The sequence below is a fragment of the Ruditapes philippinarum genome, unplaced genomic scaffold (assembly GCF_026571515.1).
Source record: "Ruditapes philippinarum isolate M1 unplaced genomic scaffold, ASM2657151v2 ctg350_1_1_1_1, whole genome shotgun sequence".
NCBI classification, from domain to species: Eukaryota; Metazoa; Mollusca; class Bivalvia; order Venerida; family Veneridae; genus Ruditapes; species Ruditapes philippinarum.
Window position 1 is genome coordinate 210,292 of NW_026860384.1, and position 144,179 is coordinate 354,470.

General features: G+C 31.6%; 4 protein-coding genes and 2 long non-coding RNA genes across 10 annotated transcripts; 3 read left to right on the forward strand and 3 right to left on the reverse strand.

The window, feature by feature from the left end:
• Positions 1-13,578: 13,578 nt before the first annotated feature.
• LOC132759857 (putative uncharacterized protein DDB_G0282499) lies at positions 13,579-19,916 on the reverse strand. The gene is made up of 3 exons (XM_060751717.1): positions 19,766-19,916; positions 15,386-18,045; positions 13,579-14,727 (listed from the first exon to the last, which is right to left on the reverse strand). Coding segments are annotated over exons 2-3 (2,646 nt in total). The 5' UTR covers positions 18,030-18,045; positions 19,766-19,916; the 3' UTR covers positions 13,579-14,725.
• Positions 19,917-27,623: 7,707 nt separating this feature from the next.
• LOC132759858 (probable tRNA(His) guanylyltransferase) lies at positions 27,624-69,319 on the forward strand. 2 transcript variants are annotated; one of them, XM_060751718.1, is made up of 7 exons: positions 27,624-27,766; positions 48,509-48,654; positions 60,747-60,923; positions 61,769-61,938; positions 63,489-63,577; positions 67,018-67,128; positions 67,443-69,319. In XM_060751718.1, the coding sequence occupies exons 2-7, from the start codon at positions 48,551-48,553 to the stop codon at positions 67,671-67,673; spliced, it is 882 nt and encodes a 293-aa protein (XP_060607701.1). In that variant the 5' UTR covers positions 27,624-27,766; positions 48,509-48,550; the 3' UTR covers positions 67,674-69,319. The 2 variants fall into 2 exon arrangements, with proteins under 2 accessions (XP_060607701.1, XP_060607702.1); XM_060751719.1 differs by lacking the exon at positions 27,624-27,766 and adding an exon at positions 39,717-39,885.
• A 1,992-nt stretch (positions 69,320-71,311) lies between these two features.
• Positions 71,312-76,378, reverse strand: LOC132759860 (uncharacterized). The gene is made up of 4 exons (XR_009629777.1): positions 76,330-76,378; positions 75,005-75,161; positions 74,061-74,187; positions 71,312-73,539 (listed from the first exon to the last, which is right to left on the reverse strand). It is a non-coding gene; the product is annotated as an uncharacterized LOC132759860 (long non-coding RNA).
• A 66-nt stretch (positions 76,379-76,444) lies between these two features.
• LOC132759861 (uncharacterized) lies at positions 76,445-81,076 on the forward strand. 3 transcript variants are annotated; one of them, XR_009629778.1, is made up of 4 exons: positions 76,445-76,570; positions 79,434-79,578; positions 80,418-80,558; positions 80,991-81,076. It is a non-coding gene; the product is annotated as an uncharacterized LOC132759861 (long non-coding RNA). The 3 variants fall into 3 exon arrangements; XR_009629780.1 differs by lacking the exon at positions 76,445-76,570 and adding an exon at positions 76,753-76,776; XR_009629779.1 differs by lacking the exon at positions 76,445-76,570 and adding an exon at positions 77,665-77,689.
• Positions 81,077-87,864: 6,788 nt separating this feature from the next.
• Positions 87,865-113,375, reverse strand: LOC132759862 (terepressin/terephysin-like). Its single transcript, XM_060751721.1, has 3 exons — positions 112,817-113,375; positions 90,709-90,913; positions 87,865-88,467 (listed from the first exon to the last, which is right to left on the reverse strand). The coding sequence occupies exons 1-3, from the start codon at positions 112,967-112,969 to the stop codon at positions 88,367-88,369; spliced, it is 459 nt and encodes a 152-aa protein (XP_060607704.1). The 5' UTR covers positions 112,970-113,375; the 3' UTR covers positions 87,865-88,366.
• Positions 113,376-130,478: 17,103 nt separating this feature from the next.
• Positions 130,479-133,536, forward strand: LOC132759869 (uncharacterized). Of its 2 annotated transcripts, none has more exons than XM_060751728.1 (4): positions 130,479-130,938; positions 132,056-132,249; positions 132,491-132,592; positions 132,988-133,536. In XM_060751728.1, the coding sequence occupies exons 1-4, from the start codon at positions 130,932-130,934 to the stop codon at positions 133,315-133,317; spliced, it is 633 nt and encodes a 210-aa protein (XP_060607711.1). In that variant the 5' UTR covers positions 130,479-130,931; the 3' UTR covers positions 133,318-133,536. The 2 variants fall into 2 exon arrangements, with proteins under 2 accessions (XP_060607711.1, XP_060607710.1); XM_060751727.1 differs by lacking the exon at positions 130,479-130,938 and adding an exon at positions 131,027-131,102.
• The last annotated feature ends 10,643 nt before the right edge of the window (positions 133,537-144,179 follow it).

Consider the following 144,179-nt stretch of genomic DNA (forward strand, 5'->3'; position numbering starts at 1 on the left):
AAATCGCATAGAACGGTCCGAGCGAGTTTGTCAGCTTTGTGATTCTCAAGAAATTGAGGATGAATACCACTTCACTATAATTTGCAAAGCCTATGAAACCTTGCGTCATAAATACATTAAACAATATTTTTACAGGCGCCCAAATATGCACAAATTCATACAATTAGTATCTGCTAAAAATAAAGTTATCACCAGAAACCTGGCGAAATATATTTACCAAGCGAGTCGTATTCGCACAGAGCTGCTTTATACATTACAGTAATAATGCAGTTTTATTTTAAAGTTTGAATATATACGTTTCTAAAGTGATAAGCAATATCAACTATAAATCGTTTTTTTTTTTTTTTTTTTTTTTTTTTTTTGTCACGGCCTGATCCGACATCAACGTATTAAACATATATCTGTGGTTGATGCTACAATAGTAATTATACCCCCGCACAACAAAGTTGTAAGGGGGTATACTGGAATCAGCTTGTCCGTCCGTCCGGCCGTCCGTCCGTCCGGCCGTCCGTCCGTCCGGCCGTCGGTTTTTTCTTGTCCGCCCAATAACTTAAGATTCCTTTGACCCTTAGTCTTCATATTTGGCATGGAGGTTAGTCATGATTAGTAGATGACCCCTATCGATTTTGAGGTCACTAGGTCAAAGGTCAAGGTCACAGGGGCCTTGACTTCAAAAAAGCTTGTCCGCCCAATAACTTAAGATTCCTTTGACCCTTAGTCTTCATATTTGGCATGGAGGTTAGTCATGATTAGTAGATGACCCCTATTGATTTTGAGGTCACTAGGTCAAAGGTCAAGGTCACAGGGGCCTTGACTTCAAAAAGCTTGTCCGCCCAATAACTTAAGATTCCTTTGACCCTTAGTCTTCATATTTGGCATGGAGTTTAGTCATGATAAGTAGATGACCCCTATTGATTTTGAGGTCACTAGGTCAAAGGTCAAGGTCACAGGGGCCTTGACTTCAAAAAGCTTGTCCGCCCAATAACTTAAGATTCCTTTGACCCTTAGTCTTCATATTTGGCATGGAGGTTAGTCATGATTAGTAGATGACCCCTATTGATTTTGAGGTCACCAGGTCAAAGGTCAAGGTCACAGGGGCCTTGACTTCAAAAAGCTTGTCCGCCCAATAACTTAAGATTCCTTTGACCTACAGTCGTCATATTTGGCATGGAGGTTAGTCATGATAAGTAGATGACCCCTATTGATTTTGAGGTCACCAGGTCAAAGGTCAAGGTCACAGGGACTTTGACTTCAAAAACTTTGTCTGCCCAATAACTTTAGATTCCTTTGACCCACAGTCTTCATATTTGACATGGATGTTGATCATGATTAGTAGATGACCCCTTTTGATTTTGAGGTCACTGGATCAAAGGTCAAGGTCATAGGGACTTTGACTTCAAAAAGTTTGTCCACCCATTAACTTAAGATTCCTTTGACCCACAGTCTTCATATTTGGTATGGATGTTGATCATGACTATAAGGTGACCCCTATTGATTTTGAAGTCACTGGGTCAAAGGTCAAGGTCACAGGGACCTTGACAAAAAAAGCTTTTCTTCTCAATTGCTAAAGAATGTCCTGTCCGCAATGTATTTATTTTGACATTTTCACATTTGAAGCATGTAGAATACATAACTTAGCAATGCACTGGCTTAGTAACCTCAGATTTGGCAGGGAGGTTGTCCTTGAGCTCTAAATGGCCACTGTTGATTCTGACAAAGTGGTATGCGGGGGTATTCACGCCATGATAGTAGCAGTTCTAGTTTCCTATAGATTGTTGTCTTTTTCTCAATAAACACCAAAAGTAATATTTTTATGGCATACACATGCACAATGTCTACTTTACTTAATCATGTATAACTTTTAATTGAAACAGATGCTGAGGACATGTCCATGTTATCAAGGACTATATGATATTCCGTTCGTTCTCCAATAGTACTTTTTATAAATTGTTTTTCTTTACTGCCAAAAATAATATTTGATGTAATCAGTTTAAAAAAAATACTTCTAGAACAGGTGTTAATTTTATTCTAACTTGTATGATTGTTCAATTGATAGAAAGTATTTGTTCACTTTACTTAAGTTAATTTTCAAATTTGACTTTTCTTTTTCTAAGATGAATACTTAAGTACATATTTTCTAAGGTAATGTCTTAAGAACATACACATACTTATTTAATCTTTAATAGATATAAACTTTACTTAAACATTATTGATTGCTAATACAGAATGTTAACATTGTCAATCATAGTGACCATATGCCATGTATTTTGTAAATGTATATTGTACAACGATGTACCATATGTTGTGTACAAGTTGAAAATAAAATCATTCTTCTTCTTCTTCTTCTTCTTCTTCTAAACTTGATTATTATGTGAAATTTAAGAAAGAATTTGAAAAATATCTTGATTTTATTGAAAATGACTATTTGAGAAAACTATTTACATGTTTCAGATTATCAGCGCACTCGCTAGCTATCGAAACTGGGAGATATATAGGAACTGATAGAATAAATAGAATTTGTAGATATTGCAATTGTAATGTCATTGAGTCAGGGTACCACTTTCTTATGACCTGTCAAAAATATTCAAATATTCGTACCAAATACATGCCACATATTTCGTGGCCAAATCTTAATTTGTTCAACCGTATGATGGGTTCAAAAAAAAAAGAAAACTGTAATGAATATGTGTAAATATCTTAAAGAAGCATATACTGTTAGAAACGATGTCTTATAAATGTACACTTTTTCTGATCACTATGAATATATATGTATATTTGTTGATAAATATTGTTTCACGTAAAATTGATTTATATGTTTGTATATATGATTAATATTTGAAGTATTTTTTCTGTTCATTAGCCAAAGGCAAGTTTTTGTCGATATTTGCTAATAAAAGTTGTTGTTGTTGTTGTTGTTGTTGTTGTTGTTGTTGTTGTTGTTGTCGTAAAGAGGTAATTGCTCTCTACGGGTGTTACACTGTAGCTTATAATTCCCAATAAGTGTTATTATTATATTTAATAAACATCAATAACTTCAACAACATATTAACTATATTTTTTCATATTTTTAACACATTGTACGTGAGAAGTTGAGTCGGCTCAATTTTTCATTGTTGGAAAACTTGAAAGGTCTATTCAAACGAGGTTTGGCAATTTCCATACTTATATACACTTATTGAAATTTGTATATTTGTCTAATGATACTCTCCGTGTTATGGTGTTTAATACCATGTTTAATGCCTGTTTGAGAAGCAGTTGTTTCTTTTTTCGTTGACTATTTCTGTATCAGTTTCACTATCATTAAAAAAATAAAAACCCTGGAATGTTCTGGCACATAGAATGTTTATATTTTCAGTGTCGACTATTATCAAAGTTATTGCATTAATACAGTAAAAATGAAATTGAAGGGGTCATTGCAAGATGGTACCTAACGTTATTTAACATTATTTTGAGAAAAAGGTCATTTTATGAAATTTTAGTTTAAATTGAAATATTTTAAAATTAATTCACTAATAAGTAATGGTATTAATATAAAAGAACTTTTGAAACCAAAGTTGTATGTTTTACACCATTTTTAACCATTCTACTGAAAGAAAAGTTATTTTTTATCAAATGTGCTTATGCAAAAACGGTTCTAAATCCTATGGAGTTAGGACCTTTGTAACTTTTAAAACATTTGCATAAAGTATTTGAGCTTAAAATTTACATATCTCTCAACTTTTCAATCAACTAAAAGGTTATTATATAACCCCTAATGTATTTGCACATTAATATTAAGCTTAAAAAAACTTAAGGCGTATCAAACAAATCATCAATTGTATACTTTGTATTTGTTACACATCCTTTAGTTGATAAATTGATGAATATTTGATTGATTAATTGACTGATTTATTGACTGACTACGGGAAACAAAAACAAATGAGTTTTAAACATATATTCTTCATAGAAAGAAACAAACTTTAACATTCAAGCCAGTTCAAATATAAAAGAACCTATCTTACGAATAAAAGTTTTGTTTTCAATAATTCAGAATATAATTACATGTATTTCAAAAATATTGTGTGAAGGAACTGTAGCAAACGTATTTTCACTAGACGACTACATTTAAATAACCTAAGTTAAAAATATTATAAAATACATCAGCTTTAGCTGTATAGTTTCAATATCTCAGAATATGGTCTAAAAAAATCAAACAAATCTACCAGAACATGCCTTTGTCGCTAAAATGTTAAATATTTATACAATTAACATTAACTACCTAAAGCATCCTAAATGCTCAAATTTAAACATTTCCTCTTAAACAATAAATTTTATGGTGATATACATGTATAGAAAAGCTCTAAACAATATCTTTAAGACTTAAATGTCTTCACGCAAAATTTTGAAAAGGGATGATATGGTATTATAATAATAATAATAATAATAATAATAATAATAATAATAATAATAATAATAATAATTTTATTCGGTAAAAGTGTACATGACATGGCAATGACATAATGATGCATAATGATACAATACATATAACAATAATCAAAATATTAAAGAGACTAGAAATATCACATGACATAAGTATACGACAAAATATAAATATATGAGCCATGTAGTGCCCACCAATACCAGGGATAACACAAAAAAGAGGAAAGGATTCCTCTTATTTTCATTGTGGTCCCTGACATTAGAGGCATGACACAGAAAGTCATGTTAATTTGTATGAAATTGAAATAAATTCTTTTACTAATAAGGCATAAATTGCAATAATTTAGTTGAGATCACAATATATCACAGGTATATGTGCAACAAAGGTACTATCTACATGAACACAAAATTCACATAATAATATTTGTAATAATTTTCACACCAATGAACATTTCTGTAAATTAATTTGACAAAACATAGAAGAAAACATTGTTGTTGTAAATTTCCATGCACATTTTGACATAAAATCAAAATATAATCACATTTTCATAAATTTTTTTCGCCTCAAAACAAGAAAAAAAAGGATAGATTTAATGTAACAAAGGTACCAACTCCACCTCTGGAGTGAGGACCTTTGTAAAGTTCCTCCAAGAACCATTTTCACCTTAAAAACAAAGAAATGAGTAACAAAGGGAGGTTATTCTAACTCCAAATAACGTTCTTTAAATCACAAAGGTCCTAACTCAATTTCACCCAAAATTTTAGTTAGGTACCATGTTGCACTGACCCCTTCAATTATTGAAGATATTCCACATGACAAAAAATGAAATGTTGCAGTCTCGGTTAGAAACAGTCTGTTTTTGAATATCTACTGATAAAGCAAGCTAATGTTCACATCAATAAAACTGGGGGACGTATATATATTAAATGGTATTGGGAAGGAGCCAGATGTTATGATGTCTGCATATCGTAATATCACGAAGAAATACAAAGAAAAAACAGGACGCATATCCTTAAGGTAATTTGACAATATTCAAATGAGAATGTTAAAACTATCGGGAGAGAAACGGTATGGTTGAAATAAAAGTTCCATAAACACAACATAATTGTCGTTACGAAGGATATTCAAAGATAGGAAATATTACGCCTCTTTCATTGTTGGAGACCTTAATTACGGCGATCAAGTGCACAAACTATGTTGTATTACTGGTTGGCTCCAGGAACGGATTCGAGAGTGTTTCAATAAGCTTACAGCTTCCAACACAATCGAAGTAAAATACATTTGTATAAACTAAACTATGCTGTAACGACAGAGTACCTTATCCAAAATTGATTTATCACATATTAATATGCAGGGTGGGGTTAGTTTTAAATATGACATTTACTGCTCAAAGCGTTCTATACTTTATTTACAAGTGTGTCAAGAGGTCGACATTTTTTGGACATTTTTACAATTTTGATTTATATTTGATGGCGAAAGAGCTTGAGAGATCTTCATAAATAGTTCACAACTCATTTACATAATTAGACAGTGGATGTATGACATGCAACCGGATATATTCTGTAAAAATCTATTCATCATCAGCGTAGCGGACAAAATTCAATGCCATGTTAAACTTCTTTAAATTGAGTTGTGTGCGTATTAAGAATAAGACTTTGACATCATTCTATTGCGTACATTAAAGATACCCTTTTGTGGCTGAAAGGCTACCTTTAAGCGCTGAGGCATCAGAATTGCAGCCACCGTTTATCCCTGCGTGATCGTAAGAGGTGACTAAATGGGTTCGAATTATTGGAGTCTATCCAGCAGATGAGTTGGTTTTGAGCTTATTTTGTAACACCTGATATTAGCCCAAATCATCTTTCCTGTTTCGGCGCCATATGACAGAAATTGTGTTGGTACGCTGTATAATCAAACAAAACAAATAAACTATAAGATTTGTCGATATATTATGTTCACGTCTTTTCCAAAATAGTTCTTACGACTACTTCAAGATGTTTTAAGCAGACGGTAAATGTCTGGGATAAATCAAATTGTCGGTTTATAGAACTGTAGTAGTTTGTCAATCTGTTGATAATTAAAGTTTCACTAAATATCTGCAAGGTAAGCAACAAAGAATGTCCAATGAATTGAAGCTTCCTAAATACGATTAGCTACTGTTCTTAGTTTGAGACCTTGATTAAATTATTGGGAAAAAAATCCTATGGGAAATTTAAAGCTTCTGTATATCTGTAGATGATTAACTAACTATTTCAATATTCATAACCATAGAGTTGATGAGTGATGATAATAATACAATATATAATACTTGAGGTGACTGGATTTTTTTTTTTAAAAAAAGGCTACCATCGTTATGAACGCTCAACCACGTGCCGCATAGCTTGTTTCCAGCATGAAATTTAGGTTTAATTGACATACTTAGAGTTTATCAGTGTACTAGGTTGGTAATTTTAGTTTTATTACAATTTAATTAATTGTTTGCATTGATAATAACGTTTATCTGATCACATATGTGTGAAATATTTGCATACAATTGTTTGTTGACTTGACATAACATAGCTTCATAAAATGACATTTATTATAACCATTTTATGATGTTATTGAATTGTTATGCAAATGTTAGAGATATTGCTACAGAATGAGAAACAACTACGTAATTGTCATTGATTTTGCAAAGATGAACATTGTCATGTCCACAATTTAAAAAACACATGATTTCAATGTAAATGAATAAAACGTATACATGTATGTTTGATAAAATCACTCATTAAACGCATGCATATTCTTCGATGGTACACGTGTAAGGAGGCTTACTTCACAACAACAGGTGTCAAGTGCTGTGTGGCAGCTGTAAAAAGTTGCCCCATACTTCATTTTAGTGTTGTTATACTTTTTGGTCCTTCATGATCATTGATTCCAACACTTTTAAGTGTTGAAAATTGAGTACCGCTCAATCCGGTGCTAGGGGACGTGTGTGATGTTGCACTTTTTCATTATCCCTCATGTACAGACTCAATCAAACCGAGCCTGCAATTTTCATGTAATTTTGTTTTTATTAATGCTTTCGAGGGATCACATTTTTTCCAGATTTTTTTTTATAAATTCTACAGTTTCCTCGTTGCCGTATTATCCTAGTTACCAATACAAGACAAATGTTTGATGCAAAGCATCGAAGGGGAGATGTAATGTTTCGCTTAACAATGTTACATATAAAACCGTAGACGACTAGGGTGCTTGATAGCAAATTTGCTTTGGTAAGTTAATCTTGTGTCCATCTATAATTTAAAGATCCTTTATGTTTTGTAATTGAGGTTGTATACGTGTGTGTATTTGCGTTTATTTATACTCGCCACCGGTTGCCCATATGGGCGAGCCCTCCAGACGAGTATTAGTCATTTTATTTGTATACCACTCTTACGTGAAATTATATATGTATATAATTATGCTAATACAACAATTTTCAAACATCGAAGAATATGTAAAATATGTACTGCAAATATTTGTACATATTAAATGTAATCATTAAATTATATGCATTCATTTATTATTGGAAAATTTGACTTAGAATTTATAAAAAACAAACTTCTAATTACCTCCCTTTATTTACATGAAATATTAAATTCGGTAATATTTTTATAATTAATGCTTATTGGAACTTACAATATTGATAAATCTCAATTTGAGCATCATATTTTTAATATATATAAAAAAACCAGAAAAAATGTGTTATAGGATCTTTAAAGAATCTGATAAAAACTTAAATCAAAAACATCGTCAGAGATATACAAGTGTAAACTAGTTGTAAAAAAAGATAGGAAATTTATACTTTAGGCTTAAACAGTTTGAATCTGCATATATGGATATTTTTCTTGGCCAAAGTTTCTAAGTTGCATTAAAACACATGTATCATTTATATTAGTCTTTAAGTCTAGGAGGCGTGAGGGATGTTGCAATTTTTTTTTTATTATCCGTCAGTATAGACTCAATCAAACCGAATCTGCAATTTTCATGTAATTTTGCTGTTGTTAATGAGGCATTAATTTTGAGTGATCAATTTTTTCCAGATATTTAAGTTTTTCTTAACACAGCCATACCTTCCTTAGCATTTCTAGGCTATTTTCTTTAAAAAAATGTTCATATCACTTGAAAAAGACATAAAGCAACACAGGATTCCAATTTCGTTATCAGGAAAATTCCAAAATTGTTCCCATTAGGAAAACGCCGCTTTTCGGAAGGTTTAATTATGACCGCAGTATCAACACAGTTTTGATGTTTTAAAATCAAAATTTCACTTTTCATGTTTAAGTAAGGAATTCTGCTTAAGCCGGTGATAGGGGGCTTGGACATGTAGTAGCTTGCAATTTCCACTTCCATCCATGGACAGACTCAATCAATTCGGGCCTGCAACATTTGTAATTTTGTCGTTTTGTGCGTTCTTCAGAGATTCCGTTTTTCTGCTGCTTTTTTTTTCGCTTTTTTATCGCTTTCTCCTAGAAAGATTAGTCACCTCCATTTGAAAAAAGTCTGTTGCAACCCAAAAGAAAACCGCTTAATTAAGCAATTAAATTGAAGAAGTAAACAACCTTAAACGGTAGACGGTACCCTGCTGGCGGCAACAGCATCTATTTATACTGCGCCGTCTGATCTGCGGTGTTCACTATTCAGTTAACATATATTATTTAAAAAGTGTCCCTAAAATGCGACTTATTTTGTCCACGTTTAAAGATGATGAAAAAGTCCAATTGAAATATTTAGCATGGTACAGGGTTAATAAAGATTGGTGAAATATTTCTTTTATGACATTCCTAAAATATAATGAGTGTTTGATTGAAATGAAATATGCGGTGTCAGCAATATAAATTTACAAACATACCGATGTATCTATACATATTGTACATATTCTGTGTCTATTATCGAAGTCACTATGGACATTGATACATGTTCCGTCACGGAACGTTCGTGGCTGAGTGGTTAAGTTCGTTGACTTCAAACTACTTGCCCCTCAACGTTGTGGGTGGGAATCCCGCCAGGGACATTGGATTCTATCATGTAGCTCGCTAACTAATGTATTGGTTCGTGCTTTAAGTAATGCACAGAGTGGCGTCTTTGGTCTTTCTCCATCAGTGAAGCTGGAAAGTCGCCATATGACCTTACTGTTTTAGTACATAAAACCCAACCAAAAATAAATTTTACATTAAAGGCACAGGCAACACAATTATTAAGAAATAGTATCTCATAGTATTAAAGTATCTGATCATTCAGCTTCAGTCCGGTGGGTCAATATTTCGCGCTGACTGGCAGGTCACTATAATCCTATGAGGGCCGAAGTACTGTGTGTTATTTCATTATTCATCGCACTCCACCAAATAATATAATATAAGTTCAAAATCTAAAATAAAATGTACTGAGAACTGTTGATATTGCGCATTTTGTTGTAACACGCGGCCCGGTGTTGGATTATCACTGTGGAGTTTAGAGCTTACATGACTATACTTTATTTAATTAAGAACCAGTTTGTCCTAGATGTATATCATATCATGTAAATATACGACTGAACATATTATATGTCAAGGCTAAAGAAATAATATGATATTAATATGTACTTACGGTACTTTTGAAATTTAATAAAAACGTAAAGAAGTGGCGTATAGATGAAACAAATTAACATATTTGACAAGATAGTTATATACTTTATGTATATCATCGCGAAAAAGGAAAGTCCCGGGCTTTGTGCTGTGTTGCTTTTTGAAGTTTTGGAGACCGAACAACAATCATTGAGCTTTAAGACATACTTTATCAACATGACTGTTGAATAGTAAGTATATAAAGTCAAATTTTTAAATCATTTTAAAACAACAATTCTGTAGTTGAATTATATCAATCTCAAAAATGTCCCATACTTTGACTAGACCCATTTGCACATTGGTCATTGCGTGTTACTTGTCTCTTACCGCAGTGAGTTTGAACCCCGCCCGGGACTTTGGATTCTGTCATGTGAGGAAGGTATGCAGCTAGCTAACGGAACGCCGGTGATTCAACTAAGGTGCCTGTTTGTGTCTGAAATAATGCACGGATTGGCACCTGAGGTTTTCCTCAATCAGTAAAGCTTGAAATTTCTCCATATGAATTCTACTGTATTTGTGCGACTTAAAACCCAACTAAAAACAATTTTGAAACCTAATGAGACTAGTAGAAATTGATGTGAAAATTTGAAAATGTTGCGTTTTGATTAATAACCCCAAGCACGCTGAAACACAAGTGCTATAATAATAATCATTTTGCAATATCTACCTATACGGAGGTGACTTCGAATCTACAATGCGGAACTTTCGTATTTTTCTATGAAAAGGATCATATGTTTCCAAAGTAAAAGAGAATGTACGTATAACACATCTAACCTACACCACACACTGCTGATATGACAAACTTGTCGTTACGCAGTACAGTATTGTGAAGTGTAGTTTGCACATCAAATTACATATCACATCGTAGTATTGCTTTGAGGCACCAGTAACTACTGAGGCAAACACACGCATGCATGCACGCACGCGCAAACACACACATGCACGCACCAAAGTGCAACATACATAAATATCACTAGTCTACTTTCATAACGTTTTTTTTTTATTTCATTACCGCCATCAATGTAATACATCAAAACAAAAGAAATGTCCATCTTCAAAAATATTTGATTTCTTTTCAAGTTCACGGTGATTTTAATTTTATTTAAATCATTTTGTACACACTTTCTTTATTCATATACCATTATTGTTTTTTGATCATTTACAATAATAATAATAATAATAATAATAATGATAATAATAATAATAATAATAATAATAATAATAATTATTATTATTATTATTATTATTATATTATTATCATTTTCCAGAGACAAGAACCTGGTTTTAAGTCAAAATAAGTTTTCTCTTAACATGTGATTCATATTCCGCGTGTTTTATATAACTGTTATAACAAGTCAAAGTCCAAATGTAATCACACTAATAAAAACATAAAAACCATATTTTACGACTGACATAGTTTACAAAACAACAAATGAATGAGATTTTAATGATAATTATAATTTTCTCGCTCCACGCCTACATTATGACCAATGTTGTTTTGACCCAGAACAAGCTGACTCCATACATTATCTGAACTTAGTGAAAAAAGTTAACTGGTTAACTAAAAGTGGAAACCGTTAGTTGTTGTCCAATGAAAAACACAGAAATTGTCAATTAACCTTTTTATGTGTCTGAAATAAATCTATGGTTCAAATGGCGATCGAGATTCTTTCGTTGTGCTGCTTTTTATAACTCTTTTTACTTTGACTTTTTGCTCATATTTTACAGATATGCCGAGTTGAATAAATCATTATAAGTGTTTACTGACATGTTAGGTTCTTACTTCAGGTTAATATTTTTTTCGCTAATACATTGTTTAATGTATAAATTATACAGAAATAAAATATGGATTATTTGGATAGCATTTGTTATTCAAAAGATATTACTTTTGCTATATATATATGAGCATTTGACAGGACTTTGACACATGAACCGCCGTATGAACACGTCTGCGGATGTTTCTAAATTAAAAATTTCACCATTTCCGTGCTTAAATGTTGAATTCTGCTTAAGCCGGTGCTAGGGGGCGTGGACGGTAACTTGAAGTATCCAGTACCGTCCATGAACAGGCTCAATCAAACCGAGTCTGCAACAGTTTACAATGTTGCCGTATTTGGGCTTTCTTTACAGATTCTGTTTTTCCCTATATTATTTTTATAGTAGCATTCTACATTCTTCAGTTTTGTCATATATCCGGAACACACGTCATAGACCCAAGGTGTTATACAAAATGCACCTTAAACTATTCGAATTCTAAATGTTGTTGAGGTTTTTTTTTGCCTAGTAATATTAATGACTTACTTATGTAGAAATATATTACCAGAAAAATAAAACAAACAAAAAACGCCTCAACATAAAATATATTCACATACTCTAGTCAACGACATCGAAATACGTAAATCAGATACCATAACTTGTTGGGTGTATCATTTTCCCTTGAAACATTTACCAAATATGTAAAATTCACGAATAAGTGTGAAATTGTACTCTTCACAAATAAGTGAGATTGTACTCTTCACGAATAAGTGTGAAATTGTACTCTTCACGAATAAGTGTGAAATTGTACTATTCACGATATAGTGTGAAATTGAACTCTTCACGAATAAGTGAGATTGTACTCTTCACGAATAAGTGTGAAATTGTACTATTCACGAGTAAGTGTGAAACTGTACTATTCACGAATAAGTGTGAAATTGTACTATTCACGAAAAAATGTGAAATTGTAATATTCATGAATAAGTGTGAAATTGTACTATTCACAAATAAGTTTGAAATTGTACTATTCCCGAATAACTGAGATTGTACTCTTCACGAATAAGTGTAAAATTGTACTATTTACGAATAAGTGTGAAATTGTACTGTTCACGAATAAGTGTGAAATTGTACTATTCACGAATAAGTGTGAAATTGTTCTATTCACGAATAAGTGTGAAATTGTACTATTCACGAACAACTGAGATTGTACTGTTCACGAATAAGTGTGAAATTGTCCTATTCACGAATAAGTGTGAAGTTGTACTATTCACGAATAAGTGTGAAATTGTACTATTCACGAATAAGTGTGAAATCGTACTCTTTTCACGAAAAGTTGACTACATGTATATGATATGTTGCCTGTTCTTTACTGGTAAGTAAGAAATAAATTTGACATAAAGATATTCATGTATGTGCTTCATAGTCACTTTGTATCCGCAATTATATCATTATTTAACCATGATTTACACTTGTATGTTTAATTGTCTTAAATAGAAATAGATATAAAGTACTGAAAAGATGATTTCAAAGAAACAGACTTCTCACATAGTACTGCTACACAAGAACCGAATTTTATTTTATTTAAAATATATACTTGCATACATGCAGGTTTTCTATGGATATCAAAATATTATTTCACTTTGATAGAAAATTAAACACTGTTTGGTCTTGTATACTGACACATTACTTTGAGTTATATAGTAACCAACAAAATAAAGTGAATGTGGGATAAGAGATTTTATGATCGTACATGGGAATATATAATGACACAAATAAATGTCATATTTTGTCATTTTAATGTATGAAATTTAATTAACAAAGAACATGTGTTAGCTAAATAAATTATAAAGATCATATAAAAATCTAATTAAATACGAATTATGAATATTAACAACGTTTCAACATGAACATGTAATAATTTTACAAGAAAATGCAAAAAGATGGCATAACTTTTTTCTTAAATTTCGTAACGAAATAAGAAAATTTTATATTACGTACATACGCTGAAATAAATAATATACCAATTTTCATATTTAACAGTTTTGTAATCGGTTATGCTTGGTAAACTGTTTGTCATCTTTTTTACAGGTTTAATGTCAACACAACCAAAACAATTTATTTCAAGATGAACAATTTTACTTACAAGTGTTATTATTTCTTTAATTCATAATCAAACTTGTCGTTTACAATATTTACTTTTCATGTCAAAATGGAAATATTATCTACGTAAACTTCTTTATCTTAACGTCTAATTAGACAAAATCAAGGTATGGCAAAAGTTATAATGGCATATTCTCACTTTATATGTAAATTGCAATTACATTCCAGTATCCTGAAATATGTTGTCATGCTGATTTTACATATGCACGTATTTAAATGTTGTCAGAAATGATATGATAGTATATTCAGCTGTGCATTTAACAATAAGAACAGAAATGCCCATATCAAACTTGGCTATTTTATTCAATATTGATTTGAGAAAGAAAATGTTTTACAATATAAAAGGATAGAGATATCATACGATACCATTATATTAGAACAAACCATTGCATTACGCAACATATATAAACAAAACATTCAATATAAATATTTGCTGTATCACTTGCGCATTATGACTCACATATAGAAATAGAATGTTCCCTGATATAACAATTTAAATAGCTGTAATATGTTATACATATTGCCAAAAAGCAACAGAAATCACGCAGGGACTGTGCCACTCCGTTACTCTATAACACAAACATGTTGTAGAAACCCGAAATCAGTATCCCCGCTTCGAAATGTTTCTACATGAAACGACAATCAATCAATATACCATCTTCATGATTCACTGTTTTATCGATCTCATATGCTACAACACACCCCGCAGTCAACATAATACTGGCACCAAGTAAAAAAGATAAAGGCTTCGTGGATAATGCTTCGGCTCTGAAAAATAATTGAGTTATATTTAAATAATGTAATACATTGTCATAATACATTTGACATGAGACAAATATACTAATAACCAAACAATTAGAGAGGTATCCATTAATCTGTCATAAAATTTACATACTGATATCTTTATAATTAAAAGCAATATTAAATCTCTACAATATGTATCAACATTATCAGTGACTGCTTAATACAGGAATTACAACAGTTTCCATTTTCAGAATTATGTCATAATAGATTTCATCATTCGCACGAGTCTATTTCATTTTTGCAATTTACAGTTTTTAACTCCACGGAGCAAGTTCCAAAAGAGGAAATCAATCAAAACATTGTAAACAGCGCAGCATTGAGTAAATTTCAAAAAAGAAATCTTGAAAAGGTGTGATCCCTTGAAAGCAATGAAACAACAAGAGTGAAAATTGAAGACTCGGTTCAATCTACAACATTACCGTTCTGGAATCAATGATCCCGAAGGACCAGAAAGAATTAACAACAGGAAACCTTTTACAGCTTCCACACGGCAATTGGCACCTGAGCTGCTTTTATCTTACACATGATCTGCATCTTAAATAAGTACCCGGAAATAACAATGAACTTTTCTTAACAGTAACTATTTACAATCAATTAACCAACTAAAGCAGAGAATACTTACAATGTGCACCGTGACTTGAATGCGAACTATGTCCTGATGGCATTCTATGACCTGTTGAATGTGACATGCTAGACATATCTGTCTGTCCTGAGTGCTGGTGACCAGATGGCATCCGCCTGCCTATTGATTCTGGTATGCTTACGACACTTGCAGGGATATTTGAAAGGTTTGACGCATCTGGCATACTAAAAAGACCCATGAGGTCAGAGTTCGATCCCATAGTAATGGCCTTTATTGGTTCTCCAAGAATACCAACAATACCATGTCCGTGACTATGGCCTCCCATGGTACTCCCTCCGTGATTTCCTGACAACAGCTGATTAGGCACACCTGGTAAAACCTTTCCTGCATGAGGTACATCCACAGATGAATGGCTGGAAGAGGCTGTAGACGACAACTGTTCCGAAGTATGCGCTAAGTTAGAGGAAGACGATGATAATGTGTGTAAATCAACTAGTTGTGGATTTCCACCGTGACCTCCTAAATCTGTTGATCCGGTTAAATGTTGCGCTTGGGCTTGATCAAGTATAATGATCTGTGGAACTGCCAAAGAAGGATCCGTGTGACCGGCTGTTGCCGAAGGTGACGACAGGCTCGTGTGAAATCCATTCCCGTTATTGGTTGTGCCACCGCCACTAATGATGGAGTCAAGTAATTGAGCATTTACTGTTTGGCCTGTTTGTAATGCGTGTTCTAATTGAGCAAAGGCTCCTTTGTCTAAAGTTAGAACGTCAAAGTTAGTACCGCCAATGTTGTTTGTGTTTCCACCAGTAGCTGACAAGTCCACAACGCCCGAAAGTACATCGCCGGCCATAGGAATTGCAGTTGCTGCAACTTCAGCTGGAGTCAGGCCATTACCGTCAATCAGAAGAAGATCACTAGCACTAAGTAAATTTCCTGCAGAATTGATCGAATTTCCATTTAAATCAGCCACGGCAGATGCTGCAGCGTTATTTGCACCATTGGAATTGACTAAAGTTGAAGATGCTGTAGCAGAGCCTGACCCAGGAAGATGACTTCCAGTTGACAAAGAGCTCAGAGCATTGTTGCCTGTATTTTGACGATTTGCTGAAGCATCTATTCCCATGCTAGTGAAATCAAGGAGCGATCCAGCTAACCCAGTTAGGTTTATGTTTTTGTCATTTATATTGTTGTTATTTTGACTATTATTGTTTTTGTTGTTGTTGTTTTGACCAACATTGCTTTTGCTGTTTTCATTGTTATTGTTGCTGGTTATTGTATTTCTATTATTGTTGCTATTAGTTATTTTGTTGCTTTGATTACTGCTGTTGTTATCGAAATTGATGTTGTTATTACTTTGTAATCCGATATTGCTTTTGTTATTACTATTATTAGTGTTCTTGTTATTACTGTTGTTCATGTTATTCCAACTGTTTGTATTTCTATCATTTATACTGTTTCTGTTGTTGTTGTTGTTGTTACTGTTGTTATTATTGAATATGTCGCCGTTTCTATTCCTGTTGTTGTTATTTCTGTTGTTATTATTAAAAAGGTCGCTGTTTCTATTTCTGTTGTTGTAATTATTGCTGTTGTTATTATTAAATCTGTCGCTGTTTCTGTTGTCGTTGTTGCTGTTCAAACGTGTAACTCTTGAAGAGGTGTCTGTACGTTTCGTGCTACTCTTTATCCGATCTCGTCTAATGTTCACTTTTTCAGATTGAATTCCAGAATTGCTTTTGTCTAAGAGATTAGACGACAGTATTTCTGTTCCATAATTTTTGTTGGATGATATCACTTTTGATCCAGTTAAGTCAATAGTGTTACCAGATAGACTGTTGGATTTACCTTTGCTTTTACTGAGTCTAACTGATTGCCTCCGTGTTGATCCCCCAACATTTCTCGACTTTACTGAGTTTTTACTTATTTCTACACGATTGCTTGTATCAACAACTTCTCGTAGGTGAGGTGGATTTAAGTTGCCGTTGTTTCCAAAGTTCCTATTATTATCATAATTTCTTGAATTGCCTCCATTGGTAACAATGTCCCAGTTCCTTGTATTAAAGTCATTAAGGTTGGCATTGTTTCTTCTCTGGTTTTCAAAGTTTCTATTGTTAAATCTACCATTGCCAACATTGTTGTTATAATTATTATTGTTGTCATAACGATTTCCTTCGAAGTTGTTGTTATAATTAATACCACGTTCATACATTGATTGTGCCACTCGACTCATTTGGCGTTGATACTCATATGGATCTGGCATGTTTATATCATTTCGCTGTCGGATAAGAAGAACACGTCTCGGTTTTTTAAAAAGCTTCGTAGGTTTAAACGCTTTCGTCATTGCCTTTTTTCTATATTTTGGCTGTAACGGATGAAATGCATTTTGTTGAAATTTAGACATACGATGATCATAATGATTATTCATTATTGCATGGCCTGGTAAAGGCATCATGTGCGGTCTAGGCATATGGAAAGGTGCATGCATCGGTGGACCGTGCATATGCATCACCGGTGGTGGCAGTCCATGTGCCATTGGTGGTCCATGCATTGGCGGACCAAACAGATGTGGCTTCATCGGATGACCAGGATGACCGTGATGTCCAAATGGTGGAACGAACATTGCGTCTGTGTATATTTGAATGGTCATGATTCCAGATAAAATTGTCAAGCAGAAGAGATTCATCTTGCAACAGTTCAGCCTGTAAATCATCAAATATAGCTCATAATTAAATATTTCACAACAGTTCAGCCTGTAAATCATCAAATAAAGTTCATAATTAAATATTTCACTCAGTTACGTTGTTGTATCAAATTATATATGATACAATGTTAAAAGTGTTAGAACACCAAACTTGAGTAAGAATGTCATAAAATCAGACTCTGTTTTGTGTTGAAAACCTTATAAGACTTCACTGTTTTTTGAAGCAATTTAAGTCAGTTGACAGTTATGATTTTGCTCTTGATGTTATCAAGCATAACAATATGCATCATACTATCATTAAAAACATGGAGTGCCGTTTTACTTCTGAATTCACAAAGGGAAAATTAGCTAGCAAATTGTTTTAACTGTATTAATGACTACAGAAAATCTAAGCAGTAAAATAAGAAAAAAGCATTGCTTAATTAAATTCACACCTTGAACTCATGTTACAACAGATCACGTATAAGTGCTGGTAATTAAAACAGAATTAAAACAGCATGCCCATGATTCATGTAAATTTCTAAGAAAATTATTTTTAAAAAATGGAAATGTTGTCAGTTGTACAAAATAATAAGACTGAGCCCAATGACATGTTGTCCTCTAATAAAACCGGTATATAAATATTGATCGTAACAAGTAGAAATAACCATTACACCATAGAAATATGGTAATGAAAACAGTACGTTCTGTATAACTCTGCATGAACATTCAGTGTCACTTTGATTGTGAAAATTAATACTTTTCTTAAAATATTTCTACATTGTTATGATTTTATTTTATTCCATGCTTTTGTTGTTGTTGTTGTTGTTGTTGTTGTTGATGTTGATGTTGTTGATGTTGATGTTGTTGCTTGTTTCGATGTGCAACGGATTACTTTTCCGACCACTGAATTGAGTTACTATTGAAATTTAAATCAAATCAGATATATCAAACCTAATTTCAAAACTTGACCCAATCATACTCAAAACTGGATACTTTATCAAGCACAGGCTACATCTTTGTACTAATCCATTAATTAGAACTTTCTAAAAATGAAAAAATGAAAAACAAATACGTTCTTGTAAAGAAAATGCAGGTCATTTGTTATTTATTTTTAAGTTATTACAGAATACGTTTCACCTGGAAGAATATCTTCATATGTTAAGTGAAAGTTTCTATTCCAGAATTTGAAAATTGCTGTGTTAATATACATATAGCAATTGTATGATTAAAACACTTTCAAGCACTTATTGTTTTACATAAAAATCACTCTTTCTAATTTCAGAGATAATGCAGGAAACATTTTCGATATAAAAAGCATTCCCGTTTTAAAATTTATTCAGATATGTGTAATAAAAATAATTAGTGATGAAATTTATTGGATATATGATGCGTGTAAATTACAAGTCAAGTATCTTATTCTAAAAAATATAGTCAAAATTTGTTAAAAATGCCTGATATTTTATAATTATTTGTTATTTTCTTCACTATTTTACATTTGATGAAATAACTATGAACTAGACAGGCTTATTTAAACTGCATGAATATTTGAATTTAAAAACTGGACGATGAATATTTATATTTATTTATAAGTGCGCTCCTATGAATTTCGAGTATGTAAAATATTCAGAAACGAGACTGTAGAAAATTATTGTTTAAAATGCGTGATATTCCTTTCTTACATTATATTTATTTTATTTTGTTATACTCATAAAGAAGAAAATAATGATAAAACTCACTTTTGCAATCAATATATCCAAAGCAGAAGTGCCGACGAACTCTTTTGCTTGAAAATGAGCGTTGTAAGGTAGCGTTAACTGGTGTTAATTCAAGTGAAATTCGCCCAACCATTACGTTGAATACAATTGGACAAGTTTATTTCAAACAATGGCATTGTGACCTAAACAGCTATCAGTTATGTTAGTGGTTTATCATATATGAACATCAACGTCTAGTTTGTTCATATTGCGTAAGATCGCAATTAATTACAACAGCATCTCTGACATCTAATACAAACAATGTATTTTGTTGTTTCTATGGTGTGCATAGACTTTAAAACTTAATGGGTTTGTTACTTACTTAATGACCTATCTATTAAAGACATCTAACAGTATAAATGTTTTTGAAATAGAGTTTAAATAGATTTTCATAAACAATTCAAATTATTGTTATTAAATTGTTGTAGAAATTAGCATATATAAAATCCATCGCTGAAGTCATTCGACAACAAATTTGGAGACATTATAGAAAATTTTCGGCCGCTTACAGACATTTATTTGTTCAGTACTGGACATTTAATCGGGCATCGAATCTACGCTTTGTCTTTACTTGACTTTATACGTACCAATATTAAAACATTGTGTCAGTCACTATTTGATCATACTTCGGGATATACATGTACAAATTTTATACAATACATGTACTAGTATATCCGCCTAACGCCTGGCGATTCCTCAGCATTGTTTCTGTTTTGTGACGATTATAAACCTCATGTAACTTTTTCCTCCACATTTTTTTTATTTTTTTGTATGTTCGAATTTACTTTTAAAAAATACGTAAAATTATGTGTACGAGCGGTTGTAAGAAACTATATACATTCACGAAACTGACAGGACTGGTTGGCAGCAATTTGAGAATGTGGTGTTTGGTGCACAACCAAATATTGTAAATTTTGACCGATATATCAGATGCTTAATTACTTTCCTTTTCTCCAAAATTGCAAATTTTCAGCATATTGGTGATGTTTAATGATCAATCCATTATTACTGGTATTGTTCCAGATGATCTCAAGTCTGCCCGTGTTGTTCCATTGTATAAAAAAATAATAAGACTGAACCTGGTAATTATCGACCAGTGTCTATTTTTAGTGTAGTGTCCAAGGTCCTTGAGAGAATTATTAATGACCAAGTAGAGAGTTACTTATCAGAGAATAACCTACTTTATACCCATCAATCAAGTTTTAGACATATATATTCTACTGACACTTGACTTTTACACCTTACAGATTTCATTAAATTTGAAATGGATAAAGGTAATTATGTTGGTATGGTCCTTTTAGATTTACAAAAGGCGTTCGACACTGTCGATCATAATATTTTACTCAATGAAACTTGATGCTAGGGGGTTTTCTAGTGATGTTATTCACTGGCTTAGTTCTTACTTATCTAGCCGTACACAAATGGTTAATGTCTCCGGTGTACTTTCATCTAGCGCCAATGTAACTTGTGGGGTACCCCAAGGTTCGATCCTTGGCCCTCTCCTATTCTTGATTTATGTTAATGATATGGAGGCTGTGGTTCGTAATAAATTGCTTCTGTATGCTGATGATTCAGGTATTTTAGTATCAGGTGAAGATATCCAGTATATTACCTCTCAGCTTACTGATGATCTTAGTAGTGTGAGTAAGTGGCTCACTGATAATAAACTGTCTAGACGGAGTCTATTTTATTTGCGTCTAAACCAAGACTTAATTAGGTCATGTGATCAACTAAATATTGTATGTAATGATACTACAATAACATCCACCAAATCTGTTAAATTTTTAGGTGCTGACCTAGATCAATGTCTCTCTGGTGAGTCTATAGCCAATCAGGTAATTAAGAAGGCCAATGCAAAACTTAAGTTTTTATATAGAAAAAGTTCATTTTTTAATAGGTATACTAAACAGCTTTTAGTTTCTTCATTAATACAATGTCATTTTGATTATGCGTGTGCCTCCTGGTATTTAAGGTTGAGTCAAAATCTAAAAAATAAACTTCAGGCCACACAGAATAAGATGGTGAGGTTTATACTTAATCTCAGTCCCCGTACTCATATAGGGAGGGCTCATTTTGAGGAAGTTGGTTGGTTACCAGTACATATAAGGGTAAATTTCCTTATTCTTGGTCATGTACATAAGATACATAACAATAGTGCACCTAGTTATTTAAATGAGCATTTTCAAATTGCAAATGAGGTACACTCTTACTCCACTCGATTTAGAGATAGTAACAGTTATTCTATTCCAAGAGTTAAGGGTTTCGGAAAGAAAACATTTGTATTTAATGGTTGTCAGGAATGGAACAGGTTACCAACACATCTTAGGTTCATAACAAGTCGTGATAATTTTAAAAAATCTCTTAAGGAACATTTTATGCAGTAGTCATTTTAATCCAGTCATCTTACTTAGTTTTTATTTATATATTTTTTATGTTCAGTGCATATTTTAGTAGTACCTATTCATTGTCAAACATATCTGTCATAATATTATGATTATAATACATGTGTGATAAATTTTGTGATGGAAATACTTATGTGCAATAATTGATATAAGAAATTGATTGAATAATTTATGTGCAAACCTTATAATTAGTAATTGTTTTGCCTTTCTGGTGTCATATGATCAATTCCACAATGGAAATAAGTCGGCTTATGCCTTCTTTTTGTGTCATCCTTGGTATTGAATATATGACATCAACACATGCACTTTCATGTTTACATGTACCTCTTGATGTTGACATTGAACTTGTAGTTGTTTTATGACATATATTTTTACCAGAATAAAACTATCTATCTATAATCTCTCGCAATAAATGATAAACGTACATAATTGAAATTTAAATCTGATTATTTTCAATTATAATCCAAGTATTTATAACCTTAAAAATGTACATTTATTATTTAAGCAAGCTCTTATTGATCAATTCAGCCAGTCATGGTATCATAATGTAACAACTAGCCCGAGCATAGGCACATATAGACTTTTTAAGCGTCATTTGATTACTCACTGTATCTTGATAAAATTCCTAAGAAATTTAGGATTGCTTTTGCAAAATTAAGATTGTCTTCACACCAACTTAGAATAGAAACTGGACGGTATGGTAATTGTAGAACTGAACGTAGTGAGAGATATTGTCTTATTTGTAATTCACGTGATATAGAAGACGAATTTCATTTTGTTTGTATTTGTAATGCTTATAATGATATACGTAAACAGTACTAAAAGAAATATTATTATAATAGACCTAGTGTCCATAAATTCGTTGAACTAATGCAGAATACCAACAGCAACATGCAACTTAAATTATGTAAATATATATATGAAGCGTTTGAAATACGTCAGGGTATTGTTAATATGATATCTGAAGAAGCTTATTACTGTATATACGTTTATAAATAAAAAATATACTTATTGTCCGTGTTATAAGTCAGTAATTTCATGAAACATTTGACTGATTTTGACTGTTATTTAGCTGTAAGTCATTAAATATACAAAATCTCCATTAGTTCAACCTCCTTATTTTCTCGCTTCCATTTTCTTTCTTGTTTTGACTATATGTATCATATTTTCCGCTAAAAAATATAATTGTCTATAAATTTGTGTCATGTTGACAAGTTATATTGTATCATTGTATATATGTGTTGTGTAGCAAGAAACCTCATGTTTACGTTACCAAATAAAATATTTTGAATCTTGAATCGTGAATCTTATTGCCAAAAAGCAACAGAAGGGAAAGATGGTCCAAGTGATTGGCCAATGAGTAACTGTTTGGATACTATGAAAGTACACCGAAATTTAAAACCGTTTGAGAAATAAAAATAAAAGCATCCTGACGAATAATGGATTTTTAAGTGTTTTGATGAATTGAAATCAGACACGTTGTTAGTTCATGTGGTTTTCGGTTGTAATTATCATCTAATACGAGTATGCTAGAATTTCAGTCAGCTGGCCATAAAAAACCAAGAAATGCCACAAATGTATTCCATGATCACCCGAAGTTGGCTTTGTTAGATTTTGCTCAACGTTTTATTGAATGCCATAGATATTAACTCCACGATAAGACCGGCGTAAAAACAGTATTTGTTTTATGCATCGCAGACTTACAATACATGTAATATCAAATCCAATAATAAAGTGAATAATTTATTAAGAGTAATGATTAACGATCTATTCAATTCAAATTCAAATAATTTATTTTCGTCTCATCACATGTACATCAAATACATCACAATAAAAATGAATAAAACTGATAAAAGTACATATGCCATTCAATACAGAATTATATGAGACGTGTAAACAAAGCTTACATATAGGTAAATATACTAAAAAATATATTTAGATATATAATTATATACAATACACACCTTGCTTTAAATGTATTAAGAATGCTGTGATTCTAACATTTTTACTACTTTTTTTAAGTTTACATATCTAAAATACTATATATTTCTTCTAATGTATCGAAAAGACTATATATAAGGCAATTCACTGGGCTGATGTTATATTTATAAGTTCTAATGAAATTAAAAATCCACATAATTATCACATTGCTCCAGACCAATATATAATAACCTCTCTGTAAGATTCACAACATTTTCTGACATAAAATACCTATATTACAATAAAGTAGAATACATCTATGTCTTAAAATATTAAAGCAGGCTTTGGCTGTAAACTTAGTCATACATGGATTAACAAAAAACGTTATGCATTTTCTCAACATCAGATAAGTTGTCAAAATTATTATCAAAATTATTATCAAATGTTCATGCAGACTCAATAAAGGTCTTCCTTTAAATTGTATGGCATAACATGTATCTCATCTTCTACGGCATCAGTACAGTTAAAACAAGTTTTTTCATGTATTGACAATTTTTTTTACCTCCCGATTTCCAGTCTTATCGGTGCAACACCGCATTTAAATAATGCCATAGCTCTTCGACAATGAAAAGGCAAATGTTGTTTTACATTAGTTTCAGTTTCAAAAACATTCTTGAACATTCTATACGTTCTTACCTTATTTCTACCATTTCATGAAATTGATGACACTCCTTCTAATGATTGTTTCCATTTGTCAACTTCTAAATCAAAATACGTTTCTCAATATTTGTTACAATTGCTTTAGTATTCATTTTATTTGTATCAAAATTAATCTGGTCTTCAAAATCAATACTCTGCACAATTTCTCTAACTCGAAAAATACTATTCTTACACTTAAATACTAGCAACTGATCTTGACAACTTAAAGACTTTTTTATTCAACCTTTCATCATGTATATTTAACAATCTACAAAGTTGTCTCATAACGGAGCCCCAGTTGCTGAACTATCACTTAGTCTAACTGGCTTATTAGCTAAATCACACAAAGTTTACCGTGATTGACAGCCTGCTCATTATTAATTAGTTGTAGACACAAAATGTGTGGTTGACGGGACAATTCGTTGATCACTCGCTGATACCAATAAAGGGTGCACGTAGTAAAAAGTTCAAACTCAGGCGATTGTAATTCCCTAAAATTATGAAAGTCCACATTTATCACATGTAGTCTTAATTTTAGAGGCCCAACTCCATTTTTGTGTCGCCTTGATATAAAAGGGTTACTTTTGTCGGTGGTGTCGTTGTCGTCGTCGGCATCGTTGTCGGTGTCGGCGTCGTTGTCGGTGTCGGCGTCCCTCTAAGCTTGTCCGGAGCATAAGTCAGTCATTATAAGTCGGATTGACTTCAAACTTGGTATGCATGCTTCTTATAATGACCCGAAGTGCAGTGCACAAGAACCGGTACTCTGCACCTCTTATTTATTGAGTTATTGCCCTTTGTTAATTTTCATACTTTATTTTTGTCCAGGCCATTTCTCCTAAAGTGTAAAATCTATGGACTTGAAACTTCATAGGATGATAGATCTAATTAAGAAGAAGTGCAGTGCTCAAGAACTGGTACTCTGCATTTCTTATTTTTTTGAGTTATTGCCCTTTGTTAATTTTCATACTTTATTTTTGTCCAGACCATTTCTCATAAATTTTAAAAGCTTTAGACTTGAAACTTAATAGGATGGTAGATCTTATTGATAAGAAGTCCAGTGCACAGAAACTGCTGTTCTGCATTTCTTATTTTTTGAGTAATTGCCCTTTGTTGATTTTCAAATTTCATTTTTGTCCTGGCCATTTCTCCTAAACTATATTGTTCACAAGGCGACACATCCGACTCGCGGAGTTCTAGTTTAAATGTATCATTTCGTTCAACATCAACCTTCAAGATGTGATATAGGTTTTGAAAAAAGTGATTCTTTTTTGCTTCAGTATTTTATCCCAAGTAATTGCCAATGGATGCTCATTGTAATTTCTCATTGACGTTTGGTCTCGACAATTGAGTCTAATGATCAGTTGTCTCTAACCAATGATTCAGAAATCACAGGGGATAAGTTCTATGTCACTTATGGACGCCGGGAGTTAGAGTAGTTAAACTACCATGTGGCACTGACGGAGATAGTTCTAAACATTATGTACATATTTCAAGTATCAATGTTCCTGTTCATGAACAAGTGATCCGCGTATGGGAGCATTACGTACGCGCCTGAAGAATGTGCTGTCAATTTAAAATATGAGAAGACAACATAGAAAGTAAAAGAAGACACTACGTGTCATGTTGGCCTAGTCCTTTAATTGTGTAACCTCAACATCGATCAGAATGACCTACTGGCCATAAGCAATGTCCCCTACCAAGTTTCACAAACATATTTGCATGTAATTGAGCGAACATGTGTAATTGGAACCTTGACATTTAACTCTGTAATGACCTCATAATCGATATGGGTCATCAACTTGCCACGGACAATGGAAATACCACGGTTTTCAAATATCTAGGCTAGCGCCGTTTACCAAGTGTCTAGAACGGGGACCTTATAACCTCAAAGTCTGTTGGTCATGGGCAAGAACCTATATATTGTAATATATATTTCCTAAACATAGTCTTACAGTCATTTTTATTACCCAAAAAGCAACACTTATCCACTTGTTCACATAACTGATTATCATTCCTTAAATTATCCCAAATCCGATGGTTCCAGGGCCGAGATGTAAGTTATGTCATTGGAGTGCAAGCATATATTTATAAGCGCCATAGTATACTACATGTATAATACCACCAAATCACCTTCAGCTGTATAATACCTGGACTTGTTAGCTACTATTTTGTCATAATTTCTACATTTTTGGTATTCTTCATTTTCTTTCAATTTTGCTAGATGTCATCATTATATATGCAAGTACGTGTTGTTTCCGCACATATTTTTTTTCTTTTTTAAATATGAACTTTAATATATATACTCTGCTCATATTTTAGTGAAATAAAATCACAGAAATTTGTTGAAACCTATGAAATTCTAAATGAATATGTCTAACTTGAATAAAAGAATGAATAAACTACGTGTATGGGAAGCTGCATTCCCTATTACGGGTCAAGTAAAAGTTGGTCTTTTCTTTTAAAAAACTGCCAGTTTTTTTTTAATGACACTTTTTATTTATACTGTGACATATAGTTTGTAGAATTTTAAACATAATATATGTACTTTGTATGAAGTCAAAACATGTTTATTTTTTGTTTACAAAGAGTACACAGTACATTGTAATCATCAATATTTTCGATTATCAAATTTGAGCATAGTATTCCTTTAAGTCATAACAATTATTTTTTATTATCATGATTGAAAGAACAAATGCTTAATACGTTTTACAATTCTTGGGAGTTTTGTGAAAATGTATCTTCCCCCCCCCCCCCATAATAACCGTGATGACAACGATCTACTCTATTTTTCATTCGCCTTTATTTAATAATGATAAACATTGCACAAAAAATCACGTTTTTACTCATTTGTTCGTTTTGGATTATTCATTGACTCTATATACTGACGGACTTAAAAGAACGAATTTAACTGTTGATTAACTTCGTACATAATTATTTCAGAGTGTATTAGATATCAGACAAGGTAAGAAATTATAGTTTGTAATATGTTTTCGCGAGAATTATTTTGACAAAATACTCAAATATTGAGCATATAGCTAGTTACTAGCTTGCTAAAAAGACTTTAGTGGACAGGTTTTATAGTTTTTGTTAAACCTGTTCCTCAAACTAAATAAAATCAAAATTTACAGTTATGGAAACCAGAAATAATATTAAAAATATCTTATCGTTATCGTATATCCCAGATGACCATGATGTATAAATAGTGTAAACTTGAGTATTTACACATGTCTGGGACATAAGTCCCAGCGCATGTATATCTTTGCATGGAATTATTTGTGCTATGATATTTTATCATTTTTGAAATAAATGTTAAACACCTACCTGGGTCACTAGACATATGCATCAATTGGTGCTTGTGATGTTTGTAGTTTTCACTCGGGATCACGGCAGTATGCTTTATTTACCAAGAGTCGTGGGCATTTCTAAAAATAGACCAGTGACGTATGATGACGTCACAGAAACAAGCATGGAAATTACCAGAAAATGCTGAACTATTTGTATTTTGCACTGTCATGATCTTTAATGCATCTCTTAAGACTTATTTCCGATTATCTAGCTCATTTTATATAGGTACCATTTTGCATTCACATGCATTTTGCTTTTCCTTGAGTCGTGGCTAACATGTATGTCAACAGTAGTGTAAGAAAACATTGGTCAAATCTCAGTGAACTATTTCAAGTTACCTTACCAATTTATTAAACATCATTATATGACTAGAGCCTCCTATCTTTATCGATTTAAAGTCAGATTTGATTAATTTATTCGGTACTTAACCAGGGCCGGCAAAATCAATTGTCCGAGTTGCCCGAGTCGTAAAATTGTAGATCTGGGCAAGTAAAATTCTGCAGTTTACTTGTCCATGGACAAGTAAATTTCGGCGGCTAAAAGAGGAATGCTGAAGAAAAAAATCTAGTTCTTTTCTAATAGATCTAAATCAGAAGAAAAATCACACTTTTAATACGAAAACTAGCGTGTGAAGTGTGGTGTCATTCCTGAGGGCATTCCGTGCATATTAGGGTGTTACTATTTTAAGTGTTTACATAAATAGCGACCAACCAGGCTTGGGGTTTTCCTTACGTCATGCAGTTACTGCATGCGCGCGGCAATTAACTAATTATTGAACGTATCAAGGTCACAATGTGGGGTACATGTTTGTTCGACTTAGCCCCTGCAATAAAATATTTTCGGTTGCAACGGGGATTCTGCCATAAAATTGCTTGGAAGCTGTTGGTCTTTTCAAGCGCATTTATTGTTTTAGAATAGCAGACACAGCATCAATCTCGCAACAATTGTCTTTGAAATACCGCTGTGTCGTTTGAAAATTAAATACATTGTATAGCTTTCCAGGTCATTCGGGAATATTTAAGCTCACATCGGCAATTTGACTGCTTGAATTTATGTGGACAAAGTCATTTTATAATTTATTTTATGTAAAGATTTCTTGTGAAAATGCCTTTGTTTTTGAATGTCTAATACTGGTGTTAATGTATACATGTCAGTTTCTTCGTCGTCGATGATAATGATGTCAAAATTTTCACAATTCATCTGCTGCAACCAAGCGTATATACGTATATGTATTACATTCTGTGGCAATCATAATTGTATCGTTAAAAAAGCCAGATGTCATCAATTTGACAAATCTAACTCAAGAGTACATATGATTTTTTAACAGGATTCAAATGAATAATATATAGATGAATAGAATAAGGAGTGAATAAATAAGAAATGGTACCAGAGTGCAAAAAAATGAAGACAATATTTTAGAGCAATTTGAATTTGGGTGCAAGGAAAACTGAAAAAGTGCTGGCAAAAGTCAAAGACCAATGCTCCTTCCAGTAAAATATACACAATTTGTCGATCACTGTTGTTCTACTTTAATCTACTGCCGTTAACATTTTATAAATATATTATATTATAATCATAATATATTATATTATTAAACATATGGCACAGAATGTTTAATAAAATAGAAAGAAAGTTCATCATCATATTGCTCTTCTTTATTGACATTTGCAGTAAATATTAAATATAAATACAGACAAGTGAACATTGAGTACGGACAAGTAAATTTCTTAGGTTACTTGTCCGTGGACAAGTACAATTTTCTGAGATTTTGCCGGCCCTGTTAACAGTCCCCAATAAGATCTATTAAAGTTTGTAATGAAACTAAAATAAAACATCAGGGCAACTTTCATTCTGCCTTCAAAATCTTTTATACATTAACAAAATTGTAGCAACCATTGCAAATGATATTTTAAAAAAACAATGTGGTTTTCATATGTATCCTATTCCGTTAATTTTGCTTTATAAACAAACATAACTAATTGCAAAAAGACGGAGATACAACAAATGATTTCAAAATTTTATTCAAGATGGATAATGGATCGATATTAGATAAAATGATGCAGATGACCAAGCGTTAGTTTATATTTCAATTAATAGTTCAGTGAGACTTTCTGTGGGCCCAATTTTGGCGCGAAATTAAGTCGCACCTGTTCCAAACACCGGAAACCAGTAGGTTGTTGTTGTTGTTCAAAAAATGTAAACAAACCCTACAAATGGCCATATTATTCGATTATTACAGTATTTACAAGTTTTCAACAATAAATTATAAGAAATATTAACTTCTTAAATACATTTTTAACAATACAAATAGTCATTTACGATTTTAACCCACCCACGACTCAAGGAAAACCCACGACTTAAGGAAAAGCAGCCATAAGCCACATTGAATTTACCAGAGCACAGTTCAGCCACTGCATTGTTCTGGAGTAGGCAGTCAAGCAGTTTACCAGTACTAGTTCCCTTCTTTTTCACAAGGAACCGATACTTCTGTACATGCAAGAGCAGAGGTACAGTGCAAATGACAGTAGTAAAGTGTTCTGCTTACCTTGAAACACTTTCCCTGTACGGATGACTATTTATATCTCTCAGATTCTTCTGATTTATCTTGCCATTCTAAATTACCTTCTTGCAAGATGGCGGCTAGGAATCGTTCTTGTCTTGCCCGGACTAAATCTCGTACCTTCCGGGAACGGTATGTTCCAAGTTACGGTTACATTAACATACCTCACTACACTCCCCCCGACTTTAAAGATGAAGTCCTCTCACTGGAAGTGCGGAAACCCGAGATTAAAGTCCACTCATGGGTTTCAAACCAGTACCCACAAAACCGCCTTTACAGGCGTTGGCCTGTAAACACAGATTATAAGTGGGCAGGCATCAGCCTGTGCAACAGTAATCTGCCAAATGCCTATCTGACAAGTTATTGACAGATAGCTTAACTAGATAACTGATATCTTAGATATCTTACCTTCCTGGGCACTGTTTAACAGCACTTGGCCAGCGTCCAGTTCCTAAGCTGATTGCAGCTTACATCTCCATACCAAAGTATTGACTACAGATTTATGGAGCTACTTTTTACACCACAGCAGCCAACTTAACACAGAACAAGAAAGCAACAAACTTAGCATTGCACATTTGTACTTGTTAATATCCAAGGCTTCTGCTGTTTCCCAATAAGATCGCCTAACAGCATCAAAGGCACCACAGCTGTTTTGGCTGTAACCTCAGTTTCCCTTCTTGTATCTTCAGAACAGGACCTGTTGTGCCAACCATGACCATCCGTCTTCATGCTGCAAATGCAATTTCACATGTCATCACATGACTTGCACTATCCTGACCCCTGCCATACCAGAAGAATGTCTTCTCAAACCTGGCCCTGGTCACTGCAACACCCTGAGACCACTGATGGCATATCCAGAATCATCTGAAGAACCTTTCTACTTATTGGGAATCTTACCTTCAGTATCGCCTCTGTCCCTCAATAGAACTTAGTCTATTTATAGGTACTGTTCCTTATTCAGCCAGTGGGACTTAGCCCCAGGACCTACTAGAACTACTCAATGACTTTGGCAATACTAAATACCCAGCACTAGCTCTTGGAATAGCACTCTACAGCTTCTTGTGGAAGTTGTTCCACTACTCAAAACTGTGTCCTATTTCCCCTTCCACCACAAGAGCATTGATCTGTATTCTCAATATCTGCTCACAATCTTACAGCATCTTTAAACACACTAAACTTTAGCACCATTGACCTGATTCTGTGCCTACAACCTCAACATTTGGACATTTGCTTCCTTGTGAACTTTTGCGACCCTTGTGACCTTGGAATTACATGTACCTACCATACAATGGATCCGCAAACCTCTTCCAGATTATCAGCATTATTGCGATGATACCATATGACTTTCGTCAAACTTCATCTTTGCACACCTATCGCTGCAACCTGCCATTATTTCTTCCTTGGTTGAACTTTGTAGCCCAAAGATAAAACGACGACTTATGCAGGAATTAGTTGTAATTCGTGCAATTGGATTCAGTGAAGTTCAGCTAAAGTATGTCAAGTCAATCAGTCGTTAGACAGCAGACTTGCAATTATTTTACATTCGAAATTACTTTTTTGTATATTCAAAGTCTTGGACTATATGAATTACAGGCAATTAATTCCTACCCGAAAAATAATTTACACTTATTTAAACAATTCAGATTAAAATTATGATACAATATTACTTAGTTATCCCCTGCCGATGGAATCGGGAGGGGGATATAGTTTTGGCGTTGTTCGTCCGTCCGAATTTCGTTTCCGGAGTAGTTCTCTGCAACTACTGGCTGGAATTCAAGGAAACTTTATGGGAATCATCAATATCAAGAGGAGATGCGCATATCGTCGGCTTGTTCCGGTCCGACACTTTAACTCAGAGTTATGGCCCTTGATTAGTTATGTAGTATATGCATATAGAGTAAAAATCATTTCCGGAGTAGTTCTCTGCAACTACTGGCTGGAATTCAACGAAACTTTATGGGAATCATCAATATCAAGAGGAGATGCGCATATCGTCGGCTTGTTCCGGTCAGACACTTTAACTCAGAGTTATGGCCCTTGATTAGTTATATAGTATGCATATAGAGTAAAAATCGTTTCCGCACTACTTTTCTGCAACTACTGGCTGGAATTCAACGAAACTTTATGGGAACCTTCAATACCAAGAGGAGATGCGCATATCGTCGGCTTGTTCGGGTCCGATACTTTAACTCAGAGTTATGGCCCTTGATTAGTTATGCAATATGCATATGGAGTAAAAATCGTTTCCAGAGTAGTTCTCTGCAACTACTGGCTGGAATTCAACGAAACTTTATGGAAATCATCAATATCAAGAGGAGATGCGCATATCATCGGCTTGTTCCGGTCAGACCCTTTAACTCAGAGTTATGGCCCTTGATTAGTTATGTAGTATGCATATAGAGTAAAAATCGTTTCTGCACTACTTCTCTGCAACTACTGGCTGGAATTCAACGAAACTTTATGGGAACCTTCAACACCAAGAGGAGATGCGCATATCGTCGGCTTGTTCCGGTCAGACACTTTAACTCAGAGTTATGGCCCTTGATTAGTTATGCAGTATCCATATAGAAAAATATTTGTTTCCTCGTTTAACTTCTCTGCTACTACTGGCTGGAATTCAATGAAACTTTATGGGATACTAAGAGGAGATGTACATATAGTCGCCTTGTTCCAGTCAGATACTTATAACTCAGATTTAAGGCCCTTGATTAGTTATATAGTAAGCATACATCTCATTGGCATTTCCAGATTTTACTATTTAACACAAAGTTATGGCTCTGTTATTGCCCTGAATATTTATCAAGTTCAAAGAATATTACTGTTTATGTCATGATTAATATATAAATAAAACCTTATGTCTTCAAAGCCTTTGTGTTAATAATAACCAGTACTCGGCGGGGGATATAAATTCAACGAATTTGCTTGTTATTAAAAAATCAATAACAAAAATAAAATACAAAAATCCGACTTTGTTGTTTATAACTACAATGAGGATCTTTGCCTCTAATTGTAAAATTAAATATATAGTGAGACTAATAGCCTTCAACTATACATACAAACAAAAATCAAACAAGAGTACTTTGTGTATTGACCTTGAAAAACAACAATGCAAAAAAATTCAATCAATTATACTGAACCGCTGAAAATATACCAAAAATTTAACCCAGATATTATTCAAAAATATTTAAAATATAATGCTGAACTGGCACAGTTTTCACGTGCGTTACTGATCCAGGGCGGAAGCTTAGCTTTCCGAGACGCATGATTCGTAAGTCCAAATATCCGAAGTTTCTAAACTTGCCAAAAAAGTACTTACTTTCGGCAAATTTCCACATTAAATCATCTAAACGTACAGTGCTTGTTCAATCCAAACCAACAGTCCTTTTTCACCTCCCAAGTATTGGAAATACTTAGATTTCAATATTTGAAAACCAAAGTTTTTACGGTTGAGAAAATCGCTGGTTTACCTCCGGATTGCGTAGAATTCCTATGAAGTTGACGTGAATTCGTATAGTAGCTGCCACCATTAAAGTGTTCTGCTTACCTTGAAACACTTTCCCTGTACGGATGACTATTTATATCTCTCAGATTCTTCGGATTTATCTTGCCGTTCTAAATTACCTTCTTGCAAGATGGCGGCTAGGAATCTTTCTTGTCTTGCTTGGTCTTAATCTTGTACCTTCTGGGAACGGTATGTTCCGGATTACGGTTACATTAACATACCTCAGCACAGTAGAAAGGGTTTCACGAAAGTGACCTGCGCCATCTGGGAATCAAACCTGGGTTGCTCGATTCAAAGTCCAACACTTTACCTATTGAGCTAACCGGACGGCTAGACAGCTGCATCCCCTTATAGAGAAATATATATTCCATGTAACTACTTTAAGTCCCCTTTTTACCCAGCATCTATCTTCCTTCAAATGGAATTCTGTGTTGGCCAATGATGTACAAGCCCCTTCCCTGGATCAGTTTAGTTAAGGGATAACTGTCTGAATTGTGCCATGCGTCGTGAGCATACAGACTATTTATGTTTTTGTTTATCTCATCATTTTTATTAAAGATCCTTATGTTGTAATTAAGGATGTAAAAACACTTAACTGAAATTTTATATAATTATGTATATAATGATTCTTCTGAAACAATTTCCAAACATCCAAAAATATTAGAAAATTTGGCTTAGACTTGATCGAAAATAGATTTCTAATTACCTCCCTGTATTTACATTTAAATTCGTAATATCTTTATGCTTTTTTGAACTTACAATATTGATTAATGATAATTTTAATCTTCATTTTGAGTATCAGACTTATGATATAAAACAATAAAATATTCAATTGAATTATAGGATCTTTACCACTATCAACTTTCTTACAAATACATTTTTGTATTATTTTTTTTCTCCTGTACATTTCTTCTTTTAATTTCTTGCACTGACAAGTGATTTGCACCTGCACTAAAATACTCGAAAGGGTGTGATGTAGTATCTATAGATAGATTGATGTATTTCTTCCTTAAATCTCAGGGTTGTAAAACATTGTGAATTTAACTTAGAGCTATATGCAATCACAGTCCCATATTGTCGCCAAATGAGGGTGAGGAAAATTTGCCTGACCAGGACTCGAAGCTGGCAGATTGTGCTGTCTGGCCACTTACACATTTTCTCCCCTGAATAGTGAACAATTCTAAACCATGACTGTGAGGTTGTTAATACACTCGACTCTGCTCATAACGAACTCAATGGGACATTTTAATATTGTTTGTTTTATCCAAAGTTTTAAGTGAAGTAGCAACAACTTGCTGACGTGTTTGGGTGGGTAAATTTGCCGTGAAAAAGGTATACATGTCACTGGTTACCGATATAATCAGTATTTTACGGCAGTGGTAATTTAATGTGAGTCATTTTATTGAATTATATATTATGTACATGGTACATGTATTTAGACATGAAGTACTTGTTGTCTATAAAGTGCTTACCATTTTTATTCTTTTACAGTTTTACTATTTGTTTGTTATTGTTTGTTAAATATTGCAAACAAAAAAATGGTTATTTGGTAATTATCGGGTATTTACAGCAATTTATCAACTGAGGATGCGAAATACAAATTTTCCATAACAAGTATGAAATTATGTTGTGAGAACATTTTATCAAAAACTTTATTCTTACCTGTGCAATCACTCGATTGAATAATTATCGGATAGCATTATTCATGTACTGATCTTAATTGAGAACATCCCGATATTTCAATTATAACATTTTGTTTTAACTGAGGAAATTTACATGTTTTTCGCCGTTTTGAACTTGAAAAAATGGTTCGCTATAGCCAAAAATTCGTTTTATTTTAGCGAGTATGTAATAAGCGATGTGATTTAATATAAAATAAAGAAAGAATCGGCCGTGGATGTCAAATTTAGTTTGCTATTAACTATAATTCGTTATTTAGAAGCAAGTTTGTTATAAGTGGAGTCGACTGTATATTTAGTTTTTGTTGTTTGTTAATTATATTCATATGAAATATGTCATCTAGTCAATAAGGAATTGAATGCTACCCCTCCCCACAAGTGCCCTATTATGTATCATTGTTTTCTGTCAAAGACCTCATGAGGATGTAAACAGTGATATATTGGGCTATCTTCTGGATAATAGGCACCTGTATGTATATTTTATAGAGTAATATTAAAAAAATATGGAATGAGTTTAAAATACATGTTCATTTAAGGTTACGAAATTATATCTGCTTTTCACTCATAGCTTACAATATTAATTATTCCTTGTCATTAAGATCTGTAATAATCAGGTGAGCTAAAAGCGACATCATGACCCTCTTGTTTTATGAAAGTTGGTATGTTATAGTGGTTGTCCTTTTCAGGGGAGCATTTACACCACATACAGTGCTCTTGTCTTATTTTATCTCCTAATTAAATTGAAAGTTTTCCATAATGTCTGCAAAATACGTATTTCTTGAGTCATTCGAAACCAAATGAATAAAATATATACATGTTTATTATAAAGAAGGCAAATCATCTCTTAAGTGGGGGCTAGTTGTTTGTAATAGTATTAATTCGTTGCATGGGTCTTACAGCGAATAAAATTTTGTTGTTAATGTAGTTGTTGTTATGAGGTGAGTGGTCAGTAAGGTTAAAACATTATATTACTGTCTATTTCATGTCTGTATAGAAAATATTATTAGAAATGACGGTGATTTTAATAATGTTTAATTAATTATAATAAACTTATTATACTTATAGTTTCAATAAAGAAAACAATTTTTTTTGTGTATCATAATACTATAATATTTAAAGAATTAGGTTTTCATTTATTATTGTAACATTTTCTAACAAAACAAGTATAGGTTAGTGTTTAATAATATGTATTAACAAAAATAATTGGTCAAGCCTGCCGCAGGCAGGCGACCAATTATTTTTTGTTAATGCATATTATTAAACATTAACCTATTTAATGATCAACATTATTTTTTTAAACCAAAAACAAGGCATTGCTCTAAATCACTGATAGCTCCGCCCTTTCTCTCTACAAGATGTCTACACCTTGTCAAGTTTCTAACATGTCACATTTAGATAAGCTAATTAAATGGCCCTTTCAACATATAATCAGGCACATTTTTTACTGAAATGTCACAGAATTTATACCTTTATCTACAGTAAGACTATAAAATATGTGGGGAAAAAACAGCCAGGAAAATGATGCAATTAGATAAAAACAATGGAGTTAATAAAATGTGTACATCCTTTAAAAAATAAAATTAATGGAAAATGTGAGAAAAATACATTAGAAATTATGAATTGATACAAAACATTTAAAATCCCTATTGATTTGCTTTTTTTTATTTTTCTGTGTGTCAATTTAGGTGTACAGGTCCATTTACAATGAGTTTTCCAGCCACAAAATGTAAACATTGTATTCTTAATGTCAAGGATTGTTAATATAGTTCATTCCTATCAACTGAAGGAAAATAATGTTTTGGAAAATATAGAGTTTAAAACAGTCAGCAATTTATAACAGACATTTTTCTTAGAGTTAAAAGGATATAAAAAAGTTACTATGTAATCATTGTCTCTGCGTGCCCCACATGTATTATCTGTGTAATAAATTTGATTGTATCCTCACATTTAGAAACACTTGACCTTTAAAAAGTAACGTTGGCATTGTTTTGAAAACCTAGATATTTTAAAATTCATAGAACAAACCACACCTCTAACTCCTCCCTAATATAATGCATTATTGAAATTTGTTAGACTGGTTAGACGACAGATTAAGTAAATTTTATTTAGTTAGTACACATTAACCAAAGTTAGACTAAGCAGAAATTTGAAAAATACTGCAATGTGATTGGACAAAAAATAATGTTGATCATTAAGTCCACATATTCATTGATTTACATTTTAAAAAAATGCGTTATTGCTATACTAAACAGTCAGGTCATTTTCACCCTATCACCAGGGGTGGAAATAAGGCCCCATTGTGTATTGTAATTACAAACATCATTATACCTTTCGTGGAAGCCTTTAAAGATCCTGTAGCACAATTTTTTTTTATAGTTTTATATCATAAATATAATGCTCAAATGAAAATTTATCAATAGTGTAAGTTCCAAAAAGCATTGTTTGTAAAGATATTACTGAATTTACATTTTCACGTTAATAAAGGGAGGTAATTAGAAATTTATGTTCTATAAAGTCCAAGTCAAATTATTCAATAAGAAATGAATGCATATATTTTAATGTTTACATTATAATGTGGACAAATATTTGCAGTACATATTTCACATATTCTTCAATGTTTGAAAATTGTTTATGTAGCATAATTATATACATATATATAATTTCATTTAAGTGTGGTAACAACCTATAGGGGCCTCCGTGGCCGAGTGGTTAAGGTCGCTGACTTGAGATCACAGGTCCCTCACCGCTGTAGGTTCGATCCTCACTCAGGTCAAAATCTTTCATGTGAGGAAGCCATCCAGCTGGCTTACGGCAGGTCGGTGGTTCTACCCAGGTGCCCGCTCGTGCCTGAAATAATGCCCGAAGGGGCACCTGGGGTCTTCCTTCACCAATAAAGCTGGAAAAAAATTGACGAAAAAATCTCGGCGGGACGCTCTAGGATGGCCCGACTTGAGTGTACGGTCGCCCATATGGGCTTTCCGGCGGCGACCTTAAATAAACGCATTTTAAAAAACAAAAAGGTAACAACCTGAACTACAGCATACAAGATCTTTAAACTTTTACCTTTCATGTGAAAACAAAATGTGAACTTATTTAATCTCTGTGCAGATGATTTAGTCACAACTGAAATAATCATGAACACATTAATAAATAAATTTATTTTTAATTTCTATAGCTATGATTTACTTTCATATTATAGTTACAAATGTATGATAAAGATCTTAAAAACTGTGTCAAATTGGCTTAGATTTCATGAATCTGTCTTTTTTCCTTGTTAACAAAACATATAGCTATACTATGTTCTATGTTCATTTCAGTTTTTCATTTAATATATTGTAAAATTAATACCTATTTTCATGTTAAACTTACATACATTAAATAGTAATTGGTTAAGAACTGATTTTAATGACCTTGAAGAATAAGAAATAGAATAGAAATGTTAGTATATTGAGTCAGTTAATGGAGTTTTGACACTTTTTCAATACAATATATAACAATACAGGTTATAAAGTTTTATAGTATAATAATAGATTGTGGAATTATTTGGCACTTACAGCATCTTTAATTTTAGAGTAATTGTTTTGTATCATATAATCTAAAGTTGGTACTTGCCAAAAATGTTTAAAGTTGGTTTAAATGGGAGTACCGAAGTTAAATTGAATTTAGTAATTTTGTGGTTGAATGCTATTGAGATGAAATTAAGATAGTCCGGTTATAAATGGATTACAGCCAACCTGATTTATAAATGAACTCTTGAAAAATGGCCAAATATTACAAATTATATTGAATAGTTTAAATTTTTATAACTAAAGTATTTTTAAAATAGGTTAGAGCACCATAGTTTGAACAGAGCTGGTTTAAGGTGTGAAAATCTTAGCTGATAATGCAATTTTTTTATCAGGATTAAATTTTATCACGTTAACGTATTGAAATTAAAATTTTGGCTGATTTATTTGATATCTCACACATTACGCTGTAGGATATAAAGTCTAAAGGTAAACACTCCGTACCTCTTTACTTTATTATATTTATTATATTTCTAATTTTAATATTTTACAAGTTTAATTTATTTCATTATTAGTTTTTGAAACTATTTTTTGTGAATGTAACACATTGGCGAACTGTTAATCAGTCTAGTAAATTGACTGTTTATAAAAATAATTTAAAACACTAAGCTGGTTAAAGTTTATTAGTACGTATTTACAAAATTAAATTTGTCAGACGCGATGACCAATTTAATTTTGAAATACGTACTAATAAACTTTAACCTAATCGTAAATTACACAGTTTTTGTTAGTATTATATCATACATGCTGATTTATGTTGTATTCTATTATTAATGTTGTATTATTCATAATGTTGTATTACAACAATGTTAATGTTTAAGTAGTTTTTAGGTTTACTTATTTTTTGTGGTTTTATTATTGAAGGTTGAGAAACTGTAAACATTTAGTTACTCCCAATTTTAAATAAATACACATGACATTTATTCTCAATAAATGACATCTCAAAGGTGTATTGTTGTTTAGATAGTTTATAGCCTACCACAGTACATAATGCAATATCATTTACCATAGAATAGTAAACTAATCAAAATTTTTTATTGTCTTTCCATGTATATTTTTTTTCCATAAAGTTTTAAGATAGATAAAACATTTTGTTTTATATTAATAGTTAATTTTAAACTGAAGCTGAACATTATTTTAATGAGATATTACATTTATATGATAGCATATGTCAAATTTCATGTCCAGTTGAAAATTAACCAGCCATTAGAGCACTATCAGTCAGATTTATATTTTCATGTAATTGGGGAAAAGTCAGGCTGTTTTGGAATGGAAATGGTGCTTTATTTTTGCCCAGCGTGATAGGATGAAAAATGCCCTGTAAATAAATATTTTAAGAACTTAATATTTTGCAGTTGATGTCCAGAGGCAATAACCTTTCTATACAGAAAAAAACACACCACATTATATGTTTCCGGGCTTTAAAGCAGCACGCCTCCAGATTCATGCTAATTTTCATGAAAATTTTCAAAATGTACATTGTATTTAAATGAGTAATATTGTGAAGTAACAAAAAAGGAAGTATACACGTAGTTTACACATTATCAATGGCACTTACAAACCACGTAAATTACCAAAAAGAGGTAAAAATATGCATAATTCTATAATAGCCTTTACTGTGTTTATAAGTAACGCAGTAGAAATATAGTTGTAAATACTGAAAAATCAGTTGTTAATCGCACATAATATGTAAAATACGTCATCATCAGTTTCCGTTCATTATCTTAAGAACGGTTGCACACATTCAACTCAAACTTGACATATGGATATATCATGAGAAAATACAGGTCAAGTTCAAATTTGGTCATGGTTCCATGATTTTTGGCAGAGTTATGCCCCTTTTACTTTGAAAATAATATGAAATTTTCAGTTTCCGTTTATTATCTCCCAAACGGTACAACACATTCAACTCAAACTTGACATATGGATATTTCATGAAAAAATACAGGTCAAGTTCGAATTTGGTCATGGTTCAATGATTTTTGGCAGAGTTATGCCCCTTTTACTTTGAAAATAATATGAAATTTTCACTTTCCGTTCATTTATAATCTCCCCAAAGGTACAACACATTCAACTCAAACTTGACATATGGATGCGTCAAAGGAATGCACATGTCAAGTTCGAATTTGGTCATGGTTCAATGATTTTTGGCAGAGTTATGCCCCTTTCACTTTGAAAGTAATATGAAATTTTCAGTTTCCGTTTATTATCTCCCCAATGGTACAACACATTCAACTCAAATTTGACATATGGATATGTTTTTGGAATGCCCAGGCCAAGTTCGAATTTGGTCAGGGTTCAATGATTTTTGGCAGAGTAATGCCCCTTTCACTTTGAAAATAATATGAAATTTACAGTTTCTGTTCATTATCTACCCAACAGTGTTACATATTCAACTTAAATTTGACATATGGATATGTCAAAGGAATGGGGAGGTCAAATTGGAATTTGGTCATGGTTTGCTGATTTTTTGGCAGAGTTATGTCCCTTTCACTTTGAAAATAATATAGATACATCTTAGGTATAAGCAGTTTAAGTTTGAATTTGGTTGTGGTTCAATGATTTTAGACAAACTTATCTTTCCTGAATGTTGGAAAAATTTTGAACTTTCAGTTTCAGCACTCATACTTTTAGCCATTATTTTGGCTACAAATATGCAATATGCTATTTTTAAAAGGTTAAGACTGAATAATTTCAGTGCCTTGAACATTGTATGAAAATGGTTTGTGTTAACATTGAAAAGTTTTAAGGGCTTTGAACTTAAAATGAAAAAAATAATTAATGCACCATCTGAAATTTTGGCTGCATGCGGGGGCATCCATGGCATGATGGCACATTTCTAGTTATTAAAATATTTTGACTTATCTGGAGGCATTAGCTTTAATTAATAGAATGTGACTTTCTTTTTGTACCAGGTATCATACAATACAGCAAGTTAAATTTTGTTGTGTATATAATTAGTTAATTCCTCAAGGTAGGAGAGGTAGAAGAACTTAAAGATCAGATAGCTTTGTTTATTTTTGTGTCATATCATCGGGGAATATTTGATATGTTTGATATTTAAAGACATTTGTAAATATTCATTTTCTTTGAAAAGTTAAAGAAAATATTTTGTTTTATATTTTGAATACTATTGCATTAGGAATTAGATTTACTTAGAGCTTATGTTATTTAATGGAATATTTACATATATACATGTTAAGATAATCTCATTGCCCTGCTGTCTTTACTTTATTTACTATTTGAACTACATTTAGTATACTTCAGTACACTTAAAGTTACTGGGGATATGGAAATATTTCATTTTGGCATCATAATCTTGAGGTGCTCTTAACTTTACTTTAAATGTATAAACTTTAACAGTGTTTATATATATATAATAGAGTAGATTGTTTACATTGAAGAAAAACAAACTCAGGTGTATGTTAGGTAAAAACTTGAACTAATAGATAATAAATTACATTAAAGTAATAAATTTGATTTACCAGAAGTTTATACTACTATGTGTAAAGGCTATAAAAGTTGTTTGTTAAATAAGGAGATCATTTAAAGCTGGCAACTCTAATATGAGGGCTGTCCCACAAAGTCAAGGACAATTAATGGCTTAAAAAATATACAATGCTTGAGCATAAAATGATTTTGCACATTTCTAGTGTATCGTCATAGACACCACTTTTGGCATATAGTTCGGTAATTGTGCGTCCGTGCGTCAGTTCATCCAGAGTTGTCCAGTCTATATCTTGCTCATTCTTTGAAGGATTACAAAATAATTTGGTACAAATGTTCACCATGATGGGGTGTTGTGTCGTACACAAAACCCAGGTCTGCAGAAGAGGTCAAGGTCACACTTGGGGGTCAGTGAAAAACCTGTGTCCGGAGTGTAACATCCACATGCATGGAGGGATTTTTAGCTCACCTGTCACAAAGTGACAGGGTGAGCTTTTGTGATCGCTTTTCGTCCGGCGTCCGTCCGTCCGTCCGTCGTCCGTCCGTCGTCCGTCCGTAAACTTTTGCTTTAAATGACATCTCCTCATAAACCACTGAGCCAATTTCATCCAAACTTCACAGGAATGTTCCTTTGGTGGTCACCTTTAAAAATTGTTCAAAGAATTTAATTCCATGCAGAACTCTGGTTGCCATGGCAACCGAAAGAAAAATCTTTAAATATCTTCTTTTAAACAACCCTAAGAGCTAGAGCTGAGATATTTGGCATGAAACATCTTCTAATGAGTGTCTACCAAGTTTGTTCAAATAAAAGCCCTGGGGTCAAAATTGGCCCCGCCCCCGGGGGGTCATTGATTTTCCCTATATGCATATAGTAAAAACTTAAAAGATCTTCTTTTAAAGAACTGTAAGAGCTAGAGCTAAGATTTTTGGCATGGAACATCTTCTAGTGAGTGTCTACCAAGTTTGTTCAAATAAAAGCCCTGGGGTCAAAATTGGCCCCGCCCCGGGGGTCATTGATTTTCCCTATATGCATATAGTAAACACTTAAAAAATCTTCCTTTAAAGAACTGTAAGAGCTAGAGCTTAGATATTTGGCATGAAACATCTTCTAGTGAATGTCTACCAAGTTTGTTCAAATAAAAGCCCTGGGGTCAAAATTGGCCCCGCCCCAGGGGGTCATTGATTTTCCCTATATGCATAAAGTAAAAACTTAAAAAATCTTCTTTTAAAGAACCCAAAGAGCTAGAGCTTAGATATTTGGCATGAAACATCTTCTAGTGAATGTCTACCAAGTTTGTTCAAATAAAAGCCCTGGGGTCAAAATTGGCCCCGCCCTGGGGGTAATTGATTTTCCCTATATGCATATAGTTTAAACTTAAAAAATCTTCTTTTAAAGAACCGTAAGAGCTAGAGCTTAGATATTTGGCATAAAACATCTTCTAGTAAATGTCTACCAAGTTTGTTCAAATAAAAGCCCTGGGGTCAAAATTGGCCCCGCCCCAGGGGGTCATTGATTTTCCCTATATGCATATAGTAAAAACTTAAAAAAATCTTCTTTTAAAGAACTGTAAGAGCTAAAGCTTATATATTTGGCATGAAACATCTTCTAGTGAATGTCTACCAAGTTTGTTCAAATAAACCCCTGGGGTCCAAATTGGCCCCTCCCCAGGGGTCATTGATTTTCCTTATATGCATATAGTAAAAACTTATAAAATCTTCTTTTAAAGAACCCAAAGAGCTAGAGCTAAGATATTTAGCATGAGACATGTTCTAATGGGTGTCTACCAAGTATGTTCAAATAAAAGCCCTGGGGTCAAAACTGGCCCCGCCCCGGGGGTCATTGATTTTCCTTATATACATAGCAAAAACTTAAAAATCTTCTTTGAAAAAACCCAAATAACTAGAGTTTAGATATTAAGCATGAAACATCTTTAAGTAAATATCTACAAAGTTTGTTCAAATAAAAGCCCAGGGGTCAAAACTGGCCCTGCCCGAGGGGTGTCATTGTTTTTTACTCTATGTGTATAGTAAAAACTTAAAAAATCTTCTTTTAAAAAACCCAATGAGCTAGAACTTAGATGTTTTGCATGAAACATCTTCTTATGGGTGTCTACCAAGTCTGTTCAAATAAACAAATAAAAGCCCTTGGGTAAAAATTGGGCCGCGGGGGGGGGGGGCTATATACAGGTGAGCGACCTCAGGGCCATCATGGCCCTCTTGTATTATAACTCGGGACTAATGTTTTCCATAGTAAGGTAGAGTGTCACGCAAAGATTCTGGTGTCTGTGGTAAAGGTCAAGGTCACACTTAGGGGTCAAAGGTCAAAAAAACATTTATTGGTGAGTATAACTTCTATATACATGGATGGATTTGATATAACTTAGTGCAAATGTTCTCCATTTTGAGTTGAGCTGTCTCGTGCAAAATGAAGGTCAAGGTCACAAGGGATCACAGGTCAAATAAAAATATTAGAATTTGTTTGTTAGTGCTGTATCTTTCATATCCTTTTAAGTATAATGGCGATGTTTGGTGCTGACACGGCCCAGCAGATGGTTATCAATATCTGCATCTAGCGCTGACACGGCCAAGCAGATGGTTATCAATATCTGCATCTAGCGCTGACACGGCCCAGCAGATGGTTATCAATATCTGCATCTAGTGCTGGATGACACAGTGGTGATCTAAAAGTTAATTACTGTCGAAAAATACCTGAATATGTTGTGATTGTTGTTATATAAGTGTAAGAAGAAATATGTTTATAACAGGTATAGAAAAAATAGCAAATATATGAATTGCCCATAGTGAAGTGATCATCAACAGTGAAGAGAAAATGAAAACATTGTTAATAAAGACAGACATCAAACAGTTCTTGAGCAGTATCTTATACAGTTTAGACTGTAAAAAATTGAGTGCACTGAGAATTTCAAAAGACAATAATTATGTGTATGTCTCATATAAGAAGGTGGTTAAAAATGACATAAAAAGTTTAGTACTTTAGGTGATACTTAGAAAAGGAAACACATTAACATAAAGTCAGGTAACATATTTATGCATGTTGTTGGAGGGTTGGCCGCATTGCATTATAAATTACCAGGTAGTTTTATAATTTGTTCTGTATAATCAAAATTGAATGATATCATGCTGGTTTTTTTGCATATTTGCTCAGTAATGGCTCATTAAAGACTAGAAATTTATTTTTAGAAGTCTGTCAGGTATTATGTACATGTATTTTGACACTTTTGACCATGACTTATATAATGGACGCTGCCCTTGTATATATGTAATTGTTATTATGTCTGTATACTTGTTTAACTTGTAGTATACCTTTCATTGTACTGATCTTGTTTTTATAAGTGAATTTTATTTAAGTTGTCAATTAACAAGGGAATCATTGTTTTTCTCTGTATCATCCCCAAGGCTTCATTGATGTATATTATTATGTATATTTATCCTTTGTATGTGACCAGTGCAGACCAAGATCAGAAATTTTCCCTAAAAATAATGTCACGCCAAATTTAAGCTCAATGGTGTCTTTAAGGAAGCACATTTTGTCAGATTTAAGATATTTCATCACTTTCGGGCAATAACTGGTTAACTCCTATTAACTTATAGGACTAAACCTGTTACTGGACTAAGGTGATGATTTACCCTGATATTAAATGATTAAATGCATTGACATTTGCTCAGTCTATCTAATAAAGAAATGTTTGAATAAATATCTTCTGATTTCATTGTTGTATTATAAGTTTATAATGATGTTGTATTCATTGTTGTCTTCTGTACAAAACTGGTTCACATATTTATGCAAACAAATATTTATCTGCATACTATGTTTACCACAGAATATATATTATGACAAAATGACAGTAAAACATAGAATGTATTTATTTATAAACAAGGAAATGAATTAATCTTTAAATGACCATTAAAACTATACAAAACAGTTTTATATTGTCTCTATCACATAGTTTTATATTTGAATAATTACCTATAAATATAAGCTTGTAATATAATGATAGTTATAAAGTGTAATTAAGCACCGTTATTAAATAATTCATAAAATAAAAGTTATGATATAAATTAAAATAAAAACAAGTATATTGTTGATTGAAATCAACACAAGGTGAATAAACAATGTGAGCCGTGTCATGAAAAAACCAACATAATGGGTTTGCACCAGCATGGATCCAGACCAGCCTGTTCGCTATCAGTTTCTCTACTTGTTATAGAGTTGTAAGCAAACAGCATGGGTCCTGATCAGACTGCGCGGATGTGCAGGCTGGTCTGGATCCATGCTGGTCGCAAACCCATTATGTTGGTTTTGTCATGACGGGGCTCAATATATTATTTCTGTGATTTAATTATTTCACTTTTTTCTTGTCTTGTTTTAATCAAGGCTTTATTTATTATGTAAATAACAATATTGTTGATCTGATTGGCCATTATAGTGAAATATAAACTTATCTCTTCATTCTTTATTATGTTTATTGAAATGTTTATCAGAAGTATATCCTGCTGAATACAAAATGAATGTGATCTTTGATTTATTATTTGTATTATAATATTGTAATACCATAGATATTGTACTGGTCAATTTGTGTGTAATATATTGACATTTATATGGTCTACAAAACTTGTATAATGATATAACATCAAACATTTTATAACCTTGAATAGATTGTTATATTAGAAACATGATACCAGAAATTCAGAGTGTTTATTTTATCTTATAGACATACAGATAAGACTTTGATTGTATTGAAAATGGTTTATTTATGATAATTAAGTTATATTTGATTTATATAGGGAGATTTTCGGCAGGTTAATTTAGATATCAGAGATATAAAGTGTTAATACATAGATCACAGCTAGCAATTTATTGAAGAATTTTCAAATTAAAGTCAGATTTGGGTAATTTGTTGCAAAACTATACTGTAATGTTTTAAATATAAAAAAAACCCAACTCTTTATGATCCCTGAAGAATATTATTGTGTTAAAAAGCAGCAAATTATTTTAAGTCACCAATAAAGTGTCTGTCTTCCCTTCTTTCATTCTTACCTGTTGGATGGAAGGTTTTAAGTATTTGACTTGTTTATAAAAAGGTACATTAAGACTTTGTGATTTAAGAGGAGTGTGTGGGGAGAGGGGGGAGGAATGATTGGTTTAGGGATTAGTTTGGATGTGTTTATTAGCTTTGACAAAAACATCATGCAGGGGACAATTATCAATTTCACTAAAATTGTTGTTATTGTTGAAATAAAATTAGTTAAACTAATTATGTACATTTGTGTTTCATTTTACAGTAACATTCTTTGCAGTAAATAACTGGGTCTATTAGTTTCTTCTTGCCTGTAGTAACTTCAAAGATATAATTTTAGCTTAATGAATAAATATTGAATATAACTGAACACTGGCATAGAACCATGATTATACTGCATGAAGGTTGGGGTTTAGGGAGACAAGTCTATATTAGAGCATTATTATAATTCATTTTAATCATGTTAGAATTATATATATTTTAGTGTGTGTATATAAATATATCACCATCATTTTTATTGTCTGTATATATATATTACTTATAATGTTTGTTTTTTATATTTTCAGTATATGAATGTTAAGTGTGATGGTAATTGTTAGTTTGTTAAGATGGCAAAAAGTAAATTTGAGTATGTGAAACAGTTCGAGACAGAAGACAAACTTTTACCTAACTGCTGGATAGTTGTCAGAATCGATGGAAAGGGATTTCACAGGTAAAAGAAGAATTGTTTTTAAGTCCTTTTTATCTCGGCCAATGATATTAGAAGTGGGATATTGAAATGGAGTTGTCTGTCTTAAGAGCCATGTATCATATAATTTTCATATTTATTATTATTGGGTTGTGTCATTACAGGTAGAGATATTTCACTAGTATTAATTTTATGTATCTCAGATTACTAAAAATTTCAGTCAAGTGATTTAAATTCAATGAGTGACTTGTTTTTCTTAGTTGAGTTCATATATATAATAATGGAAATACAGCAAGCGTCATTATGTCTGAGTCTCCATAAAATTCCAAATTTTTGAAGATCTATTGTTTTTGCCTTTTCCATCTGTCTGTCTGTCCATCAGTTTGTCTGCATTAAGCTTGTCCGGCTTTCACAGGTCAAACTGTTGGTGGGATTTCAACCAAACTTCACAGGAGTCATCAGTACAAGTACAATCCCTTGTTGTGCATGTTGCCAGCAGGTTCAGATACGCTGCACGAAATGGCCGCCAGAGCTTTAAATAGAAAAATATTGTCTGGCTTTTACAGGCCAAACTTCTGGAGGGATTTCAACAAAACAGGAGTGATGATAGTACCATCGCATGTTGGGAGACATAATTATGTTATGTGACAGAAATCCCTTCTAGTTTTATTATAGGAGTTAATTATATTCATTTATAGCAAGAAATTTAAGCATAAATCATATTACTTATACAAATCACACAAATCATACATTTATGACTAGTAGTTTCAATTTGAAGAAATCTACCTTAGCAATAAACTGACAAACAAACAAACACAACACAACATAACACAACATAAAAGTCATGCATGTTTTTCATTTAATGATAATGTGACATGTATTGTACACTATCATCACATGCAAGAACCTTCAGCAACTGACAACCAATGAATTGTTGTTTTTCTATTTAAAAGTAATTTCATGTCATGAACGCATTGTGCATCTTATATGAGCATGACTTATCAAAATATTGATTCATAAAAACCAATGTTAATTGAAATCTGCAGCCATGTCATAGAGTCCATTCTGTCAAAAATTAAAATGTCTCTTTTACATAATGTACAGTTTAGTGAATTATTAAATACATAGCTGTCAGTTACTGTAATTTTTACACATTTAGCTGACAGGTTACGATATGTTTGATAGATAGGAGAATATTACCTCACATTAACAAACTAGACTGGTATAAGGAAATTAACCATAAATTATTCATGGAAACAAAATTTGTAGTTAAAACTGCCAAAATGTACTTAATCACAAGTATCATGACATAAGGTGAACTTGTTATAGAGGTCAACTTAAACTTCTCTATATTTGTCAGGTATTTTAGTTAGTCTATTAACTTTAATGTCTTCCCATTGGCAATAAAATGTCACCAAGACCTGCACACTGATACTCAGCTTCACTAAGACCTGCACGCTGATACACAGCTTCACTAATGTCACTAAGACCTGCGCACTGATACTCAGCTTCACTAAGACCTGCACACTGATACTCAGCTTCACTAAGACCTGCACACTGATACTCAGCTTCACTAAGACCTGCACACTGATACTCAGCTTCACTAAGACCTGCACACTGATACACAGCTTAACTAAGACCTGCTCACTGATACTCAGCTTCACTAAGACCTGCATGCTGATACACAGCTCCACTAATGTCACTAAGACCTGCACACTTATACTCAGCTTCACTAAGACCTGCACACTGATACAAAAATGTCACTAAGACCTGCACACTGATACTCAGCTTCACTAAGACCTGCACACTGATACAAAAAATGTCACTAAGACCTGCACACTGATACTCAGCTTCACTTAGACCTGCTCACTGATACTCAGCTTCACTAAGACCTGCACACTGATACTCAGCTTCACTAAGACCTGCACACTGATACTCAGCTTCACTAAGACCTGCACACTGATACTCAGCTTCACTAAGACCTGCACACTGATACTCAGCTTCACTTAAGACCTGCACACTGATACTCAGCTTCACTAAGACCTGCACACTGATACTCAGCTTCACTAAGACCTGCACACTGATACTCAGCTTCACTAAGACCTGCACACTGATACTCAGCTTCACTAAGACCTGCACACTGATACTCAGCTTCACAAATGTCACTAAGACCTGCACACTGATACTCAGCTTCACAAATGTCACTAAGACCTGCACACTGATACTCAGCTTCGTTTGCCTGAAATTGAAAATGTTCCATCAGACTTGTATTGTACATTGTATTAACATTATTTTATCTTTATGATAGATTTGAATTAACATCAGTATAAGCTGCAGGGTGCAATAAAGTCAGAGGTAAAATCGGATCCAAAAGATTTTTGTAGATGTAAAATTTTTGCCTTCTTAGTGAACTTGAAAATAAAAATTTACAGATTTTATTGGAACATAATTGTCACAAGATCATTGAACATATTGTATGGTAGAATATTAATTTATTCTGCAATCCTAGTAAAGTGTTTGAGTAAAATGTTCTACTGTTCTACTCACATAATAATATCAAGTTGAGATAATTAGTCAGGTAGTCTTTGAAATGACATATCTCAAACAGGTTTGTTGTATGATTTGTGCGTTATAAAATGACATTGTTGTATGATTTGTGCATTATAAAATGACATTGTTGTATGATTGGTGCATTATTAAATGACATTGTTGTATGATTGGTTTGTTATAAAATGACATTGTTGTATGATTGGTGCATTATAAAATGACACTGTTGTATGATTGGTGCATTATAAAATGACATTGTTGTATGATTGGTCCATTATAAAATGACATTGTTGTATGATTGGTGCATTATTAAATGACATTGTTGTATGATTGGTCCATTATTAAATGACATTGTTGTATGATTGGTGCATTATTAAATGACATTGTTGTATGATTGGTGCACTATAAAATGACATTGTTGTATGATTGGTGCATTATTAAATGACATTGTTGTATGATTGGTTTGTTACAAAATTACATAATTGTATGATTATGGCTGGTGCCTCATTAAATGAAATTGTTATATGATTGGTGCATTATAAAATGACATTGTTGTATGATTGATGCATTATAAAGTGACAATGTTGTATGATTGGTGCTTTATGAAATGACATTGTTGTATGATTGGTTTGTTATAAAATTACATTATTGTATGATTGGTGCATTATAAAATTACATTATTGTATGATTGGTGCATTATAAAATGACATTGTTGTATGATTGGTGCATTATAAAGTGACAATTGTTGCTTTGTGAAATGACATTGTTGTATGATTGGTTCCATATAAAATTACACTATTGTATGATTATGGCTGGTGCCTCATAAAATGACATTGTTGTATGATTGGTGCATTATAAAGTGACAATGTTGTATGATTGGTGCTATATGAAATGATATTGTTGTATGATTGGTTCATTATAAAATTACATTATTGTATGATTGGTGCATTATAAAATGACATTGTTGTATGATGGTGCACTATACAATGACATTGTTATATGATTGGTGCATTATAAAATGACATTGTTGTATGATTGGTCCATTATAAAATGACATAGTTGTATGATTGGTACACTATAAAATGACATACATGTAGTTGTTTGAGTGGTGCATTATAAAATAGCCTTTTCTTATTGCAGTTTATTTTAATGGGTTGGTATTTGTAGTATAAGATATGTTTATAGAAGTATGATGTTTGATTGATGCGCTTATCACATACTTGTACACCATAGACTTTTTAACAATGATTCAACACAAAATACTGACATAAAAAATGATGATATCTTTATATATCTGACATCATTTTTCTCAAATTTAGAATTATATCAAAGTTTTATTTATGTTTCATGCATATTTTATTTTAAGATATATAGGATATTAACCACAATGAAATGAATGCAAGTTTTATGATTATAAGAATTCTTATCTTTACATAATAATAGATTGATATAATTTAACATGCACAAAGATGTCATATTTTATTGTATTCATTCTTCTGCAGTGAGTGTACATTCATACACCATGGCTATATGTGGACAACTGGAAATCTTATTGAACTTGAGTGTAGTCTCTCATCAGCTTACAGTGTATGTTATTGCCTTAATTCATCATAATTTTGTCAGTTTCACTCATGTATTCCTTTTCCATAAAAATAAATTTGTGTTAAAACATAGAGTGTTTCAGGTCAACCATTAGAGATATATTGATTGTCACCAGTTAGAAATGGTTATATCATGTTGTTACATGATATTGTGGTTAAAAGTTATAAGCCATTTTGATTTTTATGTCATTGAAGAAGTCCCTTGGCAGGAGATTAACAACTGAATGGCACCAATTAAATGTTTGTTTTTTTTGTAAGGGAATGCACTATACAGCCAATTATGTATGAAACTGACTAAATGATTTTAAAAATGTTTTTTTCTCTCACACTTCTTTGTTTAGAGATAAAATATTTACTCTATAGAAAAGTCTGTTACATAATTTTAATTATCATTTCCTTATTGCCTGCTGGAATTTCTTCTTTCAAATATGTTAAAGTTACTATTATGATGTATCTGCACTGAACTTACAAAACTATAGGTTAAAATGTTGTAGTATTATCATTCTGGTAGTACCTGTATGTTCTACCATCCTGAATAATATAGGTAAAGAGATACTGTAATATATTAAATTGATGAATACATTGTTATTCTTAACTAGGAGATAATAATGTTAGTGTAGTACATGTGTAATAATTTACATTTTGATGGTGAGAACCATTAAGTAGAATAGCTGGTATGAGTAATATTTGAATTAATCATAAAAAAAGCTTATTTACATGCTTATATTTGGTGTAAAAAAAAGTAATTAACTAATGTTAATCAGTGCATGTCAGCTGATTGTCTATGTCTAGTACAAACTCTGGTATAGTAAATTAAAATACTACAGATTAAGAATATTTTTTTAGAATTCTGGTTTACTTATACTGCCCTGAAATCTTTGATAGATATTCATGATACTTGAGTCAAAAGTTTATTACACTGTTTCATGTTTTTGTATGCTTCATGTTACCTGTATAATTAATGTTACCTGTATGCTTCATGTTACCTGTATGCTTCATGTTACCTGTATGCTTCATGTTACCTGTATGCTTTATTTTTCCTGTATTTTTCATGCTTCCTGTATGCTTTATGTTTCCTGTATGCTTCATGCTTTCTGTATGCTTCATGTTTCCTGTATGCTTTATGTTTTCTGTTGCTTCCTGTTTTCTGTATGTTTCCTGTATAATTAATGTTTCCTGTATGCTTTTTGCTTCCTGTATGCTTCATGTTTCCTGTATGCTTTATGTTTCCTGTTGCTTCCTGTTTTCTGTATGCTTCCTGTATAATTAATGTTTCATGTATGCTTCATGTTTCCTGTATTGCTTCTTGTATAATTAATGTTTCCTGTATGCTTCCTGTATAATTAATGTTTCCTGTATGCTTCATGCTTCCTGTATGCTTCATGTTTCCTGTATGCTTCATGTTTCCTGTTGCTTCCTGTTTTCTGTATGCTTCATGTTTCCTGTGTGCTTTATGTTTCCTGTTGCTTCCTGTTTTCTGTATGCTTCTTGTATAATTAATGTTTCCTGTATGCTTCTTGTTTCTTGTATGCTTTACGTTTCCTGTTGCTTCCTGTTTTCTGTATGCTTCCTGTATAATTAATGTTTCCTGTATGCTTCTTTTTTTTGTATGCTTCATGTTTCCTGTTGTTTCCTGTTTTCTGTATTTTGCCTATATGCATCATGTTTCTAGTATACATGTCTTTGATTTTACCTTGTGTATGACCTTGTCCTGCACCTTTTGTCCAGTATAAATGAATGTATAAATTTTTCCTGGTTATAATAAACCACATGTTACATTAGATTTGGCAGATATAGGTGTGAAAGCTAATTACTATTCTTTTGTTTTGACCCAAAAACTTCAAGATTTTATTTTGTGATAAATTAGTTAATCTAAACAGGGAAAATGAAACATCTAAGATTTGAATACAATGCGTTTCTTTAATTTGATTGTCTTAAATGATAAATTTATCTACATGTGTTTAATCATGTATCTTTATCTACAAATTTGTAATACAGAAGAAGACATGCAGCAATACTAATGTAGATTGTTTTGCAAGACTGCACTGAAATATTAGATTTTTTTTTCATCCATGTTTCGCCATTTTGTTTAAAGCGGTGGAAATTGACCTCAGTCTGGGCCACGATGTAATTATCTCTTAAAGGTATGAGCTTTTCCATAAGAAAAATCGATATTTATATAACCAGTCTACTCAGCAGCTCTCCCGTTAAACAAATGGAAAATGAAAGTACAGAAAGGGAAACAGGCTATTTCAGATTTGTTTGGTTGTTACTTTCGCCAGGTAAATTAGGGTCTGAGATATTGGAAATTTGCTACAGAATAAAAACAAATTGGGTACCGAGCCTTTGATTTGCTTTTTTATTACGCAAAGATTTTATTATACCCCCGAAAGGAAGTTTGGGGGCGGGGTATATAGGAGTCACTCAGTGGTCGGTCAGTCAATCGGTCAGTCCAGCCGTCTGTTGCATTTTTCTTGTCCGGAGCATAACTTGAAGACTAATGGTTCGAATTCAATACAACTTCATACAATGGTCAAGCACATTAAGAGGAAGTGAAGTGCACAAGAACAATAACACCATTTTGACAAATTACAGAGTTATTCCCCTTTGATACTTTTCCTTGTCTGCAGCATAACTTGTAAAGTACTGGTTGGAATTCAAAACAACTTCATACAATGGTCTAGGACAATAAGAGAAAATGCATAATAACCATAACTCTGTCCAGAGTAATTATAGAGTTAATGCCCTTTGTAACTTTTCCATTGCGTTTTTCTTGTCCATCGCATAACTTGAAAACTACTAGTTGGAATTCAATACAATTTCATACAATTGTCAAGTACTAGTTTATTGTGAGAAAGCGCAGTGCACAGAAACAATGACTCTTTCTTGACTCATTCAAGAGTTTTTGCCCTTTGTTACTTTTAATTGTCCAGTGCATAACTTGAAAATTAATGGTTGGAATTCATTGCAACTTCATTCAATGGTCTAGCGCAGTGACATGAAGTGCAATGCACAAGAACCGTAACTCTATTTGGACTAATTACATAATATTGCCCGATGTTACTTTTTCTAATGTCCAGTGCATTACTTGAAAACTATTAATTGGAATTTCAATACAACTTCATACAATGGTCATTATAAGTGCAATGAGAGGAAGTGCAGTGTACAATAACAATAACTCTATCTTCAGTATTTGTAGAGTTATTGCCCTTGGTTCCTTTTTCTCGTCAGGTGCACAACTAATGTTTAGAATTCAATGAAACTTCATTCAATGGTCAAGCGCAATGAGAGGAAGTGCAGTGCTCAAGAAGCATAACTCTTTTTGGACTTATTACAGAAGTAATTCAATAAAACTTCATCAATGGTCAACCACATTAGAAGGAAATGTAACATACAAGAACCACAACTATCTTTAATTTCCCACTGTAAACCATAACTCTATTTCAGTTCTTTTGCAAGGTATTCTGTTATTAGTTACAACTTGCTCATTTCCGAAGCAGTCTAAATGCGGGGTATTAATCACATTTAGTGATAGTGCTAGTTTTAATTTTGGTAAATTGGTCAAAATTATTGGGTAATTACGCAGCTTCAGTGTTTTGTATTTGATAAACATCATATCATTTATTTCGTGTCATAAAAATCTGAAGAGTCCCTCGGAACTCTTAGAGCCCTAGCCCTACCGGACTCGGGCACCAACCATTCTTGCAGACATTATAACACAAAAAAACGTGCGTTTACCGTATATTAGCACTATCTGCATGGCTGTGAAAAGCTCATTAGTGATAACAGCTTAAATCTATACAATAAAATGTAACAGGAACATTATAGGTTTGTTCACAAGTCATTTGACTATTACACTAGAAATTACAGGAACATGAATATTGTTTAAACATTTAAAACAGTCATTTTCATTTGAAGAGTTCAAGTTTTTACACTTTTACCTATTACATTTACCTGTATATATAAACTGTGAGGTACATAACTTAAATATTTATCATATATTACTGGTATATTATATATTAGTTATGATAAATTTATTATATTTAAATGCAAACTGTTAAATACAAGACCCAGCAACTTATGATTAAGATTCTTTTTAAAGAAGTTTGTCAAAAAAGACACACATCATCAATGGCTGTACTGACACTGCAATAAAAAGAAATTCAAGTATAAAGTAATTATTGCAGTGTTACTGTTGCTGTTATCTTTTTATTGTTGAAATATGCCATGAAGAACAAATCGCAATAAAAGATTTTATATAATGCACACACCTATGCCTATGGTACAAATTAAGTTTGGAATTAAATCTTTTATACATTGGAAAAGAGGGCTTAAGAGATAAGTTATTTATTATATATATTTATTTATATATTTACCTGTATATAACATAAGCAATGACTTGAGACAATTACTGCTTTAACATAAAAATTTCAACAATGTCTTTGTTGTATATTTAAGTCATTTTATACTTCACTATGATGTTATTATGATATAAATACAATTTTTAGTTGAAATTCTTAAAATTTGAAGTAGATTAATTAACCCAGCTTTAATGTTAAATGAAGTTTTTCCTCACAGTTGACATAAGTTGACAAGATATGGTCATGAAATTAAATAAATGTATAGTTGAAAATATGGTAAATAATTGTGTCATAGACTTTAAATGAGGCTGTAACTTTGTTAACTGACAAAATGTGACAAGAAAAATATCTGTTTACAATATAATATGTTACTTTGTAAATGTGGTATACTCAAATATACAAAACAGGTGTTAAACCTCTTATTGCAATTTTCAAGGTTTATAGTTAGGATCTCCCATTTTTTCTGAATTGACTGCTGAAGACAACATGAATCAAAGGGCTGCAGCTCTATGGTATTTTCTAATCTTTGCAATCTAAATCATACTGACTATCTGTATGTACTTTCCTATATAAGTTTATTTTTATATACTATAATTCATCTTACGCAGCGACAGCGTTTTGATTTTCTTCTATAACAGTTTGAGATTGATACATGTATATGGAATTTTGCATGAAAAAAAAATAGAATTGCCTCGACTAGGATTTGAACCACAGGCCTCTCACACCCTCAACGAGACCGCTTATCTCTGCACCACGGCGAAGTAATACATAATTATGTACCTTGAATAAAAACGAATACATTATGTAATTCTGAATTGAGAATTTCCATTTCGTGTTTGCAATCCTTATTAATTTCGAGGTATTTTGTTCACGATAAACCTGTTGTTTAACACTGATGAAAATAATTTAGCGAAAATCTTCTCGCCAAAACAGTCCGACATGTATATATTCCACTACTCGGCAGTCAGATTTATTTGTGTAGTACGCTCTGGAGTATTCATTAATCGACATAGCTAAAAATAGCATTTTCATTGATTAAAATGATATTCATGATAATCCGAAGCTTTACGGAAATAGCCGAACATTTTTCATTGGGTAAAAAAGATATTCATCCGCGAAATTTGTGATTGTAACCTCACATTTCTATTGACTAATCTAAACTTTTAATGCACTGTAATTCGTTAAATGCCTACATTAAAAATTATTCTTTCTTTTAAATTGCTGGTTTTTAAGCAGTTTTGAGTGAGAACTACTTTGCGTTGTTAGGACTGTTAGGAAATCTTGTGTTAGACCGTGGATGTTAGCTATGTATTTACTGATCTTACGATCAGAAAATACAAAAATGATAAGATTGTTCTTATTACAGTCTAATAATTATCCAACTGTAGACAGTGCTTGTGTATATGTACAATTCTTTAATCCTTCTGTCTAGAAATGAAATCTTGAAAAATTTAGCATATTTTAATACACCTGTTAAAATTGATTAATTCTTGTGAGTGATAAAGTTATTTTATTTGAATCAAGTTGACCTTTGGTTATGAATCAAGTTGACCTTTGGTTATATCAACTTATCTCGTTGGTTAATATTAATAATGATTTATACTTTTTGTGGATTGATTAGTCTATCATTCTTAAATTTATTTATGTGGAACAATTTTGCTGTTATCTAGCGATTAAATTTGTGATCATATATTAACCTAATTAAATATTATTATTGGAATTTCTGACTTAATTGGTTTTCTTTGTTAAATTTTTAAATGAGCACTTATTTACATAAAACAGATTTTGTTCAAAGTCACAGATATCACACAAAAAAACTACAAAAGCACAAATATGACCTGAGTGAAACTATGGATGACTTGTGACCATCAAGTCGAAATTGCTTCTAAATTTTGAAGTGACTAAAAAAGCAAAGTGTGACGCCCCGGATAACACCAAACTCCACAAAAGAATTCAGCTTAATAATATCTGTCATATGTTGCGGTTGGGACCGAAATATCCGTCCCTAGGGGACCCGCCCATTGGGCGGTAACGAGGCTTGTCAGAAAGACACATTGTTTAAATGAATGGTTTAGTAATAAACACAAGTGAGGACAATTTATGCAAAATAGACTGTCAGAAATTTTCATATTTAGGTATTCACTTAAAATTCAGGTAAGATTACCCTTATCAACTTCAGCTTATTGACTAATATAAACACAATTGTAGGCCACTTTGTCAATACTTTGATTCCCTGACATAGTTGTAAATGGTGTGTAATAATTATACCCCGCTTCAAAGAAGTAGTAGTATATTGCTTTGTACAGCTGTCATTGGTTCAAACACTGTAGAAGTGATAGAGGGCTAGGTAACTTAAGGTAACTGTGAATAAAATGGAACAACACAATAATACAATCATTTTATTCCATAACAATAGATCAAGGGGCCTTGTACCTTTCTACAACAAAAGAAAATAATAAAATGATTGGCCACTTGTTACCATTAATTGGCATGTTAATGTCTGGCCATAGAATATACCTTGTCCTTTTCCAAACACAAGTTCATGTCCTTTATTAAGTCATTAATGTTGAGGTCACGATGACCTTGACCACTAAAAGCTTACATATTCAGCCAATTACTACTGTTTTGGTGTACATGCAGTCCCACAGAGAATGTTGATATTTTAAATGCATTTTCAAGTTTTATATGTTTAAACATTGTTCACATACTATAACATTGTGTGAATTTGTTACCTTGTAAATTGTTTGGTCTGGAGGCCTGAAAGCAAAATACAGTATAATGTATTGTATTATTATTGTATATTATTGTATTATGTGTAACATCAGCTTCTAAGTTGTGCACAATTAAAAGCTGATTTCATGTTACCGGAACAATCTTTACACACATATATATGTTAAACATACTCTGCATATACCAGCTTATCAAACACAATTAACATATTGTTACACAATTATGCTAACACATATTATATATACAATTCTAACACAACCCACATTTTTCCCTATTGAAAGTGTGTTTATTATGCAATAAAATCACTGTTGACGCTCTATATTTAGACATGTGACATAATCATTATATACATGTGACGTAATCACTAAAAATGTGACGCGCTGAAATAAGTACGGAAACAAATCAAACGTCAGGTATGGCAGCATTTATTTGTTGATGTTGTGTTAGAATCAAAACAATATATCCAAATCAGTGGTTTTTATCGCTTGATAAACGTTAGGATGTGCATCATTATATAATTCCTCGCATCCAAACTCCAAACAGAGATTTTATTGAGTGAATAAAATCACAGTTTGGGATATATTATTTCTTAACCAAAATAAAAATTTTTTACCAATTAGAAATATGGTTGATATAATTTATATAAAACAATTAATTTATCCAGCCTTATAGTTATAACATTATACATTATTTTATCAATTGTTTAAAAATGTTAACATATGAGCTGCGTCACGACAAAACCAACATAGTGCATTTGCCACCAGCATGGATCCAGACCAGCCTGCGCATCCACGCAGTCTGATCAGGATCCATGCTGTTCGCTTACCAACCCTATTACATGTAGAGAAACTGATGGGCTCATATACATGTATTACAGGTTTGCTGATATGCACAATTATATAAAGCCGAATGATGACAGAGCGTTAGATTTGATGTCTAAAGCAGCTGAGACTGTTATGGAAGAATTTAAAGACATTGTGTTAGCTTATGGTCAAAGTGATGAATATAGCTTTGTGTTTAAAAAAACAACAAATGTCTACAATAGACGGGCCAGGTATATTCTTCTATAGTATACTTGTTATTAAATATTCTACTATTAATTCAATGTTTGTATGTATGATATAGTGATTAAGTACTCCACTATGATGTCATTATATCATTATGTACATTAGTATAACTGAAGCATTAATATGATCTAGTTGTTGATGTAATGGCAACTTATTTAACAGCTGAATATATAAATTTTGATAAAAGTCTGCCATTTTCTATCCTGGTCTAGGTAAACGTACTGAACCAAGGTTCATATAATTTTGTACAATAATCTAATTTTGTCCTTTGTATATTGTCTTGGCTAATTTTAGTCTATAGAATTGTGTATGAACTTCATATAATCTATATATATTACTCTAGGTTAATGAGAAATAATTCATTTATGATAATTTGCATGATTTGAATTTAATATCAAAGATTAATTTCCATGAAATTGATTAATAATTGTATTATATATTATAAATATAGACGAATATCTATATATAGAAGACTTTATGATTTAATTATGATAAACAATAATTTTATGTTTATTTCATTCAAGATATATTTTTATTTAATAAAAAGTTTTTAATTTATTGCAGATAGCAGAATACCAAAATTTAAAAAAAGTTGTAAATTGTGTTTAAAAGTCACTATGTTTTTTGCTGAGTACTTTATAAAGTCTTATGATTTTTCATCGTCGGATACCCACGATTGATAAACATGTCACGTAATATTCAGCCGTAGGTATCCGACGATGATGATTTTTATGAACTTAAAACATTATCTTTTCTGAGTATTAATTAAATGAAGTGAGTTATTTAAAAATTTAATCATAATTTTGATGGTTTATTTGTTTATGTATTTCAGTAAGTTAGCAACAAATGTAGTGAGTCTGTTTGCGTCATCGTTTGTGTATTTCTGGCCGAGATATTTTGGGACAACAATGATGCAATATCCTCCAGCGTTTGACTCACGTACAGTTCTATATCCAAGTGATAAAAATCTCCGTGACTATCTTAGCTGGAGACAAGCAGATTGTAAGTTTACTGTATCATCAGAAAAACAATTGGGGCTGCCTGATGGCTAAGTTGTTAATGTTACTAACATTAAATAAGTTGTGCCTGGTTTGAACCTTGTCATGTACTTGAGATTTTATACACTCAGATTCTACAAATTCTTATTATATAGGTCATTAAAATTGCAATATTTCATTAAGAAAAGTAATTTGTAGTCCGGGTTTATGAATGAAATCTTTGAATGTCTTATATCAGGCAGCTGTCAATCAAATCTGTTAACTACTGTTTTAAATATTATAATGTTTATTACATATAATGTACAGGAGTTAAATTAATGTGAAAATTATATCATAGTGCTGTGTTAAAATGTCAAAGGCAAGCTCAGAAAATAAGTCACTGTAAAAATAGAATTTACTGGTAGGCTTGTTTCTTTCTCACATCTAGAGTTTACTTACTTTAATTCAGCATTTCTTCCCTTAAATTCAGCATTATTTTCCGTTATTTAGCATAACTTCTCTTTATTTCAGCATTACTTCCCTTTAATTCAGCATTATTTTCCTTTAATTCAGTAATATTTCCCTTAATTTAGCGTAACTTCCCTTTAAAATTCAGCATTGCTTTTCTTTAATTCAGCATTATTTCCCTTTATTTAGCGTAAGTTCCCTTTAATTCAGCATTATTTCTTTTTATTTAGCGTAAGTTCCCTTTAATTCAGCATTATTTCCCTTTATTTAGCGTAAGTTCCCTTTAATTCAGCATTATTTCCCTTTATTTAGCGTAAGTTCCCTTTAATTCAGCATTATTTCCCTTTATTTAGCGTAAGTTCCCTTTAATTCAGCATTTAATTTTCCTTTAATTTAGTTAGTATTATTTTAATTTTTCCAGCATAAATTGTGTTAATTTTCACTGAGTATAAACTATAATTAAGTAAAGTGCAGTGAGACGTTATTAGTGTGATGCTGACAAGTACAATCTATATTTAGAAACATCAATAGACCTGTCAAATTGTTGTATAAATTGTTTATTTAGTCCGATTGAGATTTTTAAGAGCAGTTTATTAGGTACTAGTTAATCATTGATTTACATTTTACATTTTGATAGTCTAAATTTTTTATATGCCATGTAAATTGAAAAGGTTTTAAGTATAATTCATGGAACCTAAATTTAGAGGCTGATACATGATTTATGATGAAGAAACTTGGTCAATATTGGTCAATGTTGGTTTTTGTAACCTTAAACTTCATTGACATGTCACAGTACAAAATTAACAGATTATAATTTTCATTCAGTATCATTTCAAGTACATTATAAATTATAAAAGCTGCGTTCTTGTGGGTTTTTTTAAGAAAAAAGTTCATGTGTATGACTGTGATAATGTTGTAATTTGTTGACATGTTTATTTTCTTGTAACTATATTTTCAGGTCACATAAATGATTTGTATAACACAATAATTGTTTTGTTACTATATTTTCAGGTCACATAAATAATTTGTATAACACATGTTTTGTTACTATATTTTCAGGTCACATAAATAATTTGTATAACACATGTTTTGTTACTATATTTTCAGGTCACATAAATAATTTGTATAACACATGTTTTTGGAAGTTGATACAAGAGAAGGGTCTGACACCTGCAGAATCTCAGGAGAGGTTAAAGGTAAATTAATGAGCCACGCCATGACAAAACCAACTTAATGGGTTTGCGACCAGCATGGATCCAGACCAGCCTGTGCATCCGCGCAGTCTGATCAGGATCCATGCTGGTCGCTTACAAACCCTATAACAAGTAGAGAAACTGATAGCAAACAGCATGGATCCTGGATGCGCAGACTGGTCTGGATCCATGCTGGTCGCAAACCCATTATGTTGGTTTTGTCATGGCGCGGCTCAATTTTATCTCTTTAATAAACATATATCAGAATTCTTTAGCTCATTTAAGTACAAAAATGTCCAGAGGTAAGCTTTTGTGGTAGTATGATGCCCGTAATTATCATAATTTATTTAAACAACATCTTAAACTCATTATTACCAAATTTCACCGGAATTATATTGAGGTAACCTCTACAAATGTTAAGAAAATATATCGATTATTATACAATTATTGACTAGTGAGCCATTGAATATGATGTAATAATGTGATATTCAATGGCTCACTAGTCAATAATTGTTTTATTACATGTATATGAATAGGCTAAGAAATGATAAAAAAAATCACAAAAAGTGCAACCTTGTATACATGTACAAATTTTGCCTTGTTGAAGCCTGTGAAAAAGACGCATGTGTTAGGCATGCAACGACTACGCGAACGCTGTGCATACAAAAATAATTCAAGTTTATACTCATCATTGCGGTGTAGCCTTTAAGTATAATAGTGAAGTAATGATAATTTAATCGAGAAATATAACATAAAGAACAAAAGCAACAATTTTTTTTTAAGTAACACGCGTAATTAACAGTCTACGATGTATGGTCATTGAATATGAGTTTCAATCTACTTTTAGACTGGGAAAATCCAATTCAGCCAGTGAATATGATACTACACACAGTGAATATGATTTTTTAAAAAGTTCTGTTGACTACTGTTTCTTTACACTATGTTTGTATAACGCTAATGACGTCACCTCAATATATATGCACAGCCGTGCAATACCATTTTTACGGCACATGTGTGATAAATATATATACTGTGCTCATATTTTGAGTAAAATAATTTATTGCATGTAGAAAATTTTTAGCTCACCTGTCACAAAGTGACAGGGTGAGCTTTTGTCATCGCTTTTCGTCCGGCGTCCGTCCGTCCGTAAACTTTTACTTTAAATGACATCTCCTCATAAACCACTAAGCCAATTTCATCTAAACTTCAGAGCAATGTTCCTTTGGTGGTCACCTTTAAAAATTGTTCAAAGAATTTAATTCCATGCAGAACTCTGGTTGCCGAGGCAACCGAAAGAAAAAACTTTAAATATCTTCTTTTAAAAAACCCAAAGAGCTAGAGCTTAGATATTTGGCATGAAACATCTTCTAGTGAGTGTCTACCAAGTTTGTTCAAATAAAAGCCCTGGGGTCAAAATTGGCCCCGCCCCAGGGGGTCATTGATTTTCCCTATATGCATATAGTAAAAACTTAAAAATCTTCTTTTAAAGAATTCAAAGAGCTAGAGCTAAGATATTTAGCATAAAACATGTTCTAATGGGTGTCTACAAAGTTTGTTCAAATAAAAGCCCTGGGGTCAAAATTGGCCCCGCCCCAGGGGGTCATTGATTTTCCCTATATGCATATAGTAAAAACTTAAAAATCTTCTTTTAAAGAATTCAAAGAGCTAGAGCTAAGATATTTAGCATAAAACATGTTCTAATGGGTGTCTACAAAGTTTGTTCAAATAAAAGCCCTTGGGTCAAAATTGGCCCCGCCCCGGGGGTCATTGATTTTCCTTATATGTGTATGGCAAAAACTTTCATCCAAACTTCACAGCAATGTTCCTTTGGTGGTCACCTTTAAAAATTGTTCAAAGAATTTAATTCCATGCAGAACTCTGGTTGCCATGGCAACCGAAAGAAAAAACTTTAAATATCTTCTTTTAAAAAACCCAAAGAGCTAGAGCTTAGATATTTGGCATGAAACATCTTCTTATGGGTGTCTACCAAGTTTGTTCAAATAAAAGCCCTTGGGTTAAAATTGGCCCTATGGGGGGGGGTGCAGAGGTCATTGTTTTTCATTATATGTGTGTAGTAAAAATTTAACATCATGAAACATCTTCTAATGGGTGTCTTCCAAGTTTGTTCAAATAAAAGCCCTGGGGTTTAAACTGGCCCCGCTCCGGGGGCCTATATACAGGTGAGCGACCTCAGGGCCATCATGGCCCTCTTGTTACTGAATTTGTCTAATTTTAAAAAAGAGAATGCACAACGATTTTATCAAACATGATCTTTAGAATATTACTAATTAGAATTCCATCTTATATAACAAATTGGTTTCCATACATTATCACACCATTATGCTGTTTTCTTCCTGGCTCATTTCACACTCACCTCTCCCATAAGTATTTGATACAGGCAAATATCTACATCTCAACTAATGATTTATTTAAGTTTAAGCCACCTGATTTAATGAAATTTTAGACACCTGATTTAATGAAGTTTAAGCCACCTGATTTAATGAAGTTTTAGACACCTGATTTAATAAAGTTTTAAACACATGATTTAATGAAGTTTAAGCCACCTGATTTAATGAAGATTTAGCCACCTGATTTAATGAAGTTTTAGACACCTGATTTAATGAAGATTTAGACACCTGATTTAATGAAGTTTAAGCCACCTGATTTAATGAAGTTTAAGCCACCTGATTTAATGAAGTTTTAAACACCTGATTTAATGAAGTTTTAAACACCTGATTTAATGAAGTTTAAGCCATCTGATTTAATGAAGATTTAGACACCTGATTTAATGAAGTTTTAAACACCTGATTTAATGAAGTTTTAAACACATGATTTAATGAAGTTTTAGACACCTGATTTAATGAAGTTTAAGCCACCTGATTTAATGAAGTTTAAGCCACCTGATTTAATGAAGTTTTAAACACCTGATTTAATGAAGTTTTAAACACCTGATTTAATGAAGATTTAGACACCTGATTTAATAAAGTTTTAAACACCTGATTTAATGAAGTTTAAGCCACCTGATTTAATGAAGTTTAAGCCACCTGATTTAATGAAGTTTTAAACACATGATTTAATGAAGTTTTAAACACCTGATTTAATGAAGTTTTAGACACCTGATTTAATAAAGTTTTAAACACATGATTTAATGAAGTTTAAGCCACCTGATTTAATGAAGATTTAGACACCTGATTTAATGAAGTTTTAGACACCTGATTTAATGAAGTTAAAGCTACATGATATAATTAAGTTTAAGCCATCTGATTTCTGATTTAATGAATGATATAACTAAGTAACATGTTTTAGCCCTCTGATTTTGCTAATACATGTAGCTGAAATTACCATATGAGGAAACTTTCAGACTGTGCAGCTTGTGTCATATTTATTACAGACATGTAATTATTGATTGTTGAGGTATTATTTAAATGGTTTTATTATTTTAGGGTACAATGTCTAGTGATAAGAATGAATTACTTTACAAGGAATTTGAAATCAACTACAACAATCTACATCCTCTACACAGAAAAGGCACAATTCTTATACGAGCAGCTAAAGTAAGCTAAACAATTTACTTTGTTGTAAATAATTCAAATAATGAAAATATTCTCAATATTTACATGCCAAATTACAAATACTGAAATATATGTGCTTGATAAATTAAATATATTGGAAACTAAGACAGTTATTTTATAGAACATTAAATTGCTAGCAAGATAAATGGGAAGTTAGCATTATAGTTCTATTATTATATAATTCATACTTATTGTTAATGATGTATATAGTATACTAGCATATTTGAATTTTAAATATAAACTAATAGTCTTATAAAGATTTTTTTCCGTGTAAAACATGATGATTATAATTACAGAATGACCTTGAGAATGGTGACCTTGACCTCTCACTACAGCTTCACATATCAGGTTCATCAACTAGTAGAAGTCATACAGCACGAGGTCACGGGCGTGCAACAGACTCCAGGAGAAGTCCACAAATGAGCAGAAAATTAACGCGACCTAATATAGAAAGACTTCATGTTGATTTAATTGGGGAACAATTTTGGACAGATTATCCAAATGTTTTAGATCCATCTAAAAAGTAGATAATCATTGAACAGTATTTTAGATTATAATACCACAATCTTCATGAAAGATGGTTGTTGAAACACAACAATTCAAATATCAATAAGCCCAACAACATTTTAATAATTATTTAAAACACTATCTATTTATAATGTCAGCAACATTTTACTTTAAAACAACAAAAGATATTTAATAATGACAAGACATATACAGAGTACAACTACATGTAGACATAATTAACCAATGGAGAGTTTTAATTGTTTTCAAATTGTTGGGTTGTCAGTGTTGGTTTGGATTGAATTGATTGGTTTTATAAATTGGCTGTGATATTAAATGTTCATAATGTGTATTTGTTGTACAGAAGATATACTTGATGTATTGTATAAGACACAGATTTGAGTCAGACCCGTAATAATTTCATTTATGTAGTACTGATATAATGATGTCAATTGTATGAAATATGTAGTGTTTATAGTGTAAGATTTACACATGTCAGATATGATATTAAAACTGTTTAAGGTTTGTACATGTTAGATTACTTTGGGCAGCTACGTTTCTATATGCCTGAACGTAATTATGGTCAAAATTTGATTTGGCACTTGTATGTCTATCTGTCTGTCTGTTAGCCATATTGATGACTGCTCGATAATTTAAGAACTTTTAGGTGTTGTTTCCATACTTTTTAAAGATGATGTTGATGGCCAGTAGATGACCCAGTCAGTAACTCAATGTCATATATTGATACTGTATAAAATCCTTGTCCAGTCAATAACTTGTTCTGGTGGTTGTATGACAGTCACATATTAACATTGTACATGGAGCGTCCGTGGCAGAGTGTTTAAGATCATTGGCTTCAAACCACTTGCCTCTCACCACTTTAGGTTTGAGCTGCCCAAGCGTCTTTGGGTTGTTTTTTGTGAGAAAAGTATCTAGCTAGCTTACAGAACGTTGGTGGTTCTAAATAGGAGTCCATTTGTGCCTCAAATAAAACATGGAAGGGCACACCTGAGATCTTACTCCACCAGTAAAGCTTGAAAGATGCCTCATGACCTATTCTGTGTTACCATATGACCTATTCTGTGTTGGTGCAATGTAAAACCCAACAGAAAAACAAAACAACAAACAACATTGTACATCTTATAACAGCAATACTCCAGGCATATAATACTCTTCACATGGCAGGCTCTTGTTTCTTATAATAATTTATTTGGAAAAATCACTCTTTGTTTATCTCTATCTACAGAAGGAAAGTTGTATATTTGTTATCTCCTTTTAGATCTGTTGATTTATTTTGCTGTTCATTTAACATTATCGAACATTGACTCGAGTATAGAGCTAGTCGAGTCTGAAAATTCATGCAGTCAACTGTTGTCTAACTCATTTATTTCGTCTTAATATTCTTAAAATTGATGAACAAATTTTGCAAAACTTGAAGCTGGAAAAATTCCCTATAATTACCGGTGGAAAAATGCAAATCATTCATGTAATGTTACAGAATGACCAGGCAGTTTTACATGTATCATGTAAGTTAACTTGTGTAGAACATACAGCATTATATTTCAGATATGCCAGTGATTTAAAACCTCAAAACTTCAATCAAAATATGTGATTGCAATATGTTATGTTTATATCATGCAATATTTTATAAATAAATGTCAGTAAAGTGTCTTGTGTTATATTCTTTATTTATAAAGTTCAAGATCCACATGTAGAACATTAATGGTAAATGGGAGATAAATGCTGTAACAATTTAGTCTATTTTATTTCTTAGTGAATAAACTTGAAAAAGTATCGAGCATTGAACAATTTTGCCTACAAGTATATATTTGTATATAAAGTTTATATATATATATATATATGTGTGTAGAAATTTTCATACAAACATCGTTGAAGAATTTTCCTTTAAACTTTTTAGTGTAGAATTTTGCCTTCAAGAATGTTGCCTTTAATCATATTTCGGTGCTTCAAACATAAACATTTACAAGTATCTGTGGCGTGTTTGTAAAAACTACCATAATGGAATGTTGTTTAATATTTAATAATGGTTAAAAAAATACAAAATGAGAAACTCGATTTTCAAAAAATAAATGTCTGTTGGTGTAAAGATATATTAATCAATTAATTTTGCTTATTTCTTTAAAAATAATGTTAATTTTCTATACATTTATACAACGCATTAGACATTAAATACATAGTATACCATTCCATATACAACAAACGCCGGAAATAACAGAAGTTATCTATTGGAAGTTAGTACGGTGTCTTCGGTGTTGCTGACATCAGACAGAATTGTAAAAAGTTTTCTTTAAAAGTAAAGTAAAAGTGAGTTAATGTTAGATTGTCGTGATTAGTAATTCAGGGAAAGGTTTAACATTGATCTTTCTTTGCAGACAGGATTTTATACTGATATATATATATATATATATGTGCAGGCAAGGATTTGCGCCAGTTTATGTGTGTAGGCAAGATTCTACACGGGTTAATGTTTGAATCTTTTATGTTTCTAAGCAAGATTCAACACTGATTTATATTTATAGGCAAGATTTATCACTCTTAGGATATGTTGCCTGCATTTTAAATTTGTCTTTTGACGTCATATCTGTGATACGCAGGCTTCATAACCTCTGATCCACTTTCGGAATTCTATTTTGTTCATTTCATCCATTTGTTTTCTCGTTTAGGGCACACGCTTTTTTTTTACTTGGGGACCATATGCCGCTTTTCATGGAATGGCACTACTGTGTCACATTGAAGGTTCCATGGTAACCGCCGTATAAACACATCTGTGGATGGTTCAAAATTTCAAATTTCACCATTTTCATGTTTAAATGTTGAATTCTACTGAAGCCGGGTGCTAGAGGACGTGGACGGTAGTTTGCACTTTACAGTACCGTCCGTGAACAGGCTCAATCAAACCGAGCCTGTAACATTTTCAATTTTGCAGTTTTGGACTTTCTTTAGGGATTCTTATTTTCTCTATCTTACATCGATTTATGTTTGGAGGCAAATTTTTGCACCGAAATATTCATATTATGTTTGTATTTTCTAGGTTATTAACTGTAGTGTTTAAAATCGGTCTAATAGCATTAACTAACATAAAGGAACTCATCTAACGTGTATGGGCAGATTTTTATAATGCTCAAAGTTAATAAGTTTAACAATTTGAGCCGTGTCATGACAAAACCAACATAGTGCGTTTGCGACCAGCATGGATCCAGACCAGCCTGCGCATCCGCGCAGTCTGATCAGGATCCATGCTGTTCGCTATCAGTTTCTCTGCTTGTAATAGAGTTGGTAAGCGAACGGCATGGATCCTGATCAGACTGCGCGGATGCGCAGGCTGGTCTGGATCCATGCTGGTTGCAAACGCATTACGTTGGTTTTGTCGTGACGCAGCTCATTTAGTCACATCGTTAGTTTGATCGAGACGCCTGCCAGTTTGAAGCAATACATATCCTGGTGCAATATTTCGCAATCTATATTTCTAAATTTTCTTACCGTAATTAAAATTTACCAATAATTAATAATGTAAGACTTGTACAGAGAAAAACATTAAAAGATTATTCTTATTTCTTGTGTTACCAAAGGGATGTCCAATTTGTTTAAGAGACAAACAGAAAAACGGATTTAATGAAGAAAGAAAAAAACAACCCGCATATAATTAGGAATAATATTAATACTTTATTTCGTCAGAGATTTCCTGTCTAAACAAATGTGAATGTAGTTTAAAATAGTAAAGAGCATTTTTGTAAATATTATCTTGTTTACATATGACTTGTTTACATGTGAGATTGAGACATTGTTCTAACTATAACACTGCACTTGTAAAACTGGTTTATCATATAAAGTAATACAGCTGAAGATAAGAAGTTGAAACAATTAATCTAGTGATCTCAGAGGTGATGAAACTTGTATAACGATATAAAGATTTGCCTAGTGAACACAGAGGTAAAAAAGGCCATTGTATAACGATATAATGATTTGCCTAGTGATCTCAGAGGTAAAAAAAGCCATTGTATAACGATTTAATGATTTGCCTAGTGATCTCAGAGGTAAAAAAGCCATTGTATAACGATATAATGATTTGTCTAGAGATCTCAGAGGTAAAAAAGCCATTGTTTAACGATATAATGATTTGCCTAGTGATCTCAGAGGTAAAATAAACCATTGTATAACGATATAATGATTTGCCTAGTGATCTCAGAGGTAAAAAAGCCATTGTATAACGATATAATGATTTGTCTAGTGATCTCAGAGGTAAAAAAGCCATTGAATAACGATATAATGATTTGCCTAGTGATCTCAGAGGTAAAAAAGCCATTGTATAACGATATAATGATTTGCCTAGTGATCTCAGAGGTAAAAAAAACAATTGTATAACGATATAATGATTTGCCTAGTGTTCTCAGAGGTAAAAAAGCCACTGTGTAACGATATAACAATTTGCCTAGTGATATCAGAGGTAAAAAAGCCACTGTTTAACGATATAATGATTTGTCTAGTGATCTCAGAGGTAAAAAAAGCCATTGTATAACGATATAATGATTTGCCTAGTGATCTCAAAGGTAAAAAAGCCATTGTATAACGATATAATGATTAGCCTAGTGATCTCAGAGGTAACAAAAGCCATTATATAACGATATAATTATTAGTCTAGTGATCTCAGAGGTAAAAAAAGCCATTGTATAACGATATAATGATTTGCCTAGTGCTCTCAGAGGTAACAAAAGCCATTGTATAACGATATAATGATTTGCCTAGTGATCTCAGAGGTAAAAAAAGCCATTGTATAACAATATAATGATTTGTCTAGTGATCTCAGAGGTAAAAAAGCCATTGTATAACGATATAATTATTTGCCTAGTGATCTCAGAGGTAAAAAAAGCCATTGTATAACGATATAATGATTTGCCTAGTGATCTCAGAGGTAAAAAACCCATTGTGTAACGATATAACAATTTGCCTAGTGATATCAGAGGTAAAAAAAGCCATTGTTTAACGATATAATGATTTGTCTAGTGATCTCAGAGGTAAAAAAAGCCATTGTATAACGATATAATGATTTGCCTAGTGATCTCAAAGGTAAAAAAGCCATTGTATAACGATATAATGATTTGCCTAATGATCTCAGAGGTAAAAAAAAGCCATTGTATAACGATATAATGATTTGCCTAGTGATCTCAGAGGTAAAAAACCCATTGTATAACGATATAATGATTTGCCTAGTGATCTCAGAGGTAAAAAAGCCATTGTGTAACGATATAACAATTTGCTTAGTGAACTCAGAGGTTAAAAAAGCCATTGTTTAACGATATAATGATTTGTCTAGTGATCTCAGAGGTAAAAAAAGCCATAGTATAACGATATAATGATTTGCCTAGTGATCTCAGAGGTAAAAAAAGCCATTGTATAACGATATAATGATTAACCTAGTGATCTCAGAGGTAACAAAAGCCATTATATAACGATATAATTATTAGTCTAGTGATCTCAGAGGTAAAAAAAGCCATTGTATAACGATATAATGATTTGCCTAGTAATCTCAGAGGTAAAAAAGTCACAGTGTAACGATATAATGATTTGTCTAGTGATCTCAGAGGTAAAAAAAAGCCATTGTATAACGATATAATGATTTGTCTAGTGATCTCAGAGGTAAAAAAGCCATTGTATAACGATATAATGATTGCCTAGTGCTCTCAGAGGTAACAAAAGCCATTGTATAACGATATAACTATTTGCCTAGTAATCTCAGAGGTAAAAAAGTCACAGTGTAACGATATAATTAGTGATTTTAAACGTGAATACGATATAACGATCCTACTGCTGAACTCAGATGTGAAGAAATCATTAGATGACGGTAGGCGGTATCCTCTCCTTGAAATTGACCTAAAAGAAGAAAAGTAAAATTTTAATTAATAAGGCAGACGGAACAATGTTTTTTTGTGATATACTCCTACATGTTCAAAGTTATATCTCGTGTATACGCATTCCTCTCGTGAATAAATTGTTAATTCTACACGTACAAAAGATAAAACACCTACATAATGATTGTCCAGGAAACGTAAAATGACAGGATTACAAAACTTCTTCATGTTTTTGTTGTCGTTGTTGTTGTTTTTTCTTTAATTAACAACATCTTATATCTTCACACTGACTAGAGTTACCAATAATCATTTTTTTTTTATCAAATTCTACAAGTCATCGCAGTATGTGTGTTCTGTTCTGTTAAATTATCTGTGATATTTTGACAAATATATTTACTTTTCAATTTATAAAAATGCAATCATTCTTTCCAGAAAAAACCTTTAGATGCGCGAAAGTGTGAACAGACAGATTATATTTTATATCTATCTAGATAAGACATGAATAAATCTTTATATGTTACTGTTTATATATGTTGTACCTACCAGTAAATTTAGCAGCATGGATCTTCCGTGATCACGGTAATGCCGTTCTCTCTCAGTGTTTCAGTGTCAGTTAGAGATGTTGAACGACGGAAAAATTGTGATAGTACAAGAGACAGCAAGACTGGCACTGAAAACAAACTCTAGTATATAAACTTAATGTTTCAATATCATTTCTTATTTTAAACCAGTTTACTTTATGGCAATGTAAAAGTTTATCATCATCTAATTGAATAAATTAAATAAGACAAATTTCAAAAGCGTCTATGTTTTGAGTAGGTACATTTATGCAACTTTAACAAATAATTTGTGATTTATATATACAAAGTTGATACAAAGTTTATACAAAGACACTTTTGTATAGTTATTTGTGGAAAAGTTATATTTAAAAAAATGAGATACTGTAAATAAATAATCTTTGAAACTATTCCGTTAAAGTAATACTATGCTACGCAGTCTCCTTATAAATATAAAATAAACATATTTTGACTTCACACAAAATAGATATGTTATGTTTCTAACTCTACACACTATAGGTGGTCACAATATGAATAAATTATCATTAAAAAAAACTTGCAGTTTTTTTTTTTAAAGAAAAGACAAACTTTACTTGACCTGTAATAAAGAACGCAGCTTCCCATGGCATTCATAGTTTATTTATTCTTTTATCCAAATTAGACATAATCAGTAAGAATTTCATAGATTTCAATAAATTTCTATGACTCAAGGATTGGCATAGTATATCTTGAACAAGCTGATATACATACAGAATCTTTCATGAACATAAATACAGTAATACACAATAAATTACACATAGAAATATGGATCTGCGCATGTGATACAAAAATTCTCATAATTAATAACAATAAAAAAACTTGATATGAGAAAAAACATACTACATGTTTATGTATACCGGCTCAATTTTTATTTTCGTGTTATATACTTACATACACTATCCACCTTCTTATAAACAACCGGTACGGGCATAACTTTCTCTTGTTTTGTGTCCCAGTCGTAATGTGGGTACCGTGAACTTATCTGCATACCTAGTGTCAGACTAACACCTAGTACCATATACACCACTAGTAATACACTGTACCTCATCTATAACCATAGAAATAACAACATTAAAATATCTTTTTTAATAATACAATAATAATAAACTGTTTAAATGTTGAGGACGTTTTCGGGAGTTTTCATTTAGACATACAAGCAAAAATACAACTGTTCGAGTGATAACGATGACCCCCAAATTTGTTTCTCTTAAAATGTAAATGTTTCTATTTCATACTCTAACAACATGCCAAGTTTAATAAAATTCTATTGGGCAGTTTAAATATTGCCTATACGTGTATGTCTAAATAAAAACTCCTGAAAACGTCTTACATTAGTGTAACAAACTATACATCACATTTAGTTTAGATTATTATCTACATTGATTCAACTAATAAAATAGTAGTCCGTATATTACCTAATGTTCTACAAAAACCATAATCTAATTTGAAAATACATTTGTAACAGACATTTGTTGCATAAAAGAATTATAAAATAGACACAGTGTATACAAAATGAAGACTCTTTAATAAACGAGTTTACAACCAAATCAATTCCCTTCACAGAAGTCACGTTCTTTATTGAACTATTTATAAAAGAAAAATAGGAAACAGTATGTTTCCTTCTTTTTTTCTTAGAGGCACATTATGTCCCAGAAACAAATAACATTTTACTTCTTTATTTCAATTTTATAATGTTCAAGTGGTTTTAGCGAAATGTTAGATGCTTGTTACCACAACAAAGTAACGATAAATGTGAAATAATTTGTCATAAAAGTAGCAAAACGTGAACAAAGTAGTATTTTAACTTTTAACTTCCACACAAAATACTAGTTCACTAAACTGTACTTATTGCAAAAAAAAGATGGTTCCAGTAATTGGTCAATGAGTAACTTTTCAGATACTATAAAAATACATCAAAATTAAAAGAGCTTTGAGAAATAAAACTAAAAGCATTTTTGAGGCATAATGGACCTTTAATAATTATCCTGAATAAGATAAATTTACACAAGAAGAAACATTATAATTGGTCATGTCGAGAATTAATATAAATATAATTTCTTTTTTTCCAATTAACACTGAAATTACTATTTTCTCTTGGGCCACTATTTTTATGAAAATGAAAATACAAATTATAAATGTCAAAAAAGAGTTTAATAGCTTTATGAGCTTAACTAGATTAAGGAAAAAAGAAAACATGTTAATAAATAAATACATACCTTATTTCGCTGACTGTTGATTTTGAAAGACACGTTAAACGCAATTCAATTAAATTTATTAACTTAAAAGGAAAACATTAAGTAAAATTCAATGATATATTACGATATACATGTCAATCACGTGACACGGGTGTCGCCATTTCAGACAGTAGTACAGTAAAATGATGTAACGAGTTGATCAAAATGGTGATTTCATGTTAACTTTTCTTTCACTTAAACTTTCTCAAAGGGAGTTAGATAGGTATGTTTTTTTCTCTTTTTTTTACAATTAATTTTCATTTTAATTTATTGCAATTTGATATGGATATCAAACTAGATTTAGTAACAATTATGATGTGAAATGTTTTCTGAATAGTTTCAACCTGTAAACATATAGACCGACAATTGAAATAGTTAAAAAAAACTTCTGTATTTATATTTAGAGATAAATGGACCGAGGAATGTAAGGTAGTATCAAAAGACAAATCAAAGCTCTGAGAGAACTGTCATATGTATGCAGTATAAATGAAAAATCTGTATTGTTTATTATTTTGTTTGTTGTTGTTTTTTTTTGTTTTTTGTTTTTTTGATAATGTTTATACAAGATTAAGAAAATAGTAACGTTAAATAGTTATAGAATATCATCCACACAAATTATGCTATGACATGTACTTATACTTAATTGATATTTGATAAGGGTATTTTGCCGGTAAATAACATAAACATAACATAACATAATATTTATTCAGCATTAAATGTTACAACATTTATAGCCATTTCAATATATTTTGCCGGTAAATAGAAGGACTGGCATTTCGATTAATGTTTAATCACGTTTTTACACCTTTATTCGGGTTATTTGTGTTTTACGCCATACGTGTGTTCCACGTATTCTACATAAAATATTCTACATACATACTTAACATCATTATTTGTATTAAAGGGAAAAATGTACATAATTATTTTATCGTATACTTCATCATATAAAATATAAAAACACCATGTCAAAACTAACACAGCGTTTCTTTTCTTCTTCTAAAAGCAACGCCCCAAAATATAAATAAACTTTTGAGCAAAAGTTTGTGCATTTGTTTTGCATATGTTGAAGCCTTTAGTGTGAAGTTACATGGTCACAATTATCAGGATTATATGACTGGTATGACAGTGTCAACATTTTAATTAACCATCTATATATACTAGCACTCGTGTCTCCTGCCTCTATTCATTATATCTCTTATGTCACTATTGGTGATTTTATTTCAGAGGAAGTAAAAAACCCGCGTCACAGCACGATTCAAATGTTAAACTCACCTTTTATCAATAATTGTAAAAAATCGACGTACTACTGTTATAACGTCACATATGAAATACTGAAGCTAAGGTACCTTTAAAAATAATATTAAGAGCGTTTTATTGTTAAATTTTATTTACATGGTAGTGTAGACTACTAAGTATTTGTGAAATTTACATTGCCAGTGTGTAAGAATTGCAACATTGCAAACCACTTGTTTTTTTCATGAGACATTTTATATGGACTTCTATTATCTTCACATTGCACGTAGTCTACTCAGTCCTTAGAAAAATACGTTTTTATAATTAAAGGGAGACAACTCCAAAGCAATTTTCTGTATAAGTGTTGAAGATTTGTCTCTACTGATTACTCGTCCGTATTCTTTCACATACACATTCATATTAGAATCTACTACACAAATATCTTTTTAAAGCACAAGGACTATTATATGTATAAAACGAGAGAAAAAAAAACAATTTTTAAAACATGTAATAATGAAACAGTTACGTTTGTTAAGAGAACAATTACAAGATGTTGATCACCATGAATCAGTCTATCACCTCTCAAACATAAAATTTTAATAAAGATTACTTAATTAAAAATATGTCACAAATACTGAGTAGTATGTTGAATGAGGAATATTTTACCATATCATTTACATTGATTTATGTAGATAAAGTGTATGCCTGATAAATTAAGCCTTATCAATCACCCTCAGCTTTATTAATTACCCTCAGCTTTAACAATCACCCTCAGCTTTATCAATCACCCTCAGCTTTATCAGTCACCCTCAGCTTTATCAATCACCCTCAGCTTTATCAATCACCCTCAGCTGTATCAATCACCCTCAGCTTCATCAATCACCCTCAGCTTTATCAATCACCCTCAGCTTTATCAATCACCCTCAGCTTTATCAATCACCCTCAGCTTTATCAATCACCCTCAGCTTTATCAATCACCCTAAGCTTTATCAATCACCCTCAGCTTTATCAATCACCCTAAGCTTTCATCAATCACCCTCAGCTTTATCAATCACCCTCAGCTTTATCAATCACCCTCAGCTTTATCAATCACCCTCAGCTTTATCAATCACCCTCAGCTTTATCAGTCACCCTAAGCTTCATCAATCACCCTCAGCTTTATCAATCACCCTCAGCTTTATCAATCACCCTCAGCTTTATCAATCACCCTCAGCTTTATCAATCACCCTCAGCTTTATCAATCACCCTAAGCTTATTAATCACCCTCACTTATCAATCACCCTCAGCTTTATCAATCACCCTAAGCTTCATCAATCACCCTCAGCTTTATCAATCACCCTCAGCTTTATCAATCACCCTCAGCTTTATCAATCACCCTCAGCTTTATCAATCACCCTCAGCTTTATCAGTCACCCTCAGCTTTATCAGACACCTCACCAATACATGCATATATTGATAACAAATGAAGAGAATGGAATATCTTTACGTCTTACAAGTTTAAAAAAAAAAAACGTAACAAAAAAAAACAGTTTAACTTTGAATCGAACAGATTTTTGTTAAATATCTAAGTCTATCTTACATTTTACTAAAAACCTTTGGGACTATTTCTTACAAATATTAACACTTAAGGTTCATGAACAATAGAACAACGTTACAAAGTATTATACATGACAAGATGACAAATATTGGAACTTCTGTCAGCAAAATGGCATAGTAATAATACTTGAAAAATTTTAACATTTTCAAATTACATGTATACATATACATGTGACAAAACGTTGTGTTATTACAAAAAATATAAGATTATTATACAAACAATTAATGATCTTGACACGATTTATTCTATTCATCAGGAAACTTCGAAAATGAGATTGTTAAACATCGTAATATTGGTGATGTCGGCATACGCCATGCACGTGACGTGCCAATCATATCCAGGGTTTGAACCTGTCGTTGTTGAAGTTCCTGGTATATTTGGAAAGTATGGAGGATACTTACGTAAGTTTAATTATTTCACAGCTTATTCAATGTAACCAATGAACTTTCAGCGTTTGCACCATGTGACCTCTTGATATAAATCACTATTGATATACTCTCGTTTTTAGTTCCAGCGCTCCTATACCAAATGAACTTTGTGTTCGCCTTCTAGCCTCGTTTACAGTTTTTAAGTCCAAAAATTCATATCAAAAAATAGATAAATACAGAATCCCTAAAGAAAGCCCAACACGGCAAAATTGAAATCGACATTGTACCGAAATAGTAAAGTTCTTCAAAATATCAAAAATTGGTAGTTCATTTTACATTGTTGAGTGCAATACTGATTTTATTAGACTCGTTCAAGCTGCCAAGCGTTTTTAAGTCGTCCAATATAGGTTTGACAGCTGTGTACCCATTCAACAGAATTCACTATAATGTATAATAACATCGTATTACTAGTTTTGCTATGTCATATCTTAGTCAAAATGAATCAATCGTTGTTTTTAAATGAGAACGTACTTGTTGTAAATTGTGATTTGGGAAGGTTTGTTTTTATGTTTTGTCGGATTGGAATAAATCTAATAAACTGAGTAACAAATCAGTTATAATCAAAACACATCAAGTCCTGATCGAGAAGTAAACCAGTCCAACACGTCCTAAGATGTAAACCCATATTATAAATCCTTATAATAAACCAGTCCAACATGTCTTAAATAATAAACCAATCTTACAAGTCCAGGATTTGCGCCTACCTAACAAAGATAATGTTTGGTCAAAATTCATACCTTAAGTGTGATAGTTCAGCCTGCAAAATATTATATACAATATATATAAATATTTAATGTCATCTTTCTTTGCAGTGGGATTGGTTATATTACTTGTGTCATATTTAAACAATCGTGATGATAATGCAGTAAGAATCAACGTGGGTGGTGATACCATGACGATGAGTAGTAATGGAGGAAACGGGGGTCCTGTACCTACTCCTTGATACAACATCTGTGAGTATCATACTTGTAGAATGAAAGTGCAAATATTTTAGTTGACAAGACTTTGTGGAAATTTAATGAAAACAGATCTTAAGTACAGCTTGTGTAGTCCTTCATTAGGCATTTTTAACACTCCTACTTGTCCTGAAATTCACCACACTACACACATACCAACACAACTTGTCCAAATATATCTTTTGTTTAGAGATCTGATGTTAAAATACACGTATATACATGTATAAGAGGGGACGCATTTATTAGCAGTGTACATATTGAATTTATTTCTGTACTGTGAGGTGTAACTTTGTTGATAACAGCAATGTTGTACTTAAAATAATTACTTTTCTTTAAGCAGAAAAATAAATCATCGTTTTGTATTTCTAGAAGATAAAACTGTTTACATATCTACAGAAAACTGTACATTGCTCTGTTTTCTATTTGCAGGTATTTCTCGCATGGACATATTTGAGTGTTGCATTAAACATTAATGTATTGTGTTTTCATGTCAAATTAAACTTTCATCATTACTGTATGTTGTTCTGTGTTTTATAATAGCACCAACCTTTAAATCATTTGTGTCATTATTTAATTGCTAAATGGGTTAAAATTTGTGATAGATTTACGTACAATTAAATATAAACAATACAAATTAATGCATTTTGTTCAAGTGAGATACATCAATTAAAGTTGATGTAAGATTTAATCCTACATTAAGATTTTATCCTACATTAAGGAGTTCATCGCATTAAAAATAACGAAACTTTCGTTTAGAACCTGTTTATCTTGACAACATAAACACAAAACATTTCCAATGACAATATTGATATTATTTCAAAAATGGAATATTAAGTGATATGGTGATTAGTAAGGTCACGTGAGGGTTAAAAATTTTCTTGATGCCTCTAGTTAGTATCTTGTTTATCTATATTTATTTATTTTATTTTATTTGACTTTATGTCTACAACAATCTAGATTAATCAGGAAGCGTTGGGAAAAAAGGTACAAAAATAAACCGGTAAATGCAAAAAATAATTGTATATTTATAAAAAAAACAACAAATTATTGGTAAGCATGGAATGATATATAATTCAACCTATTGTACATGTGTCTATTATTGTTGTTATGTTATTCCCTTAGTATGTAAGATATAAGGTATCCAGCTAAAGCAGTTTCTGGTTAAATGATGAAGCTATACTACATACAATTCGACACACGATTCAAATAGTATTGTTATACCGTACAATGTAAACTATCATGCTTATGCTGAAATACGTCCCTATATTAATGCATTTTCAACATTAAAAAAAATGAGTGAAATCTCTACTTTAGCACTTTATATTTGAAACGTTTTACATTACATGAGGAACGCGATATTTGTTATCTCTGACAAAGTTATAACATTAGCTAGACTGTCTTTAAGATGAACATTATTTTAAAAGAAACAATTTTAAGGCACTCCTGAAGGCAAAATAAATTGATTGATTTATCTTTACAACAACAAACTGTTGTTTTTGTGACTGACAGTTTCTCTCTTTGTAGTTATAAATAGAATGTTAAACCATTATAAGATATAAAATGACATTTTGTTGTTACGTCAAGTTGATGTTTACAAAGAAAGAATAAAAAAGAAATATCTTATATCTATATCCTATGAAATACCTAAATTTATGTACAATTACATGTCATAAGATATGATAAAATGACGGGGGTCTTTCTGGTGGTTTTTAAAATGCCCAGACACTGATATAATTCTCTTTTAATTTGGCCGTTTGCTATTTCCACATTTACTTTATGTCAATAACTAAATACAACTAAAAAATTATTGGTCACTTTAAAATTTCAAACTGCTTTTTAGGAATCCCCATTCTAAAATAAGTAAGACAAATTAAAGGAGTTTTCTGAAACGAAATATCTAGAAATTGTGAAATGACATTACGAAGGTTATGGCAACTTCCTTACTCTTATAAAATAAATTATGCATTCAATATTAACGGTCGTTTTCTTAACCAACACATTTACAAATGATAAAGTATATTATCGCTTATGTTGACATTAATGTCATGTTCACTGTAATTGAAACAGACAAAGATTGGGGCAGTGATCAATGTCTTTTATTTTAAATTGTACTTCCAGTTTTAACATAGTAAATGTGCAGGACATGAAAAGAAGAAGAGCTTAAAATAGTGTAAACAAATGTTTAATGCTCCATTTGTCTGTAATGATCCTGTATTAAAATAACCACATGTTCTGACATATATAGCTAATTTTGTTACGTCCGCTTACATATATTTTAAAAATACTTCTTGTTTTGTATTATCACATTATTATCATCACCCTTAATAGACATAATAAGATCTTGTTTATAAAACACAAACCGATATCTTATTTTTTATATGAATTTACAACAATTATTATCTATTAGTTATTGTAATTGAGATTACATAGGTTGTAATGATGAGACTGGTTTTTGAAAGCAATACAGTCTTAGATGATAATGACAGTAACTATCAAGAACCGAGTCACCAATAATATCAACGATAATCGACGATGTTTTAGAACTTGTGTCACCAAGTTGGTGATGAAGAACCTTATACATTATGTTCTAAAACCCAATGCATGTTATTTTGTAGCTATTTCTTTTCAATTTAAAGGCAGCGATCATTGTCATAGAGTATAACCTTTTATTAAATGAAGTAACATGTGTTTTTAATATTATTCTTCCAATGTTGATGAAATATAAACAAAAAACATTATATTCAACATAATTTGTTCAGTTAATAATGTGATGCATAACTTTAAATAGAACGAGGAAAACAACATGGTAAGGATGAACTGATTAAAACACTATTTCTTAAATTGTTCTCTAACCTATTTCATCAACACATAATGTGCTAGAAAATGTGCAAGGTAAATATATGATATGAACGGGAAAATTGTGTCTCTTAGATTAGCTAAATAATCTTGTCATTGTAATCAGTTATAATTCACTCTAAACTTACAATTCAACTTCTATTATCTTGCTGTTTCTGCCATACTTCTATATCACTTATAATTCACTCTAAACTTACAATTCTACTACTAGTATCTTGCTGTTTCTGCCATACTTCTATATCAGTTATAATTCACTCTAATCTTACAATTCTACTACTAGTATCTTGCTGTTTCTTCCATACTTCTATATCAGTTATAATTCACTCTAAACTTACAATTCAACTACTAGTATCTTGCTGTTTCTGCCATACTGCTATATCAGTTATAATTCACTCTAAACTTACAATTCTACTACTAGTATTTTGCTGTTGCTGTCATACTGCTATATCAGTTATAATTCACTCTAAACTTACAATTCAACTACAAGTATCTTGCTGTTTCTGCCATACTTCTATATCAGTTATAATTCACTCTAAACTTACAATCTTGCTGTTTCTGCCATACTGCTATATCAGTTATAATTCACTCTAAACTTACAATTCAACTACTAGTATCTTGCTGTTTCCGCCATACTTCTATATCAGTTATAATTCACTCTAAACTTACAATTCTACTACTAGTATCTTGCTGTTTCTGCCATACTTCTATATCAGTTATAATTCACTCTAAACTTACAATTCAACTACTAGTATCTTGCTGTTTCTGCCATACTTCTATATCAGTTATAATTCACTTCTAAACTTACAATTCAACTACAAGTATCTTGCTGTTTCTGCCATACTTCTATATCAGTTATAATTCACTCTAAACTTACAATTCAACTACTAGTATCTTGCTGTTTCTGCCATACTTCTTTATCAGTTATAATTCACTCTAAACTTACAATTCAACTACAAGTATCTTGCTGTTTCTGCCATACTTCTTTATCAGTTATAATTCACTCTAAACTTACAATTCAACTACAAGTATCTTGCTGTTTCTGCCCATACTTCTATATCAGTTATAATTCACTCTAAACTTACAATTCAACTACTAGTATCTTGCTGTTTCTGCCATACTTTCTATATCAGTTATAATTCACTCTAAACTTACAATTCAACTACTAGTATCTTGCTGTTTCTGCCATACTTCTATATCAGTTATAATTCACTCTAAACTTACAATTCAACTACTAGTATCTTGCTGTTTCTGTCATACTTCTATATCAGTTATAATTCACTCTAAACTTACAATTCAACTACTAGTATCTTGCTGTTTCTGCCATACTGCTATATCAGTTATAATTCACTCTAAACTTACAATTCTACTACTAGTATCTTGCTGTTTCTGCCATACTTCTATATCAGTTATAATTCACTCTAAACTTACAATTCAACTACAAGTATCTTGCTGTTTCTGCCATACTTCTATATCAGTTATAATTCACTCTAAACTTACAATTCAACTACTAGTATCTTGCTGTTTCTGCCATACTTCTATATCAGTTATAATTCACTCTAAACTTACAATTCAACTACTAGTATCTTGCTGTTTCTGCCATACTTCTATCTAATCAATAATCCTCGTTTATTTTTTTATATTTGACTCAAAGCAATAAAGCTTGAATATGGATATACCGCGTGACTTTGATTTTAGAGAATTTTTGCATGTTATAGTAACCGGGACATTTTATTAAACATAAGATTTATAAAATAGAGGGTGAACATTTCATTTCATTACCCCTCACTACTTTTGTAATGTTTATTTCCTATAGGCCAGTTGGGAGTTATTCTTACTGTTAATTCAACTTAGATAGGTAACAGTACTTTTTTACAGTATAGAATCTGAAAAATAAAACCTATAGAAACAGTATCCCAACTCTGACCTTTTATTTAAACAACAAAAGATTTAACACATACATTGACATGTTCTCTTGTATGTTGTGGTGAAATTCTTATTGTATCCACAAATCTGATAATTAGAATTAGGCAGGTCAGGGATTTTATTCTATGAATGAAGTATTTGTTAAATGATACATAGGTTTATGAGTAACAGCAAAAATATCACCTCTCGTAAAAAATACTGTTACACGAGGGTGCAGACAGTAACAGTATTTTCCTCGAGATAATTGTTTTACTATTACTCACAAACCTATGCCTATGTGTTATTTTTTATATATTATCATCTATTATCTATTTATTAGGAAATGTAAAATATGAGATTGTTGAACATTGCTATGTTAAAGACGGAAATTGCTTATATTAAATTTCATGACTTGGATAAGACCAAGCAGTTTGATTTGGATCCGTTATTAGATTTGGAATTAAAAACCAACTAACCAACTGGTAATTTAGTTAAAGTATCTTTACTAAAGCCTGGATTTAAATGTTAATTTATCTGACGAGGAATCCTCTGGTCGAGAATCTAACCATAGTTAAGATTTGTGGAAAATGTCAGTCTACGAAGTATAGTACAGCTATTACATAAAGTTCTATATCAGTGGCAGGCGTTATGATGAAATAAACTTTGACGATGATTTTGTAAAAGAAAACACGGATAGTTAGACTATTAAAATAATCATTACTACGTTAGGCAAGGTTATATATCAGTCATCAGCTATGTTAGGCAAGGTTATATATCAGTCATGGCCTATGTTAGGCAATGGTATATATCAGCCATGGGCTATTTTAAACAAGGTTATATATCAGTCATGGGCTATTTTAAACAAGGTTATATATAAATGATGGGCTATGTTAGGCAAGGTTATATATCAGTCATGAGATATTTTGAACAAGGTTATATATCAATGATGGGCAATGAAAGGCAAGGTTATATATCAGTCGTAGGTTATTTTAAACAATGTTATATATCAGTCATGGGCTATGTTAGGCAATGTTATATATCAGTCATGGGCTATTTTCAACAAGGAAATATATCAGTCATGGGCTATGTTAGGCAAGGTTATATATCAGTCATTGGCTACTTTAAACAAGGTTAGATATCAATGATGGGCTATGTTAGGCAAGGTTATATATCAGTCAGCGGCTGGGTTAGTCAATGGTATATATCAGTCATAGGCTATGTAAGGCAAGGTTATAAATCTGTCATGAGCTATGTTAGGCAAGGTTATATATCAGTCATGGGCTACTTTAAACAAGGTTAGATATCAATGATGGGCTATGTTAGGCAAGGTTATATATCAGTCAGGAGCTGGGTTAGTCAATGGTATATATCAGTCATAGGCTATGTTAGGCAAGGTTATAAATCTGTCATGAGCTATGTTAGGCAAGGTTATATATCAGCCTTGAGCTATGTTAGGCAATGTTATATATCAGTCATGGGCTACTTTAAACAAGGTTTGATATCAATGATGGGCTATGTTAGGCAATGTTATATATCAGTCATGATTTATCTTAGGCAATGTTATATATCAGTCATGGGCTATCTTAGACAAGGTTATATCAGTCATGATTTATCTTAGGCAATGTTATATATCAGTCATGAGCTATCTTAGACAAGGTTATATATCAGTCATGAGCTATCTCAGGCAAGGTTATATCACATTCATGAGCTATGTTAGGCAAGTTGATATATCAGCCTTGAGCTATGTTAGGCAATGTTATATATCAGTCATGAGCTATCGTAGGCAATGGTATATATCAGCCTTGAGCTATGTTAGGCAAGGTTATATATCAGTCATGATTTATGTTAGGCAAGGTTATATATCAGTCATGAGCTTTGTTAGTCAAGGTTAAATATCAGTCATGAGCTATGTTAGGCAAGGTTATATATCAGTTATGAGCTATGTTAGGCAAGGTTGGTTTGTACAGAATTTATTTTACTTCGATTGCGTAGGAAGCTATTAGCTTATAAACACACTTTCGAATCCGTTGCTGGAATCAACCAGTACTGAGCAATGAGTGTAAAGTTTCTTGCTCAAGGAAACAACGACTTGCCCCTGTCAGGGTTTGAACCTATGCGGCTAGCGATCATAAGATTACTAGTCCGAAGCGTTAACCACTCGGGCATGCCGCCACATTAGGCAAGGTTATACAATGTATATCAGTTATGAGCTATGTTAGGCAAGGTTATATGTCCGTCATGGGCTATGTTAGGCAGTATTATATGTCAGACAATACCTATATTAGGCAAGGTTATTTTTCGGTTAATTTCTATCTTAAGCAATGTTATATGCCAGTCATGGGTTATGTTAGGCAAGGTTATATGTCAGTCATTGACTCTGTTAGGCAAGGTTATATATCAGTCATGGGTTATGTTAGACAAGGTTATATATCAGTCATGGCTATGTTAGTCAGTCTTTGTTTATTTTAGGCAATGTTATATGTCAGACAATATTTATGTTAGGCAGGGTTATATGTGAAGGGTTAAATACAACTAAGATCAAACAAAGCTTTTCATCAGACTGTTTTTTATTATTTGAAGTAGGTCACATTTCTAATTCACTTTTATTAATTTCGATACAGAGAAGATTTTAACACATTTAGTAATTATTTTCTCTAAACATTTTATTGAAGCATTCATTCTACCCAAACGCTAACATCCGAAACATCATTTAATAGTGTTGAATAAGTTCAGTTAATGTCACGTGGGATCATACATGTTCATGATGACAGTGTAATATTAATCCCAGCTCTTTATAGAAGAAAGGATATCAAACACATGACCCTCAAAATTACCAATTTATAAATGGTCAGCAAACACATACGCACAACTATATAAAGATTTTATACTTATTTGCTCTTTATAAATCCAAAGTATGATTTTCCCTAAACGAAATGAAATTATTTCTAGTTCAGAAAATGGTTATCAAATAAAAACTACTGGTTTTCTTAACAAAGGCAATGAATAATGTATTAAGATATCTTAAAGTGATGTTCATGTAGACAACTTCAGTCTAGATCCCCTGTCTGGAGAATTTTATTTAACAATGATATAAGCTGTAAACTGTCCTGACTTCCGGCCACACATTTATCATTAAAGGAACACGCACCTAAAATATATAAAATATATGAGTTATATAACATAAATGAGTTCTACAAAATAAATGAGTTATATATTAAAATAAATGAGTTATATAAATAAATGAGTTATATAAAATAAATGAGTTATATAAATAAATGAGTTATATAAAAGAAAACAGTTATATAAAAATGAGTTGTAGAAAATAAATGAATTACAGAAAATAAGGGTTTTTTTTTACATATCTTTTTTTTATTAACTGTACATCCAATTGAACATTTAAGAAAATAATCTGCAAAATTCATATTGTTGCGTAATTTAAAATAAATGGTCTAAACAATTTTCATTTTCATTCTATCAATCCTTGGCATTGTAGAATATTTGAAAATTTGTTTTGTATTTAAATGATATTTTAATTTCTTCCATGTTAAATGTGTCTGAATATAACATAAGGTTATATGATAATAATTATTCTCTATCATATCTGAAATAATACTTTGATGTTCAGATGTACATTAGCCTGCATGTTTTATGTAAAGGTGCACTTTAATATCTTATATATTGTTTCAAGTGTGGAAACAAAACAATGAAATTGTTATCAAAGTGTCAGATTCTGCAATAAGTATCAACTTTAATGTTGATTTTATTTTCCCTAGTTTAACCAGAACTATTTTTATATTATATAACATGCAAATTTCGGTTCTGGAGTCTTGAATTTTTTAACATCAAAATTTTGATTCGAACTCCTCTTCATCTTTATTTCACACTGGCTGTTAAAAATAACATAAAATAAAATAGAGACAAAACTTTCAGATGTTAATGTTACGGCAAATATGAGACTCTTCATATTCATATTGTATTAATGGGGTTAGAATCGGGGATTTTTAAGATAATATATTCATATGATTTAAAAATTGAAATTGAGAAGGAACGTGTGAGACACATGGAATAATGTTCATATGCGATCAAAAACGAAGGCAATTATTTTTGTAACTCTTGGAGTTAAATAAAGGCAATACCGTAGTATATGGGGAATAAGCGCGGTATTTGTTGTATATGACAAGATATTTTCAAAGTTATATATCTCAAAAATTGACAGCATTATACCTAAATACGTGTATAATGAATCTTTGAAGACATGTTTAAATTGAAACACGAGTGATTGGCATTCGGTTTATAGACTGATAATTGAAGATGTATTTGCATCAAAAGTATTTTACTACAGGTGACCTTAAGAGTAATGATAAAGTTAAAAGTATTCTTTTTTTCATACTCTAAGATTGTATCTTAAAAAGTATATAATTATATATTAATGTTATTGTTAGTTTATTACTAACAACTGTAATTTATTAGTGAAATCAGTAAGCAGTAAGACCAACTAACTTCTTGAATGCATAAGTGTAATCAGTAAACAATAAGGCCAACTAACCTCTTGAATTCAATTTTTGTAATCAGTAAGTAATAAGACCAAATAACGTCTTGAATTCAATAGTGTAAGGCCAACTTAACTTTAGTTTTTTTTAAGGAATGCAGATGTTGACAAAATACAATTATGTAAATTCTTGTTAGAATTATTTATGCATTCTATATAAATGTCGTTTAGGTATTTGTTTGTTGAATTAACTGACGTCATACATATCAACATTATTGTTTGTAACAACAAGGTATGTGTACAAGTTGAAAATGTTTGTTCATCTTCTTATAATAAAACCCTTTAAGTCTTCAATATCGAGTGTTCAACTTTATTCCATTTTTTATTTATTTTATGCAGTTTATTAAAATGTAACGAATGAACTACATCATTCAATGATTCGATCTTTTTAAGTGTAATAATTATCATTGGACCCAGTCTTATTAAATCAGCATCGTTTTTATTTAGGTCCAAAAAGTTCATATTAAATGCATATTGTACTCCATCGAGTCTCCTCTTAATTTTCTGAAGCCAAAAGTTCCATATCAAATCCATATTGTATTATACAAAAACACTGTTGTTCTTTTAGTATTTCATGAATCTAATATGTTTCTTTTTAAAAATTGGTGCAGTGAAAATTTATTATACTTTGTTTAGTACAATACTGATTCTATTGGACTCATACACTGCAGCAAAACCGCGTCCAAAGAATTCAGTATCATACGCAGTAATGACCTCATCATATAACTTTTTATTGCGACTGTTGTCAATATGTTTATATTTATATATATATTTTGCGAGTGTTATCTATGATATATATGCATTTATGCATGTACATACAAAGAACAAATCAATACATACTAGAATCGCAGCAAATTCCGTCCGTTACACAAGATCCCTGTCCCCGTGCACCGCATGGTTCCCCTCGTATTTCACAGGCAATGGTACGCTCGTTTTCTTTTTGACATATCTGAGTTTCTGAAGTACCAAAGTAGCAACCAAACGATCCGCAGCAAATGTTCGGGCCGACACATTGTCCACTATTTGCAGGACCGCAAGATAAGCACTGAAATTAATCAATTCAATAAATGATTATTAAAGGGAGCAGCAGAATAATTAACAAGAAATTGTTTTCTCTATATTATTTGTAGAATATGGCTTGACTACATTATTAAATTGATTATGTTTGAATTTATCATGACAAAGTATGACATCTATTGACAGAGGAAATAAAAGGACGACAGAGAAACTATAATATCTGCAATATCTGAGATATAAATGACACTGTTGTTTATTCTAATTAAACTGCTTCTTTGATAAAACACAAAAAACACGTACATTTTGTGTATAAATTGTTTCTCATCTAAACACTTGTAATTTATATAAATAATTGATTTCTGTGTTTTCGTGAATTATAAGCCTTTATTCTTATTCAACTAATTATAAACTTCTAATTACAATTTAATATTTAATCTGTAATTATAATTTGTATATACGTCATAAAGTAAAGCTAAACATATTAACAAAACATGCTCAGATTAGGCTAACCTAATTTGTTTCTCCTTTAATGTCAAAACACAAATTTTCAATGTTAAATATAATAATTTTCCCGCTGGCAAATAACATCCCGGAAATACAAAAATCTAACATCACACGTGACTAAAGACTGCCTGAAGTAATGCAAATTTCATCGATTTTTCATAAGGACAATTACTATAATTTGGTCAAGAAAACAAGTAATTTTACAATACTTAACCAATAATTTCTTCTTTCATAACAGTATGATGATTGTGAAATGTTGTGTTTATTTTACAGATACCAGCGTTAACATGACATGCTAGAATCAGTTTTGTCATCGTCAGACTTGTCAAACTTAATGTAATTTTAAATGTGCTACAGTAAATGTGTAGTTAGAAATGTCATAGAGGTAACGGGAACAATTTAATATGTACTCTTCCCGGAATTAAATATAGTCTCCCGACATTTCTACATTAAAAGCTGACAAGAAAAATTTAGTACATATTCATGTAACTGACTTCTGCAATATTCTTCAATATTATTTATTACAATCTATAAATCGACTAGTCATAAATACAGTACATACTTAAATATAATAAAGTTTAATACATGTATATATGCTTGTTAATATCCCTTAACTATCACAAACTTTATGCTATGATCAACAAACCTATTTCTGGTAATACTATAGATTGAAGTAATTTACCTCTATAATAACTAGGTATATTATAATCTCACATTTTATGAATAGCTACAACAACTTATTTTTCACCATGAGATTGGTAATTTACCAGTATTATATAAAATGGATTATGGGTAATGGTCAATGGCGGTCAGTTAAAAATCGCTCAGTGAAAATTTTTAGAAATTTTTTAGAATAAACCAAAAAAACGGACTTATAACGGTGTAAAATCTTGTAAAAAGGAATACGGATACTATGCCGAATAAAGGTAAAAAATCATCTTCATTCCATAATAATGCTACCAGACAAGATAGAAAACGTGCACGACGAAACTCGAGCGCTACGTCGGCAGAATCACCCCACCCATATGAAGTAAATACATCATTGCCTACGAAGGAGAACTTTGTTTCCCTAGATATAAGTGAGAAAATGAACTGTTTGTTTGATCTTATGGTTCAATTTGGGCCAGTGAATTATAAACTTGACTGCATAACAAAAAAATTGTATCATACAGTTGCTACAAACGAAGTCAACAATTCAAGGTTACGCCTCCTTGAATATAAAAACATTGATACGGAGGCCCGTCTTTTAAAAAATAACATCTTATTTCATGGTATCCCCGAAGGAAATACCGACTGTGTGACATCTGTTTTGAACTTTATTAATGATCACCTGCAGTTAGACCCAAGCTCTATGCGAATATCACGTGCATTTCGGATAGGAAAGCCCAAACGACAACAATACCCGGACAAACCTTATATTCGTCAAATACTGGTAACTTTCTCTGAACAATCTAATGCAGACAGCGTCATGGAGAATGCCAAACTACTAAAGAACACCAAATTTGGTCTATCCCGGGATTACCCGAAAGAAATTCGTGAAGCACGTCAAGAATTATGGCACGATTACAAGGATGCGAGGTCAAAATATGGCCCCCGAAATGTCAAGCTTAAGTATCCTGCTGCCTTGGAAGTAAACGGAGAAACAGTACGCAATTTATTCCCTGGATGGCACTCAATTCTACGAGGCTCACGTAACTCTAACGTGGAATCACGTGTCAACGAGACTTACACGAGAGCAGCTGAGAAATCATCTATACTCGCACGTGACGAGACCCTCATCGAGGAAGACACAGGGGATGACACTGATTCGATCAAAAGCGATGACATAATACGAACAACGAGCCCAAATCAATACAAAGAATCTGCGAAGTCATCTCCGATAGGTACAACACACACATCCAAAGGTTATTTGCTAGAAGTACATGCCCCACTTCAAGGTCCTACACTTGTATCGGCGCCTTTTCCTGGCAATCGTAAGGACAATTTTACAGACTAGTGTTACCCGGGGTCAGTGGTATACTTCTGCGAACAGTGTAAGGATATTCCATGCTCCTCTAAAACATTGACTTTTTCCTTTTTTTATTGTTGTTAGCATATTAAGAACTCAAAACTTTGTTTTTTTCACCGCTTTCAAATAAATACTTCAAATATTGTCCGCTTTCCCCATCGAATACAGAAACACTAAAACCCAAAACATAATTAATTAGAATATTTTTGACCATGTTGTTACCCATACTAATTATTTATGCTACTCTTCGTTCACATGTTATTGCTTGATACATGTTAAATGTGTATTATGTAATCTGTGACAATTGAAAATAAAGTGATTTGTATTGTATTGTATAACAAATCAAAAATTTATTTAAAAAGGTAAAAGAATATCAACACCTGTTATGAAAAATACAGAAATAATGCTATTATAGACACAGGGTTTTCCCCACGTCTTAATGATTTAACGGCATACAAAATATCTTCATCAGTAATGTCTGCTTTAAAAATGGAGTCTTCTTTATCATTATTAATCGAAGCCTCATAAATTATTTCAATATTACCTAGAATAATTTCACCAGCACCATTGAATAGATTTTCAAAAAAGTTTTTTTTTTTCTGTAGTAAAATCGTTTTGGACATGTTCTCTACTTGAACTCATAAATTTACCCTTCTGTAAATGGCTTTGGGATTTTTGCATTTTTTAATGAAATAATTTAACTGGATTTACATATTGTATTCCTGTTTTAGTTGTTGTTTTTAAAATCTCATTATGTTGGAAGTTTAAATTCATTACACAATGTTTCAGTTTTATTCCTCATGTAATTTCTAAAACGTCTGTCTTACAAATATTTCAACTCAACATTATTTATTAAACCATTTGTTTTCTAATACAACAATACGGTCATAATAATGTTAACAATTTATTTTCTTGTTTATTACACACTTGCCCTCATAAAGTTAATATATTATTTGCTTGGTTACAATCTACAACATATCGAAGCTACATATTAATATTTTTCATGTTTAGATATGTGATGATAAATTATGTATATCTCTGGAACTGAAACTTTTAATCGCATAACTTGTGACAAGTTGGAGACCAAATGTCCAGCCGGAAGTGCCAATAGCGTCCATAGATTACCCATTGACAAGAGCGATGTATGATTTTAGGTCATTTATTCTGCATATTATTGTCTACGTTAGGGACGTCCAGTATGTAAATCCGGCATTCGGGCATTTTGAGATCAATTCACGAGATAATATTTATAAGTTCACCAAAATTTTCCAGATTTTAGCCCTATTTAACATAAATTGAGCGAAATTTTCGAAAAGAATGAAGATAAATAAGCATATTAATAATGTTACGGAATTATACATGTAGGTGTGAGCACATATGGATTTAAGCGTAGTACATCTCCATTTGTAACATTGACTGTTGATTTGTGGAATAACTAAGATTAAATCAACAATTTATAACAACAGTATGCAATAAAAATACAAATAAAGAATGAAAATATACTTCTAAATATTTAATTGAATCTATACATTCTCTATCTGTCATTGATTATACACACATTTTCATGCATTTTTAAATTGTCCAGATAAGGATCATCAGATTGTCATTATATGAAGTCTGTTTATCAATATTCATTCCAAATTACACAGTCCCAAACAAGAAATTGTCGTTAATACAACAAACTTGGATGAATAAGCTTGATATACAAGGACGTCAACTGTATTTACAATGACTATATAATTAAAGAACATCAATAGGTAAGTTATACAATCTTGCAGGATGTTATTTACATGTTTATAGAGCATGAATACATGAGAACATAGATCAAACTGATCATAATATGAGAGGAATGTTCCCACGAGATCTTCATTCAACTTGCTGGTCTATCAATTAACAGACATTATTTGTCAAAGAATAAAGAACCGAGGTAAAATCTATATCCCTGGAGAACCCCCCCCCCCCTTCTCTCTAATATACACGTACAATACTTTTAACGCAATTATGTTAGTTTACAATGAAAGTAAAACATATTGTAATGGCAATGTGTTCATGGGTGTAATATGATAAGAACTAATGAAAAATAGATTAATAATATTACAAAACAAAGTTAGAGGCTGGTAGATGTATTAGTTTTCTATGTTAGTGACATGGCATTCATTGTACGAGGATATATTGCTAATAATAAAATACAATAACTGTACAAACCTTAATCTATATTGAAAATCGAGTAAATTATATAGTCAACATGAAATAACACAGTTCAATGTGACAGTATACAAATTTTTCTCTTTATCCGTTGAAAAGTTTTTGTAACTTATTAAAATATCCAAAGAAGGGCTACTAGAACTATTCCTACATTGAGAGGTTTATCCTATCAATAAAGACTTGCCAACACTTTTATATTGTAGACAACGATTTGATCTCATTCAAATTTACAAAATTATTAATGGGTTTGATTATATTGACCCAGATAAATTTTAAATGTTCAATGATAACTGTACAAGTGGTCATATTTTGAATAAAACACGCATGAAAAACTCATTTCCTATTAAATGCATCAAACAGTGGAATAATTTAGACGAAACCATAGTCATCAGTGATAGCATTTTGACTTTTAAAACTCAATTTGACCGAAGCAGGTAAAGTAAACAATTCGATACCAGTGACATTTACCAAGTGTTTTTCTGATCATTAATGAAGTACAGGAGGAGCTTATAAGCCATATTGGCTTCAATGCTCAAAGAAGAAGAAGGATGTAAAGGTTTGTAAGAAATAGTCACCTTTTAATTTTGATATCTAACATTAAATAGTTTATGTGTCATATGAAGAAGAATCATGGCTGTGATTAAAGTAGGACTGGATGCCACAATATCTAGACATTAACCAAATTAAAAGCTTCCCTTGCTAACAGCGGTACTACGGTCTACTGGAAATGACTGGCTACATTTACTCATAATGATTCCATTGCAAATAAGAGCTCGTCTAGAGTAGAACTATGGCGTCACTCTGATATATATGTGACTATATCTGTATTTATATTGCTTTGTTTAATTACTGAGATAGACATTATTATTGCATATCTCCCAATTGTTTTACACTATCAGAGAATACCCTAGAGCATACATAACCTACCTTTCAGATTAATTTATCACCTTCATACAACTACCATGTGTAAATTGAACATCAAATATCGAAACATACTTTTCTCATTTTAGAAACATTCAATGCGTCGACTGCAATGGTGTCACGTGATTTATTGAACGTTTGGTTGTCGGACATGAAATTAACGGCAAGTAAATTGTGTTTAAAGCTGTTTAATAAATACTAAACGTTAAAAATTAGTTGAACGAATTTTTGAGAGTTATTATCATTTTATCAATGAGTGTATGGTATTAATTCGCGATCTTAACAGTATAATTACATAAAGATATAAATGAAAGCAATATTTGCGGTAAAAGTTATGTTGTATACACAGCTCTTAATGTTACAGTAATTGCTACCATTAATTGATAGCCGACATGGTAATTGCCCATATCAATGAAAGATAATCCTCTTATAACATTTAAATCAATCATTAAATGTTTGTATTTCAAATTTCACGATAGTGTTAGTTTGTTTCTGTATTACTACGCAGTATAAATCTGTATGAGAACGGAAATTTGTCTAACGCTGTAAAAATTAGTCCAAGGCAGTAATGTACAATAGAAACCCCAGACAAAACGGTACAGTGATTACTATTAGCCAATTGAAACAAACACTGATTAATTCTTGATCGTCACCTCAGTGCACTGACGGGTAACTAACTTCTTTTGTTAAGAGTTCCTCTCTTATAATTATTAATTATTGCTTGTTTTCATTGTCTATCACTATTCTATGTCTATCACAATATGCTCGTTTTATAATAACCAAACTACATATATATGTTTATCTATATTAATGTAGCAACTATGAGTATATTGTTAAGGAAGTTTTCAAAAAGATGACGTCATGATTGAATACAATATTGGCTTATCAGTATCAATTTATGAAACACAAGATTTTACAATTATCTTATGTCAATATTTTACTATATTGTATGACGTTTTTTTACTGACTTTCTTACGAGAACATACATGTATGTAATAATACATAACTGGAAACATCATGACTAAGTTAATTCCTTATATTGAATTTTTTTGGCAGTCATGTACGACAAGATACAGATCTGTTTAGAGAACTACTGGTCAAATACATAATTCCTGGATGGTAAATTTATTTCACTGATGATAAATGTACCTCACTGATGACAAATGTACTTCACTGATGATAAATTTACCTCAATGATGATAAATTTACCTCACTGATGATAAATTTACCTCATTGATGATCAGTTTACCTCATTGATGATAAATGTACCTCACTTATGATATATTTACCTCACTGATGATATATTTACCTCACTGATGATAAATTTACCTCATTGATGATAAATGTACCTCACTGATAACAAAATTATCTCACTGAAGATAAAATTACCTCACTGAAGATAAATTTACCTCATTGATGATACATTTACCTCATTGATGATAAATTTACCTCACTGATGATAAATTTACCTCATTGATGATAAATTTACCTCATTGATGATAAATGTACCTCACTGATGATATATTTACCTCACTGATGATATATTTACCTCACTGATGATAAATTTACCTCATTGATGATAAATGTACCTCACTGATAACAAATTTACCTCACTGAAGATAAAATTACCTCACTGAAGATAATTTACCTCATTGATGATACATTTACCTCATTGATGATAAATTTACCTCACTGATGATAAATTTACCTCATGATGATCAATTTACCTCATTGATGATAAATACTCAATTTATTTACCTCACTGATGATATCAATTTACCTCACTGATGATAAATTTACCTCATTGATGATAAATGTACCTCACTGATAACAAAATTATCTCATGAAGATTAAAATTACCTCACTGAAGATAAATTTACCTCATTGATGATACATTTACCTCATTGATGATAAATTTACCTCATTGATGATAAATTTACCTCACTGATAACAAATTTACCTCACTTAAGATAAATCTACCTCACTGATGATAAATTTACCTCACTGGTGATAAATTTACCTCACTGATGATAAATTTACCATATTGGTGATAAGTTTACGTCATTGATGATAAATTTACCTCACTGATAATAAATTTGCCTCATTGGTGATAAATTTACCTCACTGATGATAAATCTACCCCACCGAAGATGAATTTAACTCACTGATGATAAATTTACCTCACTGATGATAAATTTACCTTACTGATGTTAAATTGTCCTCAATTATGATAAATTCAACTAACTGATGATAAATTTACCTCAATGATGATATATTTAACTTACTGATGATAAATTACCTCTCCGGTGATAAAGTGGTCTAACTGATGATAAATTTAAATCACTGATGATTCATTTGTATGATTGCATTAGATAGAAAATCCGAAGTACCCAAACTCCTAAAACATTTTTCTGGGTACACAGTTCTTAGCCTGTCAACAATGAAACAATACTTGCGATCTTTTAGTGTGTAATCAGCAAAGTTATCATCGATATCAAAGTGAAATTATACATGTCTCAAGCTCGAATCAATCAGTAAAAGTTGACATTTGAAATTTTCAGAAAACATGAGTGTTTGTTTACGAATTACTGTGGGTAATAAATCTGATGTAACAAGCTGTCGATATTTGCAAATCAAGTTAGACAAATAACAACAGTATTTTGATCTTGTGGCGTTTGGCAATTTTAAACAAAGTTATTATATTGATACCCTTTAACAACATAAAAATCATTCAATGATTCTTAGCAACGAAAGTATTCAAGCCTACAACTTAGCCTGTCTTAAGACTTCTGTAAACATGAAAAAACTAATACTAAACTCGTATATATATTGTTGTAATAGATATTGTTACATGATCTCCTGTTTGGACAACTTAAACGTATAAAATGTCTAGGAACATTTAAGCTGGTATATTATCCTGATTTCCTACAATGATTGAATGACCACAAAAATATAATGTGGGATAAATGCTTAAAATGTTGTTTTCGGTATGTTATATTGACTGAAGGCTTAGATATATTATGTTCGATCATTGTTCAGGACAAGACTTAGAAATGTTGTGTCAGGTAAAAGACTTAGAAATGTTGTGTCAGGTAAAAGACTTAGAAATGTTGTGTCAGGTAAAAGACTTAGAAATGTTGTGTCAGGTAAAAGACTTAGAAATGTTATGTTAGGTAAAAGACTTAGAAATGTTGTGTTCAACAATAGGTTAAGGCTTACAAATGTTAAATTAGCTCAATGCTAAGAAAATTGTCACTTAACTTCTACTTGAACATAACTTTACACCTCGGACGACAATACTGTCTTGCATAAAGTAACAAACAATACTAACTGTTTTGAAAATATATTTTTTATGTTCACATTCGACATGCTGTACCAAAAGAACCTATCTATGTACATATATCTCTTTCTGTGACAACAGGATTTTTAAGATAATGTTTTTGGTTTGAATCTGTCATTGGCCCGTGATGTCATACCTCTGGATTCCATTAATGTTTATGTTTATTTTATTAAACTCGCTTGAAAGAAGGATAGATGTTTAAGATATATAAAATTATGACAGGTGTGTTGAGGGTAAGACATGTTCAAATCTGGCTGACAGCCTTATTGCATAATGGCCCGGTCAATGTGACAACATCCGGGTGCGAGACATCCCCGTTATAAATGGTCCTAGTTGTAGTAGTCAATAATAGTTGTTTGACTTTGTTTGAAATAAAGGGAAATAAAACAGTTTGACACATCTTAAGGCGCTATAGAAACGCCTTTGTTATAGGCGCCTGTACTGTAGAGGAATCGTAACTTTAATTTATATTGTTTCGTTTCTTTTGTTTTATACAAGTCGATGTTACAATAATTCACATTGGTTACAATAATACATCTGTTTTAATCCTAACTTTTTTCTAAATTTATTTACATTTTTTTGTAGTTTATTTTTGCAGTATTGTTTTCCGCATTGTTTCATTTTCAAGGATGTAAAACCATAAAAAGTGGCATATATATACACCAACATCGGTCATGTTGTTCTCATATATTATGTACATATCTATACTTACTTCTAGCAGATTCATGTCTGTGTGAAGCAAAAATTTTATACCGCTTTATTCTATCCATTTATCAGAATAGATCTTTCCCTCACCTGATATTACCTTTTATTCTCTTAGCAAATGACAAACCAAAACAAAACAAAATTTATTTTGTTTCAATAATTATTACAGAGTTATTTAACAGGGATCTTTGGTGAACCTTGATTATAGTAGGCCCAAGCCTATATTTAATATTGATCATTTATTAATGACAGGTTTCATAAGAACAAAATTTATTTTAATTTTCAGAGTGGATTTAAGAGATAAAAAAGTTATTATAAATCGATTTATAATGATGGTACATATGAATAATTTATGTTTGTAATTACAGAACTTGACCTGCATTAGCTAACTAACATAATTATGTTCTTTTTGATAAATCTGACGTTATATATAGTGAATCAAGTCTTTGTGCTTTTTAGTCTAAATGTGTTTATGATGAATGAAGTTATATTTTCAAATTAAGAAATTTAAGTTTTAAGGACATGTTAACTGTATGATCATTAATTTCTCTCCTACACTATGGTATAATATATAATATAACATAATGTATGTGCGCCTTATTAGATGATTGCTTCTCTCGGATACATCTTATCACTTGCTTTCCTTACTTAAATTACATAAAACACAATAATTAAGCTAAAATGTTTTAATGTTCTAGTGGTTCTCTTAGTTATTTAATGCACGTATCTTATTTCAAATAATTAAGGTCGTCTTTTTATAATTAATGTCTCACATTTGCTGGTAATGTTTAACGAACTTAGTCAGAAGAAATTATGATGTTTGCTTCGTTGATGTTGCCACAGTCATTTAGTAAACGTATTTGGGAAACATGTATTCTTGAATATACTTCCGTTAAAGTTTTACAAGTTTAAGTTTTAAATTAATGATCCATTAAGTTTTATTTTTTTATCTATGAATTTCTTTCCCAGAACGCCAAATTAAAATAAAATAATTAACATATTTACATTGAAATATAATTATTTGATATAAGTAGCTTTACTTGTGAAAATAAGATATAGAATCCATTGAAGTTGTCAGTGTAAAACAGTAAACCATCTTTAATTAAATAAATTATTAACAACAAAACACAAGTTACTATTGATATTGATATTCAAATATCAAACACATTAAACCATAACCCTAATTTATCCGGCGGTTTTATTTGTACATTTTCATTCATGCCTCATCTCTCGAATGGTGTCCGTTTTTTATGTTACTATTTTTTTTACTAATGTACTATATAAATGAAGTTTTACAGTTAAAGCCCACTCATTTTATTAGCGGTCAGTATAAATCCCATTAAGGACTATCAGCGTTCCCTCATTACAAATCTAAACAGTTCGTTCAACCTGTCCAGATGATTAGAATTTATATTAACATATAATGAAGGACTTTTATCTTATTTTCATTTAGTGCATATGTAATGGATATAATTGACGTCAAGTGACGTTTATTTTATCTTTTCCTCGCTATATCAAGACAACAATGTTACCATATATATTGCCTATGTTAAATTTATGTTAACATACTGTCCATTTATAGTATTTGGTCATTTATGTCAACATATTGTCAATTTATCATTTATGTTAACATAACGTTCGTTTATCAGAAGAACAGAACAGAAAAGAAATTATAATAAACACAAGTAAGAGAACTACAAACCAGTAAACTACACTATATAATCTTATAATCAACTATAAAATATACATGTAGTTTGTCTGTTGTTGTTGTTGTTGTTGTTTTACAGATAGTTACTCTCAATCATGTTTTGATTGTGCTTGTTTCGTTTTACACAGATTTAAAAATGAAAACATCATAAAACATCATCTAAATTAAAAAAAACACCCTTAATTTCGTTTTAACTTAAGTATTATGCCTGATATCATATATTGTTTTGATGGAAACATGTTTTTTTTCAGAGTGCAATTAGAGTTAATGGCAGATCTGTTGTTTTTCTTGTTGTTGTAGTTCTCAATTTTGCATTTACGGACTATCATGTTTGAACACGTTTATAACACATTCATACTGAATTTATAAAGTCAGATATCAGAATGGTGGCATCTTTTGGCTTCCATAGATTCCATACTAATGTGTCCCCATCATTGGAAACTTGATCGGGGTCAAGGACAAATTTTGACACTGGTATGCCCATTTAAAATGTGTTCTGTACGAATTCTACCACGAACACATTTTCTAACACGAACACATAAGTCTACCACGAACACTTAGTACTTAGACGAACAAATTAGTCCCACTGCGAGCATAAGTTATTGAACAGGTGCGTATCACGAGAATGTTGCCAAATTGTTTTATTTCTAGAAATGTTAAACATTCAAGGTAGGCAAATGGACAAAATAATACTCACGGGACATTTTATGGTTTACTATTTTTTTTAAGTTTTGCGTCTGAATCACATCCTGATCGCGCTTTTATCACAAACCCCCATTAAATTTACAGTCCGTGAGAGGGTCCCTATTGGGACAACGGCCCACTTGGGGGTAAGGTTCTTTAAGAAAAAGCTTGAAAATTTTCTGCGCAGGGAGACATTACAAAAATAGAGAATTTTCTATTTATAGCTCGTTTAATTGAAAAACAAATGTTCTAGGATGTACATTATATAAACTGATACATTAGGAAACAAATACAAGTAAATTATACATTTCAGATATAAGTATTGTTCACACTGCTTATAAATTATTTTGAATCAAATAAAAACAACTATATAAATATATTTGTAAAATAACACTCCTGTAGATGACATCTGTTTTACAGAATGCCCAGAGAAACCCGAATGAGGAGTTACTAAACTTCTGGAAATAGTGTCATCATGATAAACTGATATAAGATGATAGTTGATATGATCCGATCATTTTGAATGTATATTAAACATTGAGAAGGTTCAATCTAGGGACAATTTTCTACATGTATCCTGTATACACTATTTGACAACACTGTGATAAAAATGCATTTTTATCTTTTATGATGTAAACAGTAAAATACAAACACGCACGAACACGCACAAAAAGCAACAAGAACAACAACAACAAAAAAAACACAGCACCGCACGCTCAACCCCCACCCACTCCAAAAAAAGAATAATAAAAAAATAAAGATTAAAGAAACATACGTTATCAACACAAGGAATTATGTTTTAATTAATATCTTTGTTTATAGAAGTTCTTTCATTAAAATTAACTTACTATGCTAGAAATATCTAGCCTTCAACAATAACTTACTATGTTAGAAATATCCAGCCTTCAACATTAACTTATGTTAGAAATATCTAGCCTTCAACATTAAATTATGTTAGAAATATCTAGCCTTCAACATTAACTTACTATGCTAGAAATATCTAGCCTTCAACATTAACTTATGTTAGAAATATCTAGCCTTCAACATTAATTTATGTTAGAAATATCTAGCCTTCAACATTAACTTATGTTAGAAATATCTTACCGTCAACATTAACTTATGTTAGAAATATCTAGCCTTCAACATTAAATTATGTTAGAAATATCTAGCCTTCAACATTAACTTATGTTAGAAATATCTTACCGTCAACATTAACTTATGCTAGAAATATCTAGCCTTCAACATTAAATTATGTTAGAAATATCTAGCCTTCAACATTAACTTATGTTAGAAATATCTAGCCTTCAACATTAACTTACTATGCTAGAAATATCTAGCCTTCAACATTAACTTATGTTAGAAATATCTAGCCTTCAACATTAATTTATGTTAGAAATATCTAGCCTTCAACATTAACTTATGTTAGAAATATCTAGCCTTCAACATTAACTTACTATGCTAGAAATATCTAGCCTTCAACATTAACTTACTATGTTAGAAATATCCAGCCTTCAACATTAACTTATGTTAGAAATATCTAGCCTTCAACATTAAATTATGTTAGAAATATCTAGCCTTCAACATTAACTTATGTTAGAAATATCTAGCCTTCAACATTAACTTACTATGCTAGAAATATCTAGCCTTCAACATTAACTTATGTTAGAAATATCTAGCCTTCAACATTAAATTATGTTAATAATATCTAGCCTTCAACATTAACTTATGTTAGAAATATCTAGCCTTCAACATTAACTTACTTTGTTAGAAATATCTAGCCTTCAACATTAACTTACTATGTTAGAAATATCTAGCCTTCAACATTAACTTATGTTAGAAATATCTAACCTTCAACATTAAATTATGTTTGAAATATCTAGCCTTCAACATTAACTTATGTTAGAAATATCTAGCCTTCAACATTAACTTACTTTGTTAGAAATATCTAGCCTTCAACATTAACTTACTTTGTTAGAAATATCTAGCCTTCAACATTAACTTATGTTAGAAATATCTAGCCTTCAACATTAAATTATGTTAGAAATATCTAGCCTTCAACATTAACTTATGTTAGAAATATCTAGCCTTCAACATTAACTTACTTTGATAGAAATATCTAGCCTTCAACATTAACATAATATGCAATAAATATCTAGCCTTCGACATTAACTTACTATGTTAGAACAAGAGCCCAGTTTGAGCCGGGTGATGCTCCCCGAATAGGTTTTGGACACAGGAAAGTAAACCTCTTGTATTTTCAGAGTTATGTCCCTGGAAAAAGTTCAAAGTGCAATAATTCCAAAGTTAGGCAAGGCGGAGTTACTGCTCTTTGCACTACACTTTTAATCAATGCGAACTATAAACCAACAAAGTTTCTTGTTGATACCTCTTATGGTTTCCGAGTTATGTCCCAGACAAAGTTCAAAATGTAAAAATGAACAAAGGGCAATAACTACAAAATTTGGCAAGGCGGAGTTCGAGTTCCTAAGCACTGCATATCTACCCATTGAGATACATCTACCTACAAAGAGTTAAGGTTTTTTTTTGTAATGTACTTTTACTCAATGAGATCTACCAACAAAGTTTCATGTTGATATGATATCTCTTATAATTTTAGAGTAATGTCCCAGACAAAGTTCAAAAAGTAAAAATAAACAAAGGGCAATAACTCCAAAATTAGGCAAGGCAGAGTTATGATTATTATGCAGTGCACATCTACCTATTGAGTATATCTTCCTACAAAGTTTCATGTTGATATCTCCTATAGTTTAAGAGTTATGCCCCGCACAAGATTTCTCTAAAACCGGGCAAAACAGATATGGTTCTTTGAATCTGCACTCCCCCTCAATGCTCTCTACCACTGTATGAAGTTTAAACAAATAATCTCAAAGGGTTTTTAAGTTATGTTCCGGACAAAACAACGGACGGGCATACGGACAGACGGACGGACAGACAAGGTGGCGACTATATGCTTACCCTTCGGGGAGCATAAAATGTAGTCTTCAACATTAACTTACCATGTTAGAAATATCTAGCCTTCAACATTAACTTATGTTAGAAATATCTAGCCTTCAACATTAACTTATGTTAGAAATATCTAGCCTTCAACATTAACTTATGTTAGAAATATCTAGCCTTCAACATTAAATTATGTTAGAAATATCTAACCTTCAACATTTTTTTATTATGTTAGAAATATCTAGCCTTCAACATTAACTTATGTTAGAAATATCTAGCCTTCAACATTAACTTATGTTAGAAATATCTTACCGTCAACATTAACTTATGTTAGAAATATCTAGCCTTCAACATTTTTTTATTATGTTAGAAATATCTAGCCTTCAACATTAACTTACTATGTTAGAAATATCTAACCTTCAACATTTTTTTATTATGTTAGAAATATCTAGCCTTCAACATTAAATTATGTTAGAAATATCTAACCTTCAACATTTTATTATTATGTTAGAAATATCTAGTCTTCAACATTAACTTACTATGTTAGAAATATCTTACCGTCAACATTAACTTACTGTGTTAGAAATATCTTACCGTCAACATTAACTTATGTTAGAAATATCTAGCCTTCAACATTAAATTACTATGTGATACATCAACTTTCGTTTAATAACATGATTCTCCTTGCGACCTTAAATACTCAATTTTAACAAAATAAAATTTACTGAAGTTTTCCAATCATGTCCTCAGGTGACGACGATCTTAATGTAGAGAATATTCCCTGTACAGTATAGCCTGATCTGTTTGAACACAGGAGAACTATTTGAACAGTTAAGTTTCCTGTATTCCCGCGGGAATTCACATTTCTTTCGGTTTTATCAGAACAATTTAAACTTTGATACATCATTGAGAAAAGTAATTATATAATCATATAATTCTACATTACTATTACAAGACTTCTTTTGGTGATAAAAGAGAAATAAAGTAGCCAACATTATAATTTCTTATATGAATTAAAAAAAAAAAAAAAAAAAAAAAATCATTTATTTAGGGGAAAGATAAATTATTTATATCAGCTTGTCTATCTTGTAGTGAAGAGAGATTTCAAGTAATATAAGAATGTGTATATCTTACGAGATATTGCCATGTAATATAAGAATGTGTATATCTTACGAGATATTGTCATGTAATGTAAGAATGAATCTCTTACTAGGGATTGTCCTGCAATGCACGTATGTATGTTCTTGAAGTATACGAATATGTGTCTTAAAGGGACCCCACTGAGGTTTAAAAGTCTAAAAACATAACATTTGAATTTCTTACATAAATGAGCTGGGGCACTTTAAACAGAAATATATGCAAAGATAGTTAAGAAATATACTTTGAAATAAATTGAAAATCGTATTTTTAAGCTTTTCTAAGCCCGATTGGAATGAAAAGCGTTAAAATGCTTTTCATTTTGGGTCATTTTTTTTACAATTTGAATAACTATTCTGGAAAAACGAAGTGCGAGAATGATCTGAAATTTTGCACAAAGATTAGTGGTCTAAACCTACATCATATGGTACATTTATCTGGAAAAAAAATATCTTCAGTCCCACCATGTCAAAAAGCCTCAGTGGAGTCCCTTTAATAGGGATTGTCATGTAATGTAATAATGCAAAAATGGATCTTTTACGAAATATTGTCCTGTAATATAAGAATGTATGTTTTAATGAAAATTGATATCGGATAAGCCAGAACAATTTTAAACTTTAATGAAAATCATGTTTATTGTTAACATGCGTGACACCAATATAATTATTGTATACATGTAGTCTTTAGTGTTGACAGAAAGCCAAATATTTTTAGACTATAAACATTTGTTCCATTACATTTTAAGAGTTGCGTAAAGGTAATATATGACACATGCACTGGGCAACATGGGGTCTATTGTTTCATTTGTTTAACTCTTCAATTGCTTTTTACCTTGAAAGCAAGTATCACGATGATACGATACAATTCCAAGCGGGACAATCTATTAGACCGTTCCAAGCGTCTACTTGCTCTGATGGTCAAACATTGTTCAACATCAATGTCAACAAGATGCATGCTGAGTGTTTTGATTGCAATAAGGCCTCGAATAATGTTAGAGATTATCTCCGAATATTTGCAAACAAATGGGAAAAGATGACTTCAAACAACAAAGTGCATGCTGTGAGATGACTACATATAAATGATGGTTTAAATGACTCCTTTAATGGACACCTGCGTGCATTATTTTAGAAAAATTGCGATAGTTTAGTAAATGGGGATGATACATTCTAGTTTTCATTTATTGTGAAATTTTATAGACCATACAGAGCTATATCTGATTACTTACTGATTACTTCTCACATTGTCGAAATCTGTATATAGACAATATGAGAAATATAACTAATTGTAAACAGAATAAAGATTGGTTTACTAATTGAAGAGTGTCTGTGTAATGTATTACTAATTGAAGAGTGTCTGTGTAATGTATTACTAATTGAAGAGTGTCTGTGTAATGTATTACTAATTGAAGAGTGTCTGTGTAATGTATTACTAATTGAAGAGTGTCTGTGTAATGTCTGTGTAATGTATTGCTTATTGAAGAGTGTCTGTGTAATGTAATACTAATTGAAGAGTGTCTGTGTAATGTCTGTGTAATGTATTACTAATTGAAGAGTGTCTGTGTAATGTCTGTGTAATGTATTACTAATTGAAGAGTGTCTGTGTAATGTATTGCTAAACAAATTTAATATGAAAAAGGCAAAGCCTCAAAGCGAGCTCGATGTTCTTTTACCGTAAAATAGTTTAAAATAATCGTTCAATTTTATTTTACATTTTCCGTTTTAACCCATTTCTTCATGAGCATTTTGTGAAAAATGGCTGTTTTCATTGAAAAGTCTCCCGTTACAAGTTCAAATTGCTATAATACTATAAAAACTGCTTCAACACTAATCAAACCTGGCACAAATGTTGACTGGACCATTGCCCTTGCAACAACATGCTCAGGCTTAAATTTTCTGTTACCATGGCAACGAGGGGACATCTCAAAATTGCCAAAAATCACTATTTTGCGTTGATTTTTTTCCATCAAAATTGATTTCAAAGTGCTGCAACTTCTCAATGGATTGAAATAGAGTCAAATGCTTTTCAGCGTTGGTTACACGTTACCTTATGATCAATCTGGGGTCATTTACAGCCTCTCACAAGTCCAAAATTTTCTTGGCGATGAGGGGGACTCCGCCCCCCTTCAAACCCCCCCAAACAGAAGGGGGCACATCCCCCTTCTGGCAACCCCCTGATGTATCTTTTGGTTGGGGGCCGCGCCGAAAAAGAGCTCACTTTTTTTTAACAACATTTCTCAAACAAAAACAAGTGTTTGGGGCCTAAATAAGGCATTTTTTCATCATTTGAGACAACAAAAAGGGGGGGTGAAAAAGGCGTTAAAAGGCGTGTATATGAAGTAATGGGTTAAAATTGTCATTCGGTAATTTATACACTGCTTCCGTTTATTCTGGTTCCACCGTTCTATTATGGTTCCTATATAAGTGCGCAGGATACCAGTCTACGCTTCCGTTTTCAATCAGAGTACATCGGCTTTTATCGTTATCTTGTAATTCGAAAAGTTGCGATGCGTCAGTTCGGTACTTCGGACGAAAGTTTTCAAAACCATCACTTAGCAGGTACTAACGTTACCGTAAAGCTCGCTTTGCGAGCAGGCCCTTCGGGCCAGCTCGTCGAGCTTGCTAAAAAGGAAACAATGTTGTTATTATACTATTAGACATAAGTTAGTTAATTAATATTTTTACTTAACCAACATTGTTATGAAGTTTGAAATTAAGGATAAACGAATCGATTAGTTTAAATCTTTTCAATTACTTGATCGCATTTAGTAGGTACATTATTTATAATACTACACACAGTTTTAACGCCGAATTTCATTAGACAAATGTGATATTTATATTATTCTTATACACGACTGCTGCAATTTAACAGTTATTTTCTTTTTTAAAGATTGCACCGTAATGATATATTTTAGGACGATTTTTTGACAGAACATGTGGCCATGTATAAACGGTTATAGTCTAACAGCTGTTGAATCTATTTATCATTGAACGTGTATGTATACTATTTCGAAATTCTTTATTACAAATATTATATATATCAAATATTATATACATAATGAAGGCGACAAAACTATATGTTTTGAAATGAAATGTAGGGTAATTTATCTTTTTATGGTAATTCTTTTTGTGTGTGTAAATACAGTATTAAAAGTAAAAGTAAAATATTGATAAATAATGTACAGTAAGGTCAAGATAAGTAAAATACAGTACAGTAGAATATGATAAGTAAAACATAGAATGGTGGTACATGACAAGTGCCACACAGTACAGTATTACATGATAAGTTAAATATTGTGCGGTGGTTTAAGGAACACCACTGAGGTAAAAAAAGACTGAAAACTTAGAATATTCTTATTAGAAGTTCTTACATAGATCAGCTAGATCACTTAAAACAGAAATATATGCAAACAATGATTAAGTTTACTCAGAAATAACGTTTTTTGTACTATTCTCAGCCCGATTTGACGGGAAATACAATTTTAAGACATGTTTTACGATAAAATAATTATTCCGGAAAAACGTTGGGAGCGGTTGGTCTAAAATTTTGCTAGGCCTAAATCAATTAGAACAATTATTTCGGAAACATATTTCCAGTTCCACCATGTCAAACAAACCACTGTGGATTTCCTTTAACAAAAACTTAATCTGCGTATTCCCCCATTTGGACATAGAAGGGCCGAAAGTACTAGATATGCAATAAAATTACTAGATATGCAATAAAATTACTGTTGAACTAAAACACTAAAATGTGATACGGAAATAAATCAGGCACAATTTAGCTTTTTATCAGGTATGGCAGCATTTATTTGTTGATAATGTATTAAATAAAATAAAACTAACAAACATAAGACCCATATGAAGTTATACGTTAGTTATTTGTTGTAAGATAAAATAAAACAAATTCTATTTAATCTTAATTGTTTAATTACATTCCTTATTTATCAAATGTGTTCATTATCAATATTTTGTAAATATTCTTCTTTTTGGAAAAAAAATATTAGTGTCGTCATGGCAACCTTACTCTGACGTCACAAGAACAAGATGTAAATAACTTATAACTTATTTTATTAGAAACATGAAACTTATGAAAGGAAAGGAAAACAAACAACAACAATACGCGTAATTCTCCTTTACAAACCTTAACTAAAACAAAATAGATTTGCAAACTTTAACGTAAATAAAACACATTTGCATAGATATCACTTTTTTATGAACAACCCTCATAAATATTGATTTAATAGTGGAATTATTCTCGTCATTTGTAGAAGTATTTTAATTATTTATACCAGTTAGCTATTTAAAAGCTGATTTCATTTGGTTTGAGAACAATAAACCCCCGTTGATTAGATACGTGTGTGATTTAAGTGTAATCTAATATATCAAAATGTACGAAAACTGTTTATTAATTATACATTTGTTCAATTTAATATGTTTTTTATTTTGGTGAAACAAAAATATTTATCTGATCTTACTCATGATTGCTGATTAGATTTAGTTCGATATAGAAGTAATGTAATTAACGGTTAAAGTATGGGATATATAGATGTAAAGTAATTAACGGTTTAAGTATGGGAGATATAGATGTAAAGTAATTAACGGTTTAAGTATGGGAGATATAGATGTAAAGTAATTAACGGTTTAAGTATGGGAGATATAGATGTAAAGTAATTAACGGTTTAAGTATGGGATATATAGACATGATACACTAGCACGGTAAATACGTACAAGAAAAAGTTCCCAAGTTACCACCCTATCTCTATATAAAACTCGGGGTATTTTATCACAAAAGTTGTGTGATAAGAGATTTTTTGGTCATTTTTTGTCTCATTTATTTACAAATAAGTAATTTATATACTTGTTCACTTTGTTTCTTTTTTATTGTATTTGTAATTTATAACATTGGTGTGTAAATTAAACTTTTTTTTTTAAATTCGTTTTTATATAAACAACTTGTATTTTCTCTGTCTAATTCTCGCAAAAACTTCCATTGTTAGCATAAAAAATTACATTTCTCGTTGTAACCTAAACAAATGTTCATTTTTGAAGGTAAATATGTTATAACTTAATTAAAACAAACATTTTATAATGGTGTCGCTATAATCTTAAGAAAAGTTTTTGTTAAAATGGTAAATATTTCAATAAATAACATTAACAAACGATAATATTCTAACTGTCAATCTTTTCAAACAATACTCTATAAATTTTCATCTCGTTACTTTATTTACGTTTAATGATTTCAATGTTATTTTATAATATTACAATCATTGCTATTTTAATTATTAAAGTGTAATATATAAGCTGATTCTTAACTGAACAAATTTTGCACTTTAACGTTTCAAATCACATTTTCCAAACCTTTTGCATTTCATTTATTTGATTTATTTTCCAAATTATATCGAAGTGTAAAATGTAGTATTAAGAAAAAAAACCATAAAACAACAAATGTTGAATACAGTGAGTAGATACCATGTTCAATTATTTAAAATGACCGATTTAATTACGTCAAGGTTAACAAGTGTGCCTATGTATATAAGTTGACTTAAAAGATGATACGTTAATACTCGTATAACGTTCGAAATAACCGTGACCGACAGGCACATCTTGTTCTTATAATTATTATTGTGGCAATGTGTATAATTAACATGTTTATCATTTTATTCTTTAACAAACATTTTATTTACAATTAGTATGTGAAATATTACAAATTTAGAAAAAGCATGTTTTATTTATGTAATAAATAGTTTAAATAAATATTTTCTTACCGGTATTGTTCCCCTTGATACAACATCTAAACTTCGTTTTCCTCCAGGTGGACAATTTCTTATAAAACAGCCATTTGTAGTACTTGATAGCATTATAACAAAACTTGTCGCAAATAAAACTGAGTTAAGTGATAGATATTTGTTAGAACCCATATCAGAATGTTCCGTTCCTCCAACACTTTGTTAAAGCGTAAGTCAACTCTACAAATATTTGACAGACAATGACTGTTTTATTGTAGATGCTATTGCTTTATAACGAACTGATTGTACTATAGTTCCTAAATGCCCGAGCTATATATACAGAGTGCCGTTTCTACGAGGACTTTAAGAGCTTTGTTCCGATATAAATATATTATGTTTAATTACTTCTAGTTTATACAAATACTGATGCAATACGTCTTTTAACAACCAATATTCACGATTATAATAAAGCAATGACACGATATGATTGTTTTAAAGTTTAAAAGGTATAAGTGTAAAATACGTCATATGATGTAACGTCAGTCGTGACTATTTATATCTCTAAACACAACTGGTCAAAATCGAATATGAGATAAATGTGAAGTATTCTCCCTAGGAAGTGTTTATATAGCGTGACACAGCATGGCGCAACTTGATGAATAACTGAACAGTTAATACACCAATAAACATTATGTCAGCCTCTTTTTAAGTTTTAAATTTAATCACGAACATTCACATGCGAGTTTTCAAACAATTACTTGTACAATAAGGCTACTATACAACAACTACTTAAATGATTAGCATTAAGCTTTTATAACGTTAATTTTGTAATACTGATCAATAGGGTAGTTTCTGTAATGTCAATTGTGTAATCATGAACAGTATGTCAGCTTTAAAACATTAATTGTTTAATAATAAAGAATGCGTCAGTTTCTATACATTTTTGTGTAATCATGAACAATCCATCAGCTTCTTAAGCGTTATTTGTGTAATCATGAACAACAAAAGAACGTTATTTGTGTAATCACGAACAATGCATCAGTTTCTTAAGCGTTATTTGTGTAATCATGAACAAGACAAGACGGTAGCTTCCATAAAGTTATTTGTGTAATCACGAACAATGCATCAGCTTCTTAAGCGTTATTTGTGTAATCATGAACAAGACAAGACGGTAGCTTCCATAACGTTATTTGTGTAATCACGAACAATGCATCAGCTTCTTAAGCGTTATTTGTGTAATCATGAACAAGACAAGACGGTGGCTTCCATAACGTTATTTGTGTAATCACGAACAATGCATCAGCTTCTTTAGCGTTATTTCTGTAATCATGAACAAGACAAGACGGTAGCTTCCATAACGTTATTTGTGTTATCATGAACAAAGCATCATCTTCTTTAGCGTTATTTGTGTAATCATGAACAAGACAAGACGGTAGCTTCCATAACGTTATTTGTGTAATCATGAACAATGCATCAGCTTCTTTAGCGTTATTTGTGTTATCATGAACAAGACGGTAGCTTCCATAACGTTATTTGTGTAATCATGAACAATGCATCAGCTTCTTTAGCGTTATATGTGTAATTATGAACAAGACGGTAGCTTCCATAAAGTTATTTGTGTTATTATGAACAAGACGGTGGCTTCCATAAAGTTATTTGTGTAATCATGAACAATGCATCAGCTTCTATAGCGTTATTTGTGTAATCATGAACAAGACGGTAGCTTCCATAACGTTATTTGTGTAATCATGAACAATGCATCAGCTTCTTTAGTGTTATTTGTGTAATCATGAACAAGACGGTAGCTTCCATAACGTTATTTGTGTAATCATGAACAATGCATCAGCTTCTTTAGCGTTATTTGTGTTATCATGAACAAGACGGTAGCTTCCATAACGTTATTTGTGTAATCATGAACAATGCATCAGCTTTATAGCGTTACTCGTGTTATCATGAACAAGACGGTAGCTTCCATAACGTTATTTGTGTAATCATGAACAATGCATCAGCTTCTATAGCGTTATTTGTGTAATCATGAACAAGACAAGACGGTAGCCTCCATAACGTTATTTGTGTAATCATGAACAAGCCATCAGCTTCTATAGCGTTATTTGTGTTATCATGAACAATGTATCAGCTTCTTTAGCGTTATTTGTGTAATCATGAACAAGACGGTAGCTTCCATAACGTTATTTGTGTAATCATGAACAATGCATCAGCTTCTATAGCGCTATTTGTGTTATCATGAATAAGACGGTAGCGTCCATAACGTTATTTGTGTAATCATGAACAATGCATCAGTTTCTATAGCGTTATTTGTGTAGTAATGAATAAGACAATACGGTAGCTTCCATAAAGTTATTTGTGTTATCACGAACAATGCACCAGCTTCTTTAGCGTTATTTGTGTAATCATGAACAAGACAAGACGGTAGCTTCCATAACGTTAGTTGTGTAATCATGAACAATGCATCGGCTTCTATAGCATTATTCGTGTTTTCATGAACAAGACGGTAGCTTCCATAAAGTTATTTGTGTTTTCATGAACAATGCATCAGCTTCTTTAGCGTTATTTTTGTAATCATGAGCAAGACAAGACGGTAGCTTCCATAACGTTATTTGTGTAATCACGAACAATGCATCAGCTTTTATAGCGTTATTTGTGTTATCATGAACAAGACGGTAGCGTCCATAACGTTATTTGTGTAATCATGAACAATGCATCAGCTTCTATAGCGTTATTTGTGTAGTAATGAATAAGACAATACGGTAGCTTCCATAAAGTTATTTGTGTTATCACGAACAATGCACCAGCTTCTTTAGCGTTATTTGTGTAATCATGATCAAGACAACACGGTAGCTTCCATAACGTTATTTGTGTAATCATGAACAATGCATCAGCTTCTATAGCGTTATTCGTGTTTTCATGAACAAGACGGTAGCTTCCATAAAGTTATTTGTGTTATCATGAACAATGCATCAGCTTCTTTAGCGTTATTTGTGTAATCATGAACAAGACAAGACGGTAGCTTCCATAAAGTTATTTGTGTTATTATGAACAATGCATCAGCTTCTTTAGCGTTATTTGTGTAATCATGAACAAGACAAGACGGTAGCTTCCGTAACGTTATTTGTGTAATCATGAACAATGCATCGGCTTCTATAGCGTTATTCGTGTTTTCATGAACAAGACGGTAGCTTCCATAAAGTTATTTGTGTTATTATGAACAATGCATCAGCTTCTTTAGCGTTATTTGTGTAATCATGAACAAGACAAGACGGCAGCTTCCATAACGTTATTTGTGTAATCATGAACAATGAATCAGCTTCTATAGCGTTATTCGTGTTTTCGTGAACAAGACGGTAGCTTCCATAAAGTTATTTGTGTTATCATGAACAATGCATCAGCTTCTTTAGCGTTATTTGTGTAATCATGAACAAGACAAGACGGTAGCTTCCATAAAGTTATTTGTGTTATCATGAACAATGCATCAGCTTCTTTAGCGTTATTTGTGTAATCATGAACAAGACAAGACGGTAGCTTCCGTAACGTTATTTGTGTAATCATGAACAATGCATCGGCTTCTTTAGCGTTATTTGTGTTATCATGAACAAGACAAGACGGTAGCTTCCATAACGTTATTTGTGTAATCATTAACACGACGGTACCTTCCATGACGAATAGTATGTCAGATTGTGTAGGAATAAAATTATAAACATAAAAAATATGATATATCAGCATCTATGTGTAATCATGAATAATATAACAGCATTTATAAAGTGCAATCATAAGTTAAACGTCAGGTTCGACACAATAACACTATTATCAACATTTGAATTTGAAACAATACAACATGTTTCATAAAGTTGCTGGTTACATCATGAAGTTACGTATGTAATGAGAATCTAAGACGAAGGTAGGTAAATATGTAATGCAATTTTGGTAAATAGATTTAACAAAAGAGCAAATATTTTACAATTTTCTATTACAGCCTGTCGTACAGAAATACAACGTTTCAGACGTTTAATGCAATTTTAAAATGTTTCAACAAAGTCCTCCCTTATTAGGTTTATCTCTCAATAACTGAAAAATGGCCGAACCAAGTCTAGTTCTGCTCTTTTGGCGATGGCTTGCAAAACGTTTTTTTCAGTCTAGGAATGAGGAAAAAGTCATAGGGTGTCTGGAGAGTACGGAGGATGTTGAAGGTCAGTCACTCGTTTTTCCCGAAAAAAAATACATTAGCTCGTCAGATGTTAACAAATGGGGTATTCATCAGGCAGTTATTCGCCTAACTGTCAAGTGATTCTTCAGAATCGTATAAATTGATACTTTGATATCCGTGCGATCTGGGTAAGTGAACATCTGCCATCTTTGTCAATGATAAGCTTGACTTCATAAATGATTTGTCAGTATTAGACTTACAGGCATTTTTAAATGACTGGTGCCTATTTCTAAATTTTTGCATCCTCCTTGAAACATTCACATAAGATAGTTTTATTGTTGCTTTAAATATTACAAATTTCATAATAAACATTTGAAGCAAATTTTCCTAGTTTTGCTCGAGCTTTTAAATAAGCTTTTCTCGCGCAGTCTGATCAGGATCCATGCTGTTCGCTTTCAGTTTCTCTACTTGTAATAGGGTTTGTAGGTGAACAACATGGATCCTGATCAGACTGCGCGGATGCTCAGGCTGGTTGAGCACTATGTTGGTTTTGTCTTGACGCGGCTCATGTAAGTTGTCAGCATGCATCTTTACGGTTACTAGTGTCACCATAAACAATATACCAGCATGTGTAAAGTACAACAATATTTCACTTTCTATTGCATGTACAATATTTCAGGCTTTAAACAGCTACAGTGTCTGATTGGAAGACTGTATTGTATCACCACACTTGACCAAGAGTGTTCAACGAACTTGTATGCAGTGACGATTTCATAAACTTTACATTTGTTGGTTTTTTTGAATGTATTGTTGTAAATCGAGCTGTATGCTAAAGTCCACTGTTCTAGTGTTTAGAGTCCTGTCATGTTCTAATAAATCTCTTCTAATCTGCCATGTTTGACATACGTATACGTTTGACGTGATGTTTATATATTGTATGAAAATATTATCCAATTTTATAAAATGAAATCTCGGAGAGGGGAACATAATTTTAATAATACTCACTATAATTTCATAAACAAAATTGCGTCTTAATTGAAAATGCTTTGTTATTGAATTTGGGTTGGAAATCGTTGATTTTGCCCTACAATTAGTTCATGAAAGGCTCTAATTCCGGGCTTCATTATTTACTATTGTTCATCAGTTAAATGGCTTTTTGATTCAATAGCTATTCTGCTTATAATATCATTAAACACAATGTGTTAATTAAGATCGAATGCATCGACATGTTATTGTATTATATAGTTGTTTATCAAAAGTATCAAATGAGGATTGAATTATACATGTTAGATTAAATATCTATTCTTCAAAACGTTGTCAATAATTAACAATGATAAAACACTTAAATATATTTGGTATACAAAACAAATGTTTAGTTAGAAATTAACAACATAACTTTATCATTAAGAAGTAAAACAAAACACAAGTGGATAAAACAAACTGATCATCTGTTTAATCATATTTTATTGCTAATAATATACACACATATATATAAAGAGGAACAATAGGTTTTCGAAATAATAAACTGCAAATGGGTTGGGTCCTAGTTCTAACAACATCAGCGATCGCCCTCCCTCCCTAAAAGAAAAATAAGATATACGCTTTTTTATTGATCAGAAGTTTATGCTTTTTTTACGGAGATATTGTAACATGCACAATAGTTTAACACTAGACAAATAATAACAAAGAAAAGGTAAAATGAGTTAGCATAAAAATCAATTAAAGGAGTATAGTTTGAAATACATATTAATTATAAAATATGAAGGGTAAGAAATATTTCGCATATAAAAAACATTTTATTTTACTAGCACAGATACAATTTTAAGTTGAATTGTATCTTAACATTGAATATATACTTTGTATCGTAATATCAGATATATACATTGTATCGTAATATTACATTTATAATTTGTATCGTAACCTTAGATTAATAAATTGTATCGGAACATAAATACATTGTATCGTAACATAACATATATACATTGTATCGTAACATTACATATATACATTGTATCTTAACATTACATATATACATTGTATCTTAACATTACATATATACATTGTATCGTAACATTACATATATACATTGTATCGTAACATTACATATATACATTGTATCCTAACATTACATATATACATTGTATCTTAACATTACATATATACATTGTATCTTAACATTACATATATACATTGTATCGTAACATTACATATATACATTGTATCGTTACATTACATATATATATATATATTGTATCTTAACATTACATATATACATTGTATCGTAACATTACATATATACATTGTATCTTAACATTACATATATACATTGTATCTTAACATTAAATTTATACATTGTATCGTAACATAACATATATACATTGTATCCTAACATTACATATATACATTGTATCGTAACATTACATATATACTATTGTATCTTAACATAACATATATACATTGTTTCTTAACATAACATATATACATTGTATCGTAACATAACATATATACATTGTTTCTTAACATAACATATATACATTGTATCGTAACATTACATATATACATTGTATCGTAACATTACATATATACATTGTATCTTAACATAACATATATACATTGTATCTTAACATTACATATATACATTGCATCTTAACATTAAATCTATACATTGTATCGTAACATAACATATATACATTGTATCGTAACAATACATATATACATTGTATCGTAACATAACATATATACATTGTATCCTAACATTACATATATACATTGTATAGTAACATTACATATATACATTGTATCTTAACATAACATATATACATTGTATCTTAAAATTACATATATACATTGTATCGTAACATTACATATATACATTGTATCGTAACATTACATATATACATTGTATAGTAACATTACATATATACATTGTATCTTAACATTACATATATACATTGTATCGTAACATTATATATACATTGTATCTTAACATTACATATATACATTGTATCTTAACATTACATATATACATTGTATAGTAACATTACATATATACATTGTATCGTAACATTACATATATACATTGTATCGTAACATTACATATATACATTGTATCGTTACATTACATATATACATTGTATCGTAACATTACATATATACATTATATCGTAACATAAGATATATACATTGTATCGTAACATTACATATATACTCACTGAATACACGAGAAAGTGAGCGATAGTGAAACATTCGAGCGATGCGCAATAGAGTATTGTTGCTATAAATGCATATATAAAATAATGATAAAAAGCTGTATCGCCTATATGATGTATAATAGGAATAACTATTATCAATATTTTATGTAGAATTTTAAGATGACATCATTTTTTATTAATCATGGTTTTGTGTTTTACTGTGTATAATCCATGGACATATTATCTGCTTTCAAATATTTAGATCATCGCATTTGTTTTACTGCAAGATTAAAGAATTAAAGATTATAGGATTGTTCTTTTTATTGTTTTTTTTTAATCTGTAAATATAATGAAATACATTTGATAATTCATTATAAATATAATGAAACACATTTTATATTATTAACCCTCACTTTTTGTGCAATGGTAATTTCCCATAGGCGACTAGGAATTATTTATACTGTTAATGCAAGTGTACTACGTGACTAACAAATTTGTACTGTCATAGGGTAACAGTATTATTTAACAGTATAAAATCTGGTAACATGGTATATTCTCTAAAGAAAAGAAAATAAAATCATCATAAAAAGTCATCTTAGTTACTGTTCGGGGTAATGAAATAAATAACACATGGGTTTGCGAGTAACAGTAAAAATACCATCCCTTGTAAAAATTAAGTATTAAAGTAACAGTATTTTCCTCTGGATGATATTTTTAATGTTTTATATATACTAGTACTGTATTGTACTTTTACTGTACTGTTATCAGCTCAAAAAACTTTTAATAATATCAATTGTTATTTCAAAAAGTTGTGTAAATGGAGTTTTTCATAGAAATTACAATTATTTTACAGGCTTTAATCACTCTGTAACTTATGCCGCCGGAATGTTCATCAACTTGATGTTATAATTACACGGTATATTTTTCATTGATTTTCAAAGCTAATTTCGGCATGTTGAGAGAACCTAGTACAAGTCCAGAAACAGGAGTTTTCTCCCTTAGACCTAAATCATATTCAACATTTCGATTTTACAAAAATTAATACGCCGCTAGATTTACAACAATGTGTTCAATCTCCACGCAGTGACCTCCCCTTAATTCTTCGGCGTACAATTCTGCCAAGGGAGGTAATCACTGTGAGGAGATTGTAATGTGTTTAGTCAGTTACACAAGTTACACAAGATTCATGCGTGTAGATTTATAAGTCCGTATTAAAAGGTGTGATCGACACTTTGATTTGTTTAGAATTATTTTTTTAGTGTGTCAGGTAAAAACAGGCTAGTTATAGAAAGGTCGCTAGATAGGGAGAATCATTTGTCCTGTATTCTATTTAGACTATATATAATTATAAAGTATCAGCAGTGAAAATGTTATTGGTATATCGGTGTTTTTTTCCCCAAGCAAAATTCCACATAAAGATGAGCATCATATTACCAGGACAAAGGTTATGTAGATGATTACATTTTATCATATATGTTTAAACATTCAATGAATCTTCTATATGAATTATGTTTGTCTCTAGTCACCCTGCCTTCTCTGTATTTTATTATTTACATTATATTTTTGTTGTTCATTTTTTCGCATTTATTTCATTTCAGTTATATTATATTACTATTATGCGGTAAAAGTGGTAATGGATATTATTTTCTTAAGCTCCAGGTAAGTAAATTGAAAAAAAGACGTCAATATTATGGTGGTGTTTTATTTATTTAAAAAAACACATTAAACAGCTAATACTATGTTTATTTATTAATATGAAAAGAAAATAAAAGCTTAATGCAGCGGCAATAAAAGTAATAAAGTAGGAGTAGAGGCAATATTTTTGTTGAAACCTGTTTTTTTAAAGAAAATATTGATTCTAATGAATTAATACATAATGGTATTATTGGTGTTACATTCATTATTAATTAGAGAAATATATCTTTTACAATATGTATGAGCCAAATAATGGAAACGTATCAATACATCCTCAACTATAATGTGAAATATTAAAGCAATATGATACAAATTTAATGCTTGGACGAGATTTGAAAACAGATTTAAACATAAAGTAAGATGGAAGGAATGGAAGAAATGGTACCTTAAACATGCAGGTAGAAACTAATTAGCTTCATTGATTCATCTTACATTGCAGACATTTTGAGAGAACATAACCAATTCTAAATGAAATACACAATTCTTTCTTATATAAACCCAATTTTCTTTAGTAGACTAGCAGACGCACTGATTATAGAACGCTTGGTTGCAATATGAAAGCCATGTAGGAGCACATTTGTCTCGGAGTACATTTGTCTCACGAGATGTGACCGATGTGCTCGTAAACATTTATATTTGAGACTGATTGGAAATGTGTTTCACACATAATAGAGAGGACACTCGAAACATATTTATCTCACATTCGTCCATAAAATTCTACTTAAAGGGATAACTGTTTCTGCTTAGTACATTGTAATTGTCCGAAAAGGGGGATATAAATTTTAGCTGTCTGTCCACATTTACAACCAGAACATTTTATCCGATAACCGACCTACTTAGAGATGTTTCACCATTGTACCAGCGTGAGCGGGATTCCGTATGTATCAGTGTACGCCTTGTTAGAATTAATAGTTTCACTGCAGTTTTTAGGTAAAAAGCATTAGCAAACCAATTATGTCAACAACTAAACAACGAATACCAAATAGTTTGCCACTTTATGTTGTCCACAAATAATATAAAACAATAGAAGAATTATTTAAGTGAATTTCGGGCACATTAAAACCCTTTCTAACAACATATTTGAAAAACAACTGTCTGTGTACGTGTCTGACACAAACTGTAACCAAAGGTCGCCAAAATCAAACCTAACTACAATTTGGCGTAGTCATACAAAAGTGACCTTTAACCTAACTGATAAAACAACCGATCAAAAATGTTGTTTATCAGAAATGCAAAGAATGGAATGGAGAAGAAATACAAATGTGACCTCTGACCTAACTGAAAAAAAAACAGCCAATGAGAAAGGCTGTTTTATCAATAATTAAAAGATTTTATTGTAAACAAAATGCTTCGTATTGATGATTACGCTTGACATAAGGTAAAACGGTGAACCTCGATTCTAAAATAAAATCCTGCCATTGGAAATTATTTGTGACAAACAATTCATAAAAAAAAATGACACGAGACAAATGTGCTTTCTTGTCCCTTAAAAACTTGATCGGAGCACATTTGTCACACAAATCTGTGTTTTATTGGGGTTTTTTTTTGTGGGGGAGGAGGTATACTATTCAGATCACATTTGTCTCATTTGGGACAAATGCGACCGCATCGGTCTTACGTTAGACAATGTGCTCCGATATAAATGTGTTCCTATACAAAGCCATAAATAGGGAGCACACAAAATTAGCATTCCAAGCGTTGCTTGTTCGACCCATGTAGTTATCTGTTTACTTATTGCTGATTGGGAAATCATGTGGGGATTGTACTTATCTGTAACTCATCGGTGATTCGGAAATCATGTGGGGATTGTAGTTATCTGTAACTCATCGCTGATTCGGAAATCATATGAGGATTGTAGTTATTTGTTACTCATCGCTGATTCGGAAATCATGTGGGGATTGTAGTTATCTGTAACTCGTCGGTGATTCGGAAATCATGTGGGGATTGTAGTTATCTGTAACTCATCGGTGATTCGGAAATCATGTGGGGATTGTAGTTATCTGTTACTCATCGCTGATTCGGAAATCATGTGGGGATTGTAGTTATCTGTAACTCGTCGGTGATTCGGAAATCATGTGGGGATTGTAGTTATCTGTAACTCATCAATGATTCGGAAATCATGTGGGGATTGTAGTTATCTGTAACTCATCGGTGATTCGGAAATCATGTGGGGATTGTAGTTATCTGTAACTCATCGCTGATTCGGAAATCATGTGGGGATTGTAGTTATCTGTAACTCGTCGGTGATTCGGAAATCATGTGGGGATTGTAGTTATCTGTAACTCATCGGTGATTCGGAAATCATGTGGGGATTGTAGTTATCTGTAACTCATCGCTGATTCGGAAATCATGTGGGGATTGTAGTTATCTGTAACTCGTCGGTGATTCGGAAATCATGTGGGAATTGTAGTTATCTGTAACTCATCGGTGATTCGGAAATCATGTGGGGATTGTAGTTATCTGTTACTCATCGCTGATTGGGAAATCATGTGGGGATTGTAGTTATCTTTAACTCATCGGTGATTCAGAAATCATATGAGGATTGTAGTTATTTGTTACTCATCGCTGATTCGTAAATCATATGGGGATTCTGTCTGTCACTGTCACCATATCAATGTCACACTTTCTGTTTACACTGACACAAGTCATTTCCCCTATCATTTTACAATATTACCACATCCATGTTACGCGTTTCCCTATCATTTATTGCAAATTCTTTTGCAATTGTGGCACTTTCCCTAATAGTTGTCGTATTTTCCATTTTATGTCACACTTAGAGTGTCGCACTATCGTGTTATCATTGCTGCACTATCGTGTTATCATTGTTGCATTATCGTGTTATCATTGTCACACTATCGTGTAATAATTGCCGCACTATCCTGCTATCAGTGTCCTCATTCGTGTTATCATTGTCGTACTATCGTGTTATCATTGTCACACTATCGTGTTATCATTGTCACACTGTCGTGTAATCATTGTCGCACTATCGTGTTTTCATTGTCACACTATCGTGTTATCATTGTCGAACTGTTCTGTTATCAGTGTCGCACTATCGTGTTATCATTGTCGAACTATCGTGTTATAATTGTTGCACTATCGTCTTATCATTGTCACACTTTTGTGTTATCATTGTCACACTGTCGTGTAATCATTTCCGCACTATCTTGTTATCATTGCCACACTATCGTGTTATCATTGTCACACTGTGGTGTAATCATTTCCGCACTATCGTGTTATCATTGTCATACTGTCGTGTAATCATTGCCGAACTATCGTGTTATCAGTGTTGCACTATCGTCTTATCATTGTCGAACTATCGTGTTATCATTGTAACACTATCGTGTTATCATTGTAACACTCTCGTGTTATCATTTCCACACTGTCGTGTAATAATTTCTGCACTATCGTTTTATAATTGTCATATTATCTTGTAATCATTGTCGCACTATCGATTTATCATTGTCGCACCTTGGTGTTATCATTGTTGCACTATCGTGTTATCATTGTCACACTATCGTGTTATCATTGTTGCACTATCGTGTAATCATTGCTGCACTATCGTGTTATCATTGTTGTACTATCGTGTTATCATTGTCACACTATCGTGTTATCATTGTTGCACTATCGTGTAATCATTGTTTCACTATCGTGTTATAATTGTCACACTATCGAGTTATCATTGTTTCACTATCGTGTTATCATTGTCACACTATCGAGTTATCATTGTTGCATTATCGTGTTATTATTGTCAAACTATCGTGTTATCATTGTTTCTCTATCGTGTTATCATTGTCACACTATCGAGTTATCATTGTTGCATTATCGTGTTATTATTGTCAAACTATCGTGTTATCATTGTTTCACTATCGTGTTATCATTGTCACACTATCGAGTTATCATTGTCGAACTATCTTGTTATCATTGTCGAAAATCGTCTTATCGTTGTTGCACTATCGTCTTATCATTGCCACACTTTTGTGTTATCATTGTCAGACTGTCGTGTAATCATTTCCGCACTATCTTGTTATCATTGACACACTATCCTGTTATCATTGTCACACTGTCGTGTAATCATTTCCGCACTATCGTGTTATCATTGTCATACTATCATGTAATCATTGCCAAACTATCGTGTTATCAGTGTTGCACTATCGTCTTCTCATTGTCGAACTATCGTGATATCATTGTTACACTATCGTGTTATCATTTTCACACTGTCGTGTAATAATTTCTGCACTATCGTGTTATCATTGTCACACTATCTTGTTATCATTGTCGCACTATCGTGTTATCATTGTTACACTATCGTGTTATTATTGTTGCACTCTTGTGTTATCATTGTCACACTATCGTGTTATCATTGTTGCACTATCGTGTTATCATTGTTACACTATCGCGTTATCATTGTTGCACTTTCGTATTATCATTGTTACACTTAGCGATATCACTCTCATTTTTTTTTCAATATTCTTTTATTTATGTTTACTGATAGCTGTCATACAGAAATCAGAAACATGTCTTAGTTCTTAACTTTGTAAATGATATGGTATTTAAAAAATGAATGGTGTTAAGCCAAGCATTTGACTTTTGTGTTAAAGGTTCAAAGTTAATGAGGCGTGTGTTAAGTTCCTAATCAATCAAATTTAACAACTGTAAATATAACCCTTACATAAATAAATAAAGAATGGAATGTACATGTTTTGTTTTAACTAAATGACATACATATTTTTGTGAAGGGAATGTGATTTTTTATAATTATAGTACTTTACGTCAAATAATTCCAATTTTGCCTAGTAAAAATCTTAAAAATTTTCATGAGTAATAATTATTATATACCTATGACTTTTATTCCTAAATTACACGCATATTATGATTCAAAGGATAGAATAAAAATATTGTTAGTGACAAATACGTTACTATTTAATGAAGTGCCGGATATGTTTTCTCGTTGCTTCCGGTCTTAGCTGTGCATTACGTCGAGTTAGGAAATATCGATATGCATTTATGAGTCTTTTCGTATTTTAGACATTTTTATTATTTTATGTGTCAGTCATTATTAATTATTAGTTATTGACCATTACAAAGTAAATCTCGTGAAATATATAAGTATTTGGCTTAAATGTCACTATTTAACAAAAGATCCTACTTCACCAGTTAATAGTAAAGCTACAAGATATATTGATATTAAATTTACATTTTGTTCGTTATTGCAAGATATATTGATATTAAATTTACATTTTGTTTGTTATTACAAGATACACTGATATAAAACGATATCATTTGGTTTGTTATCACAAGATATATTAAAAAATATGTATTAAAACAATTTAAAAAGATGATCGGCGTAAATCAGTACACTGATGAATGTTTCACAGATTTACAATATTGTCAAAGCAAAAAATAATTTGAATGAATTGTAAATGGTAATGATTAACTTTATCAATGTTTTAGTAGAAATATACTTTTAGGCTACTGAAATATGTATATTTATCTTTTATAGCTGAATTGAAAATCTTTACCACTAATCGGAAAGATCGCGACATTTTGACCTAACTGAATACATAATACATGGGCGCATGCTGGGATTTTTGTCTACGATAATTTACTTTAAAAGCAAACATTGTATAATGTTGTCAGATGCATTATCGTAATGTAATATATCTTAATGAAGATACGAATGTACTTCTTGCATGTGAGGTAAAAAACTTTAGAAATTGCAAACGAGCTTTCAAGGAATTTACTCAAAGTAATGTATATATCATTTTACAGTAAGAAATACATCATTGTCAATAAATATCAAACAGATACACGAGGAAGATTAAGAAGAATATATGAGCCGCGTCATGACAAAACCAACATAATGGATTTGCGACCAGCATGAATCCAGACCAGCCTGCGCATCTGCGCAGTCTGATCAGGATCCATGCTGTTCGCTTACAAACCCTATTGCAAGTTGAGAAACTGACAGCGAACAGCATGGATCCTGATCAGACTGCGCGGATGCGCAGACTGGTCTGGATCCATGCTGGTCGCAAATCCATTATGTTGGTTTTGTCATGACGCGGCTCATATAACGATAACTGCTGTATCAAAGTTAATACATCCGTGATCAACTGGTTCATGTCGTTCCCTTCAAAACACTTCAATACAAACATGTATTTTATTTTATAAGTGAAAACTTGTTCTTGTTGTAAAATATACACACAGTAAGTTGATCATTAATGAAGTGTTTATATTTCCTGTAAATTATACAGGAGTACAGTATTGTAAGTAGCTCATGTTGATAACGTTCAATTTCATATTTGGCTTTTTCTATTTCGAACCCTACTTTCTTTTACAAAATACAATGTTGTTGTTGTTGTTGTTTCTCTTTAAATAGTACATTTTGTAAAACATAAACGAAATGATAAGAAAATAGCTGTTTTTAATTTTATAGAACATTTCTTTAGTCTTCTATTAGCAATTTATAAATTTATCAACAATTTGAACTTGAATATGTATATTGATACTAACGCTTTACACTCTTCCTCTATTACATATTAGTATATATCATATATGAACGGTATAAAAAAGGAATGCTTACATATCATAATTACGACGTAGAAATGTAACACCAAAAACTATAGAATTTCTTTACTAATGTTGACTTTGTTAATCATTTTATCATCTAAAAAGAACAGTCGCACACGTACATTTAGCCGATCAATACAGTTGCTGATTCAGGCCCGGGCTTCATGGCTGCATTCCCGACCAGCTCTGCAGGAAGATACGTTTTCGAGCTTGCTGAACTATTTGTGTGTCATTATTGGCCGTAGTGTACAACCTCATCAAAACATTTAAAATGGTCAATCGTCCAAACGGCATTCTAATTTAATAGGCCTATTACTTTCCATACGTGTAATGAAAATAACAGTCACAAGCAAGTTGACTTAGTTCCCTCAGTATTGGTTTGTAACGAATCCTCCAGTTGTTTTGAAAACCATATGTATTGATTGAAAGATAAACTGATTGGTCTCTGATTTATTTATAAACATTTATATCATACGAATATTGCCTTAAACAAATTTAAAATGTAATTGTCATGTTAAAAAAGTCCTCTTAAATATCTAAGGTGGATTCATTAAATCAGCAAAGTAACGAAAAGGATTGTTCGACGTTAAAAAAAAACAATAGGAAATCAAAATTCAACCTCAGATTTCAACCTGTTCTCTTATGTGTCGGTGTGACGTAAAACCCAATTTAACAAACAAACAAACAACCTGTCCTCTTTCTATGATAGCGGCCCCCACACCTACACTGTTCACATGTACATAATGGAGGTTCAATCTTAAAAAAACGCGCACTTTTTTCGCTTTTCTCCCACTCACGTGTCTCCCACCCCCAGGTAGCCTTGGTCAGTAACCCCATCTGATATAATGATTAATATACATAGGCAGATAAACACCCATTGTCAGATAAACACCGCTAATCTCCTTTGTGCCAAAATTTTGAGTGGTGTAAGAAGTGAATATAATGTAAAACTAGTAGAATACATGTATATTTGGTTATACACAGCTTGTAGGTGTTTATTTAGAATAAAAATAGACAGATTTCTACAAAGTATTTCAATCTATATAGCATATGTTTCCGGTTTCAGGTATACTTTTATATCACAGAAATCGATGACTTTGTATATGGAGGTGTTGGGAAGTATTGGAAAGTTTTATAAACATTTCATAAGCGGCTTTGGTGCCAGTAATAAATCAGCATGTGTTTAAAATGACAAGCATGACTTTATGAAATATCATACCGAGATATGACAACTTATTTGGGAGTCTACGAAAATAATACACGACCATATACGTGTATTTTTACTGTAAACATGTAAATATAACTATTTCACCATAAACATATAGCCACCTATATAGATACTAGTTTTTTGCACGTTTAACACGGTGATACTTATATATAAACTGTGTTATATGGCAAACATGTCTGACATGTTATATTGCAAAGATGTCTGATATGTTATATTGCAAAGATGTCTGATATGTTATATTGCAAAGATGTCTGATATGTTATATGGGAGAGATCTGACATGTTATATTGCAAACATGTCTGACATGTTATATTGCAAAGATGTCTGATATGTTATATTGCAAAGATGTCTGATATGTTACATTGCAAAGATGTCTGATATGTTATATTGCAAAGATGTCTGATATGTTATATGGCAAAGATATCTGATATGTTATATGGCTGTGTATAAACGGTTGTTTACAATAAAACCCTGGCCTTGATGTATTGGTTATATGGGCTTACAACCGCTTATAAATTTAGTAAAACAACCGTTTATACAACATGTGTCAGTAAAACATGTTGCTCACGTAAATATATAGATGCTTTTCAGAAAGCAATTTTCACTTCACCTGACTGCCATTTTTTGGACTATTTCCAATAAATCATGTGCTTAAGATTGGATAGAAATGTCTCATTATATTAAATAATGAAAATAATTCACATAAATTAGCTGTTTTATTTGTATTTGCATACTTTGTTAAATTATGTGGAATAATGACCCCCCCCCCCCCGAAATGCCTGGAACAATTGACAAGCGGGAGTTGGGTGGGAGAGCGGGGGTAAATATAGAAAAAGGGGAACTTTCTATTGCTATAAGCTCTCTTAACATGTAAATCTATTGCTATATCATTACTCTAAAACTGGCTGTGTATGTGCGTGTCTAGTTGTTTGCTTGTATACGACTTATGTTAACGTACTAAAGTCGGCAGTTAAAACAGTCTTTGTTCTGTTATGATGATAATAAAATCGCAAAGGTTTCATAGTTTCATGTTCTAAAATCTAACAATCAACACGCAAGTTGGTTGATTTTGAAACAATGAGTGGGATATCATATAACAAACTCGGTATAACCGCGGGTCACATGCCATTAAGCCATCTGTCGAAAGTCCATTTCCTAATCTAACCTTCTTTTCCCTTTTATAATTAAGAAAGTCGTGGGCAAGATAAGCGAAATTCTTTGATTTAATCACAACTCCTTTCCTATTAGCTGTTAAGTAAATAAATCATTAAAAGACTCGGAAAATATATTTTGGAATTACAATTTCAAATGTCCAGTGAGTTGTAAAAGTTTATTAACTTTTCACTATATATATATATATCATTTCTTTTTCTTTTTTATATTACAACTTAAATGTCTGACAGTGGAAACGTTTTAAAAGACAATTTATAATGAGTTATAAATTATTTTACCTAGTGGCGTTTGTATTGCCACACTGCAGTAAGATTCAAGTTTTTGCACTTTATATAGCATAACAAAACAGTTTAAAAGAAGACCTTGTAAAAAAAAGTTTATTTCAGCGACCTTTTTATGATGTTTCCTTAAAAATGTTTTCATTCTATTTTTGTACAGTTTTATAAGATTTGTATTTAGTTACTATCTTTGCAATTTTAATATGATAATATAAATCTGAACGTCTTGCTATAGTTTGCTTTTAATTAATTTAGTTATGAAAGTGTCTGTTGTCTCAGCAATTATTGGGCTGGGCACATTATATATGTGATGGTTTGACATGTGTTGTCATTTTATGAAATAGTGTTATACGGGTGCATTGATCAGGAAATTGTTTTTGATTCTCGTGGATTTCTTTAAGGAATGGAGCTCATAACAGACCGAGAATCGCTTATAATTACTATATATTAAACTCAATATTCAACCAGAAGCGAGTGTCCTACCACAAAACAACCGCATGTTTAAAATTGGCGCGAATAAAGTACTACTTTTAACAATAACGCAGTGTCATTCAGGATGTAATTTAGATTTACTTGAGTTTCAAATCAATTTGCTTACTTTTTACAGTTCACTTACATGAAAACTATTTTGGAGAAAAACTAAATGTTGATTGGCGTTTTACATTGTCGCGTCCATTCGTTTAAAATTGGATATTTCTGTAAAATATAGGCCGGTTCACGGTAGCATATCATCGCAAAGAACACACTATGAAAAAAGTTTATTGTCTAAAACGAGAGACGTCTTTTACTTACTTTATTCCTATACATACACCGCCTACAATTAAGTCAGGAATAAAGTTGCAAACACGCCATTTGTTAGTTTATTTCAAAAGAACTTTGGATTGTTACATGACAAAAAAGGATTTATAGAGTATTTAATTGTTAAAACATCAATATAAAGAACAAAATAATGTAACAGACGGTGTTTTATATTTGTTTTAGTTATATCAACACCAACAAGGACCTCTTCACAACATTGGGCGTGCTCTGGTCACTTCCGGTATAATCAGTGTCACGACCCCGTACATCCGGGCAATACATTGGGAGTTACAGAATTCACCATATCATTTCAACGAAATTTGAGACGAATTACACGTCATTTAATTGACGAAATAGAAAACAAAACTACAGAATTTGTGAGTATATTTGTAAATTTTGATCTTCAGATACTTCGCTAATGAAACATACAAATCAGAAGATTAGTGTTCATACTTTTTGTTATGCTAAATATACAATAACAATACAGCACTAATAAATTAAAGTACTGCACTTAAAATATATGCAACATTTCATTATATCATTATATTTTGATTACATTATTTCCTTTAACGATGCGTGTTTTTAATCATTCATGTAAATTCAAATTTTATTAAATAGGAAACAGAAATTATACGATGTGATAACATTGTGCTACGTCTTCAACAAGAAAGTTTGACAAATATTCTTGGTTTACATGATGCAGACAATTTTCACAGTGAGGTTAGTTGTTCATTATGGTTTATAAATGTTTAAAGGCTTAATGATTTGATAGCTCGTTTTACATAAAATTATCTACTCTAAAATACACTTGTATTTGATCGCCACTCTTCCTCAGGCCCTCTGGTTCCATTCCTTTTACAGTCTTATCTCTGAGTGTGTTTTATTTTATAAACTACACTCTTTTATTTCCTTTACTGAATTGTTAACTTGTACTCACACCTGTTTTTATTTGATGCACCGCTGGATTCTGCGTCGGTGGTTTTTGAAGGGGTTAGGGGATGGGCTGAAGACGCTGAATGGGTTTGGGAGATGGGGTGAGGGCGCTTCGTTCGTTGAATGCAGCTTTTCTTTGATGATATTTGTTCTCATATTTCAAGATTACTCTTTACTTTCAGAATTCGTTTACAAACATGTACTTAAAAATGACGGATTTTCTCCATCTTTATAACAAAATCTGGTGTTTGTTTGCATCTAAAGCTGTAGATGAATGCTGTATACCGTTCGAACAATTACATCATAGAATAAAACACCGACTTTTAAGCAAATGGTGGATTGTACAAGAAAGTTTTGGCCAGGTTATGGATCAACAACACTGTGAAACAAGCGTGGTAAACTTCAGGAATACTGAATTGAGATGTGAAGATATAAGAAATACCGTCTACATTCTGTTACGGAATGCACATTCGTTATTAGACGAATCATTATCCGTCATTGATTTAATTTAGTTAAACATTGATACCCCAATGTGTATTTCAAGACTAACTTTTATATCACTTCACATTTAGCTACGTGCAATATTTTAAATCTAATATTTTTCATTGGATGTAGTTTTTATGCTTTCCAAATTTGTTGATATTTTTACCTCATATACTTATACACAATATTTGCTCTTTTTATCACTATCATTTCTTTGTTATCTCATTGTAAAATGTTTATATGTGATGTTATCAATAAACTATCAATAAATAAAATTAAGAAATCTATTTGTCATTTAGACTTTTTCGACGCAATAAGTTGCTATGAAAAATTGACCGGATGTAGTATTTTCTCGCGCATGTGCAATCTGCGCAGGTCAAAAGATCAACGTGCTACATAGAAATGTAGTTGAAGTTTTAGTTAGTTGACGATAAAAAGTAGGAAATAATTTATTATTAGGTAGCTTTGACAAAAAAGGAAAAGATGCATTTATAGCTTCGTGGCCAAAATTGTAATAATAAGATACGGAATATATAGATTTTAATTACTAATTCCCTTTGCAACCACGCCGGACTTAAAAATCGTTGAGATCATTGCTGTAAAAAATGTGGAAATATATTTGTTATCAAGAAAAAAGATTTACTTTTATTTCCTTAAAATAGTTTTAAAAAAAAACCTAAAAAGGTTTTCATAAAATATGAAATCAAAGTTAATTATCATTCTTGAAAACAAAAAGTCAGAACATGTAATAATACATGTTCATGAACATGTTTTTAGTAATCAGTTTGCCTGATTTTGTCCTTTATCCGGTTTGACTGTGATGCCAAATAGTCACTTATAATTATATGCTTTATAATGATTTTATTAAATTTTTAGATCCCAGATTGGTAAAGAAATAACACAATTTTTATCCAGTTAATTGTAACACATTTCGCAGGTAAAACGTAAATTTTCTTTGCGTGATACACTGACTCACGCAATAACGATTTAAAAAGACAAGATAATCTATTAAACATAGTCACGTGTCACAATAGTGGTGGGGGGGGGAATATTCCTGGATCCGTTTCGCCCTGGATCCGTGGTCGTATTTCAAGTAGAATTATGTGAAGCTTTATTTTTTTATGAACAAATTGTTAATGACATTTTTTCTGCCAAAACTGACACAGAAGAAATCACTTATTGTTATAAACAAAAGAATTCCGAATATACTATATGTAAACTATCGTATTACATACAAAATAGATAAGCTGTACTTATTGTTATAAGGGTGTCGATAATGTTTGTATAAAAACATGCAAGTTATCACCTGAATTATTTACCACCTAAACAACTACCAACAATTTATCTGTTCAGCTAATAGCGCAGTGATAGTGTTCGCTCCGTAAGTGTCCAGACCCTGGCTCGAATCCTGGAAAAGGCATTTTTTAAAATTTTCTTATATGTATATATATTTTTTTTTTAGATATTTTTCAACTAACAGGATTTCAGTTCCTCTTAAATTCATAAACACAAAGCTGTCTGAGAACATTAAGTTTTACACAGATTCGCATTTATAGACCTAAATAAAAGTCAACACAGTCGCGAATGGCTAAAAAATGACCGATTTAATAGCAATGGAAGAAAATGCAAATGAGTCCAAATTGTTAAGAATGTGGCGAATGGAATTCTGACAAACTATAAAAATATATTCTGAAAGTTACAACCACACTCAAATGTGCACTTTTGCAGATTTGACCCACCCACCCAAAAATCAACACAAACAAAACACGAAAAAACAATTTTATTCTCTTATAAACTATAAAAAATGAAACTATAATACTGGATTAACTTGCACAACCTATTATCTCATAATAGTATTAACGAATAATGTAAACGTTATCGTGTTTCACTTGTACTAATGTTTGTAAACGTTATCGTGTTTGACTTGTACTAATGTTTGTAAACGTTATCGTGTTTGACTTGTACTAATGTTTGTAAACGTTATCGTGTTTGACTTGTACTAATGTTTGTAAACGTTATCGTGTTTGACTTGTACTAATGTTTGTAAACGTTATCGTGTTTGACTTGTACTAATGTTTGTAAACGTTATCGTGTTTGACTTGTACTAATGTTTGTAAACGTTATCGTGTTTCACTTGTACTAATGTTTGTAAACGTTATCGTGTTTGACTTGTACTAATGTTTGTAAACGTTATCGTGTTTGACTTGTACTTATGTTTGTAAACGTTATCGTGTTTCACTTGTACTAATGTTTGTAAACGTTATCGTGTTTCACTTGTACTAATGTTTGTAAACGTTATCGTGTTTTACTTGTACTAATGTTTGAAAACGTTATCGTGTTTTACTTGTACTAATGTTTGAAAACGTTATCGTGTTTCACTTGTACTAATGTTTGTAAACGTTATCGTGTTTGACTTGTACTAATGTTTGTAAACGTTATCGTGTTTGACTTGTACTTATGTTTGTAAACGTTATCGTGTTTCACTTGTACTAATGTTTGTAAACGTTATCGTGTTTCACTTGTACTAATGTTTGTAAACGTTATCGTGTTTGACTTGTACTAATGTTTGTAAACGTTATCGTGTTTGACTTGTACTTATGTTTGTAAACGTTATCGTGTTTGACTTGTACTAATGTTTGTAAACGTTATCGTGTTTGACTTGTACTAATGTTTGTAAACGTTATCGTGTTTCACTTGTACTAATGTTTGTAAACGTTATCGTGTTTGACTTGTACTAATGTTTGTAAACGTTATCGTGTTTCACTTGTACTAATGTTTGTAAACGTTATCGTGTTTCACTTGTACTAATGTTTGTAAACGTTATCGTGTTTGACTTGTACTAATGTTTGTAAACGTTATCGTGTTTGACTTGTACTTATGTTTGTAAACGTTATCGTGTTTCACTTGTACTAATGTTTGTAAACGTTATCGTGTTTGACTTGTACTAATGTTTGTAAACGTTATCGTGTTTCACTTGTACTAATGTTTGTAAACGTTATCGTGTTTGACTTGTACTAATGTTTGTAAACGTTATCGTGTTTGACTTGTACTTATGTTTGTAAACGTTATCGTGTTTCACTTGTACTAATGTTCAAATAAAATTTTCATTAATAAAATACAAAACAACAGGTAAAATAATTTGTGTATCATAATTAAAAGCATGCAATGTTTATGCTGATTAGAAAATACATTTAGTCAATTTACAACTTTATTAGAAATTAGAGTTAGTGCCTTTTTTTATTATGATACATGTATACAGAACCGTTTGTGCGTTTTTTCCTGATCATAACACATGCATAAAGAACAGTTTTTCGCTTTTTAGTGAATAGAACAATCTGTGCCTTTTTAACACAGAACAGAACAGGACAGAACAGAACAGAGTTTATTTCATAACTTGTACACACATAGGTACAAGCATTTTGAAATATAAGTTTAAGTGACATATTTTACAATATAGGAAAAAAACTTACATAAAGAAAAAAATCTATACAATACTGAGCGATATTTAATACATACAATGTAATACATTACATATACTGATAAAACTCCATTAATCAATTATATATTTATATCTATAAAAGTTTTATTTCAGAAATATCCTGAGGGCCAAAAGCCCATGAGGACAACATTTTATACAGTGTACATGTTGAAAATTACTACATTATAACATCTTGTTATAATCTTGTATCCTTCTTAGTCTCATAGCTACAAGTATAAGCATGATCAACATGTAATCTAATTTTATAATACTGATTATGACATACTCTATCCTATAAATTACTTCTGTAGATGAATAATGAAGAGTACTGAATCTAAGAGGAGAACAAACTATAACTTCGCTTTTAATCGAATTTGTTTGAGAAAATATATATATAATAAACAGAAAGAACATCAAGGTATATACATGTATAATCAAAACAGCTTCATAATACTATTGAAGATTTCTAGAGTTATCATTTCGTCTGATGTTTGCCTTCTTTAAATTATAACATAAGTTTGTAAGTACTTTATGACTTTAAGATTGCATTAATTTTATAAATTTGGCCATACTAGGCTTTTAACACGTATGTATTTATAAGCAGTTTTGTGCGACATATGTATAAAGATACAAGAAGCTTCACTTTAAGTCGCTTTACAATTCACAAACAAAAAACGTGAGATAAAAAGCTATTTACCGACAATAACAAAAAACCATAAAACATAAGGATGAAAAAATGAAATACATTGTTTTTTCCCTAATGGATAAAACCAAGCTAAGTCATGCGACAGATTAAGGAACAGCACGTACTTCTTAATATACCGGGAATAAGTTTAACGTAAATTTAGTTAAGAGAAAATATTTAATGTCGATCATAGTCTGTTTACTGTTAGCATAAATTAAATCATTAGAACAAAAGAGGCATATCAGAAAACAGAAACATTTAAACAAAGTTTTGATTGACATTTTATTGTCAAATTATCGTTGTTTGTACTATGTGTATGGAAATTGTTAAGTTTCTTGCGCATCAGAGTGTTTTTTTGTTTTTATTTCATTTTTTACTGTTTACCCAGATGTTAGAGACACGCAGGCTTCATAGCCAGAATTTCTTACAAATTATATTTATTTTTTGATTTTGTTATGTCTATTGACACATCAACATTTTTTTACTAGGGGATTTATTTACACCGCTTTTCATGAAATGTCATTTAAGTGCAAAATTTAAGACTTTCCGTGTTGGACGATCTTTGTGGTAAAATATTTATTTTTGTTGTCATTGAATTCTTTCATTGTATCTTTTAACTATTGGCCACGTGATAATATATACATGAATTTTAAGTAAAGTTATTATGAATCATCTATTTAACATGAAACATTTGGCTCATAAGATACTTGATGATTCATGACTGAGAAAGATTAAGATAACTCTTTCATAGTCACGATGAGAAAAGTTAGCAAGGTCATATTAATTAGTACATAACATTGATTAGTACATTCCATTGATAAGTATATAACATTAATAAGTACATTACATTAATTAGTACATTATATTAAATAGTACATTTTTTTACATTGATAAGAACATTACATTAATTAGTACATTACATTAATAAGTGCATAACATTAATTAGTTCAGTATATTAATTGGCACATAACATATTAATAAGTAAGGCCATATTAATTAGTACATAACATTGATTAGTACATTACATTGATAAGTACATAACATTGATAAGTACATTACATTAATTAGTACAACACATTAATAAGTACATAACATTAATTAGAAGATAACATTAATAAGTAAATTACATAGATTTGTACATTACATTAATAAGTACATGACATAGATTAGTTCATTACATAAATAAGTACATGACATTAATAAGTGCAGTACATTAATTGGTATATTGCATGAATAAGTACATTACATTAATTAGTACATTACATAGATTAGAACATAACATTAATTAGTACATTATATTAATAAGTACACTACATAGATTAGAACATTTCATTAATTAGTACATTACATAGATTAGTACATTACATGAATAGGTACATTACATGAATAAGTGCATTACATGAATAAGTGAATTACATTGATAAGTACAATACATAAATAATTACATTACATTAATTAGTGCATTACATTAATTAGTACATTACATTAAATAACACATAACATTAATTATTACATAACATTAATAAGCACATTACATAGATTAGTACATTACATTAATTAATACATTACATTTCTAAGTGCATTTCATAGATTAGAACATTACATTAATTAGTACATTAAATAGATTAGTACATTACATTATTTAGTACATTACATTACATAGCGCATTATATTAATTAGTACATAACATTAATTAGCATATTACATAAATTAGTACATAACATTAATTAGTACATTACATTAATTAGTACATTGCATTAATAAGTACATTACATTAATTAGTACATTACTAAGTACCTTACATTAATTAGTACATTACATTAATAAGTACTTTACATTAATAAGTACCTATATTGATTAGTGCATTTCATTAATTAGTACATTGCATTAATTAGTTCATTACATTAATTAGTACATTACATTAATTAGAACATTGCATTAATTAGTACATTACATTAATAAGTACATTACATTAATTAGTACATATCATTAATGAGAACATTGCTTTAATTGGTACATTGCATTAATTAGTACATTACATTAATTAGTACATTACATTAATTAGTACATAACATTGATTAGTACGTTACATATACCCTCGAGAGACACTGTCAGTAACTTGCTTAACGATAACATTTTATTTAATTTCATTTCTTTACATGGAGTTGAGGTGTAAAAAGTCTACACTCTAACAATATTCGCGGTGCATTTTTTGTGATAGCAATTGATAGTTAACTAATTCTAGCATATTTTCGAACATAAGAAAATGCTGCATGTTTGACAAAAGAAATCACTATAAACGTTTCAGTAAAAAAAAAACAACAATTTTTAGTGATATAACATCTAATAGAACTGTATATTACACGTGTAAAAATTATAAATATATAGGTAATAGTACATTTACCGGTACTTGATATAAAACTTAAATTAATAATATACATGTATACGTATATTTTATTTTTCAATTCAAGGTGATGCTGCTGCTAAAAGATCTTAAATTGTTCCTTCTAAGTAACCTGTACCTAAACCTAGCCCTAACCTATGTAGCTTGTACCAACCATATTAGCTTGTACCAACCTAAGAAACTTGTACCAACCTAAGTAGCTTGTACCAACCTAAGTAGCCTGTACCAACCTAAGTAGCTTGTACCAACGCCGGTAACCTATACCAAACTAAATAACCTGTGCCAACACAAGAAACATGTACCAACCTAAGTAGCCTGTACCAAGCTAAGAAACCTGTATCAAGCTAGGTAACCTATACAAACGTATGAAATTTATACCAAGTTAAGTAACCTGTACCAACGTAAAAACCTGTAACAACCTAAGTAAATTGTACAAACGTTAGTAACCTATACCAAGTTAAGTAACCTGTACCAAGTTAAGTAGCCTACACCAACCTAAGTAACCTGTACTAACCGAAGTTACCTGTACCAAGCTATGTAACCTGTACCAACCTAAGTCACCTTACTTGTACTAAGCTATGTAACTTGTACCAACGCTGGTAACCTCTACCAATCTAAATAACCTGTGCCAACACAAGAAACCGGTAACAACCTAAGTCGCATATACAAACCTATGAAACCTGTACCAAAGGTTAGTAACAGGTACCAACCTAAGAAACCTGTACCAACGAAGTATCCAGTAGCGAGTGATATTTTGTACAAGTTATTTTGGAGTTCACGTACACCAAAACATAAAGAATGTCATTCAGTGTGACACAGTTAAACGACTTGTGAAACTTCCATACTCGTGTATGAATGGGCGAAATGTGAAACTTCGGTACGCCTGTATGAATGGGCTAAATGTTTTACACTAGTACAATCTGATTCAAATCTAGTTTTTGATCTGCTCAAAAAATCTTGAAAAAATCGTTTCTATCTTTTCATTGGTTAAAGAAAATGATATCTAATGTTCATTGGTGGTTACACGGAAGGAAAGAAGGAAAAGGGTAAATTATAGTCTTAGTCAGAGTTAACATACATGCATGTAATAATTTTACTTGATTAAAAGCAGCACGTAACGACTTCAAATTAGTGTAATTTCTTCAGTTTCAATTCAAGTTAAGTTTATTTACATATATGGCCTCCGACCCAAACACAATATGTACAGTATCATATAAGCTATGCATTGCATGTGGTTTTAATCACTACAATATAATTTTACAAACAAAATCACAAGATAAATAAAGTAGCTTAATTACTCAAGTACTCGTCTCTCTCTGTCTCTCTCTCTCTCTGTCTTCTCTTTCTGTCTTTCTCTCTCTCTCTCTCTCTCTCTCTCTCCCTCTCTCTCCCTCTCCCCCTCTCTCCCTCTCTCTCTCTCTTTCTCTCTCTCTCTCTTTCGAAATCTCAATAGTGAAATTTAATTAGGTTAATAAATGATCACGAATTATCACTCGATAACTGCAAAATTGGTCAACACTAATAAACTATAAAATGATATACTAATCAATCCACAAAGAATTACTTATCATTATAAATATTCACCAAAACGCAGAACTAATATAACTAAATGCACTAAAACTTATTGCAAAACCAAATGGGCCAGGGTGGCCGGGCAAAAAAAAAAAGATTTGAAACGTGATCACGACTACAAAACAAGTAGCAGAATGGCGAGCAATGTATGTATGTAGTCTATGCTTAATGAGGGTCCATCCGCCCGTAAGGGCACAAAATGCAGCTTTCGCTGTCGAGAACGGACCCCGGACATGTCACCAGTCATACCCTTAAAGAGTTAATTTTGAAGCACAAAGTGGTGATAATTTACCTCCATGCAATTTTCACGGATTATTAGCCAAATATATGAATTCTGAGCCAAAAGTAGGTTAATATACGACAGTCAATGAGAACCTAAATGTACAGTAACCTGTGACAATATGAAAGGCTAGCCCTGGAAAGGGCTGTTGTTGCCAGCAAAAGGCTTGCCGTTCAAGCCGTCTAACCATGCTAAGGGCTCACGCACCTTAGCACACCATCCTCGTCGACCCAAGCTCCTACTTTGTAGGGCCACTCCCCTCGGCTTTAGTTAGGACATCGGCAGCTGGTCCGCAGCACAAGTTCCGATCTTTTTTCGCCGTCCTCAGTCTTCAAATGTTCTGCCGATGCGCTGTGTCTTCTCAACGACGTACACGTACCGAGGGAAGAGAGAATGAATGGCGAGCAAGAGAAAAATAAACTTTATACAGGTAGCTAAACAACCTATCAAATTTAATAATACAAATTTAAATTAATCCAATCAGAAGTATAAAAAATAAACCGTTGACCAACGAGATTAGCTGATAAAACTAGAAGTCAACGTGATTCAAATAAAAACTTTATCACTCACAAGAATTAATCGATTTTAACAGGTTTATCAAAATACGCTAAATTTTTATATGTCGTTGACATCAGATCATAGAATGTTTGTATATATTATACATAATGTATTTGGATATTGAAAATAATTGCAATAGCAATTATCGTGAACGAAGATAACATACAAAGGACATAATCAGTTTCAATAACAAGTTCACAGTGTACAAGCGATAATATCTTGCTATGTTAAAATGCCTACCCTTTTCTATCATAAGGTAATCTGACGAACATCAAAAATTAGCTTCACATCTTCACAACATATTCTAATATGCACTATAAATAAGTTTTAAAAGTTTTTTTTAAAGTTTTTTTTAAGTAATACATATAAATATTTTTTATTGAAAATTTTGCTAAAACTTTAATAAAACTTTATTCTTAATGTCATCCCTTTATTCACATGAACTGTCAAATCTGGATGCTTTTTAACATATAAGACAATAAATATTATTTTTAAGTACAGGGTCTGATAGCCTTTCAATACGCAAAGCAACAGGCCATTGTGTAAATATATCAAATTTATTTGCAGGGGTATATTTCCGCGCAATTTAATATTACTGTCCAAGCCCTCGAGGGTCAAGTATATTCTGGATTTTGTAAAATCAATTTCAACCAACAGTTTAGTAAAGTTCAATCATGTTTGTAAAGTCATCTTGATTTAGGTTGTTACTTCAAGTAGGTACAAAACAACACTCATTTTGGCTCCGGTAAAACTGCATACATTAACCATTGAGTAATTCTGGCTCCGTTAAAGCTGCATACATTGACCATGGCATAATTCTGACTCCGTTAAAGCTGCATACATTGATCATGGAGTAATTCTGGTTCATTTAAAGCTGCATACATTGACCATGGAGTAATTCTGGCTCTGGTAAAGCTGCATACATTGACCATGGAGTAATTCTGGCTCCGGTAAAGCTGCATACATTGACCATGGAGTAATTCTGGCTCTGGTAAAGCTGCATACATTGACCATGGAGTAATTCTGGCTCCGGTAAAGCTGCATACATTGATCATGGAGTAATTCTGGTTCATTTAAAGCTGCATACATTGACCATGGAGTAATTCCGGCTCTGGTAAAGCTGCATACTTTGACCATGGAGTAATTCTGGCTCCGGTAAAGCTGCATACATTGACCATGGAGTAATTCTGGTTCATTTAAAGCTGCATACCTTAACCATGGAGTAATTCTGTCTCCGTTAAAGCTGCAGACATTGACCTTGGAGTAATTCTGTCTCAGTTAAAGCTGCATACATTGACCATGGAGTAATTCTGGTTCATTTAAAGCTGCAAACATTGACCATGGAGTAATTCTGGCTCCGGTAAAGCTGCATACATTGACCATGGAGTAATTCTGAGACATTTAACATGGAGAAGGATATAAAGACAAACACTTCAAACATTCATCATGGAGAGGGATATAAAGTCGTCTTGCACACAAACACTTTAAACATTCATCATGGAGAGGGATATAAAGTCGTCCTGCACACAAACACTTTAACCATTCATCATGGAGAGGGATATAAAGTCTTCCTGCACACAAACACTTCAAACATTCATCATGGAGAGGGATATAAAGTCGTCCTGCACACAAACACTTCAAACATTCATCATGGAGAGGGATATAAAGTAGTCCTGCACACAAACACTTCAACAATTCATCATGGAGAGGGATATAAAGTCGTCCTGCACACAAACACTTCAAACAGTCATCATGGAGAGGGATATAAAGTCGTCCTGCACACAAACACTTCAACCATTCATCATGGAGAGGGATATAAAGTCGTCCTGCACACAAACACTTCAAACATTCATCATGGAGAGGGATATAAAGTCGCCCTGCACACAAACACTTCAACCGTTCATCATGGAGAGG

What these genes read in the sequence shown, in the direction of transcription:
- LOC132759857 (XM_060751717.1), bottom strand. Translation starts at nt 18,029, where the DNA reads ATGAATCTCTTCTGCTTGACAATTTTATCTGGAATCATGACCATTCAA.
- LOC132759858 (XM_060751718.1), top strand. Translation starts at nt 48,551, where the DNA reads ATGGCAAAAAGTAAATTTGAGTATGTGAAACAGTTCGAGACAGAAGAC. An exon ending in GTCTACAATAGACGGGCCAG is followed by an intron (nt 60,924 to 61,768) that starts GTATATTCTTCT and finishes TATGTATTTCAG; the next exon opens with TAAGTTAGCAACAAATGTAG. An exon ending in TAGCTGGAGACAAGCAGATT is followed by an intron (nt 61,939 to 63,488) that starts GTAAGTTTACTG and finishes CTATATTTTCAG; the next exon opens with GTCACATAAATAATTTGTAT.
- LOC132759862 (XM_060751721.1), bottom strand. Translation starts at nt 112,969, where the DNA reads ATGGGTTCTAACAAATATCTATCACTTAACTCAGTTTTATTTGCGACA. An exon ending in TATCAAGGGGAACAATACCG is followed by an intron (nt 90,914 to 112,816) that starts GTAAGAAAATAT and finishes GATTAATTTCAG; the next exon opens with TGCTTATCTTGCGGTCCTGC. An exon ending in CGGAATTTGCTGCGATTCTA is followed by an intron (nt 88,468 to 90,708) that starts GTATGTATTGAT and finishes TATATATTTTAG; the next exon opens with GTGCGTGTTCCTTTAATGAT.
- LOC132759869 (XM_060751727.1), top strand. Translation starts at nt 131,054, where the DNA reads ATGAGTTATAAATTATTTTACCTAGTGGCGTTTGTATTGCCACACTGC. An exon ending in GTTTGTATTGCCACACTGCA is followed by an intron (nt 131,103 to 132,055) that starts GTAAGATTCAAG and finishes TATTTGTTTTAG; the next exon opens with TTATATCAACACCAACAAGG. An exon ending in AAAACAAAACTACAGAATTT is followed by an intron (nt 132,250 to 132,490) that starts GTGAGTATATTT and finishes TTTATTAAATAG; the next exon opens with GAAACAGAAATTATACGATG.